General features: G+C 41.6%; 1 protein-coding gene across 3 annotated transcripts; it reads right to left on the reverse strand.

The window, feature by feature from the left end:
- Positions 1-10499: 10499 nt before the first annotated feature.
- Positions 10500-63978, reverse strand: BOD1L1 (biorientation of chromosomes in cell division 1 like 1). Of its 3 annotated transcripts, none has more exons than XM_057705671.1 (26): positions 63608-63978; positions 58194-58318; positions 54046-54236; positions 52962-53576; positions 52225-52374; positions 45266-45432; positions 43999-44110; positions 43208-43346; positions 42128-42200; positions 34312-40267; positions 32382-32446; positions 31199-31283; positions 29005-29048; positions 27203-27260; positions 25925-25995; positions 25245-25317; positions 24417-24496; positions 22704-22788; positions 22264-22337; positions 21176-21251; positions 21063-21097; positions 19966-20011; positions 18004-18053; positions 17823-17907; positions 17253-17406; positions 10500-11863 (listed from the first exon to the last, which is right to left on the reverse strand). In XM_057705671.1, exons 1-26 carry the CDS (start codon positions 63842-63844, stop codon positions 11746-11748), a joined length of 8964 nt encoding a protein of 2987 aa, XP_057561654.1. In that variant the 5' UTR covers positions 63845-63978; the 3' UTR covers positions 10500-11745. The 3 variants fall into 3 exon arrangements, 2 of the variants coding, with proteins under 2 accessions (XP_057561654.1, XP_057561655.1); XM_057705672.1 differs by lacking the exon at positions 63608-63978 and adding an exon at positions 57212-57317 and having other exon boundaries at positions 58194-58260; XR_009048778.1 differs by lacking the exons at positions 10500-11863; positions 17253-17406; positions 17823-17907; ... (4 more) ...; positions 22264-22337; positions 22704-22788 and having other exon boundaries at positions 24434-24496; positions 25925-25993; positions 63608-63947.
- Between the last annotated feature and the right edge of the window lie 80201 nt (positions 63979-144179).

Here is a 144179-nt window from a genome sequence, read left to right on the forward strand (position 1 = left end):
AGGGATATAATAGCCGAGGTGTTCCATTGAAGAGACTCACGCAGACACAGTCCGGACCCCCACTGAAGACTCACCTCACTCAAAGGGAGGGGGAAAAGATGGGGCCGTTGTAGTGGGAGCCCAGAGACCCCCTCCCTGGTCTAATGTCTCCTTGATTCCTCTTTGCTGGCTCCGCTGGCTGCCTCTCGTGCGAACTGGACCCAGGCACCGCTGGATGGCCATTTAAGGTACGTGCAGTCTGTGTGATTTACTGGAGCCATAGGCACGTTTTTCTTTTTTCTTTTTTTTTTCAGAAACGAATTTCTTCAGGAGACTAATTGGGGTATTTCACCCTAAACATCAGTAAGTTCAGGCATTGCAAACAAGCCCGTCTTGTCTCTCAGATTTTGTGCTTTCATTTGGGTTGTCAGTAAGGCAGTGGGAGGATGATGATGCTGTTTGAGGGGGCGGTTAAGGAGAAGAAGGAGATTTGAATGCATAAAGGGGAAGATGCTCTGTGCTGTTATTTGTACTGAGTTTGAGATGCTTGTAAAATACCAACAAAGTCTTCTGAATTTATTGTATTTCTGTCTCTAAGTAACTATCCTGGGGGCCTTCATGTGGGTTCCCCTTAAAAAATAGTTGATTTACAATACTGTGTTAGTTTCAGTTGTACAGTTTCAGATTCTTTTTCATTATAAGTGATTACAAGATATTGAATATAGTTCCCTGTGCTATACAGTAAATAACATTGTATAAATTTAAGGTGTACCTCATGTTGAATTGATACATTTATATATTGTAATAGGATTGCCCTTGTAGGGATAGTTAACACCTACACATATTTATCACTTCTTTTTAGTGGTTGGAATAACAAAGATCTTAATCTAGCAAGTTTGGTGATTATAATGCAATATTGTCATCTATGTTTCCTATACTGTGCATTAGATCTCTATTATTTACTACATATTGCATCCCCCTTAAGCATCTGTCCTATTTCACCTCTCATCCCCTGATAACCACATTTACTACCAGAGAGTTATCTTTATTTTATTTTACTTTTTAAAAATTTTTAAGCTCTTTATTGGAATATAATTGCTTTACACTCTTGTACCAGCTTTTGAGGTAAACCAAAGTGAATCAGCTGTATTTATACATATATCTCCATAGCCCCTCCCTCCTGTGACTCCCTCCCACCCTCCCTGTCCTGGCCTACTAAGGCATCACCCATCATCGAGTTGATCTCCCTTTGTTCTACAGCAACTTCCCACTAGCTATCTATTTTATAGTTGGTAGTGTATATATGTCTATGCTACTCCCTCACTTTGTCCCAGCTTCCCCATCACCCCCCGCCCCCCCAGTCCCATGTCCTCCAGTCCATTCTTTGTATCTGCATCCTTATTCTTGCCCTGCCACTGGATTCATCAGTACCATTTATTTTTTTTTCAGATTCCGTATATATGAGTTAGCATACAGTATTTGTTTTCCTCTTTCTGGCTTACTTCACTCTTTATGACAGTCTCTAGGTCTATCCACCTTATTACATATAGCTCCATCTCATTCCTTTTTATGGCTCAGTAATATTCCATTGTATATATATGCCATATCTTCTTTATCCATTTATCTGTTGATGGGCATTTAGGTTGCTTCCATGTCCTGGCTATTGTAAATAGTGCTGCAATGGACATTATGGTACATGTTTCTTACTGGATTATGGTTTTCTCTGGGCATATGCCCAGTAGTGGGATTACTGGATCATATGGTAGTTCTATTTGTAGTTTTTTAAGGAACTTCCAAACTGTTTTCCATAGTGGCTGTACCAACTTACATTCCCACCAACAGTGTAGGAGAGTTCCCTTTTCTCCACAGCCTCTCCAACATTTGTTGTTTCTAGATTTTTTGATGATCGCCATTCTGACTGGTGTGAGGTGATACCTCATTGTGGCTTTGACTTGCATTTTTCTGATGATTAGTGATGTTGAGCATCTTTTCATGTGTTTGTTGCTTATCTATATGTCTTCTTTGGAGAATGTCTATTTAGGCCTTCCGCCCATTTGTGGATTGGGTTATTTGCTTTTTTGGTATTAAGCTGCATGAGCTGCTTGTATATTTTGGAGATTAATCCTTTGTCTGTTGCTTCATTGGCAAGTATTTTCTCCCATTCTGAGGGTTGCCTTCTTGTCTTGTTTATGGCTTCTTTCGCTGTGCAAAAGCTTTTTAAGTTTCATTAGGTCCCATTTGTTTATTTCCATTGATTTTATTTCCCTGATTCTAGGAGGTGGGTCAAAAAGGATCTTGCTTTGATGGATGTCATAGAATGTTCTGCCTTTGTTTTCCTCTAGGAGTTTTATAGTGTCTGGCCTTGCATTTAGCTCTTTAATCCATTTGGAGTTTATTTTTATGTATGGTGTTAGGAAGTGTTCTAATGTCATTCTTTTACATGTTGCTGTCCAATTTTCCCAGCACCACTTATTGAAGAGACTGTCTTTTTTTCCATTGTATATTGTTGCCTCCTTTGTCAAAGATAAGGTGCCCATATGTGCTTGGGTTTACCTCTGGGTTCTCTATTCTGTTCCACTGATCCTCCTTTGTATTTTTGTGCTAGTACCATACTGTCTTGATCACTGTGGCCTTGTAATATAGTTTGAAGTCAGGAGGCCTAATTCCACCAACTCCGTCTTTCCTTCTCAAGATTGCTTTGGCTATTTGGGGTCTTTTGAGTTTCCATACAAATCGTAAGATATCGTGTTCTAGTTCTGTAAAAAATGCCATTGGTAATTTGATAGGGATTGCATTGAATCTGTAAGTTGCTTTGGGTAGTACAGTCATTTTCACAATGTTGATTTTTCCAATCCAAGAACATGATATGTCTCTCCATCTGTTTGTGTTGTCTTTGATTTCTTTCATCAGTGTCTTATAGTTTTCTGCATACAGGTCTTTTGCCTCCTTAGGCAGGTTTATTCCTAGGTATTTTATTTTTTTTGTAGTAATGGTAAATGGGAGAGTTTCCTTAATTTCTCTTTCTGCTTTTTTGTTGTTAGTGTATAGAAATGCAAAAGATTTCTGTGTGTTAATTTTGTATCCTGCTGCTTTACTAAATTCATCAATTAGTGCTAGCAGTTTTCTGGTAGCATCTTTAGGGTTTTCTATGTATAATATCATTTCATCTGCAAAGAGTGACAATTTTACTTCTTTTCTGAGATTTATCTTTAGATAGAAGATACTAGAATATGTTTTTATGTCGCTGTAAATAACCCAGTAGAGAAGGATTTTTTTTATTACAGTAACCCAATTTTTAAAGAATTTTAATTTATTTAATTTTTCGCTGCACCACACAGCATGGGGATCTTAGTCCCCCAACCAGGGATCAAACCAGTGCCCCCCTGCACTGGGAGCGTGCAGGCAACCAGGGAAGTCCCAAGAAGGATAATTGATAATTCAGGAGAGAAGAGAAAACTGCAAAGTCCTTGAGAAAGTGAGAGTCGTTGGTCTCTGGTAAAGAGAATGATATAGATGCTTATAGGCTGGTTACTGCGGTGACTGACGATGACATGATAATAACCATGGCTGGCATTTACTGAGAACGTACTATGAGCCAGGTACTGTTCGAATGCTTAATACTTATCAGTTCATTTAGTTCTCTCCACAAATATAAGGCAAGCTGAGCACAGAGAGTCAGGCAGGGAGGATTAGTGGGATGGGGAGAAGGTGCAAAAAGCCATTTGGGACAATGGGAAGGGAAGAAATCAGGGTGACAAGGTGGAACAGCTGAGCAGGAGTGAGGGTGTATTTGAGATTCACATCCATGACCTTAAAGTGTGACCAGTTAGCACAGGTGTGTGCTTTTCTCCAGCAACAACATTCCCCTGCTCAGGGAAACACACACACACACACACACACACACACACACACACACACACACAGAGCATAGGGTGGGTAGATAGCTGGGCTAATCAAGGTGGGAACATTGCTGGATCATTAACGAGAGCAGCCAGGAATTTAAGGCTGTTTGTGAGGGAGGGTTTAGAATCATGGAACCTAAGCTGGATCGGCAAAAATAATTACACAGGGAAAGGGATTGATTGATTTAGGATCAGTGGATTAGAAGTCCTGGAAGAGTAAAACACTTGCTGGAGTCTGAGTATTAGAGATGTGAGCTGGAAAAAGGAATGGTTATAGATTTGGGTACTGAGTCAGGTTTCAGAGGTCCGCAGGTCATCAGTGACACTGAGGTCAAGGGTGATGGCGAAGGTTGGAGGCATTGCCTCCTGGAGGTGCTGCCTGACTTCCCCCAGCTCCTGACAAAGCCAATTGACTCCTGATGTTCCCCTGAAACCCCTCAAAGCCTTCGCTTCTGTTCCTCCTGACTATGTGCTGTCTGTCCTGTTTCTCATTGTGGAGACCTCACTGATCCACCAGGTCTGGCAGAGAACACGGAAACAGGAAAATGTGCTATTTTAAAAAGATACTATTCTCCACCTGCCTGGCTAGGCTGACATATTACTTTAGTCCTAAGTCCTTCTGGGAGTCTCCCACCCCTACCTGCTGTGACTTTTTCCTCCTGGAAACAAGGAAACCCACTACTTCAGAATGATTTCTTTATGCCCCCAACTTGAGCACTTGTCTTTCATTAAACCGACTCATCTGGACAAGTTGCCACTCAATGATGATAAATATAGATGTGTAATTCAAAAGAGTGGCTTTTTTAGACAGCATTTCTTAAATTACAACACTTTGCAACTCCTTTTCACGTTTTTGCCCTCTGTGTATATCCATCTATAATTTGTACTTAATAAATGACTACTCTTCTTCCTTTCTTTCTTTCTCTTTCTTTCCCTTTCTTTTTCTTTTCTTTCCTTCCTTCCTTCTTTCTTTCCTTCTTTCCTTCTTTCTTTCTCTTTCTTTCTTTCTTTCTTTCTTTCTTTCTTTCTTTCTTTCTTTCTTTCTTTCTTTCTTTCTTTCTTTCTTTCTTTCTTTCCTTCCTTCCTTCCTTCCTTCCTTTTCTTTCTTTCTCTTTCTTTCTTTCTTTCTTTCTTTCTTTCTTTCTTTCTTTCTTTCTTTCTTAGTATAGTTGATTTACAAAGTTGTGTTAATTTCTGCTGTATAACAAAGTGATTCAGTTATACATATGCATACATTCTTGTTTATATTCTTTTCATTATGGTTTATCACAGGATATTGAATATAGTTCCCTGTGCTCTACAATAGGACCTTGTTGTTTATCCATTCTATAGTTTGCATCTGCTAATCCCAAACTCCCACTCCAACGCTCCTCCATGCCCCTCCCTCTTGGCAACCACAAGTCTGTTCTCTATGTCTGTGAGTCTGTTTCTGTTTTGTAGATAGGTTCATTTGTGTCTAAATGACTACTTTTTAAACTTGAAAAAAATTCATTTTTAAAAGAATCTTTGTATAAATAACATAAATATGTTCATATATAAATATATACATATATGGAGCATCAATCTTCTCTTACCAAATATAATCTTTAAAAAATACACATATATAATGCCAATAAAACAGTGTTGATAAACTAGTTCGATATAATAGGATGCTGAAGGCTCTGGGCCTGAGGTTGGCTCTCCGTTGTAAGGGCAGATTGACAAGAGCTAGAGAGACATTACAGCATGCCAGCACCAATCTGAGACTTTCTCCCTGATGTAAATAGAAAGACTAAAAGGGAATTGATACAACAGAAATGTGTAGGAAAGTTCCCCAAAAGATGTATGCCAGAATGCTTGAAGCCTCATTTCCCTGTTTCCAAAAACCCAGAAACTACTCAAATGTTCATCAAGAGGAAGATAAGTCAAGTGTGGTACATACACAGCACAGGATGCTACTCAGCCGTGAGGATGAGCCACGCGGAGGCTGAAGGCAGCTGTTCGGATGAACCTCACAAACACTCTCCCGGGCATCCCTGGTGCCTAGAATGGGCCTGGCTCACGGTAGGCTCTTAGCAGATATTTACTGAAGGAACAATCTCTTTATCCTCACACAACCTGGGCTCAGAGGGACAGGTATCAGCATTTGTATTTACAGAAGAGGACTCTGAAACGTAGAGAGGCCAAGTGATTTATTCAAGGTCACGCAGGGCATGGCCGCTGCATCAGAATCCCTGCTAAGGCAGCCTGCTCGGTAAAACGTGTTAGCTCTCTAACCTCCTCACTTACATAGCTGTTCCCCTAGCCTTTTAGCACAAGTAACATATTTCAGTTTCTTTTGTTGTTGTTAAATCATCTTCTGAGGCCTAACTTGGAGATGTTTATTTCCATTATGGGATATTTTAGACTGGGTTTCGAAAGGGAAAGGGCCAGAAGACGGTGCTTTCAGAGAAAGGGGTTTAGGATAGGGGGAGAAAGCTTACTAGAGAGATTTATGTCGAGGAATTACAGCAAACTCTGTCATTCTGTCTGAGTATGTGTGGCTAGAAACAGGAAGGGGAGAACAGGATATGGTGGTAGCACACAGGCGTAATGGAACGTCAAGTGAACAGATGGGACCGAGCTGTCCTGGCAACTGTCAAGGGAAGAAGCTTGAGGAGCGATCCCTGCACAAAAGCAGGTGGACAAGGGCTGGAGACACGGGCTTCCTGTACTTTCAAAAAGGGCTCTTAGTGCAGTATCAAAAGCCCTCTCTCTAGAATCAATCCGTATTCAGGTGCAAGGAAGTAGGGGTCGGGGTGGGGGTGGAAGGCGGACAAGTTTATGGAGACTTGAATTCCACTTACAGGTTAGATTTTCTTTTTAATTTTAAATGAGCTTAGTTGCAAAAACAGAAACAGACTCACAGACTTAGAAAACAAACTTACGGCTACCAAAGAGGAAAGTTGGGGCGGGGAGGGATAAATTAGGAGTCTAGGATTAACATATACACACTACTATATATATGATAGATCATCAACGAGGACCTGCTGTATATATAGCACAGGGAACTCTACTTATTATTCTGTAATAACCTATATGGGAAAAGAATCCGAAGAATAGGTATAGGTATATGTATAACTAAATCACTTTGCTGTACACTTGAAACTAACACAACATTGTAAACCAACTATACTCTAATACAGAATAAAAATGAAAAAAAAAATAAGAATCTGAAATGAGCCATTGTATGTCCTTTTAAACTCCAAGAATGTTTACTAGGGAAAGAATCTTTCTGAAGGATCAGAGGACCCCTAAGTGCCAGGGATGAAATGAACAACAATGTTTGAGGATAAATAGGGACACGTGAGCCTGAAATAGGAAGAGGCAAATTCTTGATGAATACTTCTTTTGGGATGAGAAAAAATGTTATTTGGCTCTTTCAAGTAAGACTTGTTAAAGACTGACAAATTGTTTTCTTCAAATAAAAACAACTTTGAGCTTTGATGATACACTTATTTTGAAAGAATGACATTTGAGAAAAAAAGCATGGGACCGATTCTGCCGGTGGTCACAGGGGGCACATTTATTAAAAGCTAATGGAGAGGCTGATCCTTCAAGAGATAAAGCCTGAGTGAATGAGAGCACAGATGATTTCTGCAGAGAATTTGAAGGATGTATTTGGAGTTTCCACTTTAGAAAGCATCGCATATTAGGTATTTGTCAAGTCCCTGCTGTAGCAAAACATACAGATGCTAGATTAATTATAAACTTGAATTGTAACCTTAAAGTGCAGTGGTGAGCTTGCTAGAGAATAAGGGAAATCCACGAGCTAGTAGTTCTTATATAGAAGTATGTGTAGTAGGGTGAGATGGAGTTGAGTAGTCAGAGGTGTGGCTTTTGCCAATTATTAAACTATTGTCTCAACTTCAAATCCACCTTCTATCTTCCACATCATGGTGGCTGGGCTGGGACTCTGCAAACCCCACTTCTCCTTAGCCAGATGGCTCTCCAGGTTCTTTCTGCCAATTTGGGGCACTAAGCACAGGCTTGGAGGCTGAAGTTGGGGAAGGGACTTGCTTCTTGTTTGGTGACTCTTGTCAGCTTCCCCCCAGCAACAGTTCTTCCCTGCAGCAGTGGCAGCTGAACACACAGTTGGCTCCAGTTTCCCATTCTCCCCCCACCCTGGGACAAGCCACGATGTCCCGTCTCAGGGATGTCTCGTCTCAGGGATCTGGTTGCCAACCCGGCCGCACTCCTCAGGGGTCTGCTCATCACCACTGCCTGAGTTCTCCTTCAGTTTCCTACCAAACTCAATCTTTTCTTTCTGTTCCCCAAGCCAGGCAGTGATAGTGGTTGCGTTCTGAAGTTACTCTGTATCATGTCAGCATTAACTCTTTTGCTCTTTAGGCCTCTAATAGCTATTGAAACTAATATTGCCAATAATTGCCAATATTAAATTATTTATTAAAATAACTAGTTTTTAATGGCTGACTGCATCATGATTGAAATGGCTCTGGAATGATTTCCTATCACATAGTAGGAAGAATATGGTTCTCATCAGGCCTTCAATCCAGCACCAAGAGATGCTTCTGAGAAGGAAATGAGGTGGCCTGGAGTTAAAAATTCTTGTAAATTTGCTGATGATTGGACTCCAGGCAAACAACGAATGGTTGTTTCTTAGAAATCCGCGTGTGCTCACGTGCCTGATGATTTTCCATGGTCTGCAGTGAGGAAGCATCATGTGGAGTGAGGATGTGTTTTGTGTGGCTAGAGCCATGCAGATAGTTATGATTAGCTGGGTGCTTCTCCTCCAGGAAGTTTCTGGAAGGTTCCCTTGGTGGTGAGGATGGCGCCTGTGGTTGCCAGCCTGCTTCTCAGCTTTGAAAAGGCTCTCTTCTTTAGGTCTTAACCTTGCTTCAAATTCCATTTTACACGTAAACAAGACAAACAAAAACACTTTCTTGTCTGCCTGGAGTTAGTGCCTTGGTGGCTTCTCTCAGGAAGGTACCTTTCTTCCCCGCTTCGGTGTCCTGTGGCAGGACAGCAGTCCCCGTGCAGCACCGCTGTTTGCTGCATGTGCTGTCACCCCTGGGACCGGGGCTCACACTTGCATCCCTGGTGCTGGGCTAGGAGCTCAGCAGATGTGTACCTCCCAGCACGGCAGTTTCAGCAGGAAGACGCTGGCTACACAATCATTTCCTTCCCCTGAGAAAAGTGTCTCAGTCAGTGTATCATGAAACACTTCTTGTTCTTGATTTAATTACACAAGGAGAGCTAAGCAGTAATTTTAGGAAATGGAAGGTGCTCTTGCACACAGGATGAACAATAAATAAAACACAAATGAAAATTAAATCATTGAGCTCAAATCAGTTAGGTTTTACCTGCTGTGAGATGTTTGGGGAGCCTCCACCGGATCACAGTCCTGCTGTGAGCGAGCCTGCTGTTGAGGTAGGAAGATCCATCCTCCCTCCGTCGGAGCTTCGCAGAAAGAACCTGGACCTGGGGTTAGAAGACAGTTCAGTCCCAGCTTGGCTAACTCACTCTGAGATCACCAGATGGCCACTCCTAAGGGGTGCCTTTGGCAAGCCGGAGTTAGTAGGTTCTAGTCTTGAATAAGTCTAGGTGATAGACGGGGAGGGGTCCAGCGGCATCACCCTGAGGAAAGGGGCCTGAAGTCGGCAGGGAAGGACCAGCTTCAGCTGCAGAGGAATTGGCCACATCACTTTCAGTCCAGGGACATGCTGCCCCTTTGGGACGTGCCGCTGCGTGGGTCCAGACTTTCGTCAGCTCCGCAGATGTGTGACTGTTTGTGGAGGAACAGCGAGGCATGGCAGGTATCACTAAGCTGAAACCAGGGAAACGGCCAGTTTGAGGTGGTATGGAAGAGTTTCCCAGTAGGTTCTCAGGGGAAAGCTCCTGGCGTTCTGGGGCATGGAGTCAGGGGCTATTCTGTGCGTTGTAGGACGCTCAGCATCCCCAACCTCCTCCCTTCTACTAAACATGGACCAGGGACACCAAATCCTTGTGAGGCCCAAGAACTACTCCCGTGTAGTTCCAGTGCCTCACAGGGTGGTAGCCTCCCTGCATGGGTTTCAGAACTGGTGGAGGTTAAGTGATCCAGCTGAGTTCCTACCAGACAATTCCTTATGCAGCTGCAATGTTTACTTCCAACTTTAAGAGGCTGCATTTCCTCACAACCCAGCTACTCAAGTCCTGTAAGATCGTGCCCACGGCGGGCGTTACTAAACAGAGTAACACTGGTTTCACATGGAGAATACATTCTCAGGTAAGCACTTCTGGTGAACCAATGTAAAACCATCTAGTGCAAAGATGGTTTGCCAAGCAATTTGGAGCCTTGGAACCTAGTCTGGCTTCTATCCTTAACTAACTTTAAGACAAATCATTTTAGATTTTTGAGCTCTGGTTAAACTCAACCACATAAATGGAAACAAGGAGTTCTCACGTTCCTCGTCTCCCAAGCCCCTTCCAGATCTAACATTCAATTCTACTGAGAGAGAAAGGCCATCACTGACTCACATTTGAATGTGAAAATGCAACAATATATCCAAGACCAATTATTTAGAGAGCTGAAACAGTTTTCACAGGGAGAAATTTTAAAATAGCGAAAAAAAAATTCTTACTACTCAAGTTTGGGAAACATTTTATAATTTATATATAAAATCTCAGTAAGAAACAATGTAAAATGACAGAAATATCCACCTTACATTAAGAGTCCAAAAAAAAAATTCACACACACTGAATGTAAATTTTAATTATAAAACAAGAATATGAACAAAACATTTTAAAATAATCTCAAGTATTTGGCAACTCATCACCTCATTGCTAGAGACAAATTTGATCTTACGAAAAATTTAATCTTATGAAAAACTTAAGTTGAACATTTTGCTCATATGGGAGTTAAAACATGTTTAAAAAAGAATCTGGCAATAAAGCCAGTTTCTATCTTGAAATAATTGTGTATAAAACAACATATAATCCTGAAGCTCGATAAACCGCAGTGAGCTGATCTTCAATGCATTTCTTTTCACTGAGAAAGACACTATGGAGAGGACGTGGGGCAGCACAGAGAGGAATGGACACTGACAGAGGGGTTTCTGCTGCAGGTGACGGATGTGATTTTACTTGAACCAGAACCTCCTATGCCAGCGGGACTGGTAGTCAAGTCACAGATGTGAGTATAATCTAGAAACAAGTTACAGTCTTAAAAAACAGAATCACAACTGTGAACAGAAAAGCAATGGAGACCCTTTCTTCAGCTAAACTACTTTACTTGGAAACATGCGAGAAGAGTCTGTATTTCCTGCCAGATGAGATTCAGATAGTTACAGGGCAGGCAAAGTCCTAAAACATCTCTACTAATGGCTGCATAGCATTTAAAACCCTTTTTTTTTATTAAAAAAAATAAAATAAAATAAACAGATATATAGTAAAGTTCACAGATAAGTTTTCTCTGTAAAATAAATAAAGTGTTCATTGATTAGCATCATACATAGAGTAAAATACAACCTATTTTTACATGTTTATATACTGTACACAGATTACCAACTGGCAGCCTGGTGTCTGATGGGCTGGATGGGTTTGCATGAGTGATGTGTCACATCGGGAAATCCCAATTTCAAATGTTAAAATATACAACTACTTTGTTTTGAGTTCAGATACAAAGTAAACTTATTTTCCTTTATCTGAAATAAATGTACATAATACCTCTATGAACAATAGTTTATAAAGCTGTTTAAAATATAACAAGAAAAAGCTTGCACCTAGGAAGTTGGAGCACATGCACGGCCCTCCCCTGGTTAAAAACAACAGCCTGTGGCCCCGAGGCTTGTCCCTCTTCTCTCCGTGTCCCCTTGGGGACCAGCCAGGGGTGGCCACAGTCAGATTACCGCTTTGCCTTCTTCACTGGGGTCTCTTCCACCCTCTGCTGGCCTCTGGTGCGCGCCCCGGGAGGGCTGGCTTCTCTCTTGCGCTTGGTAGAAGGGGAGAGCTGTGCCTTGGACCTGCAGTAAACAAAAGTCAAGGCCATGGTAAGACTTAAAGGGAGCTGCTTCAAACAATTTGGGAGTTCTTCAAAAACTGGAAGATTTTTGAACTTGAGAGCCAAGAAAAGAAAACTTGGATAAGGTCTACACAGGGCAAGGAGACTCTAGAAGAGCCTGTGCTGACTGGTTATTTGGTGACAGCCTCACATCCTAACAGGGCCTGGGTGGAGGGGTTTAGAAGCCCGTTCTCTGCTTCCGGTTCTGTCATACTCTGGGTGTTGACCTTGGTCACGTCCACTTTCTTCTCTAGGCCCTAGTTCTTCTATCTATACAGTAGAGAAATCAGCAGCCAGTCCCACGCTGAAATAACTGGTGAGGACACAGCAGGATGGCAGCCTCTGTCTGAGCACTTACACAATCGTGTCTCACGGGACGTTATAACAGAGGACAGCTGGCAGTGTTAGAAAAGGCACAGGAACGTGAGAAGAGTTTTCTACCCAGTCTCCCCGCCAGCATCCTAGCCCTGCTCTCCATTCTGCCACTAGAATGATCTGTCTGAAACTTCTGTTAATCATGTCAGTGTCACCGTCTTGTTTATCTCTGTCTCCAGGATCTCTGATGCTTTTGGCATAAAGTCACCTAGAATGCAATACACAAAGTCCTTCACCATAAATGCCCATTTGCCCGCAACTGCTGCACCATCCTGGACTACAGTCCTGCGAAAGTAGCCCCATTCTCTAAAAAATGGTGTTCTCTGACGTTTTCATACTTTGGCACATCATTTTCTTCCCCCCATGGAACCACCCCATCCCTCCTTATCTGGCAAACTTCATTTTGAAGCCCCAGTTCAAAAGCAACTCCTTTTGGGAAGCCTTCCTCATCACAGAGCAAGCTGCTCTTCGGAAACCCCACAGCACTTCCACTGGGGTTTTTCAAATTGCAGGTTAGAGCCATTATTTTAAAACAATGTATTAATAGAACACAATAGACACTGATATCACATCTATTCAGTTTGGCTCATGAAAATTTTGTTGCAGTGACAGCGGCAATATTGCAAAATACATTCTTAACATGAGCTTACTGTCAAAAAACTTTGAAAGTCAGGTACGCATACATCCCCCCATAAGACAGGATGTTTCTCCAGGGCAGCTGCTGAGGTTACTCACTTTCCTCTCTTCAGCGCCCAGTACAAAGCTCAACGTGTGTGAGCGAGCAGTAAATGTTATATCATGAAGACACCTGAAGAACGAAAACTGCAGGAGATGGACAAAGATGGGACTTTACGGGTATGAAGACTTTTTTTTGCTTATTGTTCCCTTGACAGCAGAAATAAATAAGCTCAAATCGAGTCAAATACTGTTGTGTAAGATGTAGTTTCAGCATAACATTATCTATGTGTGTGTTGAGAATGGCTAAAAAGCAGTGCTTGTCAATATCCCATTTCAAACTGTGTTCAGGGAAAGCAAGCAGCCACTAAGTGCGCAGCTGTACTGAGGGGTGCGCGTGTGGCAGCACCATGCGGACACCACACAGCAGAGAACAGACGCTTTGCACAGGGGCTTCCGTCCAGCTGTCTGAGCTCGGCTAGGTCACCTGACAGGCCCTTTCTTTCCACCCAGAGGGTGGCCTATGACCAGCAGCACTGGCAGCACCTGGGAGCTTGTAGGAAATGCAGACTCTCAGGCCCTGCCCCAGACTACAGAATCAGGGCCTGCATCTTAGCAAGAGCCTCTGTGATTGGCCTGCACATTTGAGTGTGAGCAGTAACGAACCAGACCTTTCTGAGATTCTTCTCCTCATATATAAAATAAGGATAAACACTACATTTTACTTAATGAGGATTAATGGGAGAATCTATGTGAAAGGTGCCTGGCACTTCGGTTTGCTTCGCTTTCTATAACATGGGGATAATACTGCATATATACAAGTATGCTTTATCAAATGTTGTAAGAGACATCAAAACAGTTTTTATATACTGTGAAGTCTTTTATTTTTTGATGCTATAATGTACAGAAGGTAAGGCAAGTCCCTGAGCTCAAGGAAGAAGCTTGTAGCCCAGAGAGGAGAACAATACTAACACTTAAAGCAGTGGTACATGCCACTGTCAACTGCGCAGCCCCAACCGGAAGGGCAGCAGGAAGATGAGGATGGGTTGAAGCAGGCAGGATGGAAGGACCCAGCTGACTGCGGGCTGGTGGCGAGGGCGCTTTTCAAGAAAGAATCAGCAACAGGCGAACGCAAGCAGCAGGGCTCGGCATGACCTGCGGGAAGCGGGAAGATGAACTAGGCTGTGGTGAAGGTGCAGGCTGGCCCGTCGCTGTGCCTCCAGGGGGTGCTTTCCTGTTACCTCATCGCCCCTCCAGGGCTCTGGGCAAAACAGAAATGACTGGGCTGTTACCTGCTCGGCCCTGTTGCACTGATTTAACCAAGCATTCGGGTCTGTGACCACTCGGATCGAGAAACAAGCCTCGTCTTTGGTCCTGGTAGGCAGGACTTGGCCGCTAAAGCTCACAGGTGTCAAGGATAAAGTCTGTGCAGGAGGGCTGTGAGAGGCGGCAGACTGGCGAGGCCACCGAGGCTCCTTTTGGCAGCCCTTCCTACTCTGTTTGGAAAAGGTTCCATTTTGGAAACCAATGATTCCCAAAGACAGTTATTTGGCAAGACAAGAATCTTAAAGAAACTTAGGGAGAAAGCATCACCTCACCAAAAGTAGTCTTGACAATGACTTGAATGTTAGCAGGGACTTATCTTCCTAATGGGCAAGATTTACTAACTTTTTTTGCGTAGATAATTTCTCTTTGGCTTATTTTTGGTGATTTCTAGAAGAAACTCTTTCAGGGCTGCCAAGTTCAGATGCTGTACACGTAGATGGCTCACTGTGATGCTTTCTGAAGCAGAGTATAGAAACCAGGGCCGTGGCAGCCCTGAGCACTCCAGTCCCTGGGACTCTAGAAAGGATGAAGCTCCCTGTGGGCAAGGCAGAGAATGGGGACTGAACGTAGAAAACGGCTGGTTTTCTGGACCATTGCTGGTAAGCAGATCTGCATATCCCCAGAGACTAACTCTGCTTACATGACTCTAGCTTTGCTTTCACTGTGTGGGATAGTATATCGTGATTTAGAGAAAGAGAAATCTGTGATAAACAGAAAATACACTGGCTGATGATATAAGATCCCAAAGTGCTCACCAGAGTAGAATAAGGGGCGAAGATTGATGAAAGTACAATTCACAAAGCTGAATATAAGGCCTTGTAACTGGGTCCAAACAGTCTCCTGCACAAGGATCAGGTGAGAGTTGTGCCTCATGCGGAAAAAGAACGTGCTGAGCTGGTGTGCAGTCCAGGCTGAGGGAGACCAGTGAGCTGGATGCGTGCTGAAGCACAGTCTAGAACACAAGGTGGACAGGCCTCGTCTGCATTCATCAGCGCACACTGGGTGCAAACATTTGCTTCTTAGAGAAAAAAACTGAGGAGAACTAGAAAGGATGATGAGGGGGCTCAAGAGAAGAGAAGACCTGGAAGCCGCCTTCCTGTGTTCAAGGGAAGGTTGTACAGGAGGCTCCAAAGGCAGAAGCTAAGGGGAGGCCAGCGTCCACCGAACACAAGAGGACACCACGAGGAGCGGCTTTCTTAACATGCAGAAGAACAAAGACCTTTTCAGAGGCGCTGCTGGCGCCATAATCAAGGCACAGATGGGTGAGCAGTATGGACCCACTGAGACCCCAAGAATCTGTGAGATTATAAAGACGCCAGAACCCTGGAGCCAGTCAACCAATGCCAAGGACTCTACAGTGAAAAGAATCCATGTGTAAATCAAAAGCTCCTAAGGTGCATTAAGGAGAAGCACTGATAGTCCAGGTGATCATAGAACCACAAGTCACATGTGATCTACTTTTGAAGAATAAATTTTATAAGGTCAATCTGTTAGCTACTTTTAGACACTCACTTGAAGATGCCTAGAAGGCCTATGGAACTTCCTGAGTTGGGCTCTATTGTACTGGATGACTTTCCCACGAGTGTAAAAGAGGGAGGGGGTGGTGCTGGTATCTGTATCCAAATGCACCCCCACCCTCTCCATCAGCAGATATCTTAATTCTGTGATTTCTACGTATCTGAGCTACCCCACCTCAAAAACAACTATGAGACACCTTACTTTTAGCCCTGTGAGCTCCTAAAGTCTTTTGGCTCTGAAATCTGATTCCTTGGGAAACCAAACCATGGCACGAATGGCTAATAATGTACACGTTTAGAGGAATTAGAAATAGGCTGATTTTAAGTCTTTATGTAACCATAAAACATTATTACTGTTATACTACAGGGGCAGATATTAATAAGTGATACTCTTGAAATAAACACTCCTGAAATCTTGGATAATGAAATTATAGAAGATCACACTACGATTAACAGCTTGTGAATCACATTAAAAATGGAAAATATTGGGGCTTCCTAGGTGGCGCAGTGGTTAAGAATCCGCCTGCCAATGCAGGGGTCACGGGTTCGATCCCAGCTCCAGGAAGATCCCACATGCTGTGGAGCAACTAAGCCTGTGTGCCAAAAAAAAAAAAAAAAAAAAAAAAGAAAAAAAAAAATGGAAAATATTCATGCGTCGGAAAAGTTATAAAACTGTAAGGTGATGCAGCATTTCTCGAAGTGTGCTGTGTGGAAAGGACCACCGGTTGATGTTAACGGGTATAATGACAAGGGGCGAGGGGGACAGAGTGTAACCGACAACGTTAAACAGGTTTCTTTCCTCGAGGACCATGACAAGCCCTTAATACGGTAATGTACACTGTGGCTTAAGAAGGAGAGAAAATTCACAGGCATGCCCCAAGCTCGCTTGACCATGGTCCTCTTTCGTCCAGAGGCTTCTGGCTATGTGAGGGTTTGGGAGAACGCACTGTGGGAAACATGAAATTACCAGGTATGTACGTGGAAAATGGCGGCATACAGGCGGTTTCATGTGCCGGACCTGTTACACTGCACGGTGAGGTGCACCTTACCACGGGGACGGGCTCGCGCTCTCTCTCTCACCACAGCTAAGCACACTGCGTGCACACTGTGTGGTACATAACTGTGTTTCCACCCACGGTGCTCAGCACTGCATCTGAGATATCTACTCATCCTTGGTAAGTATTTCTAAAGGAACTAAATAGGTTCCACCAAACAGGTGTCTAACGCCTGGCAAAGATTCCAGAGTGAGCCCCAAAGATGGTGAAAGTGGGAAACTGTGCTCTCCCAGGGGAACTGAAATGTCATAGGGCTGGGAGCATGTGCTCTCTGCTGAGAATAAAATGAAAGCTCACACTGTGGCACAAATGAGACAAAGACAAGACATTCCCATGAAAGCCACAGCTGCTTTCTGCTGGAAAAGCTGCGGAAGGTTCTGGAAGCTCTCCTTTGTCCCGTTACCTCTGAGCCTCTGATCTGGTGCTGGACCTTGTGGTGGCGCCTGAGGGCTCATCCTCTTCCTCTTCTTCCTCTTCCTCATCAGATTCCTGGTCTTTCTTGTCCTCAGCAGCTTCAGAAACTGATTTCTGGCGTTTTCTTTCTGGCTCTGAGGATTCTGTTCAGATAGAAGGGTAACACCTGGACTGTACAATTCCCAAAGACATTTCCAAAGGACAGAGTCACAGAGTTTAGAACAAAGGATATTAGGGACTTGGAGGCAGAAGAAGTGGTTTTCCACTTCCTTTTTGTTTCGGCACTTGCAATTCACAACTGTTTAACTTAATCTCAAACACATTTGGGATAGTTTACTTAGGCAGTTCACAGCCAGCATTTGCAAAAAACTCACATGTACTCAGAAAAGCATCTGGGATGTACCATTTCTGACACAGGATTAGAGCCATTTCACACATATTTATGTAATATTAATACTAGCTGCACCCCACTGGATTTTTCCTCATCCAAAGAAAAACTCTTAAAAAGGTGATTCCAAAATGATAAGACTCTGCGATTAAGACTCTGCCAGGGACATACCAGCATCATCTGACAGAGTGAGCGAACGCTTGGGCTTTCTTCCTCTCCGACGCGCGCTTGCCACAGATTTCTCTTCACTATCATCCTAGATAAAACCAAATTAAAGTTGAAACGGTGGTCATTTGAGCATTTTACTAAGTTTATTTCTAAACGACATCTTGATAAGAAAATTAATACTTACGTTGCTTCCACTTCGTTCTTGTAGGTTAGGTGTTTCTTTATTGGACTCATCTTTAAGAAAAGGAAGATCTCTGCATTAGTTTTACTAGGGTCAAATTAAATTTCAACAGTCTGGCTTGCTGTCTGTGAATGTACCAGTGCTAATTAAGGTATTGTTACACAATTTATCATTGTTTTTTGTGTCAGCCAAGCAAAAATTGAGGTGGAATACCTAAGCAGAAAGCACATCAGAATGAAAGTCAGGACACTGAAGCTTGCATTTCAGATCTGTCATGAATAAGCTATGTGATCTAGGCAATTACTTAAATTCCCTGAGCCTCATTTTTTTTCACGTGTGAAATGAGGAGTTGGGTTAGACTGCCTTCATTGTCTCTCTCTTTCAGCTCAAATGCTCTGAACCTGGAAAGGGAGGAGGAAGGGGACATCTAGGGGAGCCCCCAAGATGCAGCAGGAACTGCAGATCAGATTACAAACGTCACTCAAATAGTAATCTAGCTCTATAAACAGTACAACCCCCATTTGATAGGTAGGAAAATGAAGCTTGAGTAACTTAAGTGATTTATTCAGAGTCACATAACTAACAGGTTAGGGGGGGCGGTGAGGAGGAGCTGGAATTCTTATGACTCCATAGACTTACATCATGGTTTCTAGAAAAGTACATTTTATAAGCCTATTTTAGATTGTGTATACCTATTTTTTATGTATTCGCTTTCTGTAGGTGTTACCATTTTCTGAGAATGTATCTTGGTAAGGAAAATGAAGTTTATTTCAGTTCAATGCGCTGTTTGAAGCTACAATTATGAGGATGCTGATTAGACACTCAACATCCCAAAGGTGGACTTATTAGTGATGAAGACTGTGTAGCTGCCTTTTCTGCAAATTCACTAATGTAGATGGAAGAGTTAAAAACCAAGAAAAAGGCCCACAAAGAAGAATCCAGGCTTTAACTGGTCATCATTACCCAGATTCAGAGAACTACTGCCCAACAACAATACTAAAACATAATCACATAGCTTATAACAGTCTTTAAAGGGCATTCGAGTTATAAAGATTTCTTGTTGTATGGATTTAAAATATTATAAAATTATGGATAAGATGGTTAAAAACAAAACATAAGCAAAATCTCCTGTTAATTTTCAAAGAGGCAAGAAAAAGTAAACTATGATCACAAGATCCCACACATAGTTAAATGTGGGAGAATTTCAAAATTACACATTTGCTGATCAGGATGTGTACTTTCCTGATATGACCATGCTATTTATTTGGTCCAAAATAGCTGTCATGTTCTTTTTGTTTTTTTTTCCTGCCTATGTCAACACTTTTAAACCCACCAATGGCTCTTTTTTGCTTTTATGTATAAAAAAAAATTTAAACCATGAAATTAATATATACACATGGTAAAAATTCTGGAAAATGCAGGCAACAGTAAAAACATGAAATGTTCCTATTATCTCATCACCCAGAGCTAATCATTATCAACATTTTGGAATATTTTTTCTTTTTGGAATGAAGACAAAAACACTTCATTGAAACAATTTTATCTCTTGCATCCTAGCTCTGGAAGTTGCACAGGCTGCTTTCAAAATTCTTCCTGTGAAAACAATAGGCTCTCGGGCTGAATTCCTGCCTTCCTGATAAGAGTTCCCAGTCCCCAGGCTGATCTATTTCTCCCTAAAATATGTCCAGGAACGTATGGTTTGGACACAGCAGTGCCTTCCCTCTTGTGCTTTTTGTTGCCCTCTGCCTCCTCTCTGAAGGTTTCCCAGGCTAACAAAACCGAGAATGACTCAGATCACAGGAAAAGCCAATAGCTGGAGCCTCTCAGGGCTACAAGGACAGCTGCTTTTACCAAGGAAGCCACCCACTTCACTGAGAAACAATGAAATTCTAAAACCTGCCCCAACAGCCAGGCTCCCCCACCCCTTCCTCAGATCATACACAGGACAATGCTTTAGGTACATACCTGTTTGTGTTACTTTCAGTTTGCTGCTGGCTGCAGATTGTTCTACCTAAATTTAAACAAAGAAAAAAATTGAAGTCAGTAATTTATCATCACCTCATAGAAAGTCAATGATGTAGAGAAGGGTTAGGACCTCTGTTTATTATGTAGGCAGAATATGAGGAACCTACTTCCCGTGGTTGATTAAATATACCAGCGAATACGGATGCCTATGATTCTGAACACACAAGGAGGATTAGGACTGCCACAGGCCTCTTCCTGGGCCACTCTGCCCCTATGCCAGGGAATAGGCACTGGAGGGGACACAGCACAGCCTGCTGTTAATATTCCCCAACCCTGGCAAACCATCTTACGTGTTGGTAAATGCATTTATACTCTTATATGTGACTCTTCTTAGAAGAACACCAGTGAGATAACTAACGCAGATATTGTTATACTACTCATATCCAAGGAAATGGGAGTCTCAAGAGGGTCACATGACTGGCCCAGTGTCACAGATGTGGGAGTAAGTGACAGAGCTGAGGACTGAATCCCATTTGCTTTTGTTAGGTCAGTGGACATGTTTGTCCTCTTAATAATGCTACCACTGAAATGAAGTCTCGGTGCAGTGATTTTGTTGGGTATACACGTCAGGGTCAAAGGTAAAGAATACTAAAAACATAAAGTATTAGCGCAGATTTCCCTGTATCGAAATTAATGTACATTCTATTATAAAAGGAACTCCACAGAAAGCAGTAAGACAGTGAGACACTTTGGAGGTTTCCATAAAGAAGCTGTTATCTAAAAATCACATAAAACAGCTACCTTCTCTATTTTAATCAAGGATGACAAGAAGATAAGTCCCTAGATAATTTATATAACCGAACTGACAGGTAAGAATAGAATCAGACTAAATCACAACTAATATAATTGTGTTTATATGAAGCTATTAGTAATCAAAATATTATCTGAATGGTTATTCGATGTTGTATTTAAGAACATCTCTTAAAGCTTTTCAAATACTTTTAAAAAAAGAAAGCTGAAAATACTGATATTGCAGTATACTCTTTCCAGGTCAAGAGCAGGTATCTAAAGAGCTCTCATCTTTTGCAATTACTTACAGTGACAATGCCAGCATCTGTTTTGCAGTCGTCTTCTAAAAAATAAAAATCTCACTTAGAAAATCAGTTTGAAAATTTCTTTTGTGTGACGTGAAAACACACCAAATACCTACTTGTTTTTAATGATGTTTCCACAGGGTGTTTACGGGGTCTTCCTCTTTTCCTTTTAATAATTACTGGCTGATCTTCCTAAGGGGGAAAGGAAAAAAAAAAAGAAATAAAAAAGTTTTCTCATCTATCATATGAAGAGTTTGCTTTCTCAAAATGGGATTTAGAGACCCCTCCTAAGAGGTCTCAAATCCCAGCTTTGTCTCTTAAAAAATATGTAACCTGGGGCTTAGTGCTTCATTTCTCTCAGTGCAGTCCCCTCACTTGATAAACAGTGCTAACTGGAGTATGAATTCATGGAGTCCTGAGGATTATCAGATAATGAGGTAATGGAAGAAGTGCTCAGTGTCAGCTTTTACTTCTGTAATGAATATGTATGTCCACTTAAATGTGGATTTAGTCCTAGTCACTTGCGATCAAATGAGATCCCTTATAAAAAATAGAGGAGGCCACTGAAAACAAACAGAACCATTAAAAAGTTGTATCAAGACTGGCAAACGTGGCAGTGGTTATCTGGAAGGTCTGGCTGGTGTACAGGTTGTTTCCCTTGATTTGCGGGCCTCCGTCTCAGGTCACTGCAACTCTGTGTCCCACTGGGCTCTGCAAACCTGAAGGGGCCCGGAGCGGGCAGGGCTAGAGGTCTGCCTCCCGTGCAACCTCTCAGGAATCCCTGACCTCGACCTGCCACACCGGGTCCTGCCTGGCACACTCTGCTGCCACCACTGCCATGCTGCTCTGCTGGACGCCGGGCTCAGCAGCCCCCTGCTCTCTGACCAGAGTGGTGCCTGGCTGGGCCGTGCTAAGTTTCCAGGTCAGAAAGTGACACGGACACTGAGGTACAGATCTGGGCTGATCCCAGGTGGCCGACAGAAGTAGGTCTCAGTACAAATGTGTGGATATAATTAAGATATAGGGAACGAAATGAATCAAAATGACACTGATAAAGTACACTGCATGAAATGCTGTCCCAGTGTACTCAAAAAAAGAGCTACCTCAAAAGCATTTAAGAAGAACTTTGGGTAAGAGCACTGAATATATTTTATTTGTTTTTAGTACTTAATCTGAACAAGTAAACACGGAAAACATTTCTCACCTCCTGAGCTTTTACGTTGTCATCATCGTTCTGCTCTGTCTTTTCGCCAGCAGCTTCACCACTGCTGTATTCATCTGCAGAAAGAGCAGAGCTTGTTCACTGCGGGGGACCACACTCAGCCTCAGCGCCAGGACCTACCAAGGCGACCTATGTCGTCCCCATCACACGTGCACACAGACTCCATTCTCAGGCAGACACACCAAAGTCAAGAAGCCAGAGTCTAGTTAACCAATAAGAAGCACTCTTTGGGTAGAATAGGATCCAGATTAAAAATGATTCCCAAGCGCTGCTGATAATCAGTGCAACATATTGTGTTACAAAGGGAAGGCAGGTCAGCAAACTGCAGTTTGAGCTGGCAGAGCCTGGTGCGAGATATGTTGACTGCTTTGACAGATTAGTTTCCTCTCAAAGCAATTTATCTAAGCAGATGTATTACTCACCTTTTTCTTCCATGGCCCTTGAAACAGTGTTGTTTGTCTTAGAACTTGTTTTAGGTAATTCTTCCAAATCTCCAGAGTTCTCTTCCTATGGAAAAGTTGAACAAGACATGAAGCTTCTTCTTCATACTTATTTCAACAATAACTTCATAGAGGTCTTTTAGATATTTGTGGGAAATTTTTTAAAAAGTAACTTTTGCTGCTTGGGAAACTACACAAAAAGATACAAATACTGAAGGCAGAAAAGCATGAGATACAGTTATAAAGCAACAAGGCCATTTTTTGTCCCCCTGCAAACTGGAAATTGCTCTTCTCCCTCACCCTGGACTTTTCAAGAGAAACTCCAAAGAAAGAACTGAAAGGAGTTACAACAGATTTTTTTCTTCTTTGTTGGTGGAGGGGAGGGACTGGGGGAAAGGGATAAAGCAGAAGATGCCAAAGAGAACTTCTGGGTATCCAGCTGGGCTGATTTAGAGCAATGATCTCTCAATGGTTAAATTATTTGCCCTTAGTTGCAAAGAAGTTTTGAGCATGAAATACCAAATTGTTTATACTATGATACTAATATAATGTGTAAACAAAAATATACAAATTAAATTTAAAATCAGAGTGCTCTTTTATATTGAGAATATTACTTATATATGTGATTTTTAAATGAAAATAATTAAGTCAGAGTATATTTAAATTTAACATTTAACATTAAAAACCTTACACAAAGTTGAAGGGAAAATAAAAGGATACCCTTTAATCTGTTTCTTTCCAAATTTAGGAGTATTGTCTCAAGATTTTTGTTCTGGATAGGGCAGGGGGAGTGATGGGCTTTTAAAAACCCAGTTTCTTTCCTTGGCCATGGCCAACTGAAATTCAGGACAATATGTGACTTTATCTCTTTGGTTGTTAAAATTCTTTTAGTACTTTTTATCAGTTATTGGGAGGAGAAGAGACTATAGACTGGTTTTAGAGAGCTGGCACTCAGCTACATATACTCTTATAAGCTGACAAATACCTCTGGAACAAGTTGGAAGAAAAGAGATTAGGGAAAGAGAGAGAACGAGAAGATGGAGGTAGACTGGAATAGACCCTGAGAAGTTCTGAATCTCAAAAATGGAAGAACACCCAAGAAGAGGTTATCTACTAGGAAATGGAGAAATAGGGTCTAGGACAAAGACAGAAATGTAAATTTGTGAGCCACTTTCCTGAGTCACAAGATGAAAATAAGATCATAGGAAAAAAAAGGCAATGAGGGAGGGCTCATCCTCAGACTAACTATACTTTAGGGGCTGGAGTTATGGTAAAGAGAAAGCCAAATATTAAAAATTTTAAGTAGTATATATCCCTGTATTTCACTGTTCTCATGTACGTATACCTGTAATAAAGCATATTACACTTGGGAAGAAAGGACCTAGAAACCTAAAGAAATCAATAATATGACTGAACAAAAAACCTAAGCAATGATTATATCTAAACTGTGATATTAATAACAATCTTGCAGTTTAAGATCATAAAGTGCATATTTTTTTTTCTTTGAGAGAGCCTAAAAAATACACCTTTTTATAATAAAGTGATTATTATTAGAGATACATAAAGTAAAAAGGATATTAGAATTTTACATATATAATACACATACACACACACACATATATAATACAAAATAAGTATACACAGTGATGTAATTAGGTTACCCCAACACTTAAAATTAATATGTGGAAAAAATACCTTTGCATCCTGTGGCTCAGTGTCAGAACACCGCCTCTGTGCTCTTTCTATTTTGGAATCCAGGACATCTGGATTATCATCTGTACATCAGTTTGGACAGAATCACAAAGGAATAAAAGTGAAATGGAAAATGAAATGCATAGTTCTATTTTAAGGCCGTTTGAAATGTCTTTCTTAAGCATTTATAATGTCATGTGACTTGAGCACTGAATACTGGCCTTGACCCTAGCAAAGCCAAAAAAATAAAAAATAAAATAAAAAGTCTACAAATGCTCAAATGACACCAACAAACAGGAGGTCCTGTGGAGAAGGCTTAGGTCAGAGAGTTTGCAGAGATAGTTTTTTTGGGGGACTGTGCTACATGGCTTGTGGGATATTAGTTCCCCAACCAGAGACTGAACCCAGGTCATGGTAGTGAAAGTGCCGAGTCCTAACCACCGGACCGCCAGGGAATTCCCCTCTAGAGATTCTTTTAACTTCCAGAACAGGTTACCACCTAAGAAGTATGGCTTAGTGATTAAGAGCATGAGCTTGGGAATCAGGTTTACTTGGTGGCAACTGGCTGGGGCCCAGGCTCAGGTTACAGATGAAGCCTGGATTTTTGGGACTTCCAGGGCTTGAGTCTTTTGCAGGGAATAATCTAGTTTCTAGATCAAGTCCAGAAAAGACCCTGGAGGCATCAAGCTGGTCCGGAAACACACTAGAGTCAAGAGCTGTAAACAATTACTACCCTTAAGAATTTTCTAAGTTACTGGTCCATTATTTTGGATGTGAAAATAATACGATTTTCAAAGATGTCTAAAATAGGAACATGTATATTCTACATACCCAGTTCATCTTCTGAAGAGAGATACTGCTTCTTTCTTTTTCTTTTAGGCATATGCCTTTCTTCCTCTTCAACCTAGAATTAAGAGTGACTATATTAAAGGCGACAGAATTTGGATTCAAATCTACTTAAAGGGGGCACTCTGTATTAGTTTCTGGCCCTTGGAATAGACTTTTTAAAAATCTAGAATAATACTTCTGGCAGCTAGATATGGATTAGACTCATTTTGTAAGCTTGAGTCTTTTTTTTTTTTTTTAAGATTTGAATATAAATCCATACAAAATATCCAAATCTATTTCTGGTTACATACTGTATTTTAACAATTCTAAAATATGTTAAAAAAATTCTCATTTTACCATCCCTGAAGTCAAACTATGTCTCACAATTGATGGCATGTCATAAATTAATTGGCAGCAATTTTTCTCCTCTCTTGGTGGCCCATTAAAGGGCTGATGAAAGGCAGTACATAAAAAAATATTCTTGACTGTGCCGTATGGACATGTCCAAATAATCCTGCCAAACTAACTGAACATTATGAGAACATAAACAAGTAACAGTGGTATGGAGAACTCTTAATACATACATTTAATTTCTCATATACACAAAGAGATAAAACCTTTGTGCACAGGAGAAAACACTACACATAAAACATGAAATACTTGAGTTTTTTATGAAAACTCACCTCTTTAGGATTTGCTTCAACACTATGAATTCTTATGGCTTCTGTGTTGTCTTTTCTACCACTGGATATCTCTGAGTAATAAATACAAAAGAAAAAGGAAAAAACTAAACCCCACCTTAAGTATTCACTCCAATATTTATTTTAGGGGTGTGCGTGGAAGGGGGAAGGAAAAGAGGAAAGAACACTTTACAACGTCAGGTAAGTTCTGTGATTCCCATTTCTAGACGTGAGTACCTGGGGTTCAAGGAGGGAAAAGGATCACTGCAATTACATGGCTGACTTCAAAGCTACTCCCCCAGCTCGTGTAGCCGCACAGTGTGAACCAGTGTCCGAGGGAGATCACAGATCATGCCAGGCAGCTCTCTTTCTAATTGGGACAAGTTGCAAAAAACCTGAATGTCCCACTAACAGAAGAAGCAAAATAGTAACTGTGGATTCAGTTCACACCATGGAATACTGAGGAACAACTGCAATAAAGTAACTAGTTATACATGTCAACCTGACAAAAAAGAGATTAGGATGGGGGGGCGTGGTGTATAATATGGATTCAACTATATCTGTAACATTTTTAAAAAAGGTTACACAGCAAATATACTACATTTTAAGATATGACAAAACTAGGTGATGGGTACATGGTGTTTATAATTACTGCTGCTTTACTTTGGTTTGAAATATGGTATAACATATTATAAAAATAACTGTATAGGGAATAAAGACCTCTTTCCCCACTTTTGGAATAAGGAATCAACAAAATCAGTAGGAATCAACAAAATTCTACATTTTGTTTTGAGAAGCGACTTAGTCCTCTGGAATTGGCAGCCTCCACAGGTTGCGTGGAATGAGGCCGGACTCCTGGGTGATGAGCCACATAAAGGTCATGTCCCTGATCTGCTACCACATTGAGACTGCTTGTCAGAAGTCAACAGTTAAGTACTCAGCACAGGGCCTCTCCTATGATACAAACCACAGGGGTCTATACATTTTGTAGTCACACTGGATACATCCATTGTAGGTTTCTGGCAAAGTTCTAGTAGCTATTTAAGGCAAGGTATCACTTACAAGCTACGTGGCCTTGAATGAGCCACTGGATCACTCCATGCCTCAGTTTCCTCAACTATAGATGGGATGCTGTTAACACTCATTGTACTGGACCACACAAAATAGATGAGCGACAAATTGCAAAGTAATTATAATTAGTACAGGGCCTGTCACATAGAAGGCACTCAACAAATGATAATTATAACATTAAAATCACTACTATGAAATTCATTAACTTACCTTCTTTGCTTTGAGATTTGCTGTGAATTTCATTTGTTTTTGAGCCTGAATTTTCGACCTAAACACACAATAGAAAAGGTTATTTATAGATAATCTCACACAAATCTTGAATATCTAGAAAATAATCTGACCATTTGTGGGAATGCTTAAAGAAACTGGAGTACGTGTTGTTGTTTTTTTTAAATTTCACCCAGAAGCTCAAGAGCATAGGGCATTTTCCTTTTGAAAAAGTTTCAGTTTAATAAATTAGCATCCCACTGTGTTTATTCTCCTTGTCTTTAAGATGGTTATGGCAAAAGAGTAAGAAATAAGAGAGAAAAAATTTCGGAATTCTATGAATTCTCTTCCCATCCAACGATCCCTCATGATTTTCTTTTTTCTTAACTAAAAAATGTTGAGGGATTCTGTCATTCTGTCATAAGGTTTCCCTTTGGCAAATTTTGTCAATTGTACTTTTTTTTTTTTAAACTGAGAGGAAGTGTCAGAATATCCTACAACATTCTAACCCCTAGCTATAGAATTTCGTATTTGGAAAGGACAGTGGTGCTTAGATGGAAAAAAAGGCAGCTACTGGGGAATTCAGGGAAACAAGGTAGGATGCTGGGGAGCTCTGGAGGTTTCAGCTACATTTCAACATATACACACTACCAAATGTAAAATAGATGGCTAGTGGGAAGCAACTACAGAGCACAGGGAGATCAGCTTGATGCTCTGTGAAGACCTAAAGGGGTGGGATAGGAAGGTTGGGAGGGAGGCTCAAGAGAGAGGGGATATGGAGATATATGTACCCATGTGGCTGATTCACTTTGTTGTACAGCAGAAACTAGCACAATACTGTAAAGCATTAAAAAAAAAAAAAAAAAAAGACTTAACCTAACACTATATACCCATGTTGTTTCAAAATAAAAATGTGGTTTACTAGAAAAAAAAAAAAAAAAAAAAAGGATCCTTTTAACTCCTGGAGGGTAAACCTGAACAGAACCAAGTGGGGCTTTTCTCTTCCCTTTACTCAGTAGACTGTGTGTGAGCTTCTAGATACACACTGGGATGTCTTAACAGGTTGAGGTAAGCCCTCTGATGTCACAGTTGCCTGGTAGGAAGCAAAGCTCTTTTGAATCCTCTAGGGGCTGGAAAGAATGTGACGGTCTGTGATTTGCAAGCATTTTACAAAATGTTCACTCCTCTATGCATCAAGAAAGAAAACCAAAAACCAAAAACCTCTTTCAGGCACAAAAGGGATTATGAGAGCCACAGCTGGGGAAAAACATGTATATATGGCAATTATAGTTTAGTATCTTTACAAAAGCTTTTTAAAGATATAAGTGAATTTTAGTTCTTAAAGTCGGTTTGGTCTACAGCACCAGGAAAATTTACGACATCACAGTCCAACTTGCAACCCCGTTATAGTAATAAAAAATAGAAAGCTCCTACTTCTTTGCAGGGTTTCGTTAGGATTGTCAGGGGAGTTCCCTAGTCTGAGGGATCTGGTCCTTCTTCTATTTCCTTAGTTCTGCTTCATGACATCGGCCTAAAGAGCCACTAGAACACAGTACTGCTGAATTCAGACTGACTCCTTTTTTTTGAGGAAAACAACTAAATTTCCTGACATCAGTGGATACAGTTGAACATGGAACTGAAGGTGTCAGTAGGTTGAACTTGAAGGGAGAGCACGTTACAAATGGCCTCCTGTCTCCTAAAGAAAGGCACAGACAGCTCCTCCCCTAGAGGTAATCACTCTCAAAACTGCAAACCAAAATAACCCCACTGATAGCAACTAAACTCTAACCATTACCGTGACTTACGTTTAGTGATTCAATCACCAATGAAGGCTCCCTCTGTAGCTCAGCTGTTCAAAAATAAAAATGAGAAATAAGGAAACAGAATGTTGTTTCTGAACCACAGAGAAACAAATTTAGAGCTTTTTAGTTAAACAGGAATATGTCTCTAAGTGGCCTAGCTGCTTCTGTGAATTATAAAATCCTAACCAATTATATTTTGCAATCCATGTTCTGTCATACTACCAGAAAAACAACAAAAATAATGCTGCTTGCATTTTTACAATAACGGCAGTGACTCATTAAATCACTACAGTGATTTAACCATGTTGGTGATCTGAAGCTCAGAAGGAAGGCCTTTGCTGTAACTGTTAAGTGACAGTGCAACACTGGTTCATTTAAAAATAATGCCATCAAATGAAAAGTTAGATCCTATCCCTCCAAACAGCAATGGTCTATTTATATTCTTTGGAAACTTGAAGTACAAGGTCTACTGTTTCTACTCAACAATGACAGAACACACATTTTTCTTTTAAACAACTTCCTTTTACGTAAGTAGATCTCTTACTGAACTGTACCTAAACACCGTAAAGTAATCTGAAATATAACTGTGGGAACAAAAGACTTCAGAATCCAAAAATGTTACCTTTTTGACAATTAGCAAATGGGATGTTAATTATCTGTGCCATAACACATTCATACAAATTTTAACTAATGCATCTGTCCAAGTTTTGGACAGATTAGTCATCATTAGGGTTTTAACACGTCAGCATGAATAGCTTACCAGGTCTTGGGGTGGTCTTCCAGGATTGCCTGGTACTTCTGCTTACAAGGCTCCTGAGGTCACATACTTTGAGGGCTGCCCTTTCAAATGGCTGTGCCTCGGAAGGTCCCCACCCTGACTGCCCCAGATAGTCCTGGGTGAGGATTTACACGCACTGCCTTTCTCTTTGCCTTTGTCCCCTGAATATATATCTACTCATCCTTCAATATTTGGCTCCAGATTAGGGAGAGTAGCAAGTGCTTGAAATGAAAATTCAAAACTTATATATTCTTTGACCTCTCAATTCACTTTTATGAAAACACCTGCGGAAATGCATGGTTACATGCACACGGAAACTCATGGCAGCTTTATTTACAATTGTAAAAACTGTAAAAGTGGAGACCACTAAAAGATCTAGTAACAAATGGGGAAATGCGTTATAGACCCTATTAAAACAAATGAAGTTGATCTGTATACAATGACAATGAAGGATGCCCACAATATATGGCTGAGTTAAAAAAAAATGACAGAACAATATAATTCAGGTACCTAAACTGAATCAGAATAAGTCTCAGGATTTCAGCCACGAATGGCAGAACAAAGAGAGCTTCCTAGAGGCCAAGGATGAGAAAGCGATTACTTCTGCTGGGGGCTAAAGGAGAAGATAAGAAATCAGGCCTTTGCTCTTGGATCTTGCTTTACCTGAACTTCTCAGTGTTTTGAATGCTATGGACTGGATGTTTCTGTTCCCCTCAGGTGGAATATATTGCCACCCACCCCATATATTGAAATCCTAACCCCCAAAGTGATGGTATTGGACTTAGGGCCTTGGTGGGGTGATCAGATTTAGATGAGGTCATGTGTAAAGTGTAAAGTGGTCCTGAGACCAAAGTGTTTGAGAGCTGCTGTCCTAATCCTGTCTGATACTGAGGCTCTCCCCTAAAACACCCTTAGTGGAACTGAAGATTACTGCACAGAAAGACTGAGAGAAGAGGCTATGCAAGGGGGAGTAGCTTCATTGACTGGGCGACTGCCAGAGCCCAGGCGCCATGAGCATGGGGTTAAAAGAAGTGAGCACAGGGGCTGCAGACTAGCCTTTTGGAAGTGAACTGTGATGACATCTGAAAGGACAGGGAGGGCCACAGAGACACGTTTTTGGGCTGGAGCAAGGGTTTGCCCCAAAGCAACTTGTTTGGCCACAATTATTTGGAGACATTGAATTTAAACAATTACCTTACATAATATTGTTTGACATAATATTGACACTTCATGAGAAAAAGTATAAGTTAAAAGTGAAATAATAAAGAGTTCTGTCTAACCTATGTTAAAAAGTGAAAGGTAAATCTAGGTAGCCTGTCAATGTTTTATTATGAATTAGCCATTAATTTTAAGCAGCAATAAAAGATCAAACCACATGCAAGGATAAAAGAATATGAACAACCGCGAAAAGGAATATACCTATTCCACTCAGCTTTCTCCCACTTGGACTTTCTGGTGGTGCTGGAATTTCAGGATTTTTCTCTTCCTTTGATGGTACAAATACCTATAGAGTCCAAAGCACCATAACAAATAAGTTAAATGAGGTTTTTGAAATAACAAGGTAAGTGTAATTCACCTCAAGTGAATTAAACAAAACACCCAGCATCCGGTGACAATATAAAAGTCTTCTCGCAAGTCTGTGAAATTTAAAAATGAATACCGTCAACCTTTAGAAACAAACAAAAAATAAAACTAATTTCACCTATCAATGGCTCTTCTACTGCTTTAAAGTAAAAGAGTACAACACACAAGGCCTTTCCTGATCTGGCCCCACTTCCTCAAAAGGCTTGAGGCTCACCACAGCTCACCGAGCCCCCGCAGTGCCCGCCGACTCCCTGTTGGCTCTTCCCTGTGTCTCTGGTACACTTTCCTCTATTTGCAAAACGCCACTCAAATGTCCCCCTTGCAAGCCCTCCCGCCTCCACCCACTGCCCCTGCTGGTGAGCTGAGGCTCCCCTGCACAGCCATTCACAGCCCCCATGTTTACCACTATCCTGTCATGTGTACCTGGAGGCTCCAGGAGATCAGGCTGGGAAGGGGGCATGGAGGCTAAACAGCGTACAGCACACAGGCTGTGATTAAAACACAACCCCCCCCACCGCACCCCACCCCCCAAAAAAACCCCTAGACTTCATTCTAAGTATGATGGGAAGCCCACTGGAAATTTCAAGCAGAGAAATGACATGACCTAATTTACGTTTCTCAAGGTAACTCTCAGGGCTGTGTGAAGACTAAAGGAGGGGCCAGAGAGGAAGGAAGTCCAATGGGGACGCTACTAAAGTAGTGGCTTAGATTATGTGGCAGGTGTAGAAATAGAAATAGACGGATTCAACTTGTATTTTGGAAACGGATTAAATGTGGAGTGACTGAGGGTGACTCTTGGGTTTCTGGTTTGAGTGGAGGGAACTGATGATGCCACTACTAACTGAGATTATTGAGGTTCTTAGCTTTTCCTCTACAGGATGTGACAATAACAAAACTTAAATGTCTTACATAGAATGAGAACAGGAGCTATACTCTGCTCAAGGGTACATATGTCTATATATGGCGAAAAGGTACTTACACCACTGACAGATCAGCATAACTGAATTACCAGGCATACCTCAGTTTTCAAATTGGCTTTCAGTTCCAATCCTCCCAAATCATTCAGTGCAGACTCTTCACTGCCTAATGAAATTCAAAGCATTAGATCAATTTATGAATGTGCTTGTAAAATACATCCTGAGTCACAAGGTAACAGAATGTTGCTGTCTAGTATGCTGTGCCCTCTTCCTCTGCTGTCAGTAGAAAACAATAAAAAGGAATATGTACGAAGATTCTCAGATGAAAGACGAGGGATCGTTTATTCATTTCTGGCGGGCGTGTGTATGTGTGTGTGTACGAAAATGTTTCTTGCTGTTAAGATGGATGCCCACAAAGAATGATACAATATTGTTTGTGAGGACATCTTATTTCCAAGAATTTTTCTATAGTGATCTACATCATTTATCCCTAAAAGAAAATATTCCAGGCCACTGAGGTATATTCCCATTAAAGAAGGTGATTTGTGCATAGACTTACTTTACTTGCTTCATGCTGACACAGCAAAGTTGAACAAAGTTAAAAACTGTGAAGTAGGTAAAAAGAGAATGGAATTTTCTCTGCTAGAGACTCAAACCTATCCCTGTCTTGGTCCTTTCTTTCGTTCTCTCTTCTGTTCTGCGCCTTGTGGCTTGCAGTTTCTCTCACCTGCCCACAAGTAAGCCTCCAAAGAAAACCCTTCCTTTCTCCAAGAGGCTGCAAGCTTGTCTTTGCTTAAAAGCCCTTCTATTTCTGCTCCTTCAGGGGGAAGAAAAAGGGAAAGGGAGGAGGAAAAATAGACTGTAGCAATGATTGAGTCATAAAAACTTCCAGAGTGTTTAATGTACCCTAAGCTAAAGTCAATGGAAAATTTTAAAGTCACTTATTTCAACCCTTGGAACATTTCTTAATGTCTCCTAAGTCCCTGTAATGAACAGGACTAAATCTACTGGCCTTAGCCTTTGGAGGCTGCATTTAGATGATATCTAAGGTCTATTCCAGTTGAAAAGTCCAGGATGCTACAATTTATATAATCAGAGTGGAACAACCCTGATCCCTTGATGTCCAGCCCGTGTGCCCCCTCTGAATTCTCACAGCATCCCTGTGGTTAACCCTATTCTAAGCACCTGTCACACTGCAGCGTAACGGCCCATGTACAATACGTGGCTGGATTCACAGCTGTTTTCCCACCTTGACTATTTGAATCCACAGTGGTACCTGGTGTAATGTGTCTGAAGTGGGAGGGTATGAATGACCAAGCTCAAAGCTTACACCTCTGAAAGCTACCAATTGTTTCTAACAAGACCAGCACTCTCTGAAATCTACCAGAAAGGAACGTTTCTTTTCTTTTTCAAATAAATTCTAAACCAGAAACTAACTCATTTATATGAGCAATAAATTCCATTAAAAAAAATGTGCGTCCCCAATGAGAAGTATCCAGCCAGACTGACTGACACACAGTTTGAGTCTGTAAGTCAGATGAGGTTGGAATGATGCTTATTTCTGTACTATTATCCCCTTTTTATACGACAGAAAACTGAGGCTCAGAAGCAATTTTTTCTTAGAGGCACCTGAGTATTATGCAAGTTATTTAAACTCTCTGAACCTTTTCCTTCATTTATAAAATGAGGGTGACAAAAAAATACTCATTTCATATGTTGTTATAAGGTATCTTCATTTTGATTAAGAAGAAATCTGAAGGTCAAAGAGGCTTAGTAACTCCCAACAATCCTGCAGACAACACTTGGCCAGCTGATGCTCCCCTCTCAGCCTCTGGCCTCATCGCACAGGAGAAGTGGGTCTAAGGCTTTAAGCTCCTAAACACAACTTTAGAGAAGCTTGACCTTCAAGCTGGATGAGAGCTATTTTGTGATGTTCTAGAACCCAAACCATCTTTTGGAAGACTGTCTTAAACGTCCTCTACACACAATTATCTTTGTAAAACGCGAAAATGTGCACTTAGAGATTCTCACCTACGTCATGCAAATTTTCTTCAGAAGAAACAGTGACTTCAAGGCCTCCTTCTTCCTGGAAGGACTTGGTCATGCTGTTACCATCTCCTGTTTTCTCAGCAGACAATGGAACAGTCCACTCTCCACTGTGATGACTCCTGATGGTCAAGTCCTGCTCATATTTAGGAGCTGAGAGAGCTACGTCACAGGTAGCAGGAAGGACTGCTGTGCAGGAAGGAGCAACTTCTGGTTCTTGGCCATTAATACGTTCAGTAGTGGTGGTCTTCAAGTCGCCCTCAGGCTCCCGCTGATCATCAGCTTTTTTAGCACCGGTATTTACGGCTGTCAAACGGTGTACCCTGACAGAGGAGTCCTCGGCTGCCTGCTCTGGTCCTCGTGGGTCGACAGGTGGGTACACACTACCCCCTGCTGGACACCTGGCTGGAGTGCTGTCCCCCGACATCCCTGCCTCAGGGCTTTCATCTTCTCTCTGAACTCTGCCTGCACAGTCCTTGCCAGGCCTTGTCTCTGCTGCACATGCAGCACCTGCAGAGAGCACACTGACCGACGCCTTGTCGTGCCCTTCCCTGGTGCCCACTTCTTTTCCTCCTGTGGATGGCCCAGGACACTGACGGTTGTCCTCGGCAATTAGGCTGGGCAGCGGGGCCTCAGGCTTGCTCGTCTTCATAACTGACGGGTCATCTTTGCCTTCGGGGCTGCCTGTGGTCAGCTGAATCTCTTTGTGCCTGTCTAGGCCAGTGGCAGCCAGCACACATTCGGCTGTGCTGGTGGAGATGATGGCGGCCTCGCTCAAGTCCTCCGTTCCTGCAACAGCGGGCTGATCTTCGTCCTGTGGGACGGCGCCCGCCATGACTGCCTCCCGCCCTTCCAAGGTGCTGGTGGAAATCATGGTGGTGTCGCCTGTCTCCTCCGCTGGGGTGACCGAGGGATGGACGTCCCCCTGAGGGGCGGCACTGGACACTGGGCCCTCACAGTCTTCCACTGAGCTTGTCGAGATGATGGCGCTCCCATCTTTCTCTTCCACGCCCGGGACGGGGCGCTCGTGTTCCCTTTCCATAGCCACATCGCAAACGAAGGCCTCACACTCTTCTGCGATGCTGGTGGAAATGAGGGCACACTCATCTTTCTCCTCCTTGCTGGTTGAAGCGAGGGGGCTCTCGACTTCTGCGGGCGCACTGGGCGTGGGCGCCTCGAAGTCATCGGCGGTCGCCAAGACTGGCCCTTTAGCTCTTTCTTCAGCTGCAGCGACGGGCTGCTGACTCTCCGCACCTCGGATGGCTGTGGCACTGGAAATGGGCACCTCGCACTCCTCCCCTATGCTTGTGGAAATCATTGCACACTCGTCTTTCTCCTCGTTTCCAGCAGCAGCGAGTTGGCGCTCATCACCTGACACCGCGCTGGGCATGGGGGCCTCGAATTCTTCCACGTTCACTCTGGGGCCCTCCATGCCTTCTTCGGTTCTCAGGGCACTCGAACGACCTTCTTCCGTGTCTAGCATCGTGTTTAGCTTTGGGGTGAAGTAATCTGTGGTACTGGTGGAAATCATCAAGCCTGTGCCTTGACTTCTACCCCCGGCTAAACAAGCCTGGTTGGTAATATTGTCACTGGCTGTAGCAGCCACGAGGCCGTCACAGTCTTCGTTTTCCACAGAGGTGATGATACCTTCATCTTCTTTTTCGCCCGGTGAGGTGTGATGAACCTCGTATTCTGGGACTACCCCAGACACAGGAACCTCATAACAGCCCCCCACCAGGCCAGTGGAAATAGTGGTGTTGTCGATGTTCTCTTTTCTGCTGAGCTGACTATCATGGTGATCTGAAGCCGCACTCGTCATGGGAATCTCGCAACCTTCAGGACCCGGGGCCACTTGGCCCTTTCCTGCAGCTGCGCTGGTCACGCTGCTTTCCACAAGCCCTTTGGCACTGGAGCAGATCTCTGAATCTTTACCGTCCTTCTCGGCACCGCTCACGCTGTCGGCATTACTCCTGTGTGCATTTGGGACAGTGGCACCAGCCTCGGCCTCCACACGCCCTGCCGCCGTGTCAATCCGACTGTCGCCTTCTTCTGCACTTTCACAAACGGACACCCCTTCGCTTTCCTCTTCGATTCCTGTGCACGTTGACGCGTGCCCGATCTCATTTCCTCTTCCAGTACTGGTCACGACCCCCTCCCCTTCGTCATCCTCCTCCTTCGCGCCTGTGCTGGTCACGATGTCTTCGTCATCGCACGGACCAGCAGCGACCGATGGTACATTAGTGACATCTTTGGCTACGGTGCTGTCCATCGCACTCTCTCCATTTTCTTCTGATTCGGAACTTAGAGCAAAGCCCTCGCTGCTCTCTTCCGAGCCTGTGCAACTTGCTGGCCCCTCCCCATCTTCCTCAGTTATCCCTGTGCTGGTGACAGCGCTTTCACCTTCCGGGCCATCGTTCACAGACCCGCCTCCCTCCTGGGCGGGACTGGCTCCCGCTGGCATGTCATTATCCACCGGGACCTCAGGGGCCCCTGTAACCCTGCGCTCCTCCTGTGACCCTGCACCAGCTACTGAGCACATGACGAAGCTGTCACTTTTCTGCTCTGCTCCTGTACACGTCACAGTCCCCTCAGTTTCTTTCTTGGGGCCCATTCGTGTCATATTTCTCCGGAATCCATCCACCTCTTCACTGCTTAGGGACCCCTCTCTGATTTCCATGCCAGCACTAGTTACCGCTCCATCGCTCTCCACCTCACTAATAAAAGTCACAGTTCCCTCCACGAGTTCTGAGTCCCTGCTCGAAGAGCCATCGCACTTCCCCTCGGAGCCTGCACTGGTCACAGCATCATCCTTCTCTTCGGTCGCCGCACTATTGACGTCATTGTCCGTGGTCCCTGCAGGGGCTGTCACTGGGTCCGCCGCTCTTTCCTCAGGCTCGGCCACAGCACACTCCCCACTTTCTCCTTCCTTGGTGCTTGTGAGGAAAGTTTCACTTTCAGCAAATCCTTCTGTGACGACGCCTCCACCTTCCTCGGCTGCAGCAAAGATGGTGCCTTCGCTGGCTTCCGCTCCGACGTGAAGAGGGTGGCTTCTGGAGTGTGCACCCATCGTGAGGCCTTCGTCCGCCTCGATGCTTGTGCAAGGCACAGCCATCCTGCCCTCTTCTGTCTCTGCAGAAGTGGTTGTGGCATCCCCTGCATTTACTAGGTTTAGGGGAACACCTCTGTCCTTCCCTTCAGTACTGGTGGCAATGGAAGTGTTTTCTGCTCTACCAGACCCGGATGTTGCAGGCTCAGCCTTCCCGCTCCTTTGGTGTGAAACAGAGGATACAGCATTGCTTCCAGCACTGGTGTCCACTTCACTGTTTTCATTCCTTCTGTCAATATCAGTTGGTGTGTTTCCTGTTTCACCTGGGCCTCTACTATGCTTAAGTCCAACATTTTCAGCATCTTTTTCTGTACTCATGCCTACTGCCTGATCAACACCAAGGCCATCCTTTTGGCCATTTTCTACGGAAGCCCTAACTGTCTGCTTTGCATTCAAGTTACTCGCTCTCCCAGCCATGTCCACTGAGTTGCCTTTTTTGTCAACATTCTCATTTTCCACAGTCATGCCCGTTAACTCACTACCAAGAGTTGTGTTTGCTCTTCCTTGTTTGCTGTGCAGTACAGTGGCCTGAGAATCTTCTGGAATGTGTCTTTTGCTATCCACACTTGCTTTTGCTGGTATATCTACTGTGGAAACTGCATCACCTTCTTTGCTGTCACTTGTCCTAGGGACTTCTGATTCCCTAACAGTCGAGCTTTGGTTAGGGATCTCAGAGAGGTCCACAAGCGAGGTGCTGGCTGTGCCCCCTTCTGAAACAGTTCTTTTGCTAACTACAGGAATTATACCTGAATTGTGAGACTGTTTCTGAGGCACGGCAGTCTCAGAACTTAAGGACGGGGAGGGGTCTACATTTGTGGAATGTTCAAGAGCAGCATCTCCATGAGCTTCACGTTCTTCAGTGGGTCTGGTGGTGCTTTTCAAATTTTTCTGTGCCCTGTCACTTTCTGACAGGGCACGAGGTAACAAGCGATGACTGGTTTCAGAGTCTACATTCATTTCATGAGTCCCTTGTTGAGTGGGCTCTTTCTCCCCGGGATTTGGTTTGGACATAGCACTTTGGAGATGTACTTTCTTGGTCAGGGTGCTTTTATGGTCAGCGTGCTTTTCAGAATTACCAACAGCTCCTGCTCCACGTCCTGATTTACAGGCCAGAGCTGCTGTTTTTGAATCTACTATGGAAGTTCGTAATTCGTCCTTTAAAACTGTAGTGGTGGTTTTCTGTTTTGTGACATTTTCTGAGTTGGCCTCTTGCTGAGAACTGCTGCTGCTGCTGTCTTGGGTTCTGGGTACTTCCAGTGCATTTTCCACGGCTGGCTCTGCGTCAGTTTCCATTGGCTCTTGTTCGGGTATCAAGGCAGGATCACTGCTCTTTTTGGATCTCTGAAGGGAGGAGCTACAGGGAGCGCCCAAAGGGTTTGCTGCTGGTTTTTCTTCTCCTTTGGTCATTTCTTGGGATAAGCTTCCTCTCCGATTTTCACACAACTTTCTACTTAACTTCTTTTCCACGACTGAGCTATTTCCTCTGGGCTTTTCATGACTGCTGTCAACTTCTTTACCCTCCTTGTCCTCTGATTTATTTTCTTCCTTCTTTTTCATGTCCTTACTACTGTGCCTTAAGCTCCTGCCTTTGTGCCCATCTGATAACTTTCTCTCAAGTCTGGCAGAACCTGACTCTCTATCACCCTTATACTTCTCCTTTGCTAGTGGTAACCTCGCTCTGTGACTGGACTCTCTCTGTGCACCGTGTGCTGAAGAGGCAGTGCTCTCTGCTGCAGGTTCCACACCACCTTCCTCAGAAGGTCTGTCTTCAACTCTAGACTTCCGCTGTCTATCTGGGTCACTTTCTTCTGTGTTCTTCTCCTTATCTGGTTTTGAAGTGGTCACCTGTTTCGCGACATTTTCTTGTGATTCTGTTTCAACTGCTTTTAATGGTTTGCCTTGGCTTTTGGATTTAGACTTTAACACAAGTTTCTCTTCTAACGAGCTCTTGGTTCTTCGTTTCTCCTTGTGAACAACCTCTTCTGCTTTTGAATTACTATCTGCATTAGTCGAGTCCATATCACACTTATCTTCTGAGTAACTTTCACTTCTTCTCTGTAACGCGCTTCCATGTGGCTTGAAACTCAGAGAATCTTTCTGAATTTTAGAATCGCTTGATCGTCTTGATCTGTGCTCTGCCTTAGTTTTGTCGACTGACCCATGTCTCTCTTTTTTGTTGTTTTCTTTACGAATATTCTCATCGGTTTTTATAATATATTCAGAAACTGGTTTACCATCTTTGCCCAAAATTGATAATTTTCTTTCATTCCTATGTTTACTTTTTCGTTCAGCTTTATCATCTGAAGAAACCTTTGTTTGTTGACTTGCCTTCTGAATATTTTCATCAACTTTCAAGCCCTTCTCAGAAGAGTGAAGCTCAGTCTCATCACCTGTTTTATGTGTACTGTCACCTTTATACTTATGTTTTGCAGACAGTTTGTCTTCTGACAAAGTTTTCTCTTTTTCAGGCTTGTCCTTGGAGGATTTTGCCTCTTTCTTAGGCAGGCTTTTCAAGTGTGGTGTTTCAGAATCATCTTTCTTTAGGTGCTTTTCATTCTTAAGTGTGCATTTCTGTTTCTGGGGTTCTTCTGTACCACTTTCTGACCGTTCCACTGGCCTTTTCCCATCTCTCGTGTCAGTCTCTTCCTGCGTCCCTTCCACCACAACAGGAGTTGATGTCCGTCTTTTATGTTCTCTTTCTATTTTGGGTTCATTTTTGTTTTCATCAGCTGAATGCAAAGACTCTGAAAGTCTCCGAGCAGGTTTACTTGGTTCACTCTTTGCATGAATGTGCTTCAAATCCTTTGAAGAAGATACTTTTTCCTTTTCACAATGCTGTAAGAAAATAAAAGTTAAGATATAAGAAATACTAAGATTAATTTTTATATTCAAATCTAAAATTTGGGTGCATTTAGTATGCTGAGTGCTGTCACACATCACATCTTACTTAGTTAATTAACCTTTGCCAGCAGCCAGTAGGTATTATTAACTTCATTCTATGCATCAAGAACCTGAAACTCAGCATGGTTCAGGAACCTGACATGCAGCAACGAGTTCAGATGATTTCATTCTGAATCTAGTATTCTTCCCACTATACTGCAGCATCTTTTTAGACAGTAGTTCCTTCTTCTGATATCCATGCATTTAGAAGGCCTTCTTAAACTCTAAATTGCTAAAGCCCACTAATGCCTAGTGGTCATTAATAAATATAAGCTGAAAGAATGACAGCCCAATGTTCTTTTTAGTCCAAAAGCTTAATACCTAATGAAGGCAATTAAAAATTTTACAATGAAGTAAAGGTTTCTTATATTTAAATTTAAAAACCCAAATTATTTACAGGAGCTTCATGAATTTAGGTTACCTGTAAGACCGTCTACTTAGGAAGCTTCAAATGCACACAGTAACCCACGGTGATATTAACATCATATATAATGTATGTATATGCTTATGTATCTAAGGGAAGATACTGATAGACAAAGCATCCAAACCTTCTTCCCTGCCCCACAGGATGGCTCTGAGGGGACTAACGTTAACGACTAAGCAAACTCTAATAAAGACTCATGGACCAGCTATAATTATTCTTATTCAAATAATGGGCTGAAGTCCTCAGAAAGCCCACTGTGTGTCTGGGTCAGTTTCTCACTGCACCTTTTACATTTTAACATGAAGATTAATGCACTACTAATATAGGGACCAGTGCATAGCAAGATCTTATTAAAAAAATACTTTAAATTCCTCAAAGAAAGAACAGGGATTTCATCAACCTAATTTTACAGTAAGTTCTAACCAATTAATGTGAATAAAATTTTAAAAATCATGTTTCACAAAATTTCTCATAAAATAAAATTAAGTATTTAGAAATATGCCATTAGAATATCAGGATATACTTATAAAAATGCCTCTAGTTTCTGGATAAAGACATCAAGAATATTTACTGGCTATGAATAATGAATTACTAAATCGTTAGCATTTCCCTTAGAAGTGTTAAGATAGTTCAGCTACAGAATTATAAACATGGCAGTGTATATAAAGATTTAAACCCAGTGAAAACAAAAGTTTATCCCAAGAAAATAATGCAAAGAGGAGAATGAATTTATTGAACATTTTTGGGGGTATTTTTATGCACATATTTTTACCATTTAAAATGATCACTTAGAGATAATCTAAGTGCTCAACTATAAGGAAATGCTTAAATTATGGTATTCAATATAGTACTCTGCAATCAAATATAATAATTAGGAAGTTACGGCATTAAACAAGTAACAGGGAATGTTAAAAAACACTTTGGAAGATTGCATCTACTCCACAAAATTATGAACACATGGATGAGAAATGAAACAGAATAAAACAGACAATCTGTTAGTGGAGGGATTTTAGCTTTTTTCCCCTTTTCTTTTTCATTATTATTCCTGGCAATTTTATTACTGTCAATATAAGAAATAAGAGGTGGAGCAGTTGGGGGAAAGGAGGGAAGTAGAAAAGTAGCTATTATCCAGATAAAGGATCACATGAACCAACTTGCCAAAATGAGGAATTCAGGCCATAACAGGATGGGGGTGCTAGAATGCTGAATGTGATGGACTTTTTTTTCAACTTGGAAAAAACCAGATTGTATTCTAAGTTCTACTACAAGACTGAATGGCCTATATCTAACAAAAGAACATTTAAAATGGGGTTTTATTAATTAAGACACACCTCACTCGTTTTAAGGGTTTCTTTGGAATCTTCTTCAGATGGCTGTTTCTTCTTAGAATTCTCGTCAACGTTCCTGGCGGGGGGAAAGTGAAATATGAACTTTGTTTGAACCAAATGTAGGAATTTCTCAGGAAGATTAAAAAAAAAAAACCTTAGCTTTTCTCTACCATCAACACTGAACCTGTACAGAGAGATTAGTGCAGTTCAATTCAAATCTTCCTCTTGGTTAACTGTGAAGACCTCAGTCCCGCATGGGACGTGGAACACTCCTGGCCCTGTAGGAAAGTAGTCTTGAAACAAAATTTCCTGACTTGTTGCTTGAAGATGAATACGATATGGGCTACAATTCCATTTGGAAAGTCTTATCTTTTGAAATAAACATGGTACTTTTATTTATTCAGATGGACAGGGATGAGGTCTATACAGAAAATGAGAGCTAACTCCTCCCACTGAGTCCTGCAAATGATTAACTCGGCTACCTTCAAGTCTAAGATAAATTTTCACAACTGCAACTCGATGGAAGCGCAAAGTTGTAGCCTATGCCTAGACAGCCACTCAGTCTCTTCAGCTTTCTAATTCTTACAGAATTAACCATGATAACGCGGTACTAAAAAAAAAATTTGGCTTGGACCTCTGGTTTATGGGGAGAAGTATGAGATACTGGTGAAGCGAACTGCCTGGAAAGACTGGAGCATGGAGGCAGTCACTGTCAGTAAGAGGTAACTGAATGTCCAGAACAGGGATACTTCCCAAGCACTTCTAGAGGGTCTATAAACTCTCTGAAACTCTAGGGACAACTGTGTGTTTATCCACGTGCATTTTTCCGGACAGAGTCCAAAGCTTCCAACAGATTATCAAAAAAGTCTGCCCCCTCCAAAGATTAGTATACACTACATTGAAATATTATAGATATTAATACAATGAATTATGATACTGAAAAGGAAACCCTAAGGTCTTTCATAAACATGGAATAACATATACATTCAAGGTCTCGCTCTTTACTGTCATTTTCAATGCCTCTCCTCTGAGAGCATGCTGAGAGAATATTACAGTGGGAATGTGGCCAGATAAAACATGTACCTGGAATCCTTTTTTCTTTTTTTGCTTAAGGCTACCTTTTTCTCTAAAACTTTGCGTTCTTTAAGGACTTCTTTAATTCGGGGGGCTTTGGGTTCCAAACTCTTTGTTGATGATTCTTCTACGTCCACACTATTTTTGCCTGGGAAAGAAGCAATCAATAAACTGTATTTCAGAACAGAGTTTTAAAAACAGTGTAATATTTATTTTTCATTAAGATTTCTAATCACTGTAAACATGCAGAATGGCTTTAATATCTCTAAGCTGTTAGAATAAAAATAATTTTTTAGATGGAGAAGTCATATTTTTTATTTCAAATGCTTATATATGCACCTATGTATATTTTATATCACACAAGATCAGTGTCCGGAGGAAGTTCAATTTTGTTCAATGAAATATTCCAGATAAATGTTTGACATTTTAGTTAACATAAAGTATAGATGAATTCCATTAATATCACTGCAAAGCTTGAGGACTCACAGGTTAACAATAAATTTTCCAGTGACAATTCATTCCACAATTACTGGAAAATAAATCGCTAACATGTGAGTTGTATAATCTGGTATGTGATAGAATGTTTAATTTAGATACAGAAATATAATTTAAAAAGTGACTAAACACACCAGATTAAAAAGGAAATCTTCCACACCTTAAAATACATAATTTAAAAAAATCAAACAGCTTTACTGAGATACAATTTTGATCATTTTACTTTAAAATATCTCATAAGTTATCTTAATATCTAGAAAATAATGGAGTATGTTTAAGATATTAAAAGTTAACATCTCCCATACCTTGATTCCTAGCTTTTGAGGACTTTGTCTTTTCTGCTTTCTGTTTTCGTTTTTCTTCAAGTTTCTCTCTATTAATTTGCCTTCTTAAAAGCCTCTCTTCTTTTTCTTTAGCCTAAAACCACAAAATATTCATAATTATCTTGACAGAGTATCAGGCAAAAGCAAAAACAGTTTGGGAAAAAAGTACACATGTCCTTTAGATGTTCTTACAAATTAATGGGCTCTAAAAAAGTGCATATATACTATTATATACATGTGTATATGTACGTGCGCACGTGTTTCAATCTGGAAGCTACCAAAAGAATAAAAGAGAGAAGTGAAATTTTTCCATTACTCTTTCAGAATGCCATCAATTTAAAGGTATCATTTTGGGAAAGAGTGATTTAATAAACTGCTATTTCAAATGAAAGGAGAGTTATAAAAATATCTATGAGCATCAAGTGTAGAGTTAGGTCTCCATAATTTTTCAATTTTCTCAAAGAAAAATGCTGAAATACAGGTTCAAGTGACAGGCTCATCCTACAACAAATGTGACTTGCTGGTCATGCTCTCAGGACCTAGGTTTTACACATAGGACTTTATACAGTCATGTTTTAAAGCCAGAGAAAAACCAGTCATTGTGTGTTACTCCACCATCTCTTTCCCAACCAGAACTTAAAGCCTCAAAGTGCCAAACAGTCTAAGCATAAGATTAACTCCTTATCAACTCACCTTTTCAAGGGATAAGCCACTATTAACATTTTGGTACACTTTCTTCAAGTCATTTTTAATGTAGTAATATTTCCTCAATCTATGATGCACAATTTTTCATATTTTTATGTTTCTGAAATTATAAGCCATCTTAAAACTGATGTATACATACAACAAGATGGCAATTTTTTTCTCTAAACAGCAGTTAATAATTCAATGGCACATCTTAGAAATATTTTCAAATGCAGGAAACATGTGGATGGACTGTGCTTCCCTCTTAATATTATGTTATTGGCTGATGCCATCTCTCTCATGGCTGGATCCGTACCTGAGTCAAGCATTTACACACTATGAAACACCTAGGATATTCCCAGTTTTTCACTACCACTAACCACAAGGCTATGAACACCTCCATCACATGTCTATGTCTATTCTCCCTAGTTAAATGACAAGGTCCCTGAAGGTAGAACCTACATGTCACTGTTTTGAATGGTCACCAGTACCTTGTAAACAGACTAGTCAAGTTTGCCAAACTGATGTAACAGGTTAAAATAATAAGAGGTCAAGTCTGACTTACAACAGACTGCCGCCGTTGCTCTACAGTAAGCTCGTCATCGGAGTCACTGTAATACTTTGAGTAGAGATATGGTTTGTGAACATACGCATGCCGTACACTTTTTGCTTTTCCTTCACTGGGATCACTGGTTTGAGTTTTTGTTTTGTTTTGTTTGTTCTTCTCTTCATCTGGAAGAAAGTCAATAGAGAAGTGCTTCTATCAATCAGCAATACAATGAACATGATGCTTGATCAACATCAAGAGGCAAAAGTAGTATCAATGTAGTTCAAGTGTATTTGCAGGTCTGACAGGAGAACTATCAGTATGTGAAAACTCAGAAATGGATATTTTAAAGGCTGTATACAATCCATATCTCAATTGATTGACTGATTGACTGATTTTGGCTATGCCACATGGCATGTGGAACTTCCCTGACCAGGGATCGAACCCATGCTCCTGCACTGGGAGCGCGGAGTCTTAACCACTGGACAATCAGGAAAGTCTTCTTGATTTATTTATTAATTTTTTCCTTTCTTTTAGCTTCTCACATATCAAATAGGCAAAGAAAAATTAAACCTTACAGTTATTTATGTTTCTTTACAAATAGTTAATCCTTATTTGTGTGTCAGTAGACTTGGTATGAATGCTTTACCACTATTAAGTTGAACAAATTCACTTGAAGCCACACTTTAAAGTAAACTTGAGATGTTAATGACCACCTGTGATCTTGGTTTTATGAAAGAGGCAAGAATCAATAACTGGCCCTACACCAACTATACACAGAAACCCTTGTACCTTAGGAAGGAGGAGAAGTTCCCCGTGACACAGCAAGAAGTAAAGAAGTGGTACTAAGTAGTACTTAGTACTCTCGAAAAAGAGCCACTTTCTTACTTTTTGGACCCCATACATAGAAAATCTGGTCCTGTCCATGAAAACCTTCAAAAGACCCCAAAAAGCACCTAGAATTAAAATTTGCATTCGGCTAGAGAAAGTGGACTGTTAACAGGATAAGAGCATTCTTCCTACATCGGTACTCAGAAATGACCTCATGAGGATAATTATGAAGAGTGGAGACTGATGCCCTTGCATTTTTGGGCTGTTAATTTAGTTTTTTAATGGATACGAAGAAAAGAATGAAAAATGGGAGAGACTGAAAAATACATCTGTGGCATTAAAACCTTCTACTTTTTCTCTCTTATGATTTTCTCTCTAGGTATTCTATCCAAGAGCCAGTGGCAAATTTACAAGATGCTTCCTACAGGCAACTGCAAATATTCAATATTTTTGACTTTTCAAAAGATCATAAGCAATATTTAATCTTGCGGTAAAGATCAGCATAAGGTGTTGTTTATAAGCCCAGACTCAGGTTTGAAATGGCACTGTGCTCACTAGCTACATCACCCTGGATGAGACACTTTCACTTGGTGACTTTGTTTCCTCACCAGCAGCTAAACAACAGCGTAACAACTGAGCACAGTGCCTGGAACACAGCAAGTGCTTCATAAGGGTTAGCTGAAAAACAAACTATATAATACAAGAGAGGTCTAGTCTTTGCCCTTGGTTCTGGGAGGTAATCTCCAAGTCTCTGGAATGCCATTCCTGATTGGAGCATTTTTTTTTTACTTAGGGTCTTAGGTCAAGCCAAACTGCAAAATAGTGTGACTTAGGGTGGGGGTGTTGGGTCATGAGGTATCAGTTCGACCTCCAGAGGGGCTGGGAACTAAGGCCAGACACACGGGCAGTCAACTAGGTGTACATGATGAAGCCCCAACAAAAACTTCAGACATAAAGGTTCTAGAGAGCTTCTCTGCTTGGCAATAATCTGTATACACCATTAGACATCATTGCCAGAAAAGTAATGCTGTCCAAAACACCACAAGAAAACGACACTTGGGAGACAGCAGAAGCAAGAAGAGCTACAATTCTGCAGCCTGAGGAATGGAATCCACAATCACAGATAATTAGATGAAATGAAATGGCAAAGGTATGTGTCCCAGATGAAGGAAGAAGATAAAACCCCAGAAAAACAACTAAGTGAAGTGGAGATAGGCAACCTTCCAGAAAAAGAATTCAGAATAATGATAGTGAAAATGGTCCAGGATCTTGGAAAAAGAATGGAGGCAAGGATCCAGAAGATGCAAGAAATGTTTAACAAAGACCTAGAACAACTAAAGAAGAAACAAACAGAGAAGAACAATATAATAACTGAAATCAAAAATATACCAGAAGGAATCCATAGCAGAATAAGTGAGGCAGAAGAATGGATAAATGACCTGGAAGATAGAACAGTGGAAATCACTGCTGTGGAAAAGAATAAAGAAAAAAGAATGAAAAGAAGACAGTCTAAGATACCTCTTGGAACAACATTAAATGCACCAACATTCGCATTCTAGGGGTCCCAGAAGGAGAAGAGAGAGAGAAAGGACCTGAGAAAATATTTGAAAAGATAATTGCTGAAAACTTCCTGAACATGGGAAAGGAAACAATAACTCAATTTCAGGAAGCACGAGAGTCCCAGCCAGGACAAACCCAAGGAGGAACACACCGAGACACGCAGTAATCAAATCAACAAAAATTAAAGACCAAGAAAAAATATGAAAAGCAAAAAGGGAAAAATGACAAATGACATACAAGGGAATCCCCATAAGGTTATCAGCTGATTTTTCAGCAGAAACTCTGCAGGCCAGAAGGGAATGGCATGATGTATTTAAAGTGATGAAAGGGAAGAAGCTACAACCAAGAATATTCTCATTCAGATCTGACAGAGAATCAAAAGCTTCACAGATAAACAAAAGATAAGAGAGTTCAGCAATACCAGAACAGCTCTGCAACAAATACTGAAGGAACTTCGCTAAGTGGGAAAGAGACTAGCAACTTAAAACAATCTTGTACATATATAGACTGCTATAGCAAAACCTCATGGGAACAGCAAACCCAATAATTACTACAAATACACACACACACACACACACACACACACACACACACACACACACAAGCCACCCAAACACAACACTAATGATGGTCATCAAACCACAGGAGAAGAGAACAAGAAAGGAAGGGAAGAAAAAAGACCTACAAAAACAAACCCCAAACAACAATTAAGAAAATGGCAATTGGAGCATATACATAGATAATTACCTTAAATGGAAATAGATTAAATGCTCCAACCAAAAGACACAGACTGGCTGAATGGATGCAAAAACAAGACCCATATATATGCTGTCTAAGAGATCCACTTCAGACCTAGGGACACATACAGACTGAAAGTGAGGGGATGGGAAAAAGTATTCCATGCAAATGGAGATCAAAAGAAAGCTGGAGCAGCTATACTCGTATCAGACAAAACAGAGTTTAGACAAGAGACAAGGAAGGACACTACATAATGATCAAGGGATCAATCCAAGAAAAAGATATAATAATTGTACATATATATGTACCCAACATAGAAGCACCTCAATACATAAAGCAAATACTAACAGTCATACAGGGAGAAACTGACAGTAACACAATAATAGTGGGGGACTTTAACACACCACTTTCATCAATGCACAGATCATCCAGACAGAAAATCAATAAGGAAACACAGGCCTTAAATGACACATTAGACCAGATGGACTTTATTGCTATTTATAGAGCATTCCATCCAAAATCAGCAGAATATACATTCTTCTCAGGTGCACATGGAACATTCTCCAGGATTGACCACATGCTGGGCCTCAAAACGAGCGTTGGTAAGTTTAAGAAAGTTGAAATCATATTAAGCATCTTGGTTGACCACAACACTATGAGATAAGAAATAAACTACAAGGAAAAAACTAAAAAACACAAACACATGGAAGCTACGCAATATGCTACTAAACAACCAAGGGATTACTGAAGAAATCAAAGAGGAATTCAAAAAATACCTAGAGCACAATGATCCAACACCTGTGGGATACAACAAAAGCAGTTCTAAGAGGGAAGTTTACAGCCACACAATCTTACTTCAGGAAACAAGAAAAATCTCAAATAAACAACCTAACCTTACACCTAAAGCAAGTAGAGAAAGAAAAACAAGCAAAACTAAGGTTAATAGAAGGAACGAAATCATAAAGACCAGAGCAGAAATGAATGAAATAGAGATAAAGAAAACAATAGCAAAGATCAATAAAACTAAAAGCTGGTTCTTTGAAAAGAAGATAAATGAAACTGATAAACCTTCAGCCAGACTCATCAAGAAAAAAAGCGAGAAGACTCAAATCAATAAAATTAGAAATGAAAAAGGGAAAGTTAAAACTGCCACCACAGATATACAAAGGATCATAAGAGGCTACTACAAGCAACTTTATGCCAATAAAATGGACAATCTGGAAGAAATGGACAAATTCTTGGAAAGGTACAATTTTCCAAGACTGAACGGGGAAGAATTAGAAAATATAAACAGACTAATCACAATTAATGAAACTGAAACTGTGATTAAAAAACTTCCAAGAAACAAAAGTCCAGGACCAGATGGCTTCACAGGTAAATTCTTCTAACATAGGTGTTAGAAGAGCTAACACCTACCTTTCTGAAACTGCTACAAAAAATTGCAGAGGAAGGAAAACTCCCAAACTCATTTCATGAGGCCACCATCACTCTGATACCAAAACCAGACAAAGATACCACAAAAAGAGAAAATTAAAGGCCAACATCACTGATGAACACAGATGCAAAAATCCTTAACAAAATACTATCAATCCAAATCCAACAATACATTAAAAGGATCACACACCATGATCAAGTGGGATTTATCCCAGGGATGAAAAGATTTTTCAATATCTGCAAATCAATCAATGTGATATACCACTTCAACAAACTGAAGAATAAAAACCATATGATCATGTCAACAGATGCAGCAAAAGCTTTTGACAAAATTCAACACCCATTTAAAATAAAAAAAAACTCTCCAGACAGTGGGCCTAGAGGGAACCTACCTCAATACAATAAAAGCCATATACAACAAACCTACATTTAACATCTTGCTCAACAGTGAAAAGCTAAAAGCATGTCCTCTAAGGTCAGGAACAAGACAATGATGTCCACTTTCGCCACTCTTACTCAACATAGTTTTGGAAGTCCTATCTGTGGCAATCAGAAAAAATACATACATACATACATACATAAATGGAATCCAAATTGGAAAAGAAGTTAAACTGTCACTGTTTGTAGATGACATGATACTATACATAGAAAATCCTAAAGATGTTACCAGAAAACTACTAGAGCTCATCAATGAATTTGGTAAAGTCGCAGGTTACAAAATTAATACACAGATATCTGTTGCATTTTTATACACTAACAACAAAAGATCAGAAAGAGAAATTCAAGAAACAATCTTATTTACCACTGAATCAAAAAGAATAAAATGTCTAGAATAAACCTACCTAAGGAGACAAATGACCTGTACTCTGAAAACAACATGCTGATGAAAGAAATCAAAGACGACACAAAAAGATGGAAAAGATATACCATGTTCTTGGATTGAAAGAGTCAATATTGTCAAAATGACTACAGTATCCAAGGCAATCTACAGATTCAATGCAATTCCTACCAATAACATTTTTCACAGAACTAGAACAAAAAATCTTAAAATGTGTATGGAGACACAAAAGACCCTGAACAGCCAAAGCAATCTTGAGAAAGAAAAATGGAGCTGGAGCAATCAGGCTCTGTGACTTCAGACTATACCACAAAGCTACAGTAATCAAAACATGGTCTGAAAGGATACACGCACCCCAATGTTCACTGCAGTGCTCTTTACAATAGCCAAGACATGGAAACAACCTAAATGTTCATCAACAGAATGGGTAAAGAAGATGTGGTACGTGTACACAATGGAATATTATTCAGCCATTAAAAGGAATGAAATAATGCCATTTGCAGCAACATGGATGGACCTAGAGATTGTCATACTGAGTGAAGTAAGTCAGACTTATCCTGTGATATCACTTATATCCAGAATCTAAAAAGAAGAAATGATACAAATGAATTTATTTACGAAATAGAGGTAGACTCACAGACTTAGAGAATGAACTTATGGTTACTGGGGGTAAGGGTCAGGGGAGGGATAATTAGGGAGTTCGGGGTTGATGTGTACACACTGCTATATTTAAAATCGATAACCAACAAGGACCTACTGTATAGCACAGGGAATTCTGCTCAATATTCTGTAACAACCTAATTGGGAAAAGAATTTGAAAAAGAATAGATACATGTATATGTATAACTGAATCACTTTGTTGTACACCTGAAACTACACAACATTGTTAATCAACTATACTCCAATATAAAATAAAATGTTAAAAAAAAATCCTGTGATAAACCATAATGGAAAGGAATATGAAAAAAGAATGCATTTGTATATATAACTGAATCATTTTGCTGTACAGCAGAAATTAACTCAACATTGTAAATCAACTATACTTTAATATATTAAAAAAAAAAAAAGGAAATTGGAAGCTCTGTGTTTGATCTTTGCGAGACTCTACAGCCTATTGGCCTCTTCCTTTGGCTGATTTTAATCTGTGTCGCTTAGCTGTAATAAACCACAACTGTGAGTTTAACAACTTTCCATGAGTTCTGTGAGTCCTTCTAGTGAATTACCAAACCTAAGGGTGGTCCTGGGGACCCCAAATTTGCAGTTGGTGTCAATGTGAGGGCAGTATCATGGACTGTGCCACTGACACATGGCATATTCATACACGATCTCATCTCTTACAATAACGCAGGGAAAAGAGTTAAAAGATGGAGAACCCAGGCTTGTTGAGGTTTAGGAACTTACCAAGCTCACTCAGACAGACAACCTCAGAGCTGGGACTCAGGAACAAATCCTCCAACTACACAGTCCCATGCTCTTGCCACTACACCACACTGTCTTTTATGATACAGCCACCTGAATATACAAATACTGCTCAATGGGAAGCTTCACAGAGGCATTATTAAGTAAAATGCTTTACCATCCGATGTAATCTCTCCTTCTTCCATGCTATCAGACATTACAACTTCCTCCTCAGTGTCTTCTTCAAAAGACGAAAGGTCACTGGTATGGACGGAGCTAACTGTGATGTCTGTAAGTCCATCCACATCAGAATCTATCAAAGAGAAATCTTCAAGAAGAAAATAAAACATAGAATATAAATCATCTTGTTATAAGGTATACACAGCACCTAATTCCTAAATTACATTTAAAATTTTCTGCTTTAAATACTGTCAAAGAACTTCAACTTCAGAAATAATCTCTCACCATTAGTAACCAATATCAAATAAGGTAGAATTGTTTGCAGAAAATACAAACTATTATCCTGTAAAATTAATGAAACTCACAATTCATGATGTGAATGATATAAAAAAAGGAAATTTTAAGTAACTGAAATATTTAATATCTAATATTTAAAAGATAAGAATATACAACTATGAATTAAGTTGCTTGGAATAACGTATATGAATAAATTACACAAGTTAAATTATAAGGTGTAGAACTTCTCTGTTCATTTACTTTGTGAACTTGTACATTAGCAAAGAAAAGAAATACACAAATGTTTATTGCTCATCTTTTAGCAAAGAGGACATGAGTTTTCAGGCTTTTAAAACACAAATATCAAATACATTTATTAAAATCTGAAGGCAAATTTGATGTGACCTCAATGGACACTCATCGCTCTTTAAACTGTTGTAGATTTTTCCAAGTTTTTACCTTCTTTTGTCCCTTCGCTGGTTCTAGCTTTATTATTGTTTTTTTCTGAAGGAAGTTTTGAACATTCTACTTCTTTATCCTTTGCTTGTTTTTCATCTTTTACTTTTTGTACATCTTCACTCCTTTTTGAGTGATCGAATTTCTTTTCAGTCTTTTCCTTCTTTTCTTTCTTTCTTTCTCCCTTTTCATTGCTGTCTGGCTTCTTTTCACCTTTGTCTGTTGATTTATTTTTTTGGTCACTGCTTTCTTGTTGAACATCCTTATTTAGCAGAACTGAACTATTATTTTCTTTTGTGTGATTTTTAATTTCTTCAACTGGACAAGGGAGATCACTAAATTCTTCAGACTTAATGGCTGTTTCCTGTCCTTCCACTGCAGAGTCAGGTATAGATTTTTCTTTATCAGCCATGTCCTCTGAAGTTCTCTCTTTCTCAGCACTAGTGTCAGTGCTTAGCTGAGATGCGAGCTTTTTGGATATTCTCTCACTGGTCTTTGCATTTGATGTTTCTGTTGAAGCCCTGGCCGCACTGGCTTCTTGGTTAAGAGACGTGATCGTTTCCAAGATTGACATGGCATCACTGGCCACGTTTGCACTGGGTCCAGGAGCAGGGACTCCTTTGAGGGAAAGACACATTTTAGAATAAATTTATGCAGAAGGTAAACCCCTCTGCTGCATCGAGGCTACTTGCCACTGTCACCTTCACATGACACATACACTTTTAGACTTTCAGGTACTGGTGCTAGTACTTAACATATTCTAAATCCTCTACCTCTGTAATACAGTGTACTAGAAAATGCACCAGGCAAATGTGAGAACAGTCTAGTTCCCAGAAAAACGATGTGTTCTCTAATGATTTTAATTATCCCCTCTACTGAAACACACACACACACTATATTAATAAAATGCCTATTATTTAAAAAAAAATGTTATGCCAGTTGAAGAATTTAGGTGATAATTAAAATAAATACAATTTCACTAGAGCAGCCAAATTAGAGACATGTTTTAAAGAACTAAATATTCCTAACTTGATACTCAGTTCAAGAAGGAAAGCAATGGAACTGACCAAGAGTAAAAGCAAAGCACCTTGTGTAACAACGGAAGAGTCTGGCTTCTCATCGTCAGGAGCTGTGCTGCTACCTGTCTCCTCTTTGTGATTCAGTGTGGCCAAAAACTCATGCACAGCCTTCTCCACCTGAGGTCTGAATGTGTGGTTGATCTTTGGATCCACAACCTGAGAAATAATTCGGTCAATACCAGATTCCAACATTCCTGATCTGAAACAAAGGACAATTCACAGGAAGGTGAAAAGGATAATACTACATTATTTGCATTAATTACTTTTAAGTAAAGCTGTATCTATTACATATATGTTCAACCTTAAATTGCCTCCAATCTATTCACTTGGATATACAGGAAGAATACACAACAGAAAATATGTTTTGCAATACAGTGGCATTTAATATACCATGTTGCAAAAAAAATGCAAACTTTCCACCACTGTGTCACTAATGGAAATACTAAAGCAGACAAAACAAAAGCAAAACAAAAGACTCTTAGAACCAGACACAGCACATTATCTAAAGGCCAGGCTTGTAGGTGATTCTTATCTTACCTCAGTTCTGCCTATGGCAGATAGGAAGAAATGATCACTAAAGCTGAGTTCTGGGTATAAATAAATTATGGATTCTACAACTTTTTTTTTTTTTTGAACAGAAGAATGTAAGCCTCTTACAAGTATGAGTCTCCAGAAAAACTGAAGAATACACACAAGGTATAATTTTACCAAACTTACAAAAAAGAAAAAAAAAAAAAGAAAGAAAGAAAACTTTAGAAGAACAGAAATAAAACTTAAAATTCCTGGCCTTCTTTTTATTATCTTCTTGCTATAAAAACTAAATGATTTATTCATTCAACAATTATGTTATGAGTGTTGTCTACACAATAGGCACTATGCTAGCCACTGGGCCACTACAAATCAGACCTGGTCCCTGTTCTGGTGGGGGAGAGACACATACAAAATACAACATGATAGGCATGAGAACACACCATATACTGTAGGAAAAGAGTAGAATATTATTATTATTAGCTATGTCTGAGATAATTTGTGAATGCCTCCCAAAGAGAAGGCATTTAAGCTGTGTCTTGATTTCCAGAGAAGAGAAAGGGGAAGAAAGTGCTCAAAGAAATATCATACATAAGGGACAGAGGAGCAAAAGGGACAACAAAGTCTGAAACGTGCAGAAAAATCATAAAGGCGTCTTAGCAAAATAAGAGAACATGAATTTATTTGAAGAAATGCACTTCCACCTTGTTTTTTTCTAACAAAGAACTTGAGGAGTCACAGCCCCCTGGACAGAGTTGGGAGAGTGGGATGCTGGTCCCCTCCAGCTCTGAGGCCTCTGGCTCTCCCTGCATAGTGGGTGAGGTGTGTTTCCTTACAGTTCACAATGCTACTTCTGAGCACAGTGCTGCCTGGAGTGCAGGATGGATGCGATTTTCATTTCCTGAGGTGGCTCGCAGCCCTGAAATACTATAATTCCACTTATGTGGGCCACAGAGGAAAATGAGTCAACACTGCACAAAGTAGGTAACCTGCTTTCTAAAGTTCTAAGATACAAAAAAACCCAGCTAATCCTGCAAACATTGTTACATCTTAGAGATGTCTTTACAATGTAGCAGGTGGAAAAGAAGCAAGGACAAGTAATCCGAAAAATGTTTTAAGGCACAAGCACAAAGGCACAAAATACAAAATAAAACTTACCCACCTCCAGATTACTGCTTCAGTCTCTTTCCCTTATACCTACGTTCTGGGCCCTTGTGTACTTTAGTCTACTCTCACTCAGGGATCAGCTCTGATCTTAAAAATGGAGGCCAGTGCTAAAGACCACACTGCTCTTCGTGGGCTCACTTCAATGAGGTGTGGTCAGAGCTGCCTCACTAGAGGGAGGAGAAGCCACAGCTTTAGGTTCAAGGGCAAAGCCAAAATGCCAGCGGCTGGCACTGCCTTGGTTAAAGCTAATTCCTTGTCTTCCTTTTAAACACTGTACAGTTAAGGTCATCATTTCTGAGCTCCGTAGCAGTTTTAGGTTCTGTTGTACAAATGAATGCACAAATAGAATAAAACCTTTTTCCATCTATTGAGCTGGCAGATTGGCTACTAAACTGAAAACCATCCAAAATTGCTGATATTAGGCTGTTTTGTCCTACTACAATGGCAGTTGTAGACGGCTTAATCTAACAGAGTCAACTGAGTATTTCTCAAAGTATATGTAAGAAAAATTGTCTGAAATAGTATTTATAGTGCTAGTTCATCTCTATACCATTAGTTAGACACACCTAGTCTGTCTTTTGAGAAATTTTGAAATGTTATTTAAGAGACATAAATTTACTAATGGAATTTAAATAAGAGAACAGTTCTATTAAAAATAACACAGCTAGAAGAAAATGTATAGATGTCCCAGTAAGAGCAATGCCTAAATTAGACAAGAGACAGCTATTTCCCCGTTCTAAAATGTCTCTAGAGGAGTCCTCATCACCCATAGGTAGACTGTTCTAGTGTTAACTGCTGCCAGTCACAAGAGCCCCTTACTGATGTGTCTAGCAATCCCTCACCAAACAAGATTCTGTGAAAGCAATGTCTTATATTGGTACAACAACAATTTTAAGGGCTTGATTTTACTTGGGCAAGATTGAGTTTAGTTCCCTTTGAAGAGCAGAACAAATGACTGCTTCCCTACTTGATAGGTTTTGTATGCTAAGGAGTAAATGACAGGAAATTCGCCTTCCATTTAGTCTCTCAACATACGAGGAAAAAAAAATAATCCAAGACCCTGCCCTTCCCAAAGATGCTTTTAAAGCAATGTTACTCTTTGTGACAGGGGAGGCAGCTATGCAAATTGTTGCACACCAGCACTCTGTAAGTGTGGACAGTGTCAGTTAGCTTCCCTTCCCCACTCCACCCCGGCCTTCCTCCCCGGTGCTGTTCTGGTTATAGTTCTCCTAAAGGTCTGGAAATGAGTAACACCCCGGCCCCCCCAGGCCTGCCATCCAACAGGAAAGGCTTTGACTTTTCCCCAAAAGGTATTATTATGCAGTCCTCTAATGGCATCTTTGATTTCACCTAGACTCTTTTACACGTTCCTGAACATCCTTTAAAATGCAGATAACAAAGCTATTGTCAAATTTCCCTTTTCTCTTATTTACTAGGACACACAGTCTGAGCCCTCAGGCTCCTAGTTTCTAGTATTACCTGTGGCTAAATGGGTCTTTGAGTCAGAGTGTGAAGTTTTATTTGTGGGGCTTCTTGTGGGTGGAACTATCAATGGAGTAGCACACTAGGTAGGTTTGCAAGGTTCCTGAGAGACAAGAGGGAATTAAGAGGTAACAGCTGTAAAAACATTTGTTTAACTGTTTAAAAGCCACATTTCATTCTAATAGATGAACTTGAATGTAAATATTTGTCAAGGCAGGGAGACTAAGGCACTTTTAAAATAATGTAGTCACCTTTTTTGGAGTGTGAAGTAGGGATTGCGGGTCCAAGTCTTCTTGTCTTGGCAAATACTTATATTCAACAACAAGATAATACTGTAAATCTACTTTTGGGGGAACAAATATGATTTTTTTTAGGTCCCTCTAAACATTCCAGCTTTTCTGTCTTTACATTTACCAAAAAATGACTCTTACAGGTTCAAATGCACTCCTTTTTTGGTTATATCATCACTAAAAAAGCACAGGTAAAATCACAGTAAAATGCAAGAAAAAGGAAAAAGCAAGGGACCGTATTAGAACATAGAAGACACGATCACAAATCAGGGAAAAATGTTTTAATTTCAGTGATCTTTAATGTCTTTATTTGAAATCAGGAATAATAAACCCTGCTCTTTTAGGGCCAAGAAAATAATTGTGAATGTAACTGTTTAGGCTATATTTACCAATCTGGCATTTACCATCTATTCATACCTAGGGGGGTTTTCTAAGTCACACTGTCATTTCCTTCCCTCAGTATTTCCAAAGGTCTACAGGAGAAATCAGACTTTTAAATTTATGGGGGAAATGTGAAGTGATTACAGCCTACTCTAAAATTATACTATATCATAATATAAAATAGCCACACCAAACCTGACAAAATTATTACCAGGTGAACAAACTTCTGCACAGTGTCTCTGCTTTCAGGCAAAGTACATCGTGACATTCTCAAGCCCTTCTAGGAACTCTGCAATTCTGAGACTTACTTGAGCACTTGCTGTCGAATATTGTTTCTTAGCTGGTTCTTATTGAGGTGGGGACTCCATGTATGAGTTGCTAAGTGGTTTGCAACAAAGTTGTCAACACGTTGTCTCAGATTCTGATAGGCAGGCTAGAAAGAAAGAAAGAAAGAAAAAAGACATAAACGTCAAAAATCTCCATTGCTATACAATATCAATATTGATAGTCTCAAGAATTTGAGTATCTTTATAAACAGTGTTAACATTTCTTAGGTTACAGTATCGATGTGGCAACAAAGTTTCACAGCTTATGACAATACTGCTTCAGAATAATTTGTCATTCAAATACCATTTATTTTGTCTAAGACAAGATATTTGGAAATAAGGAATACAAAGAAGACAGATATACCTCCTATTTATAGACAAGGGACTAGAAAATAAGACACCAATAAATTTTACTGTTAGCTGATTTGGTACAAAGAAAGGCAGAGGAGCAGAGGAAGTAAGCCTTCATTGACAATGCAGCACCTGAGTTGGATATTCAAAGTTTCACAACGCAGCTGGGAATAGGAAAGGCAGGCCTTGCAGGTACAGCCAACAATAATAAGAGCAAGTGGATGAGAAAATGTGGGGCCAGGAGCATTAGGGAGCCCCCATATTGTTAAATCCAATTTGAATGGAGTCAAGCAGAGAAATGAGGTGGGAGGTATAGCTTGGGACTAGGGTCTGGAAGGATTTGGGGACCTGTATACAAAGTCTGGAATTATGGGATAGAGAATGGGAACGCACAGCACATATGAGCAGAGTGATATGTGACAGCTGAGCTTTCCAATGATTAATCTTCCTATGGTGAAACAGTAAACAGAAACAAAATATATTCAGGAAAGCATGTAATAACTAGAATAATGAAGGTCTGTACTGGGGTGGCAAAAATGGGCTGAAAGGCATGGACCCAAGAGAAATTACGAAGTGATAACCACTGGAACTAGGCATCAAATTTGATGTAAGGCGCCAGGTCTTTTTTTCTTTTTTTTGGTGCACGGGCTTAGTTGCTCCGTGGCATGTGGGATCTTCCTGGAGCAGGGACTGAACCTGTGCCCCCTGCATTGGCAGGCGGATTCTTAACCACTGCGCCACCTAGGAAGCCCGACACCAGTTCTTAACTTCAAGCAATTTCGTCCCTCCCACCCCCACCCTGGGGGTATATCCAGCAATGTCTGGAGACGTTTTTGATTGTCACAGCTGAGGAAATTTGCTACCGGCATCTAGTGTGTAGAGGGCAGGGATGCTGCTGAATATCGTACAGTGCAGGGGGCAGTCCCCCACAGCCCAAAATGTTAACTGTGGTAAAGCGGAGCACTCCTGACATAAGGGAAGCAGGAGAGAGGACACATACTATGTCATCTCTATTTAAAAGGACGCTGCCTAGAAGGAATGTTTGACCACTCAGTCAGGACTGCATGCTCCGTTCCTACAAGTTGTCCCCCACATCTCATGCTCTTCGTATCCTTTTTTTATGTGTCTTTTACAGTAGATGAGCTTGAGTGCCCTGAATGATTTTGGGCAAAACCATACAGCCTCGTCTTCTGCTATTTGCTCTCTTACCTTTCAAAGCTTATTCTCCAGGGATAAATTCTCATGCCTTTAATCTTGTGCACCTACCATTCCTTCTCCTTGTCCATTTGGCAAACTTCTCACCTTCAGAGTTCACCCAAATCTGTGAAGTCATCCTGACACCCAAGGTAGGCTTCCGTGGCCCTTCTCCCATGTACCAACTGTCTCCTATACACACTGTCATCCAAGAAATTCTTGTGATGCATTGTATTTTGGGGAGGGGGGAATATTTATCTCCCTACTGAAATGTAAGCCTACTCCTCCCACTCTTTTCATCTTCGTTTCCACACACCTTTGCACACTGCTAGGCAGATAAGCAGTTAGAAAGCAATTGTCAGATGAGATGACTGCATAACTATCTAGGTAACACAGATGATTAAGATTTTATCCCTTTGTGACACCCCTTGATCTCTTCCAGTTTCCAGACTTTTGCTAACATCTACGTTCTATTCTGCCAAAAGCAGTCCCATGATCATTTCTCATGTTCTTCTCCATTTATCCAAAAATCAATGTGAACGAAAATTAATTTTCTCCCCAATGATTCTAAAACATAATTCTTCTTTCCAGTAGTCCCAAATCTCAGAAACATTTAGGCTCAAACATCACAATGAATTTAGCACTCTAGTTGCCCCATAAAACAATCTTCAATTTGAACTACAACAGGTAATTCTCCTGGTTCCTAAGTTCTCCTTTAGGTAGAAAGCCTAGTGACTAGAGAAATATTTTAGATTCCATTACTCTTCTGGGAATAGCTATCTCTTCTTCCTTTTCCAGTGCTCCGGGTCAAAGGCCTCGGTGTCATCCTTGACTCCTCCCTTTCTCTTCCACTCCTCATCCAAACCAGCAGCAAATCCTGTCAGCATTAGCACCAAAATTCAGCCAGAACCTGACCACTCCCCACCCACTTCACTGCTACCACTCTGGTCCAGAGCATTTCCACCTCCTGTCCAGATTATAGTTGCTGACCTCCCTGCATCTGCCCTTGCTCGTCTGAAGTCTTGTTTTCCATGGTGCAGCTAGTACCAATCTTCTAAAACTAAGGGAACCATATAATTTATTTTCCAAATCAGATCATGACTGAGTACGACGGGAACACTATTAATAATTACATGAGGGCTTCCTAGGTGGCGCAGTGGTTAAGAATCCACCTGCCAATGCAGAGGTCACGGGTTCGATCCCAGCTCCAAGAAGATCCCACATGCCGCGGAGCAACTGAGCCCGTGTGCCAAAAAAAAAAAAAAAAAAAAAAAATTACATGAGGTCAAGCCACCTAAAATGGAAGTCAGATCACGTCCTCCTTCTGCTCAACTCCTGCCAGTGGCTTCTCAGCTCCAGCAAGCACCAAACTCTTACAAAGGCTCCCAAGGCCTGGCAGATCTGTGGAGGGAGGGAGGGGCACTCCTACCTCACCTCCTATCACTTTCTCCCTCAGCAGGTTCTGCCTCAAGCCCTGGCCTTGTTGGGGTCTCCATTTGGAACTCTCAGCCCTCACAGCTAGACAGCTCCTTCAGTTATGGCTCAAATGTCATCTCATTGAAATCTTCCCTGAACAACTTATTTAAAACACATCAGCAATTCTTTTCACCCTCATCCTGCTTTCCTTCTTCCATAGAACCTCTCACTTATTATTTATTGTCTTTTTTCTCTGCTGGGACTCAAGCTCCATATCAGCAGGGGACCTCCTGTTCACTGCTGTATCCCTGGAACCTAGAACAATGCCTGCTACATAATAAGTACCTGTTGGGTGAATAAACTTGTATACTTCTGGCTTTGATTTTCCTTTTGAATCCAAAAAGAAATAGACAATAATCAGAGAGACCAGGAGCCATTTATAACTAAGAAAGTACCCCAAATTGGCTTTTACTACCTGGAGTAAAAGGTGCCATATTTACTTGGTCAGTGAGTTCCCTGCCTGGGACAGAGAGATGGGCCTCTCTCAATCCTCCCTCCTCACACTGAGTGCAATGGGGTCAGAATGGCTCTACACCCTCTCAGCTCGCTCTAGGGATCTGGGAGCTGGAGTCTACAGCAGAGGAGCCTCAGCATTAGCTGGGTCTTGTGGCTGCAAGTTAGAGTGCATATGTGCATTCTTCCTAGTTTTCATTAGATTGTCAAAGCACTGTGCTTCCCTCCTTCCCCCTCAAGAGATGTTTTAAGACTCCACTGTAAGAGGATCTGCCAGGGATATTACAGACACAACAATAACAGCCAGTGGGGACAGGGATGAAGAAAAAGTTGAGCCTTCGATACTGCAGCTCCCTCGCCCCCACCATGTTAAATTTTCAATCTGCATACACAATAATAACACACAGATTTGTAGGTTTCGGAGAACAGCAAAATGAAGTGTCTACTTGCCGGACATAAATAACCAGCTTTATTTAGCTGGGTAACATTTACTTGGCCATGTCCTATGAAAGGAAGAAAGAAAGGGAGGGAGGGCGAAATAGAAAATAGGCATTATTTTCAAAAAGGTGGTTGTGCATATTCTCTAAAACAAAGTGAGAAAACTACATATCAATACTTCCTACATAGATAAATATCCCCAAGTAAACTGAATTTTCTGTGGTGCAGAAACTCTGACAACTCAAAAAGGCATATTCTATTTCTGGTCTATAAGGTGGGCCAGAGTTCTTAAAAGGGAAGATGTCGCCACATGTCAGTAAGGTTTTCCCAGAGGAGATAACGGAATTGTGTGCAGTTCACCTCAAAGCACTTTTCTCAAAGAAACGAGGTTCTTTAGAACAGCTGAACATGTTATGAGAAAATCCTCACCCTATCAAAACTATAAAACAATGAACCAAACCAGACCTAAGTTAAAAAAAAAAAAAAAGAGAGAGAAAAAGAAAAAGGAAAATTCAATTGTTTTCAATAGAAGCTTCCTGCTTCACTTGCTTCCAAACCCTACCGGCTGCCATCCATCTCACTGAATGCTTCTTCCTGGTGTCCTCTACTCATCCTTTGCAGAACCAGCTAAGTTTATCTGTTCCTGCTAACACTCCTTTCACTTTGACATTTGGTACAAAATCCCTTCCCCTTCCTAGCCCCTAACTCTTTTTGTACAGGGAACCGCTGTGCTGACTTTTCTCCTCTACACTTTACACTTCTGAACTCACTGTTGTCCAATCCTTCTTCCACTTCAATATCTGCTGTCACCTCTCCTCCATCCTTTCCTCAGTTCTCTCTGCTCTTCACCCCTCACCCCACCTCCCTTCTCACTTTAGAGAAGTGGCTTCGCCTAAGCTACCTATATCAGACAGTCACTGGTAGAAACAGAAATCCTGATCTCCCCAGCTCTGCCTCCTCACCTATGCACCCCTCACAAAGTCCAGCGATGCACATTGCAAATAGTTTGATTCATCACCACTCAGTAACTTCTCCAAAGGACAAAGACACGATCCTTACCAGAAATCTTGAAGAGAGGAGGCAAAAAGAACTCGGATACAAAGTAAATCGGAGTGGGGCGGGGACTCAAGAGATGAAAGTACTGTTAAGCGTTAATGTTTCCAAAACAGCCTGCAAAAGAACAGTGACTCCGTCTTGCTCACCTCTGTACTTCCAGCACCTAAGCAGTGCCTAGCACGTCGTAGGTGCTCAACGCTAGACTTACACAAACGAAAGGCTAATAGAATGAATGGACGCGGCGTGCCTCGCACAGTGCCGCACACAAAGCCGCAGCTAAGAGAGGAAGCGGCCGCGCAGGGAGCTCGACGGAAGGCGCGCTCCAGAGGCGCCACCGGCCCATCGACGGATGCGGGAAACCGCCCGGCAAGGCGGCCCGCGGGTCCTCCCCCGTCCCCGAACGCCCGCAGCCCTCGCGCGCCCCGAACCTTGGTGTCCACATCGGCCAGGCAGTCCCGGCGAAACTGGTCGAAGAGCCCCTGGCTCTTGAGGTGGTTCACGATCATGGCCACGAGCTGCGGGTCCCCGGCGCCGGTCCCCGCGCCGCCCGCCCCGCCCGCGCCCGGGCCAGCCCCGGGGCCGGGCGGCGGCGGCGGTGGCTGAGGCTGCGGCGGGGGAGGCGGCGGCGCGGGGGGAGGCGGCTGCGGCTGCGGGTTGGTGGCCATGGCGGCCTGGGCCGCGGAGGGCGCGGGCCCTGGCGGGCGGCGCTCCTGGGAGGCGGCGACGGCGGCGGCTACACAGGTCCCGCCGCCTGAGGGACGCCAACGGGATGTTGTTACGGAACCAGCGGATCCAGAGCAACCCCGGAAGTGAAAGGGGGAAGGGAGGAAAAGGCGGTGACGATGGCAACCAGGGTCCGGCTACGGGGGCCGCGAGGGGCCAGTTCCGGCCGCCTCCTGTCGCGGACGCCCCCGCGAGGCTGCACTGCGTCGCTGAGCCGGCGGCGGGCGACGGGCTCTGCGTGCGCGCCCTGGGTCTGGAGGCCAGGGCGCTCGGGGCGTTTGACTCGCGCGACTCCCGGGGTGCGAGGGCCGACGGGGCGCCGGTCTGGGGCGGGGGAGCGAAACGTTGGCCGGGTACCGGTGGCGCTTGCGTTCAGGGCTGACGCCGTCGCTCCTGATGCACGGGGGGGTCGAGACCCGTGGACATTGGCATCCGTAGACAGGCGAGCCGTAGGTAGGACGGCTTATTCTGAACTCTCCCGGCCCTCTTCGTTCTCAGTCTGTGACCCTGCCCACCTTTCTTCCAGGCGGGTGGCTCCAAGGGCCTCCTGCCTCCCTCCTCGCCGCCCCACCCCGCATTCTCTTGAGCATCCCCTGGTGCTCCCCGAGCGTGCCTGTGGTCCAGAACCCGATCGCTGCAGCACCTCCTTCCTACCCGTGAAAACATACCCCTGAGCTCTTAGTGTTTAGGGTGTTGCTCTTCATTTGTTTGCTCAATCGAGAATGCTTATATAGCACGCACTAGGGGCCAGGCGTGGCGTTTAGAGCTTTTCTGTGCGTTGATTCACCCTGTCTTCGGAACAGTTAAACTAGGTCTCACTACTACCACTGGTTTGCAAATCAGGAAACTGAGATCCGAGAGAGATGAATTGTCCAAGGTTACAAAGACAGCAAACCGCCCGATGCTTGACTGAGTTATCTTTAAAATTATTATTAGTACACGACCAAGGCAAAATAAATATTACAGATTTTCATAATTATTCAATAGAATGTAAACGTTGTGGGAAAATACATCTCTTGGTGAAGTGGATATTGTTGCTTTTTAAAATTCACAGATCTGTGGATGAATCTGTCTTATTGCTAGAACGGGAAGGATTGAGCAACAGTTCTATTCGCATTTCTGGGTTTTATAGCTGTATGACCTGAAAAATCGTATTCATATAAACAAGTACTGTACCTGGGAACGGAGTTTTATTGCAGCAGTATCACTCAATTCTTGACGTCAAAAAATTAGATTTGATGATTTTTAAGTTGACCCTTCGGTTAGGCTCTCCTTCAATTTTGTTGAAAACAAAGAATTGCAAACCACCCGATCTTGCCAAAGGACTTGTTTACCTAGTCCTTATTCTTCCGCTTTTTCAGTTTCTAGAAAATATACCAGATAGGCTTCATCAAGACTTTAAATGACTGGAGTAGGGGGTTAAAGAAGAAAAAAAAAAAAGACCACAGTCACATCAGGTGACTATGAATTACACCCTTTTTTTTTTTTAATGAGCTATACCTTTAACTTGATACACTCAAACTTTGGGAAAAATCTAAACGTTGTTCATTTGCATAAATAGTTTTGGATAAGATGCTTTTTTTTTTATGGTTACAGGTGGTTCAGTTTTGCTTTTGTCAAAACTTTGCAGCTAATGAAATGGCTCATTAAAGTTAAAACTGTCAAATATAGGAAATATTTGTCATATAGCATAATTAACAGCCATTTTCATCATCAAACTAGCCAAATCAGCCAGATAGGATTTATTTTCTGTCAAAAACACTTTGACTTCATTGTTTCAGTTCACATAAAGTGTCGTGCATCTCGAGAAGTATAATGAAGACTGCAGAGAACAGAAGTCATGGAATCTTAAAAGATTTATTACTAAAAGCAATCAAGATTAAAATGGTGTAAGATATTGTTTTATCTATTTTCAAAATTAGTTATGAAAATATGATATATTGCCCTTCAGTTAATTACCAACAATGCAATATAGTATATTGTGAAATACGTAAAGTACTTATTGTGTGTAGTATGGTAAAAGGCATGGTGTTTATTTGGTGTATACCGATGTGTGTATCAAATTTATTCAGCTATTTGAGAATAACTAAAGGATCATCCATAGGAAATCAGCAAAACTCCATAAATTTAATTAAGCAAATGATCAAACTTTAAAAAAAAAAACAATAAGGTATTTGCTGCTAAACATGAATTGGTTCAGTAGCTAGTAAATAATTTTATGTTTTGTTAACAACATATAGAAAATCTTAAATATTTTCTAAAACATAATTAGGTGATAATTAACTATAATTAATTTTTTTAACTTTTTTGTTGATATTAATTTTATTTATTCTGATTCATTGGTTCCTCACCATTCCATATTTTTTTAAGCTCTTTATTGGAATATAATTGCTTTACACTGTTGTACCAGTTTTTGAGGTATGCCTCATATTTTTGTGATTATAAGATTAATACACACTCATTATAGGAAATTTGAGAACTATAACACACAAAAGAGAAAAGTAAAACAGTATTTTTCAGAGACAACTGCTAGTAACAAGTTGGTATGAATCCTTTTGGATATTATATCGATATATATGCATTTAAAATTATTTACTTTTTAAAAAAACTAGTTAATACATTCACACAGAACACAGTGAAATGTTAAGCCTCTCTCTCCCCTGTGCCCCAGTTTCCCTACCCAGAAGCAACCTGTATTACCAGTGTCTGGTATAATCTTCCAGAGATGTTTCACACATACACAAACACACACGTGTTTTAGGTGAAAATTATAAATCATGGATGGTTTAAGATGGTGGGTCCCTTTTCTGGTCCAATATGGTTTCTTTTTGTTTGTTCCACTTCTATTGGCCCTATTTTTTGCCTTTTATTTTGCAGAATTATCAGTCTCTGTGTATGTTCTAAATTCACTTGATGTATTGAGTTTTTATAAATGGTATTCCTAAGAAAGTATACTTCTACCATATGCTCTATAAAATGTCTCTAGTAGTTACACAAAGAAAAGTTTTCCCTTTCATGGTTCCTTTAAATGTGCTCTAAGAGCCTTAGTTTAGACCTCGATAGAGATTGGAGAAGGAATTTTAAATTCTGTTCCTTTTGGCAGAAAAAGTAGAGAACTAACTATAATTTAAATAGATAATTCACAATTTATTGTATAAAATGTATGTTAACTGTCTTATTGAGTAACACACACTTAAATCTAAAATAAGAGTATTTGTATCCATGGGTTTGTTACACTTGGTGCAAACATACTGGATACAGTGTAACTTTGAACAGTTTTTTATGCTTGGAAAACAGTCTGGTTACACTGAAAAGATTCAGGGCCACTGATCTGTACTGTGTTGGCTGTTCCAAGGTGCTTTTCTTTCCACTTGAAGACAGATCCTAAGGATGAGTACTGTGAATACCTGGGGTAAACATGGTGTACATTTAAATCTTAAAAAAAGAGGGAAAAATCTGTTTTAAGCAGTCATCATTTCTTACCAATGACCTTGTTGCTTTGTTCTCTTATAGTTTCTTTAGAAACAAGTAATGTTTGATAATAGTGGGGGTATATAACCTCTTGGAGAAGTCTTCAAAAAATTTGCCATTTCTCCCCACCCCGCTGTGTGTATGTCTGAATTCAGAGCATCTCAACAAGAATCAAATACTTTCTCCTTGAATGTGATTGAGCTCTCATTTGGTTTCCCAAGTCTGACGCTCTGGTGATATTAAACAGACTTTATGAGCACTTTGGGAAGGAGTGGAGCAATGGCGGGTTAGTATAGCAGTGATTACTGGTAGCCATTTGTGTCCTTGAGCACCAGATACCTTGCAAGTATCTGGCTCCTGTGATTGCCTCTTTTCTGCAGTCCAACCTGCCCCACTCCCCACCCCTACCCAACCCTCCGAACCCTGTTTCTGGAGGCTAGTCCTGTGAACATCAAACACCAGTTTACAATGATGATCTCCTAACCCCAGCCCATCTGTTTATTAGGCAGCGCTGTTTGTCCCCTTTCCCTCACATCCCCAGGGCATCCCCATTCCAAACCCGGCCCCAGGCCTTTCCTTTCATAACCAAGAGGCTGATGAGTATCATTTCCTAAATGACTCTCCGTCAACTTAAAGTTCAGTTGAAACCTTGAAAGTTTATTCACTTTTTCAGTGACAACAGAACACATTTTAAGGTGGGGTTCAAAACACCCCCATTAGCAGTTTTTGTAAGAGGGTGGGGAGAGGATAAGATGTATTATTTGTCTTTCCAAAGCAAACTCTGTGGTCACAGCTAATCTCTATATTTCTGCTGCGGTATACAATAGTCAAGGAAGGTGGAGATGTTAGTTGGGCAGAACATTATAAAGTGTTCATGTGAGAAGGGGAATTGCTTTTTCTCCTGAAACAACTTGAAGGAATTGTCAAGTTGGAGGTGAGGGTGGTGGAAGGGAATGGTCAGGTGGAGAGGGAGAGAGTTCTGGCAGAGATTGGAAACCTCATTCCCTGCCAAGCTAGGAGTGCCCAAGAGTAGGGGTGTTTTGGGAGTTGTGATTGTGTGAGTGCACGCTACCTGGACGAGCTGCAGAATTAAGGAAGGCACCTGAGTTCTAGCAGATGAGAAGATGGAAGATGGGTCTGGGACAGTAAGATGGCAATAGTGGCAACAGAGAACTAGGATTGGATTGCATAAGCCCCTGGGATATTGGGGCAGGAACTCCCAAGGAGGAGGTGGAGAAAAATCATGATTTGGGGCAGAAGGTGTGAGTGGAAGGGATGGAGAGAGGCTTTGTAGTGAAGTGGAGCACATCCATCACCTTCGTTGTTCGTACTTTATGTGGGAGGGTCCTGTGTGGGCAATCAGGAAGATTAGCAGTGGCTCTCAAACTTCAGTGTGCGTTAGGCTCTCGTGGAGGACTTGTTAAAACAGTGCTGGCCCCATCCTCAGAATCTCACTTTTGGTAGGTCTGGGGCAGGGTCTGAGACTTGAAATTTTTAACAAATGCTGATGGTTCACCATTTGAAAAACAATGAACTAGACTAACTGTGCCCCACAGGCTTAATCTGGTTGACATGTATTTATAAATAAAGTTTTATTGGAACACAGCCAAACTCATTGGGTTTGCTTTGTTTCCATTGTCTGTGGCTGCTTTTGCTGCAAGGCTGGAGTTGAAACAAACCTCATGGCTTGCAGAATTAGGAAGATTTACTATTTGGCCCTCTATAGAAAAGGTTTGCGAAAGCCTGTCCTAAAAGGAGGCAGCAAAGGTGTGGTTGTGAGACTTTAGAGTCAGGAAGCCTGTATTCAAGAACTTCTGCCTTTCACTAAATAACAAATTGCTTCTCCGAACAGTGAAAATAATACCTAATTCACAGGGTTGTTGTAATGACCAAGCCAGCTCACATAAGTGACAATGTGACATATCATTTTGTCACATGCCAATTTGTTACGTGCTGTCCAGATGAAATGAATTATTAAGAATGGGTGGAATTTGGACAAAGAGAGAGAGGAAACTCTGCATGTTGAGGAAAGAGCAGATTAAAGGAAAAGGGTCCAAGTTTGCCTTTATTACAGTTTCTAGTCATACTGTGAATGAGAATAGAATCAAGGCAGGACGCTGGGTCTCTGGTACAGGTACTAGATGCATGTTCAATAAATGCTCATTTAGTTTCATATATTTATGTAATTTCTGTTAGAAATGTTCTGTGACGTAACCCATCAATTAATTAAACTGTCCATTAATACACATGCAGATCTGCTACTTTATGAAGAAATTGCTTTCGGCATTGGAGGAGGTATAGTGGGTATGCTGAGACAGAATTCTAAAATATGAATTTTCTCATCAATGTTTGGGGAACTCTAAGAGCCATTCATGGTTCCCTTAAGTGACTGGTTGCCTTCTTGTCATGTTTTTATTCTGTGCTTTCTAGTTTCAGCATGTTTTTGTTTTCAGAAGAGGATACTCCTTTTATGTAGGTAACATTACTTTTTTCATATTTCTTTGCCTTTAAGATTTAAACTTCTGGTAGTGATAATAATAAGATTTACAAAAGTAAGATTTATTATGCAGTTAAGCAGCCAGTGTCTATTCATGTTACTGAGTTGCTGGCTATTTTGACAATTGGGATGGTGGTATAACAGATGACTTGAAATAAAAGATATTCCTTAATATGCTTGTAAAAATGGAAAAGAATTTTGCATTTAGAAGAGTTAGTCTTTAAGAAGATTGTTTTTATTTTAAAAATAGTGTGTGTATGTGTGTGTGTGTATGTTTGTGTTTCCTGAATATTCTAGATGTTAGATGGTTCCCTGAAAACTGAAAGCCAGGAATGAAATTAGGAAAAGTAGAAATGAAAGCAAGATCTGTAGAAATGATGTAGTATTATCTGCATCACCCAAATCTAATCCAGGTCATCTGTGTAGAAATTCTGAAAGGGATGAGGAGACAGTGATTATAACCAAGAAATCTTACACCTAAGTAATGAATAAAGAATCTTTTCAGAGGGGAAATGGCTGGCATAGCATCTATGAAAGGAAGGGATCCAAAGTGTCTAGAACTGGCATTGTTTCTATGGAAAGCATGCATTTGCTAATACATGCCAGCCATTAAGATCATCTAACTCATTCCTCTTCTGACTCTGTGATCATTAGACAACCTCTGGGTCATATGTGGCTTCACGTTTGGCTTTGTATCTAGGAAGAAAAAGTGCTGTTCAGCAAATATAGGAAGCTCTCCACTTGGTAGTTATCTCTCTCCCCGTGGATGATTTGTATGCATAAGGATCTAAGGGTTTGGTTAATGGTGAAACCATGTGAGGTTCAGATCCATTCTTTGTGTGCTGATATTCACCCTCTGACCTTGCAAGACTGAAGGCTGGGCCCCACACTGTGGTGAACAAGTTGAGATATTGCTGAGGGACCATTCCGGATGGTGCATCTCAGATAACATCAACTTTTCTTGGCCATGTTTTAAAGTTCCACAAGTTCCTTGTAGAAAGTGAGGAAAACACAGAAGTTTATTGACAACAGCTAGTCGTCTAGGGATAAGCCCCTGATACAAGCCATACCAATTAGAACTACCCTTGGGGTTTTTTGAAGGTAATTGGTGTCCCTCTCTAGTGGCCACGCTGTAAGCATATGTCTGGAGTAGTCAACCACCAGGTCCTCTGCCGTGTGGATAGAGCCAGTCTGCAGAAGAAGAAAAAAAAAAATCTAACAACCTGCAGAGTGAAGCACAGACAAGGGATGGACCGTGAAGGCCCTGCCTCTCCTCCTCTTGTCTCTGAGGCCCAGTTATATTTGTTCTTACCCACCGTTTGATGATGTAAAACAAATACCAAAAACCATTCAAACTAATAAAGGTCCTACTGTTTAATATGGAAGATGCCCTGTTAAGGTGATGGGGAGGGACCCACATGGGAAGGCACTGTGAGAAATGGTGGCATGTGCACAGGAGCCTAGTAAATGCCAGCACTGGTCACCGTTTGCCCCCTTTAAACTGAGCCTTGGCTCGATACTTCCTACTAACCCATGCTGGCATACGTGAAAACATCAATACGAATCTGATATTCCTCAAGCCACACGGCTTGCTTTTCTCATATTAATGCCTCTGTTACTGCAGCGGGGCCATGGATCGGGTGGGGACAGCTCTTTAAAAGTGTCACCAAATGCAAGTTCATGCGCTCGATGAACAGTGAGGCCGAACGGAAACATCAGAGTTTGGAGCAGAGAAAGGTTTATTGCAGGGCCACGCCAGGACAGTGAGTGGCTTGTGCTCAGAAAAACCCAAACTCCCTGATGGGTTTTCAGGGAAGAGTTTTTATAAGCAAAATTTGGGGTGGGGCCTGTAGGGTGTGTGACTTTGCTCTGATTGGTTGGTGATGAGGTAACAGGGTGGTGTTCGGGAATCTGGTGCTGAGCCTGAAGTTACCATCCCCCACCTGGTGGGGGCCTTAGTTCCTGCAAAAGAAGTCAAAGATAGATTGTTTTCTATATTCCTTGGAGAGGAACCAGGACCTTGCTTTATTGCTACACCATTGTTTCTTGACTGCCTGTCCTTTGTTTCTGCATTCCCTCCCTTTCCTAATTAGAACTGTTTGACTCTGCCCTTCAGATCTTGGGGAAGGTCTAGGAGGCTAACATCCTTTCCCTACAACCAAGAAACAGGGGACACGGAAAGGCTTTTGTTAACTGGGAGAGCCTCACGTGGTCCTCCTTGAGTTCAAAAGCAGGAGGTGGAGCCTGGGACCTTTGGAGCAACAACTGGGTTTGCTTTGATGTTTTCTAGCTTTATGACTGTGGGCAAATGACTCAACATCTCCATGCTTTGTTTTCTTATTTGTGAAATATACAAATAGACCTACTGTAGGTTTGAGGAAGACTGATTGAGCTCATTCATTCATTCTGCAAGTATGTGTTGGGCTCCTACTATGTGCCAGGAGATATTCTAGGCATGGGAGAGAAAGCAGGCAAGCTAGACAAACCCTTTCCCAACCAGTGCTTCTGTTCTAGTGGAATTAGCTGGTCAACAAACAAATGCATGAATAAAATATCAAGCAGAGATAAGTACTCTGCTTAAGATGAAGTAGAGGGATACAGCAGAGGCTGACTGGACAGCAACTCGCAGGTTAGGGAAGGTCATTCTCAGATCTGAATGTCACAATGAAGCCAGCCATGAGGAAGAGGAGTAGCTGGTGTGGGGAGAATGGCTAATGCTAAGGTCTTGGGGCAGGAATCAGCTTGGAGTGTTTGAGGAACAGAAATATGGTCATTGCAGCTGGAGGATATTGGGGTAGAGTAGTAGCAGATGAAATCAGATCATGAAGGGCTTTGACCATAAGGGGAGGAAATATGTTTTGTCTTAAGTGCAATGAAAAGCCCCTAGAGAAGTTTGAACTGGCGAATGACATGATTGCATAATGGTTGTAACGTGTTCACCACTGGTGCTGGCACAGGAAAAACACTCTGTGTGAGTTAGCCATTGTTACCATTTCATTTAATCCTCACACCAGCCTTATGTGATGGTTACTGTGAAAGGAAATCATTCCAAACCTGATCTGGGGCAGAACTTTGTTGGGTTGATGTGATTTTCAGCCTCTTTGGGAAGAACCTAGCATTCCTAATAAAGCTCCGGAGTATTTTTCTGATGGACTTTAAAGCAATTTAGATTCCTTCTGGGAAGTTAGATTGACTCCACTCTGCTCTTGTTGTTTAGATGTGCGCAGTAACCCTTAACCAGATATTCAAAGGTACGTTCTTTAAGTAAGCCACATGCTTTCTTAATAACCTTCAAACCAGACATTCCTCTTTTAAAACTTTAGTTGGTGTTTAAGTCACTTTTGGTTTCTTCCCCAAAGAAAATCTTTAAACTAGCTTTTTTTTTTTTTGAAGTCTTTCCCCATGCCAACAAGCTTGAAATGAAATGTGGATAAATGTTTATATTCAATTTATCCCAGAAACTGCTTTGACAGTATCACTAATATCATCGTTCTACAGACAAGGAGACTGAGCCTTAGAAATATTAAGTAACTTGGTCAATGCCACAGATTTCCACCCAAAGCCTATGCATTTAAGCACTCCACTGTGCTCCCCCCAGGAAGACCAAACTCAGCTTAAGCCAGTATTCCAAGAAGAAGCAAAGCAATTCTGAACCTGAAGGATGGTGCATTTTCCAGTCATCATAATTTTATTGCAATTCCATTGTTATCTGTTTTATTTTATATTGATTTTTAAAGGCTGGTTTCTATAATTCATTGTGACTTCCCCTTGTTCCCCCCAAGATGTATGTGTAGTTCATCTCCAATCCCACTGTGCTTTTTGATTTTTAAGAGTTTTAATTTGTTCTTTCATTAGCTGAACCCAATCCTAACTAGAATGGACCTTTTCTCCTGTTAGGCAAGATTCACAAAATGTTTTCTTCTGGTCTAGGATGTCACTTACTCGAATTGTCTGAGCATCCAAGCCCAGAGATTTAAATTATTAGTGTCTATGGTCCATGCCAAACATACAACCAGATTGTATGAGTCTGCCAAGCTGTAAGAAACAATGCATTAGCCCTTGTGAGAATAATCCTGAATGAGATCATTGAAGGATGCTAAACCACTCTGAATTATTTTAGACTGGAGGATGGGGAAGTCCCTGCCTCTGACTAATGTGCCTCATTCTCTTAGAATGAAATCGATTCCATGGATATATTGGAACCAGTTTAAATAAGCTCATGTGAAATTTTCAGGAAATTTGTAAGTAGTTGATGCCAAGTTGGTAGTTTGACATTGACCCTGGTGGGAGTATTTATACCACAGAAATTGGCAAATGCCACAAATCAGGGCCTTCATACCCCATAGAGCCAGTTTTTAAACACTCAGAAATACACCACTGCAAGTGCCCTTCTGGCTCATATTTTTCTACCTAGTTATGGAACAAGAGTACATAGAAGAACAGTGAGATGGTTTCCAGGACAGGTTTTTGCTGGCATTTGGTTTCCTGCCTGCATTTTCCCCGTGTCACACACACTATCAAGAGTTCTATAGTCAAACAGACTACAGAACTACATTTCCTAGTGGAAATTGAAGTTCACTATTATTTTCCCCTCAGTTGAAAACCAGATCCATTGCTCCTTGCTCTGGTTAATTATCCACATCTCTAGACCTGTATCACTATAATGAGGATAATATTGCCAACATCAGAGTTTGCAAATGTATATGGGATGGGGAGGGTACTCAGGAAAGGCTCTGCTTAGAACTTGGTGCATTGTAAGCTTTCAATAAGCGATGGCGCTAATTAAAACATTATTATTTACTAAGTATTCGCAGTTGATCAGAGGACTCCTGCCCTTGAGGCACTTGTAATGTGCTAGGGTCTAGAGGCCTCACATTTCTGGTCCGAAGCCCCGAACCAGCCTGGTGTGCACCATTTCCCCCACAAGGTGGCGCTCTGTTCCTGCCTGTGCATGGTGAGGCTGGGAGGCTGGCACAAGTGTGGTTCCCTGTAATCTGAGCCACACCAACCACACTTACTCCCTTGCATTGAGTGCCTGCCTCCCAGTGATACTGCAAGTACATTGAACTTGACAAGCTATTTCGCTAGAAAAAAGTGGAAGAAACAAACCTTTCTTGAAATATGTTGATTTGGCCTGGATGGCTTTTCATTGACATGAAGAAGGAAAATTTTTGTCTCTGTGCAAAATCTTCCTTTTATTAGCTGAAAGGATGTTTTTAACTGGCAGGAAGCGGAAGTCTTTGGGGAGAATTCTTTTTGTTCTCTTCTGTCTATCTTGGTTCCTTTTTCCTCATTCTCCAGAATCCTCAAGGCAACATGATAGAGTAAAATCAATACGGGGTCAGCAATCAGACATGGACTTGACATATTCTGGAGCTCATCAGCTGAATTACTTTGGGCTACTATTTGAATTTCTAACCTTCAGCTTTCTAATCCATAAAATGGGGATATCTGTATCTATCAATCTGTCTATCTACATCTATCTGTCTGTCTATCTATATCTATCTATCTATCTATCTATCATCTATCTATCTATCTATCTATCTATCTATCTATCATCTATCTATCTATCTATCTATGTATCTGTCGGGTTAGTCCTGTACTTCACAGCCTCCTATGCATTAGATTCACCTATGGAACTTTTCAAAAATAGCTGGTTCCTTGGCTCTAGTCCAAAAGACTTGAGCCAAGGAACCAACTATTCAATTCAGCTGGATTCAGCCCAAGTATGAGTCTGTTTTAGGATTTCTCCCGTAATTCTATGTCAGTGAGAGTTAAGAATGTCTGAGATCCTATTATTAAGGCTCTCTAAGCCTCAGTTGGCTCACATGCTCAAAACCTGGAAGTCTCTAGACCTCAACAGCTCATACGAATGCAAAATGAGTCTCTTTTGCTAACAGCCACTTTGTGACTGCAGTCCTTCACCTGCTCAGATTAGCAGGCAGTGTGGTCACTCCCACACCCACCCCTTGTCTTCAGAGGCCTTTCCTGGGACCCCAAGAACCCCCGTTGTTGCTCTGCACATGAGAAGAACGAAACCTGGGATCCCTGGGCCCTGCTGATGCTGGGCAGTCCCTGTGGTCAGGAGAAATGTCAGCTCTTGCCGTGGTTCCACAGAGAACAGCGGACGATGCTTTCCCCTGAGTTACCCTTGGTCAAGGATACTGTTCCCTCCAATTGGCCTGGGTTGCCAGGGACGTGGCCCATCAGAGGTCACTCTTTCATTTTGCACAAAAGCAACCATATTTCCTAAGGCCCAGCCCATCACCCAGAAAGCAGTATCGTGAGCTAAAGAACTCACTGCCCAGAACCAGCTGCTCCAACAGCCCTTGCCTGGGTTGCCCCGTTCTCATTCCTCCCTCCTGATGAATTTCCTCTTGGACATCCTTCTTTTTCTTCCCACCATGTGACTTCAAGTAGGCCCACCCTTGTCAGATGTGTTCTAATAATAAGGAGATAAATACCAAACTCTTTTCTTCCAGAAAGCTCCTTGGCCAACCATGTAGTTTCACATATGTAAACAGATGCAAGAGAGGATTCATTTTGAATTTACATATCAGCCTCTTCTAAACCCAGGCTCTTTCCAAGCCCCTTCTCCACCGAAGGAGTCCCTTTCCCAAAATCAATGGGTAGGAATGCACTTACTTTGCACACCTGTAACTCAAAGGGACTGCTAAAATGATTATTTCCAAGATAAAAGACGACTTTCCCCAAAAGTAAATCCAAGTCTTCACCCTGAGCACAGAAACCACATAAAATAGCCAAAGTGGTAGTGTTCTTAGTCTCAACTAATTCTAGGATTTAAACTCCTCTGACAGCCCCATTATATGTAACGGGGGTTGATGTAAGTGGTAATCTCACAGGTTGGCTGAAGATAAGTAAGGTAAGATGCAGAAAGAGCAATTTGTAATGTCTTATTATTGTCACCCTTATAATTAATATGCTTATCAATCAGAGTTGCCCCCTTGAACAGTGGGTACCCCTGGACCAAGGTATCCCCTCTCCTCTTCCTGCCTCCATACAGTAGTCAGCATAGGGATCCAGACCCCTGACCAATACAGCTCAGTGGTCCCAGGTTCTCACCCTACCACCAATAAGGTAAGTTAAATTAATTAGAGTGATGGAGCCTCTTCACTTAAATGCAGAGCTGTGGACCCAAGTGCTACTTGCTGTCTCTTCCTCCTGCCCTGGTAATAACAATTCAAGAAAGCAACTTTTGGTCAGATGGGCTTTGAGTTGGTTTTTGAGCTTCGATCCTCCTCTGAATTCACCCAAATGTCTTCAAGGGGTTAGGTGAAAATTAGGGAAGGTCTGGTCTGAGCCATGACTACTCTTCATTGCAGTGTGCGGGCTTCTCATTGTGGTGACCTCTCATGTTGTGGAGCATGGGCTCTAGCAATTGCAGCATCTGGGCTCAGTAGTTGTGGCGCATGGGCTTAGTTGCTCTGCGGCATGTGGGATCTTCCCAGACCAGGGCTTGAGCCTGTGTCCCCTGTATTGGCAGGCGGACTCTTAACCACTGCGCCACCAGGGAAGTCTCATCAGTTCTATTCTTTTTGCCTTAGTTTCTTCCTCTGTACAACAAAAGGCTGGAACTAGGGCAGTGTTGAAATCCTGCTGTTGAGCTTTGGGTGTTCTACAAGGGGACTCGGGGGCTTGTGGCAGGATGGGCGGCAATGAGGATGCTAAGGAGCTGGGTTTCCTGGCCATCTTACTCAACTTTCATCAGAGCATCTCTGTGCTATCTATTGGATAGACTGGGGTTCCTTAAAATCCTCTATTACCACTAAATTTCTGCTGCTAAAGGAAAAAAAAGGCTAGAATCTGATGAACTTTATCAGTATTTCTCAATGCTGTGGTACATGTCCCGTTAGAGGGATTCAAGCTGGTTTTTATGTGATACGTGGATTAAATTTTTTTTTTTGAGCTATACCTGACATAATATTATATGGTTTCAGGTTTACAGCATAATGATTTGATATATGTATATATTTCAAAGTGATCACCACAATAAGTCTAGTTAACATTCACTACCACAGAGAGTTATAATTTTTCTTGTGATGAGAAAGTATAAGAGCTACTCTCACAGACACAGAGAACAAATGTATGGATACCAAGGGGGAAAAGGGGTGGTGGGAGGAATTGGGAGATTGGGATTGACACATATACACTATTGATTCTATGTATAAAATAGAAAGCTAATGAGAACATACTGTATAGCACAGAGAACTCTACTTAATGTACTGCGATGACCTAAATGAGAAGGAAATCCAAAACGGAGGGGTTGTGTGTATATGTGTGGCTAATTCATTTTGCTGTGCAGTGGAAGCTAACACAACATTGTGAAGCAACTATACTCCAATAAAAATTAATTACAAAAAAATTCTACTCTCAGCAATTTTCAAATATACAATACAATATTATCAACTGCAGTCACCATGTTGCAGATTACATATCCAAGATTTATTTATGACGGGAAATTTGTAACTTTTGACTTTTTTGACCCATTTTTCTCACCCCACCTTACCTCTGAAATCACCAGTCTGTTCCCTGTATGAATTTGGTGTCTTGTTTTGTTTTGTTTTGAAGATCCCACTTGTAAGTGAGATCTTACCATATTTGTCTTTGTCTGACTTATTTCACTTAGCATAATGCTCTCAAGGCCCTGCAAATGGCAGGATTTCATTCTTTTTTATGTCTGAATAATATTCCATTGTGTACACATACCACATTTTCTTTATCCATTCATCCACTGAGGGACAGTTAGGCTGTTTCCATGTCTTGGCCCTCCTAAATAACGCTGCAATGAACATGGAGGTGCATGTATCTTTATGAATTAGTATTTTTGTTTCCTTTGGATAAAGTACCCAGAAGTGGAGTTCCTGGATCATCTGCCAGTTCCATTTTTAATTTTTTGAGGAATCTCCATACTTTTTTCCATAGTGGCTGCGCCATTTTACCTTGCTATCAGCAATGTACAGGGGACCCTTCTCCACATCCTCGCCAACACTTGTTTTTTGTTGTCTTTTTGACAATAGCCATCCTGACAGTTGTGATGTGGTATCTCATTGTGGTTTTGGATGAATGTTTAAAATTTTCAGTTACATGTTTATTTTAATATCTATAAGGAAAATATAACCAGCACATCAAGTGTATGATTTTTTTTTGATCTATAGCTTAGGATGAGGTTAAATGTAATCAAATAAGTGGGCTTATTTAAAGAAAGAGAATAAGTCAATAATAGTACAGATTGTATAGGCATATGGCCAACATGTTGACATTTGGGAAGACAGGAAAAACAGCTTCTGCAGGCCCTCCTGGCTGTGACATTCTAGCATTCTTCCCTCTTCCAGTCTTTTCTCCTGTTCCCTCTGTCTCCCCAGGAGAGAAGGCATTGCAATGTGTATTTTCATACTCAAAACAGTGGCCCTGACATCTCTGGGGTCTGGGCTCACTGGGTCCTCTTGGTTCTCTATTGCAAAGGCTTCTGCTTTGTCAGGGGCAGCTCTGCTTTGCCACCTCTGGTCTCTGATGAGATACATAAAACCGGCAGGAAAGCAGACCAAATTGAAAGCAAGAAAAACAGGCAGGGCTCTGCAGAGAGTGGGCAGCTGCTCTTCATGGGATTAGCCAAGGCGCTCTCTGCTCCACTAGCAGAATACCTAATGGGCTTGTGCTTGAAAAAGCAAATCTGCAGAATTAGGAGCCAATAAATTGTTAATCTTGCAGACTGTTGATTCTGTCTTGCTCCTTGAAAATGATCAGACCTTACATTTATTTACTTTTTGGCATGAAATCATTTTCTATATTCTCTTTTTAACTCCCTCCTAATGGTATAATGCATGTCTATTTCCTTGTTCTGGATTCTGGATGATTTATCCACAATTGTCTATTTTCTAATGTTAGACACGTACCGCACGTCCAAGTTGATGAAGCGTGGCGTGTCATGGTGGACAGACTTTGACGTTAGACAGACAGACCTGGATTTGAACCTGGTTTAGCCACCTCTGAACTGTGGACTGTTGTTCCTTACTTAAATAAGCTTGGGTCTTACTTTCTTTGATTACTCAACAAGAATTATGCTTCTTTCATAGGATTTTTGTGAGGATTTAAGTGGTACTATTAAAAACAAACAAACAAAACACCTGACTTGCATATGTTGAGTTTTAGATGCTAAATAAATATCCGTTCTTTTTCCATTTTTTAACAAGCTTGACAGGTCTTCACACTAGATGCTGCAGACAAAGCAAAGATGAATGTGATGTAGGTCAGGATGGCAAATGGGTTTTATTTCGTACGCTGGCTCTCACCGAGTGTGCTGCTTCAGGGAGAACCGTGTGGAGATGGATTTTAAGGGTCAGCAGGGAAGAGTGTCATAGTTGATTAGCCATGTCCTTGGACTCAGGAGGGGGCAGTGGGGAACATGAATGTCCTATGTTTGCTGCCACTGACACAAGCCCTGCTATGGAGAAGTCAAAGCTAATGGAGTGTGAAATTCCTGGAGAGGCATAAGGACAGTGGTAGCACTTCTACATATGTTATGTCTGGAATCCTCTCAGCCAACTGGTGGGGAGTGAATTATTGTTCTCATTTTATACATGAGGAAATGGAGGCTCAGACAGGCTAAGTAATTTTCTCAAGGTCTCGCAATGTAGAAAATACTGCCAATGAAATCTGATCCCAAATCTGTCTGACCTCAGAGATCTTTTGTTTGCAATTACTAACTTTTTAAACTGGGGTGCTCAAATAGAGTCTTTTCTTTTAATGAGGTAAAACTTGGGTATTTTAAGGTTTGTCAAAGTCCACTAATCTTAACTGTCCACCTTGATGAACTTTTGATTACACCTGGGTAATTTAAGTACACCTGTAAAACTATCAGTCAGACCATGTACAGAACTTTCTCACCTTTCTGGAAAGTTCCCTGTGTGCTTTCCTATTCAATAACATGTCCACCAAAAGATAACTACTACTCTGATATTTATCAACATTGACTAATTTTGACTGTTCTTCAAATTTATATAAATGGAATTACATAGTAATCTCATTTTGTTGCTTCTTCAACAAAATGTCTGTGAGATTCATCTATGTTGTGGTATTAGTAGTTTGTCTTTTTTTTTTTTTTAATTGGGGTATAGTTGTTTTACAATGCTGTGTTACTTTCTACTGTACAGTGAAGTGGAGTTCCCTGTGCTATACAGCAGGTTCTCATTAGTTATCTATTTTATACATATTAGTGCATATACGTCAATCCCAATCTCCCAATTCATCCCACCCCTCCCTTTCCCAACTTGGTGTCCATACATTTGTTCCCTATGTCTGTGTTTCTATTTATGCCTTGCAAAGCAGTTCATCTGTACCATTTTTCTAGATTCCATATGCATGCATTAATATACGATATTTGTTTTTCTCTTTCTGACTTACTTCACTCTGTATGACATCTAGGTCCATCCACATCTCTACAAATGACCCAATTTCATTCTTTTTGTGGCTGAGAAATATTTTATTGTATATATGTACCACATCTTCTTTATCCATTCATCTGTTGATGGACATTTAGGTTGCTTCCATGTCCTGGCTATTGTAAATAGTGCTACAGTGAACATTGGGGTGCATGTGTCTTTTTGAATTATGGTTTTCTCTGGGTATATGCCCAGGAGTGGGATTGCTGTGTCATATGGTAATTCTATTTTTAGTTTTTCAAGAAACCTCCATAATGTTCTTCACAGTGGCTGTATCAAATTACATTCCCACCAACAGTGCAAGAGGGTTCTCTTTTCTCCACATCATCTCCAACATTTATCGTTTATAGATTTTTTGATGGTGGCCATTCTGACTGGTGTGAGGTAATACCTCATTGTAATTTCCATTTGCATTTCTCTAATAATTAGTAACGTTGAGCATCTTTTCATGTGCCTCTTGGCCATCTGTATATCTTCTTTGGAGAAATGCCTATTTAGGTCTTCTGCCCATTTTTTGATTGGATTTTTGTGTTTTTTTGATATTGAGCTACGTGAGCTGTTTGTATATTTTGTAAATTAATCCTTTGTCTGTTGATTCATTTGCAAATATTTTCTCCAATTCTGGGGGTTGTCTTTTCATCTTTTTTATGGTTTCCTTTGCTGTGCAAAAACTTTTAAGTTTCATTAGGTCCCACTTGTTTATTTTTGTTTCTATTTGCATTACTCTAGGAGGTGGGTCAAAAAAGATCTTGTTGTGATTTATGTCAAAGAATGTTCTTCCTATATTTTCCTCCAAGAGTTTTATAGTGTCCAGTCTTACATTTAGATCTTTAATCCATTTTCAGTTTATTGTTGTGTATGATGTTAGGGAGTGTTCTAATTTCATTATTTCATATGTAACTGTCCAGTTTTCCCAGCACCACTTATTGACGAGACTGTCTTTTCTCCATTGTATATGCTTGCCTTGTTTGTCATAGATTAGTTGACCATAGGTGCATGGGTTTATCTCTGGGATTTATATCCTGTCCCATTGATCTATATTTCTGTTTTTGTGCTGGTACCATATTGTTTTGATTACTGTAGCTTTGTAGTATAGTCTGAAGTTAGGGTGTCTGATTCCTCCAGCTCTGTTTGGTTTTTTGTTTTTCTGTTTATGTTTTCTCTCAAGATTGTTTTGGCTATTTGGGGTCTTTTGTATCTCCATACAAGTTTTAAGATTTTTTGTTCTAGTTCTGTGAAAAATGCCATTGGTGATTTAATAGGGACTGCATTGAATCTGTAGCTTGCTTTGGATAGCGTAGTCATTTTCATGGTATTGAGTCTTCCAATCCAAGAACATGGTATATCTCTCCATCTATTTGTGTCATCTTTGATTTCTTTCATCAGTGTCTTATAGTTTTCTGAGTACAGGTCTTTTACCTCCTTAGGTAGGTTTATTCCTAGGTATTTTATTCTTTTTGTTGCAACGGTGAGTGGGATTGTTTCCTTAATTTCTCTTTCTGATCTTTTGTTGTTAGTGTATAGGAATGCAAGAGATTTCTGTGCATTAATTTTGTATCCTGCAACTTTACCAGATTCACTGATTATCTCTAGTAGTTTTCTGGTGGTGTCTTTGCAATTTTCTATGTATAGTATCATGTCATCTGCAAACAGTGACAATTTTACTTCTTCTTTTCCAATTTGTATTCCTTTTATTTCTTTTTCTTCTCTTATTGCTGTGGCTAGGACTTCCAAAACTATGTTGAATAATAGTGGTGAGAGTGGACATCCTCGTCTTGTTCCTGATCTTAGAGGAAATGTTTTCAGTTTTTCACTATTGAGAATGATGTTTGCTGTGGGTTTGTCATATATGGCCTTTATTATGTTGAGGTAGGTTCCCTTCATGCCCACTTTCTGGAGAGTTTTTATCATAAGTGGCTGTTGAATTTTTTCAAAAGCTTTTTCTTCTTCTATTGAGATTATCATATGGTTTTATCCTTCAGTTTGTTAATATCGTGTATGATATTGACTGATTTGCATTTATTGAAGAATCCTTGCATCCCTGGGATAAATTCCACTTGATCATGATGTATGATCCTTTTAATGTGTTGTTGGATTCTGTTTGCTAGTATTTTGTTGAAAATTTTTGTGTCTATATTCATCAGTGATATTGGTCTGTGATTTTCTTTTTTGTGTGACATCTTTGTCTGGTTTTGGCATCCGGGTGATGGTGGCCTCATAGAATGAGTTTGGGAGTTTTCCTTCCTCTGTAATTTTTTGGAACAGTTTTAGAAAGATAGGTGTTAGCTCTTCTCTAATTGTTTCATAGAATTCACCTGTGAAGCCATCTGATGCTGGACTTTGGTTTGTTTGCAGATTTTAAATCACAGTTTCAATTTTATTACTTGTGGTTAATCTGTTCATATTTTGTATTTCTTCCTGGTTCAGTCTTAGAAGGTTATACCTTTCTAAGAATTTGTCTGTTTCTTCCAGATTGTCCATTTTATTGGCATTTGGTTCTTGTAGCAGTCTCTTATGATCCTTTGTATTTCTGTGGTGTCCATTGTAACTTCTCCTTTTTCATGTCTAATTTTTTTTAATTGCTGTGTGCTACTCCACTGTATGAATACACCACTATTTATTTATCCATTCTCTTTGGGGACATTTGGGTTGTTTGCAGTTTTTGTTGTTATGAATAAAGCTGCTGTAAATATTCTTGTAATTCCTTTGGGTGGGCATGTACCCTTATTTCTCCTGAGTGTATTCCTAGTAATGGTATTACTGGGCTATAGATTGGGTGAATATTTAGCTTTGGTAGATATGAGCCTTTGCTTTTTCCAGTGAGAGCTCTACAATATCAGGGGCTTGAGTCTTTTTCATCTCTGCTGCATACCAGAACCCACAGCAATTCCTGGCTCAGAGTTGGTGCTAATGAGTTATTTTTGAGTAAATGAAAATATATGCATATTGTGCATCTTGATTCTTGGCTTTGTATTGGGGGCTGCCATGTTGCATTGAACAGAGAGATCAGAACCTCTCTCCCTGTGCCTGGAGTCCCCCTTTCAAAACAAGTATTTTATGATACCTTCTTAAATATCTCAAAACAAAGTCTGCAGATAATATAACCTGCCTACACACATATTTTCTTTTTAGTCAATATGGTGTCCTAACTTTTCTGTGAAGGAAAAATAAAAAGAAAGTAATTTCTAGTAAGGTAATGAGAATTGCAATGGACAAATGTCTGGAGACTTCTACATTTGAAGACATAATGAACTACAGAGATACTTGCTATAGATACTGTAATATGATCAGTACAAATGCAAAGTGAGAGAGGGGCAATGTTCTGCTAACTCCTATCATGAGTTGTATTCTTGTCAGTGATGCGATTTTCCAAATGGTGACCAATGCTTGCTAAAATTTTTAATAAAGTACAATCTTCCCCCAGTTGGTTTTGAAAAAGTCATTGTATATTAAAAATGTATAAGAATGCTTTATTTTTTACATAAAATGGTGTTGGGGTCTAGGTTTAGAAAGCCTTTTCAACAAGAAGAATGTTTTATGGGATATACATGGCATGAAGCATATTCTTCATTGGACAGGATTATGCCAAGCATCCCATAGGGTGTCTACTCTTCTTGGTACTCAACCATGAAATACCTTTGAGCATCTTCTCATCATAGTGCCAACTATTCCTATAACTTTACAAAATATCCTTGGGGATGGTACCACCCCCCTGAGAATCATGGTTCTAACTCAACTCCCTCATTTTACAGATGAGGGAATCACTCCCTTGAAAAAGGAAGAAGTTCCTCCCAGATCTCACAGGGACTTAGAGGTTAATCATGGATCACAATCTTCTGACTCTTTAGTCTAAATCAGGATTCCATCCACTACAGCAGTTGGAGCTGGGGCTTCAAGTGAAATCAATTTGTGTTCAAATCCTGACTCTGATCTTAGGCAAATGGCTTCATTTTTCTGAGCTTCTGTTTTATCATTTGCAAAATTGGGATTAAAAATAGCATTTCCCTTAGAGACTTGTTGTGAGGATTAAGCAGGATTATGACTATAAATACCTGACACACAGTGAGATCTCAACATGTGGTAGCTATCATATTACCCCTTTGAAGCTCACTCATCTAAGTGCACACAGAAATTGGTGTATCATATTCTGGAAGAATTTCTCCATTTGAACTTTTCTCTACAGAGAAGCACTTGCCTTGTTTTTTTTTTTTTTTTTTTTTAATAAAGTATCTTTTAAAATTAAGGCATGTACATTGTTTTTTTTTAAATAAATTTATTTATTTACCTATTTATTTATTGGCTGCATTGGGTCCTTGTTGCTGTACATGGGCTTCCTCTAGTTATGGAGAGCAGGGGCCACTCCTTGCCATGGTGCACTGGCCTCTCACTGCAGTGGCCTCTCCTGTGGAGCATGGGCTCTAAGCACGTGGGCCTCAGCAGCTGCAGCACACAGGCTCAATAGCTGTGGCTCATGGGCTCCAGAGTATAGGCCCAATAGCTGTGGCCCACAGGCGCAATAGCTGTGGCCCATGGGCCCAGATGCTCCGTGGCATACGGGATCCTTCCAGAGCAGGGCTTGAACCCGCATCCCCTGCACTGGCAGGTGGACTCCCAACCACTGCACCACCTGGGAAGCGTGAGAAGCACTTGTTTTTATCCTTTGTTTCCAAAGCTGCAAACAGTTGCCCTTTCTAGAGCAAAATGCCCTTCTAACCTTCTCCCCACCAAAGCTGTCCTAAGCCACAGTCAAGGACAAAATATCTTGGGCTAAGTTGCTCAGAGGCTACTTCAAGGAATTCCTTTATCACAGACCATATACTCAAGGGTGCCTCAGAGCTGAGAGGCAATAATTGATAACAAAACACCTCCCAAGTAAGCCATTTGCACTCAAATCCTCTTCTCAGCATCTGATTTTGAAAGAACTCACATCAAGAGCAAGTCCATCAAATCCGATTTCAGTCTTGTCTCCATGGGACTAAAGAGGATGAAATTTTGTACCAGGTACATGGTGAATGGTCTAGTTTTTCATTCTACCAGCACCCTGTGAGGTGGGGATTGTTTATTATCACCTCCACTTTACATATTAGGAAATGGGGACTCTGAGCTGTTATGTCCCTCATCAAAGGGCTCCTTTAACTTGAGCATGGTGCTAAGCTTTCTCAGTAAAGGCTGCTGGAGGGATATTGCTGGAGAAGGAGGGTCTCTGGTCATTTCTGTGCCAGATGAGGCTCAATTATGGGTGTGGGGACATTCTGCGGAAACTGCCCATAAGACAAAACGTGGTCCTGAAGCCAAATTGGACCTCTGTACCCCAACACTGAATTAAATCTTGGAGACAGAGTTTTGGGTGATGTAGAAAAGAAAGCTTTATTAATCGCCAGGCAAAGGGGGCCACAGCTGGCTAATGCCCTCAAAACTGTGTCCCCCACCCCCACCCCCATGGAAGGGGGTAGGGAGAGTGTAATGGCTCAGAGAGAACGTGATCAGCTCGTGGATGTTCTTCTGACTGTTTGCTGATGAGGTAAGTGGGAGTCACCATCCTCAACCTTCTGATTCCAACCCGTCTGAAGCCTAAGAGCTTGTGGACAGCATAGTTAATTTCTCCCTCCGGGTTTCAATATCTGCAAAATAGCTCAAAGATATCACTTTATATCCCTTGAGGGGGAACCAGGACCCTGCCCCAAGGCTGCACTATTGTTTCTTGACTGTTCCTCCCTTGTCTCTGCATCCCCTCCCTTCCCTGGTTAGCATCTGTTTGAACCTGCCCTTGGAACTCAGGGGAGGTCCTGGAGCCAGTGGTATGGTGAGAACCTTCGTGCAGCCCCCTCCGTGTGGAAACCTGAGCCAGCCGCACAGCTCACATGCTCTGAAGGACTCCTGTCCCCACTGACTCCCAGACTCTACATCCCTATAATCAGGTGCTGATTGACTGCTCCCCCATGTGCACTCTGGAGGGTGGCTTCTTGCTTGCAGCACCTCCAGATCGGCTCTGGCCTTGCCAAAGCAGCAGCCTTCTCTACTATCCCGTGGGCTGAGACACACCTTCTCCCAAGATGTCTGCATCCCTCCCAACTTTGTTCTTCCATGAGTACTCAGCCTAAGGCATAGGGTGCCTTAAAGAGTTTCCTTATATCATACAGTTACTCTTTATCATAGTTAATGGTTCTTTGTATTACACTTCCTCTGTTTAAGTTATTGTGTGCTCTGTCTCCTGATTGGGCCCAAACTGTCACAGGAAGTGATCACAGGAAGAAGGTGAAAGAGTGGGGAAGGGACAAAAGCCAGTAAGGAATGGGTGGGTCACTATTGTCAGTACCTGGAACTCGATCACACTGGTGTCCCTTTGAGAGTCTGGGTGCCACATACTTCAGCATTGCCCCAGCAAGAGGCAAGAGGGCTGGATATTTATCTACTACCTCCAGTCCCTCACTGATTGAGGGCTGCTTTGGGGAACTTTAACTCCCTGGTACTTTTGTCCTGCCTTGCATGCCTGGACTTTTCAGGGCATACTTATGTTGACTTAAAAAAAAATGCACATGTGAGAGTTACGAGTTAAGTTTCATTCGGGGCAAAATGAGGACGGCAGCCTGGGAGACAGCATCCCAGATAGCTCTGAGAAACTGTTCCAAAGAGGCAGGGGGAAGATTAGTATGTATGTAATCTTGGTGAAAGAGGAGTACATGCAATCAAACAGTTTTGTAGGGGGCTTCTGCTAGTCATGAGGAGCAGACGTCACCATGTAGGGATTTAGTGCTTTTCTAGATATGAGGAGATGTAAGGGTTGGGTTCATAAAATCAGCTTCTGAAAACATCTAACTATCTAAAGACTGGTTCTGTCCACCTGTTTTCCAAAGCACGAAGTGCCCTGGTCTCCACCTTGAATTCCCTTCAGGGGATGTGGAAGGTCAGCAGCTGCAGCAGCACGTGTGGTTTTATCCTTGTAGTAGAGGTAGATGGCAAGTGCCCATGGCAAGTGCCAGTTTTATAGTTGACACTTATGCAGCTAGAAAAAGCCCTCAAATAGAAACAGGTCCTTGATGGTCAGATATCTGTGTGAAGGGGAACTTCCTGTGATGCTGCAGGTGACATCTAGGGTGGACCAAGGGGATGTGAGAAGGCATGAAGTACCTACTACAGACATGTTGTGGGATGCTGGGTGGCAGAGGAAATTGGTCAGCTAGAGGCCAATGAATGGTTCAGACTGATTCAGGGTGAATTTTCTGGAAAAGCCCAGTTGCAGAGGATCAAACGTTTTCCTGACTGGTATAATTTAATTGTATGGCCAGTGTTTGCTATGGATAATTGGGTTTTTCTTTGACCTTGACAGTCTCACTGGCTTGCTATCTGCACGAGAAGACACAGTTTTCTAACCATTTTGAATACAAAAAGCCAAACCTGGCTTCCATCGAGAGCTGGCAGCCCTGCCATTTTCAGGAGGCGCTGATGGCTGTGGTATCCAACCAGCAAAAAGGCAGTGGTGTTTGCATTTTCCACTTTGCCCTTTACAAGAACATTTCAGCTGAAGCGGAAGGCTTTTTCCTTCACCCCGGGTGTTTTAATAGAAATCTTGGTGACATTAAGCCTTTTTAATTCTGAGCACCAGCTTCTAAAGTTCAGTGACGACAACTCTGTGTTCTGTCATGGAACGCAGTGGGTAACAAGGCGAGAGATTGTCATCACCAGGAGAACCAGAATAAAAATACAGCCAAGAGACGAGGTTATTACAAAGGTCCATGGACAGTGTTTGTTGGTGGGAATGTGTGGGCTGGAGGAGGGTATTTTTATATTAAAAATTTTAAATCATTCACGTTTTGCAATAAGGTAACCAATTTATAGGGTTTTGCAACTGGCATTGTGTTCTTTCCACATTTAAAATATTCAGTGAAGAAAGCACAAGGAAGCTTACTTTGTCCTGAAGTGGAAAGATCTCTGAAATATGGTGTTTTGTGATAAAAGCCGTATGGAGAACAATATTGGGTAGCTATTATATTAGAAAGAAGAAAAAAATTATATAGTCATGTTTGCTTGTATTTACATGAAAATCTCATAGAAGTATCTAGGTATGGTTTAGGAGGGCAAAAACAAGGGGTGATATTTCTTCAATTTATAACTTTTATGTCATTTTGATTTTAAAAATCACATCAAAGCATTTCTGTTCAGAGAAAGAAATAAATAACCAAAGCCCAACGAAGAACGTAATCATCGGAGAGCATGCTTCTGTTCTTTGATCATTTTTAAAACCTTTGAAGGTAGCTGTGGATGGGAAAATGCATTCCACAAAATCAAATATCTGCACGTAGTGATTCCTTTGTAAAGACTGAGGGCATGAGTATTTTTATTTGATCACGGAAATTTTTTACACTTATGCTGCTATTTGCCATACAGGCAGCAGGGGGGCAGTGTTTCTCTGTTTTTCTTTGTGCCTTTCCGCATCTCCCCAACCTCATCGGCAAAACCAACCAAGATTTCTCTCATTCAAATCTATGATAAAATGTGTCACAGTCTAGATTCATGTTGTTACTCTCTCATCCCAAAAATCTTTTGGGGACTTGAAGCTTCCAACAGGCTGCTTAATGATTATTCAAAAGGGGCTGATTATTGGGTTTGCTGGTGTGAAGTCTTTCTTCTCTCTCTCCCCTTTTGTCACTCCACTCAGCTGCCATGCTCACTTTCCATAATCAAGTCATAGAAAAAGACCCTTAAATGATGAAAATTCACAGCCCTCTCTCTTTTTCTCTCTCTCCTTTACTTTGCAGATGAGACTCAGGATTTGGAAGGCAAAATAAACACTCAAACAGATAAAAAGGGAGAATTTTGGACCTCCATGAATAGTACTAATATGGAAAAAAAAAAGCTAAAAAGGGAAAGAGAATAAACTTTGGCTAAGTGTTTATCTGTGTGCCTGGCTGGCACAGTACCTGCAGTAACTCCTTACATCTTCACCACAAGGGTGTGTCATTAGAGCCATTTTGAGAAGGAGGAGATGAAACTCATAGGCAATGAACAACTCGCCCAAATTTATGTTGCTGCAAAGAGATAGAATTGGATTGGGTGGCAGATTGCATCCAAAGCTGGACCATTTACATGTTTTTCCCCTACAGCATCCTAAACAAATGGAAGGCAGTGCCTCCCCTTCGACTCTCTCTCTTCTCCCGCATCCTCTGGGTACCTGATCTAGCATAAATGTGTGTCAGCCTCTCCCTACTCCACACAGTGTCTGTAAAGAGGGAAAAGGGAGACAAGGCAGCTGCCTCAAGAGCTCCTCAATGTTCAGTGGAAGCTGCTCTTTGTTGTATCCAGGCAGATTCCTTTGGAAAAGGCAGCAACATTGAACTGCCCAAGGTCAGACATTCCTCGAGCTGTGGACTTGGGGAAGTGCCAGGGGAGGCACTGCACTGTTTCCAAATTGTTTTGGAGTATTTTGTGCATGTGTATTTGTGTGTGTGTGTATGTGTGTGTATGTGTGTTTGTGTGTGTGTGTGTTTCTGAGTGTTCCTGCTTTCTCATCTCAACTTCCTGGCAATGCCCGCAGATGAAGGTGACAGTGAAGATGCAGAAATGGACAATTTGGGGCACTGGATAGACTAATTACAATAGTGAACAAAGGACAGTGGTGAAAACATTTTACCCAAAGTGAAGGTCTTGGAAGTGATGTTGGGTGACGTCCATCCTCTGTACTGAATAGCACCGACTCCCCTGGAGACAGAGTTGTGGTCCTTGACAATGCTGAGCTGAGCAGGATAAGGAGAGAGTCTCCTTGGGGACAAGCATGCCTTTTGCATGTTTTAACACTTGCTATGCTGCCATTCCAGCAGAAAGGGGCAACAGCCGACTGGGGTCCGTGGTTGGACAGCAGCACGCAGCTAGAAATTTTTTAGGTTTTTTTTCCTTTACTTATAATTCTATTTATGGCAAGTGATTATGCTTTTCTGTTTATGGTAGTTCAAAGCATCCTTTTCAATACATGCATTTTGGTAAAAGCTTAACCTAAAAAGAGTTGAGCAAATAATAGGGTAGGTGGTTATGTAGATGCAGAAAAAGTGGTGAAATGGCTTGAAAATGAAACATGGAGACATTGTAGCAGATGGTTTCTAAAGCGTCTTCCATCTCAGACAATTTGTGACTTTTAACTCCATCATTTGAGAATCATGCGAAAATTAGAGTTGTGCAATTTCAGAACAGAAAGGGATAAACTAGCCCAAGCTTCTTGTTTTATAGTTGATGAGAAGGAGGCTTAGAGGGACATGACTGGCCCAAGGTCACACAGTGTCCTGTTGGCTGATAATCTGTGTGTGGGGTGTGTGTGTACTGGTTGGGGGGGCAGAGTGGGGATAGCAGGGCAGAATAATAGTCTAGACAAAGGGATGCTTAAAGTAATTCAGGTTGTCTTGGCACCAGGGAGGGAAAGAGGGAAGAGGAGGGAGAGACAGTCTTTGAACAAAATGAAAACTCCTAGATAACAAGGGGGAAAAATCCTTACAATCTCGGTTTCTTCTGTGTGCTGCAACAGCAGAGAGAGGAGCTGGCTGGTTTCCCCCCAATAAACGCAGCAGTAGCTTTTTGCTGCGGAATGTGGCGTTAAATGCAATAGGTCAGCACTAAGCGTGAACAAAATGTGATGACTGATTAGGAAATGAATGGTAAGTCATGGACGGCAAGTCCTGATTACAGAGATGCTTATCAACACCCTCCCACCCCCCCACCCTCCATCCCCCCCGGAACCAACAAAGCTGCACTTGCAGGCTGACGAAACCGAACCCAGGTGTCCTTGTCCTGGGGACACTTTAATTCTGGCTGTGACAGTCATCTGTGAGGAAATCAGATGACGCAGGGAAAAGACTCAACCGAACCGCAGATGCTTCAGGATGTGCTGGGGGGGGGTGGGGGGGGGGTGGGGGGTGTTGTGGTTCCCCCCCCTCACTGTGAGTCTTGTTGTCCTGTGGGTGTACTGAGATTATGAAGGTGGGATGTAGTCAAGGATGAAAGGCAACTCCCCCTTGTGGATGGGGCTGGCGCGGCACGGTCCAGAGCAGGCATTGAGCATATGTTCTTGGACTGAATGACCAGAAGGCCGGGCAAATCAATCCACCGGCCTTGCACGGTGCTTGGCATTGAGCCAGCCCGTTGCTCACGCACGTTCCTGTGTGGCCACATCACTCCGTGTTTCCTCTGTCACTATTTCTTCACGCGGAATGTTTAGATAAGAAACTGTTCTACGACTATGTGGACGGACCATGAGGGTTGAGTCTAGTGAATGTGGTGGCTGCCTTTTCACGCATTCCCCCATTAAATTATCTATTCAGAAGCACTTGGTAGGGAGATAACCCAGGCCCCTCCTTATAGATTAAAATCTAGTCAGGAAGTCAGATGACCATTTACAAAGAAGTAGATTACCAAAATAATGCTTTCTAGAATATCAAACATGCTAGAATGAAATAGTGAGTAGATAGAAAGTAATAGTAATAAAATTGATAATGTATTAAATATATTAAATACTATGTGTCACTCCTGTTGCATGTGTCACTCCTGTTGTAAACAATGGCCTGCACGATACATTTGACCCTTACCACTAAACTAAAAGAGGTTGTAATGATCATCTTTCAATTTATAAAGGAAAGCTGAGGCAACGAGCTGGATAGGAATGGCAGGAGGTGGGCTATTTTAGACAGCAGACTTCACTGGAGTAAGTCAGACAGAGAAAGACAACTATCATATAATATCCCTTATATGTGGAATCTAAAAAAAAGTGATACAAATGAACTTATTTACAAAACAAAAACAGACTCACAGACTTAGAGGATGAACTTACGGTTACCAGCAGGGAAGGATGGGGGGCGTGGAGGGAGTTTGGGATTGACATGTACACACTGCTATATTTAAAATAGATAACCAGTAAGGACCTATTGCATAGCACAGGGAACTCTGCTCAATATTCTGCAATAACCTAAATGGGAAAAGAACTTGAAAAAGAATAGATGCAGTACATATAATATGTATAACTGAGTCACTTTGCTGTGCACCTGAAACGAACACAACATTGTTTATCAACTATACTCCCATACAAAATAAAAATTAGAAAAAAAGACGTCCTCGGGAAGTGACATTTAGATAAGGGCCAGGAGTGTACACTTCCTATGTATCTTTAAAATCTATGATTCCCTGCACACCCCTGTTGTTTGGTAAAGGCTACCATGTCACTCAATGCCCTTGCAACTACCTTCTAACTAGACTGGCCCTTCATGCAGCCAGAGTGGTGTGACAGCAGCTGGAGGGGCAGACAGATGGACTAAATACATCTGACCTGCTTATCGGTCTGTTGCTCTGTCTAGGGTGTGGCTTCTTGGTGTCTTCTGAATTTGAGAATACAAGGCTTAGATCTCCGGAGGGACATTGCAGGGAGTAACAGCTTTCCACCATGCACTTGCCCATGGGGAGGCTGGTGCATTTCTCCTCTTCCTTTGAACATTGAGTCATAGCCATTTACTGTGGGAATGGGGCTAGAAAATAACCCAGTGGTGGTGGCGGGGGCAGGAGTCAGAATAAAATCCTCCACCTGCATAGGACAATAAGCCTTACAGCCTTTCACTGCCAAGATTCCACCTGGGTATCCTGACAACCTTGTGGAACAGAGAGTGCCATGCATTTTTGGATGATCAGAGAAAATGAAGGCTTGAGATACTTCCAAACTTTAGCCAAGGTCATGCAGCTGGTGGGGGACAGAGCTAGTGCTTGAACTTTCTGATAAATGAAAAGTTTGTTAATCCATCTGACTATAGGCTATGGGGATAATGTCTTGCTTAGAAACAACTACCACTTATTGTTATGAAAGCTTACCTTGTGCTGGATTCTGAACCAAGAGCTCTGTGTGCGTGAACTCATTGAGTCCAGTTGCATACTGCTTGGAGGGCATATGCACAACACCTGGCACATGGCAAGTACTCAATTAGTGTGTGTGTGTTCTTTAAATTAATTAATTAATTAATTAATTAGTTTGGATTGGGTCTTCGTTGTTGTGTGAGGGCTTTCTCTAGTTGTGGTGAGCGGGGGCTACTCTTCGTTGCGGTGCATGGGCTTCTCACTGTGGTGGCCTCTCTTGTTGCAGAGCACAGGCTCTGGGCATGTGGGCTTCAGTAGTTGCAGCATGTGGGCTCAGTAGTTGTGGTTCGTGGACTCTAGAGCACAGGCTCGGTAGTTGTGGCGCACGGGCTTAATTGCTCCGCGGCATGTGGGATCTTCCTGGACCAGGGCTTGAACCCATGTACCCTGCATTGGCAGGTGGATTTTTAACCTCTGTGCCACCAAGGAAGCCCTCAATTAATGTTAACTTATATGATTGTATTTCTGAATAAAGGGAAACTGAGGCCCAGAAAGTTTAAGTAACTCGTCCCAAGTCACCTGTCAGTAAACAGTGAGGCTGTGATCTGAATGCAGGCCATGTGGTCATGGAATTTATCTCTCAGCCATGATGCAGGCTGCCTACCTGTCTCATGGTTGGGTCCCAGTGCCTCAGTGTGTGTTGTGGGCAGTGCACACTGAATTTTAGACTTCTGCAACTTGTCTCTGGCAACACTTACAGTTTATTCCATTTTTCATTTGAATCACCATTCAAAGCCATTTCAGCCTTGGGCCTTCAGACCTGCAGAGAGGAGTGAGGTTGTGGCTCCCTCTAGAACCCATTTACCCCTCTCTTCCCTCGAGAAGGGCTAAGGATTCGAGGTACTGGAGGAGGAGGTTTTTCTCTCATTGTGCCTGAGGGATGCACGTTTCTTGGAGGGTTTGGTAGAATCTCATCCCGACGAATGCAATCGGATTTGGAAGTCAAGTTGTAAGGGTTCCCTGTTTCGTGCTTTGCCAAATTTTCAAACATAAAGCTACTTCCTATGTAGGCAGCGTCTTGGCACTTCCCAGTCTCTGGTCCAGGCTGCAGCTTTACATTCATTTTGCTTCATTCCCAAAAGAATTTATCTGTGAGGCCCTGTGTTCAGTGACATGGAGAAGGCAAATTGAGGGGAATTTCAGGTTCTGTTTCCAGGTCGCTGGGATGTGACAGAGAAAGGACAGATGAGTCTCAGTGGAAGCTTTCATCAAGGAGGTAGAATTTCAGTCAAGCTTTGAAAGACATTTGGATTTTGATTGATGAAGAAGAAAGGCAAGTGCAGCAAAGCATACATCTGAGAAGGGGTTAATATTCCAAAATATATAAGGAACTCAAACAATTCAATAACAAAAAGCAAATAACCTGATTTAAAGATGGATGAAGGATCTAAACAGACATTTCTCCAAAGAAGACATACGAGTGGCCAACAAATATGTGAAAAGGTGTTCAGCATCACTAGTCATAGGGGAAGTGCAAATCAAACCCACCATGGTATCACCTCACACCTGTTACGGTGGCTATTATTAAAAAGACAAAAGATAACACATGCCAGTGAGGATGTGGAGAAAAGGGAACCCTCTGCACTGTTGGTGCAGATGTTAATTGGTTGCAGCTACTATGGAAAACAGTATGGAGGTTTCTCAGAAAAATTACAAATAGAGCTACTATATATAATCCAGCAATCTCATTTCCAGGTATATACATTCAAAGAAAAGGAAATCAGCATCTTGAGGAAATAGCTCCACCTCCATGTTCATTGTGACATTATTTCTGATAGCCAAGATATGGAAACAATCTAAGTGTCTGTTGAAGGGTGGATGGATACAGAAAATGTGGCTCATATATAGAACAGAATATTATTCAGCCTTAAAAAAGAAAGAAATCTTGCCATTAGTGATAATGTGGATGAACCTGGAGGGCATTATGCTAAATGAAATAAGCCAGTCACAGAAAGACAAATACTACATGATCTCACTGATATGTGGAATCTAAAATTGTCAAATTTGTAGAGGCAGAGAATAGAATATTTTGTTGCCAGGGGCTGGGGCATGGGGGAAAAAGGGAGACGTTGCTCAAAGGGTATAAAGTTTCAGTTATACAGGATGAATAAATTCTGGAGACCCGATGTTCAGTATGGTGACTACAGTTAATGATACGGTTTTGTATACTTGAACGTTGCTAAGAGAATAGATCTTAAGTATTCTCACCACACACAAAAAGTGGTAACTATGTGAGGTTAATTAGCTTCATTGTAGTAATCATTTCACAACGTGTACATATATAAAAACATCACATGCTACACTTTAAATATATACAATTTTTGTAAATTTTACCTCAATAAAGCTGGAAGGAAAAACACCCCAAAATACCTTAGACTGAGTGGCTTAAAGAATAGAAATTTATTTCCTTACTGTTCTGGAGGCTGGATGTGCAAGATCAAGGTGTGGTCCGGTTTGGTCCTGGTTTGCAGATAGATGCCTGTCTTCTCATTGTTTCCTCATGTGGTCTTTTCTCTGTGTATCTGCATCCTTGTGTCTCTCTGTGCCTCCAAATTTCCTCTTCTTATAAGGATACCAGTCAGATTGGATGAAGGCCCACCCAGCAGCCTTATTTTAACTTAATCACCTCTTTAAAGACCCTTTCTCCAAATACAGTCACATCCTGAAGGACTGGGGGGTGGGTTAGGGTTTCAACATATGAATTTTCAAGAGACACGATTCAGTCCATCACAGGTACCAAGCTAAACATTTTACACTATTACTTTTAGTGTTCGTAATAATCCCATGACTAGTACTGTTAGTAACTTCATTTCCTAAGGCAAAAAGAGGTCAAGCATCTTGTTCACAGTCACACAGCTGGTAAAAGGCAGAGCCAGGATTTATCTATAGCCAGGTCTATCTGAGAAGCGTCTTCACTCTTATCACTGGGTCTGGGCACATGAAAGAGGGTTGTCTTCATGATGAATATATCTGGGCGGTGACCAAGGGCCTGCTGCACCTTATTATCAGTTCCTCCTAATCACATGTTGAGGAACAGCATTGTCAGGGCATCAGAGAAAGGTCTCCAGAAAGATGGAGAACTTGAGAGCACACGTAAGTTTTCATTGTTTCCAGATAGACATTTTGATCTTGGGATGGAGAGGCAGATTTGGGAGAGGCAAGGCCGGTTTGTATAGATTGGGTTGAATAATGGGATTGGCATCCTGAGCTAAGGAGAAGATGAGGATGGCTTCTTGGGCTGGCTCTATCCTGAGCATGGAGAACTGGTTGTTTGCTCTGAAGTGTAGTTGACTGAAATGCAGGGATGAAAAGTGAATATCGATAGTGTTATGGGTTGAACGTGTCTCCGTAAAAAGATATGTTGACGTCTTAACCCTGGTACCTGTGAATGTGACTTTATTTGGAAATTGGATCATTGCAGATGTCATTAGTTAAGATGAAGCCATACTGAGTTAGGGTAGCCCTACATCCAGTGACTGGTGTCCTTATAAGAAAGCTGTATGAAGACATAGAGAGACACAGAGGGAAACGACAGCTATGTGTAGACAGAGGCAGAGATTGGAGTGATGCTTCTATAAGCCAAGGAACGCCAAGGATTGCTGCAACCTCCAGAAGCTAGGAGAGAGGCATGGGACAGACTGTCCTTCAGAGCCTGCAGAAGGAACCAATCCTGCGGACGCCTTTACTTTGTACTTCTAGTCTCCAGAGCTGTGAGACAGTACATTTCTGTCACGTGAAGCCACCAGGCTTGTGGAACTTTGTTACGGCAACCCTAGGAAACTCATATAGATGGGAGGGGAGAAACATTCACGAAAATAATTGCTTTGAATGATAGTAAGTATGCCTCAGAGAGAAGAATGGAGGTGTAGAATGTGTCTGGGCCCTTATAGGAAAGAACAATTTTCAAGGAGGATGAGAATTATGGTCTCAGGATCTCCATGCAAATGGGCAGATTATGAGAAATAAAAGAAATTAATGACGAAAGGTGGTAGATGTGATATTTTAGAATCACCAGAATTTGGGATTTGATTCAATATTGGTATATGCTGAAATGAAGGGTATAACCTATTCTGTCGGGACATACTTTGTATTAAAAAAATGGAAATCAGAGGGCCTGAGAGGGGAAACAGGCCAGCAGAGCATAGGATAAGGATGTAAATAAAGATACATGGAAGTTCTTTCTTTGAAGGTGTAATAAGAGAGATGTGAATTTTCAGATAAAGTGGCCAGATGTCTTTCTTGCCCAGGTCACAGACTTGCTCAGACATAGGATATGGTAGGAACAGGAACTCCCATCACCTTCCCAGATAATCTGCTACAAGCTTTATCTGGATGAAAGTGGGAAAGCTTGACCTGTTTTTGTCTTGCTTTGCTGATAATTTCATCTCACAGGGGCAGTGACTAAAGAACTTCTACTCTGGATTTAATACTGAATGGCTACTTGGTTAGTAAAGTAGAAGTGACCCAGTCTTAAGATAGGGCTTAATGGAATTTCTCTTTTTGGGGTGACCATGGCCTCACAGAGTTTATGAGCTCCAGTGAGAAGAAAAAAACAAACTTGATCAGAATTATACCTTAGACTTTGGGAGGAAACATTTTTTAAAAATTCAGAGAATATCCTTTCTTCTGTTCTTATCAGTGAACAATGCAAAACTCCATAGGTTTTTCTTCCCTTGTCCCTCCTTTCCTTTCCACAATTCATGCCATGTGCTTGTATCTTTTAAGTGAGTTATTAAAGGATATTACATTTTAGCCTTTAGAAATTGAAACTAACCAGTACCGGAGTTTGCGGAAGGCTGGAATTGGTGTTCAAGAGCAAGTCAGGCAGCCTCATCACAAAGCTCCCGTGCATGGCTGCATCCAGGAGGCTGGCACTCCCGCTGTATGTTGGAAGGATGGCTAGTCATTATGTATCATCAGGGCAGTCTGTTGCTTGTGCTCTTCACATGCTGCTATTCATACTTAACTATAAACGGCAGCTTGTTTTGTTTCATTATTAATTTAGATTGTTGTACATTATTAGATGAACCTTACCCTGCTTTGTTGGCCCTCTTGTGGGAAATGAAAATATTTGCATCACTGGTGTTTTCAAAATATAGTTCTCTAATAACTCTATGTTAAGGTGTGTGTTACTGTGGATGTTATTGTGAGACAGCCTGTTATGGTTCATGCAGGGATATATACCACTTTCATCATCTCCAAATACTGTACAATATACTGTTAGCATTAGAGTCAGACTGATTAGTTTGAATCACGGTTTCACCTAAGCTGTTTAAGCTTCACTTTCTTTATCTATAAAATAAGAATACTAGGACCTACCCTGGTGAGGATTAAATGACATCGTGGATGTACACTGTTTAGGCAACGCTCAATAAAATAGGAACTAATAATTACCAGTATTTAAAGGATGCTTACAATTTGCTAGGCAACAAAAGAATGTTTCACAGGCTGAGTAACTGATCCTCGGAACAAGATGGGTATTACTACTATCCTTGCTTTGCAGATAAGAGAAACCTAAGTCACAGGGCATTTAGGTTATGTTCAAGATCACACAAAGAGGAAAAGTGTGGATTTGAACTTGGGAAGCCTGCTTCTAGACTTATTGCTGGTAATTACCACACCACCTCTGATAATAACAAGAATACACACATTTATTTTCCAAATGGGTCGTACCATGAGGTCAAGGCCAAGTGAATAGTCTCTATTCACTTGCAAACCATTTTTTTCCTCACTCACTGTGGGCATCTGGAGGGACTGGGTCTGACTTACCCCCAATCCCAGAATCTAGCTCAGCCCTTGATCTATGAATGGCAGAGTCAAGGCCTTCTCTTCACTGGCCTCTTCAGTTACCCTAGTCTTTGCCAATGATGCTAACAGAGTGTTGTTCTGCTTGGGAACACCACCTGGAGAGAAGTCTTTCTAGATTCGGCTTTGAATCCAGTGCTCCTTGTGCAAAACTTGTTGAAATTTCATGAGCTTAGGCCTCCTCCAGGATGGTAGCCACCATGTTGAGCATCTGGAAAATGTCATTTGTCACTAGTACTTCTTAAAATTCCCGGAGCTCACCGACGATAGCTTTTTAGTCTTGAAATGAGCCTTAGTGATAGCCTACAAGAGAGGAAACAGGTCCAAAGATGTGATGTTATTTTCTGGAGCTTACTCAGACAGTCAGGGGTAGATTCCAGACTGTAAATCAGGACTCCCACACTGTGCAGGGTACCTTTCAACTTGCATATGGAAGGGGAATTTGGAATATTACAGACTTTACAATATGGGCTTTGCTTATATGTCCCAAAACATTTGGATTAAAGCTGAAAAATTCAAACAAGTATTCATATATTGCTTTTTTAATAAATAGCAACTGTAGCTTTAAAAGGCTTTAAAAATTTTTTTTATTTATTTTTATTTTTTATTTATTGGCTGCATTGTGTCTTGGTGTCTGTGTGCGGGCTTTCTGCAGTTACGGAGAGCGGGGGCTACTCTTCGTTGCTGTGCACAGGATTCTCATTGTGGTGGCTTCTCTTGTCGCCGAGCATGGGCTCAAGGCTTGCGGGCTTTGGTAGTTGTGGCACATGAGCTCAGTAGTTATGGCTTGAGGGCTCTAGAGTGCGGGCTCTGTAGTTGTGGCGCACAGCTTTGTTGCTCCTTGGCATGTGGGGTCTTCCCGGACCAGGGCTCGAACCCGTGTCCCCTGCATTGGCAGGTGGATTCTTAACCACTGTGCCACCAGGGAAGCCTGGTGTTTAAACAATGAACATTTTCAGACTTTCATAAAGACATCGCAGAGCGCTCATGCACAACAAAACTGGGGTAGTAGTACTTAAGGCACTCAATGAGATCTTGGTGTGAGTTCTGTACAATCAGTGTTTTGTTCTGCATACCATAAATTGAGTAAGTGTTCTACAAAATATTAAAGACATCCAAAACATTCTGAAGTGTATCATTTGTGGAAATTTTTAAGCATCCATGAAACAAACTAGACAAACTCAAATGATTCTGCTAATGGAAACCTTAGAAAAAACGGTTTGAATCAAGGTTTGAATCAAGGTTTGAGTCAAGATCCATTGAAATATTACTTTAACAGATAGGCCATTTGTGAAATTGGATTTTCAAACAAATGACATCCATTTTTTGAAATGAGTGGCTTATAGTTTTGCATGAAAAGGAAGAAATCTGTGAATTTAGGGAAAAGATATTTCTTTTATATAACTATATTAACAGCGGCCAAAGATAATAATCTTTACCAAATAATCAAGGCCAGACAATTATTCGAGAAATGACCCAGATGCACTGTGTCACCCTTTCCTCAGAGCTACCTCTGTCCTTTCCATATGTTTCTAGTGTGACAATGATCTCACCCGGAGAGAGCGGGTAGCTTGTGAGCTGCGATGGGCAGGGACCCTGCTCCTCTCTCTTTCTTTTAAACAAGAGAGCTGGGTTATTCAATGTCCCATACGGAATGAGGGGCAGATTCAGGATTAAGACTCAGCTCTTGTGACTCCAAATTCTGTGGAAATAAATGGGAATCAAACAAATGAGAAAAGAAAAGACGATTTTTTTCCTGAACTTGCTCTAGCAAAGGAGTCCACCAGTTTGACTTGCATTAGGTGGAGACTGAAAGGCAGGCAGAGGAGAAGAAACACTTTATTGTGGAGAAAGGGAAGGCTCCATATGTGTCCTGATTGGAGGCGGCGGTGGCAGGAGGAAGTTGTCAGGGTAACGAGAAGCAGGACATCCTTTGTGATTGGTTAAGGATATGCAGATTTGACCCTCTCTGGTTCATCCTAGGTTGAAAACGGGGACGAAAGTTAGGAAAGCTGTCAGTTATTAACCAAGTGCTAGCTGTTTGGGGTTGATTGTTATGGGATTTATGGTTGAGCTTCTTGGAGCAGTTGCCAGAGGTAGTGGTCTGACTTCCTACAATTCTGACCTACAGGTAGCTTGTTGGCTTCCTGGTCTGGTTACTGCTGGTAATGGATTGGTTTCTTGGGCTGGTTGCTGTAGATTGTGAGTCAGAATCACATGGGTTCATGTGGTCATTTTTTATATGGTCCGGTCAGTGTTTATTTATATACTCAGTCCGTCAGTTCAGTTCTCTTCCTTCTGTATCAGGGGTAACAAACTTTCTGTTAAGGGCCAGATGGAAAGTAGTTTCAGTTCGGTGAGCCCTGCAGTCTCTGTTGCAATTACTCAACTCTGACGTTTTAGCACAAAAGCAGCCACAGACAATGTGTAAACAAATGGATTTGGCTGTGTTCCAACAAAACTTTATTTACAAAAACAGGCAGCATGCTTGATTTGGCCCTAGGGCTGTAGTTTGCCAGTCCCTGTTCTACAGTAAAGAGTTTGCACAAAATCAACAAATCTGCAAACAACAGCTGTCTCCTGTGTTGTGACTCATTTCCTTTAGGCTGGTTTTTGTACTATTGAAATTATGAAATTGTGATCACTGTGGTCTAGTTTCTGAGTGATGTCATAAACAAGAGGCATAGTTCAACAACCAAAAATTTTTAAAAATTCCATTATTTTTTCCTTCCTGTCGAAGGACATTATATGGTGCCCATTTAATAACTAAAGTGGTCCTTCTTATAATGTTGTTTTCTTCCTGTCCCATTCTTCCATGGCCCAAACTCCATTTTCAGAACCTCTGATTTGTCAAAACCCCCAAAGAACCCTCTGTCATGCACAGTGAATCAGCACAGTGAAGCAACTTTTTCTGTATATGTCACATGACAGACAAAAGTAGGTGAGAGGAACACTGTTAATATTGACAAAGATGGTCTGTCCTTAGTCTGACCCCCTCATGTTTGCAACATGGCTGCCACAGTTCCAGGCATCACAAATAGACAGAAAAGTACCAAGAGGAAGTAGAGGTCATTTCTTTCTGCATCCCCTTATGAAAAAGGATCCTCTTCCACAAGCTTCCTAGCAAATTCATCCTATGTCTCATTCACCCAATTGCATCACATGCTCATGCCTAAGTCCCCATTGGTAAGGAAAATGGGACCACCAGGACCAGCTTCAATTAAGCAGTAGTCACCTGCTGAGGTTGGGGGTACATCCTACCTCCTCTGCTGCACATGGACTTCAGACAAGGGTGGATGTGATGAGTGCAGTTGAGATTCTGTAGGAAGGATGAGGGAAAGGGGGTCAATATTGAGAAGCCAAGGAGCTATATCTTCAGCAAGAGGCAAAGCGGCAGAGAGAGAACAAAGGCTGCAGAGAAAAGGCGTGAGAAAAGAGAGGACCTGTGAGGAGTCCATCTCCAGGTTCTTAACATCCCCCAGAGGAGAAACAGTCCAGGCTTTCTCTTTGTGGCAGACAGAAGGCTTGGATTTGTTGACAAAGAATTGTCTGCCATCTTCCCCTGAACACATCACATATCAGGCAAGAGCAGGCAACAACAACATTATCAAATTGGCAAAGGTAGTATTTCTTCTCTCCAGCCCAATTTTGATGTCTGCTTTCACTCTTTCTACAAATCTCACTCTCTGGTGTGTTGAGTACCTTGCACACTGGACCAGAAGGAACTCTGGATATGGATATAGAAAGACCTGGGTGTGAACCCTGGCGCTGCCACTTCCTAGTCTGTGACCCCGGGCAAGTTATTTAACGTGATGAGTATCAGTTACCCTGTCTGTAATGTGGGAAGATGGCCCCCTTCTTTACTCATGCAGGTGTTGTGAGGACGAAATGATATGATTTTCCAGGGCCCATAGGGCATAGGCGCTAAATAAATATTTTTTTTTCCTTTGGATTAACCAAACTCATTATTCTCTGAAGCCACATGTTCGTTTTATAATTTTCTACCTTCACACGCCATTTCTTCTTACTCCCCCCACCTTCCCAATAACAACGCCTTTCCCTTTCTTCTCCACCTTGGATTTACCGGCTGTCTGAAGTCTGGCTTGACTCCATGTCGCTTGTGAAGCCCTCTTCTTCATTTAGACCCATGGCACCATTCTCTGAAGGAGCCATCCGGGTCCTGTGGGATTGAGAGCATCACTGGGGAAAGCCCTCATAGAGTCAGATGATGGAGCCCCAGAAGTTCAGCATCATCCAGGGGATAGGTGGTCCCCAGGAGCATCAGAGAAGTGGAGCCACATGGCTGTCAGGTCTGGGATCAGGGGCTCTATAAAACAATGGAGTAGGACTCCGGGGCTCAATGGAGAGAAAAATTATACTGGGAACCTTTAGTTGGAGTCTTGATCCTTCCACATGTCATTTTTTTTTTAATGGATGAGTTATGTATGTTATTTGAACATCAGTGATCTCATCTTCAAAATGGAGTCCATGCCTACCTTTTCATCCTTCTTATCCTCCATGAGCATATAAACTCCAAGAGGCAGGGACTGTATTTATTTTCAATTTACCAGTTACATCCAGTTCATAGTGTATTACCTGACACCGATTAGGCACAAGACATACTTGTTGAAAACTAAATTGAGTGCAACATAAAAAAGCATAGCCGTAAATGTCTATAAACTTAAGGTAGGACACAAATGGAATACATTCTGTCCTCACCACCTCCAGCATTAGCAACCATCTCTATGCCCAGTAGGTATGCAGTTTGTGTCCCCTTCTGGCCATATATCTTCTATGTAATGTAGAGCATACTGTGAGGCTGTTCTAATAAAAATACAGACTCTTTTAGAGTGGGAAAACACCTGTCCTGTGTCAGACCATACCTCTAAACCTTGCCTTCAGGTTGTCTAGTGTCTAATGGCAGGTAGGTAACATGCACGCCTCTACCTGCCTCCTTTGCACCCAGGAAAGACATTGCTAATTGATTATGATGCTTTCTCTCTGAGCCTGGAGGTGGCTTCCACATTCTTTTAAAGCTATTTCTGTAGGCAGCGACTACCGACTGATCAGAGTTGATCAGAAGTCAGCTTAACTTGAAGCCTATCGGCTAATCCTGGTCTTAATTGAAGAGAACTCATTTTGCCTGTTTATTTTCTTGAAGATCTCCATTGACAGAGTCTCCACCATCTCATCCTGTCGACCTTCTCTTTGTTTTCCTCTTTCATCATCAGAAAGTTCTCATAGCCAAATAATCTCTTATGCTATAAAAATAAAGCTGTCCTGGGAATTCCCTGGCAGTCTAGTGATTAGGGCTCCGTGCTTCCACTGCAGGGGACACAGGTTCGGATTTGATCCCTAGTTGGGGAACTAAAAATCCATATGCCGCATGGAGTGGCCAAAAAAAAAAAAAAAAAAAGAAATCTGTCCTTATGCTTCAATCCAAAGAAACACCTCAAAGAAATATGATTTGGCTTCGCTTCTAGGAAATAAGGGAAATATCAAAGGGGGAATGAATCAATCCACCTCCCTAAGATTACTGTGAAATTTATTGGAAACAAGCCCCTCCCCATACAAAGGCCACACCTAGAACACCAGATTCGACTGTGCCGTTTCTGTAACATGCTGCACTTAGCCACATTTTTTATCTTTTAAAGCACTTTACAAACACTTCTCAGTTGATTTATTGCCCTGGAACTAGTTCAGAACACAGCAACAAGAGTGATTAAAAGACCAGAAGAACTGATTTATGATGAAGGATTAAGAATGGAATATGATCTGAAACTTGACCAAAGATTCACGGGCAGACAGCTCAGCTGCCTATAACTACCTGGCAAAGTGTGAACTCCAAAGTGAGAGACGAATTATTTCATTCTGCCATTAGGGGTTTTGAAAGAGAAAGTTGATTTTTTTTTTTTTAACAAAGAAAAATTTAGTCAGGCAGATTGATTCTTTAAGGGCTGTGGCCTGTCCCAGAAAGCTGCGGACTCAAGGTTGCTGCAGGACTGAGGTTGAAAGCAGAGAATGACCTTCTTCTACTGTCAGGCATAAAACCAAAGCCTGCTTCTACCCCACCGTTCCCTTCCTCTCCTCTCCCAGGGTGCACTGGCTTTAGTATATGATTTTGGGACACTTTACTGTCTTTGTGTCTCTGAGAATATACTGAGGATATGCAACACTCAACCTAGAGGAAAGTTACAATTTGATCTTCTGTGGAGGGTGTTCCCTGTCAATAAAGATTGTTTATTAATTATAGGTACCAAAATGGACATTTTTGTGATGACTTCTTCCAGCAACTCTTCTCAGGTTTGTAGGATATCTACAATAATAAAATAAATGAAGTAGCTCATGGATTCTTTATGTTTCAAAATAAATTTTTGTTTAATTTATTATTTTAAGAATGCATGTCAGGGCTTCCCTGGTGGCGCAGAGTTTAAGAATCCACCTACCAATGCAGGGGACACGGTTTGAGCCCGGGGCCGGGAAGATCCCACGTGCTGCGGAGCAACTAAGCCTGTGCGCCACAACTACCGAGCCTGCGCTCTAGAACCTGAGAGCCACAACTACTGAGGTCGCGTGCCACAACTACTGAAGCCCACGTGCCTAGAGCCCGTGCTCCACAACAAGAGAAGCCACCGCAATGAGAAGCCTGTGGACCACAATGAAGAGTAGCCCCCGCTCCCTGCAACTAGAGAAAGCCTGTGTGTGCACAGCAATGAAGACCCAACACAACCAAAAATAAATACATAAATTAATTTAAAAAAAAGAATGCGTGTCTCTCAACTAAAGATAAAAAATGTTTCTTAGCTTCAAATTATTCATTATGTTATAAATGCACTCACCTAAGAAGCATTAAATGAGTACTTACAATGCACGGTTTATTATTCGGCCGACTTGGGAAGAGAGAAATGTTTTAAAGAAATTAAGGGCATGACCCCTGTCTGCAAGGAACTAATTTAGAGACTAAAGGGACAACGGGTCCCGAACTCTTCCCGGGTGCCTTCTGCGGGGCTGAATTCTTCTCATTGGTGACTGAGGCCTGGGACTTGGGCCAGGGTGAAGTTTTGGGAATTGGGGCTGGGTGGGGAATGGTCTTGCCCACTTTCGACAGATGTGGCCAAGTGGAAATCAACTATACTGACCCAGGTAAAGTTGAACTTAAGAACTACTGGAAAAATGAACACTTCCAAATCCCAAAGCATAGGGTCTGCGAAAGGGGTTAGTTTAATGGAGTAAACAGGTTCAAAAGAATGAGTGGATCCATAAGAGAGCCTGAGGGCTTACAGGCAGAGGAGGGAGTCTCTGAAACAGACCTGTGATCATGGTGATGAGTGGACCTTTGCTACAGGGGATGCGAGGAGGGTGGGAGACAGGTAAACAACTGATTTAGGAGCAAAGGCTCAGTGCTGCCATGTTGCACAATACTGGGGAGTCCCATTCTTGTAGTGTTTGATGTGAATGGTGTCTGGAGTTAGGGGAGGCAGAAACACTGAAGACATTTTAACAAAGTTACAGGGGTGCAGAGGAGGAGACTCTATCTTTTTTTTTTTAATTAAAAAAATTATTTTTTGCTGTGTTGGGACTTCGTTGCTGTGCAGGGGCTTTCTCTAGTTGTGGAGGGCAGGGGCTGCTCTTCATTGTGGTGGCATGGGCTTCTTATTGCGGTAGCTTCTCTTGTTGCGGAGCACGGGCTCTAGGCACTCGAGCTTCAGTATTTGTGACACTTGGGCTCGGTAGTTGTGGCTCATGGGCTCTAGAGTGCAGGCTCAGTAGTTGTGGTGCATGGGCTTCGCTGTTCTGAGGCATGTAGGATCTTCCCAGCCCAGGGATCGAACCCGTGTCCCCTGCATTGGCAGGCGGATTATTAACCACTGCGCCAGCAGAGAAGTCCCTGAGACTCGATCTTTTCTGTAGTGTTTGGGAAGAGTTTAGTTCACATCTAAGCTGATTCGTGTTGAGGACATGACATCTAAGCTAACTCATGATGTTGCAGAATTAACTAGGGGGAGAGAGAGTGAAACAAATTTCAGATAGAGGACAAAGCAGCTGCACATGGGGTCTGGGAGGGCATGAGTTGTCCTGAGCATGGTCTGTAGGATGGCAGAAGGGAACACTTGGGTGTATAAGTAGGAGTGGTTCAGAGGAGGCAGGAGAGAGGTAGGTTACTCTATGGAGATCCTCAAACAGCATGTCGGAGAGTGGACATCCTTCCCCAGGCATGGGGAAGTCTTTGCAGAACTACATAGGAAGCTATATGATCAGAGAGTGATTGAAAAGCTCACACTGTCAAAGGCATAGAGGGTGGAGATGGAGTGAGACCAGCATCAGGGGACCAGTTAGGAGACAGTTGAAATAGTCCAGGCCATGAGGGTCTGAACAATGTCACTGTAGCAGGAGGAAGAAGCAGCAGGGACAAGACCTCAAGGCTCTTTCCCTCATACTTTTGCCTTCGTTTGCTTCCTTTCTGATGAATCAGGTTGGATGCGTTTCATGTTAATGCTGTCGAGGTCACTGCTGGCTCGTACATGGAAATACCTGGAAATGTTTTATTTTTAACTTGCTTGGGCACAGAGACTGACAAATACTGAGAACAACAGAACCTGGCATGTCCTTCATCATCTGGCAAAACGACTCTGCCTTATTAATAGTGGGGGGGCCGTTCATAAGTCCTTGCCACGTTTTTAACAAACACTTTTCATTTCTCTGGGGTTGATAAATTTGATAAAAATTTGGAATAGTGTGGAGAGGCTATGTGGAACACATTACCTATCCTACATTTTGAGAACCAGATGGATTTTAAGGCATAGACTCTAATAATGTGTGGTATTAAAGGAAGCAAGATAGAAAAATTATAACAGCAAGTCCCAAGCACCATGCCTACCACAGTCTCCTGAGTTTACAGCCCTCCTACCAGATACCTAATATATAAGATTGTGATCCAACAGTGTAAAAGGACTTACACAGTCTATTCTGAAAAACTGGTACTTCAATAAATAAGATAAGTGGAGGAACCAGGATATAAGAAAACATATAAAAAACCTTTAGAAGGTCAACAAATCCAGAGGAGATAAAACTCAATAGTTCAGGGACAGAAACGAAATGGAATTTTCTTTGTTTTAGATAGAAAATTACAAGGCACTGTTTGAGGTTATAGCTGGAGTTGGAGTAATCCCTTGCTAGAGTGCATTTTAACAAGCCAGCTGGGAGTCTGATCCCATCCGCATAAAGGAAACAGATAACTTTTTGCTGCCTCTTCACCATGATGAAAAATGTCCTACTAGTAAGGGAACTTCGGAGGGGAGGATGAAAAATGTTCTGTGCCTTGTTTGGGTGGTGAATACTTTGGAGGTGTACAACTGGCAAAACATATCAAATTGAACACCTGAGATGTGTGCATTTTATTGATATCAGCCCATCAATAAAAATAATAAAAAAAAAAGCAAGAAGGGAGAAGAAATATTCTGCCACTGTCCTATTGGCAAATTAACACAAACCAAGTAGTGGAACAGATCAGACTTGGAGTGGTCAGGACCTCATGATCACAAACCTATGTCAACCAGACCTATCGCTTGGAGGAGTGGCCAAATTGATTGAATGTATTTGGGAGGTTCAAGCTACATCTGAGTAGCAGATACACTGGAGTACATGTACCATCTATGCCTTTGGCTTCTCTGGTCAAGTACAGAATTAATTAAGTCCCTCTGTGAAGTTAGAACCCAGTGTGGGGATAACAGATAGGTTTCATTTTCTCTCATCCATGAATCACACATGGAGAACTTGACTAATGAGGATTCCAAGACTTCATCCATGTCTGAAGAGGAGAATCAGCATTGATTAGTGATGTCTGTTGAGGATGTGGTACAGTGGTTTGGAGGTGTGTATGCCAAAACTTTGCTAGCCACTGCTGCCCTAAGTCTTTGAGGCAAGAAGCAGGATGGGGACTGGATTCTCAAGGTCACCAGGGAATTTCTCTAGTGGTAGAAGCAGTGACTGTGGAGGTGCTGGGAAGGTTAAGGTACATTGGGCCTGGAGATCAAGTTCTATTTCTTCCAGAAGTTTCCAGAGGTGAAGCTGGCTTGAGAGATACAATCAGAGAGCATGACTGAAGGGGCTGGGCAGAGGTGGAAACCAGATCCATGAAAAGGTGACCAAAGCCAGAGAGAAAGGGGACAGAGCAAGTGAGTGTTGACTAGTTTAGGAGGTGGCTCCAGATTCCCTGATTGGATAGGGTGTAGCCTCAGGGGTGTGGCAGATAGGGTGCTGCTGTCCGGTCGCACTGTTGGATTCTGGATCCTTTAAGCATCTCTCCCTTCCTTGAGGTCAGACATGGTACCAGGGCCTGGGGTCCAGTGGTCAGATGTGAGGGAGGACAGAGAAGGGAGGGGATGAAGGAATCCGTAGGGAGACTGGGAGAGAAATGCCCCGTTTGGCATGCAATTTCCTGCACTGTTGGCATCTCACTTCATCAACATTTCACCCTTTCTAGTCCAGATCCTTAAAAAAATAAAAATAAAAAAGACAGATTGTGTAGACATACTGTAAAGTGCGAGCGCTCTAAACTTTGGCACCTCTTCTGGGATGATGACCAGGGTGACCAATTGTAATACTTTGCCTGGAACTGAGGGGTTTCCTGGAATGTAGAACTGTCAGTGTTAGAACCGGGAAAGTCCTGGACCAACCAGGATGGTTGGTCACACAATTCTGTCTTCGGTCGTTACTGATTAATTTTGCCTGGTTTCTAACTTCATTCGAGGGAGTCAGACATACGTACTTGACTGCGTCTGGCTTTCTTCACGCAGCACTGTATCTGTGTGAGTTCACTCTTATTGCAGGTAGCAGTTCTTTTTAAAATTCCTATGGCTGGCTAATGTCCATGGTATGAATACACTGCAGTTTGTTCATTCTCCTGTTAAAAGACATTTGGGCTCAGATATTTTCTAATAAGAATAATGAACACACGGACTTGCCTGCAAGCCATACCTGTTTTTATTGTGAGTTTCCTCAAATTCGTAGGAATTAGGGGAGGGATGAAATATAAGCACGTTGATAATCAAATAGGGGTTGGTGATTATTCCATTTCCTTAACCCACTTTCAGAGACCATGCCAGGCACTAGGTAAAGAGATTAATGACTTGATTTTCACGAGGACCCTATCTATTACTATAATCATGCCCTATTGAACAGGGGGAAAATTGAGGCACAGAGTGGTTAAATAACTAGTATATGCCAGAATTAGAACTTGAACCCAAGCCATCTGGCCCCTGTGCTTGATTTCTCAACACTTCACTCAATGCCTCTTGCAGAAATAAGCAAAATCTTATTAGGATTCAGCTTCAGGTCTCCCTGAATATAATACTGCAATCTGCATGGCCTTGGTAAATTTGGAAGATTGATGCTTTCCTGCCTACCCTGCCTATAACTGATTGTAGACTCTAAAGGGATGTGTACTTGTAAGGAACTGAAAAATTTCTTCCAGTGGTACGATGGTCCAGCCATCCTGTGCCTGCTAACAAGGATCTGCCATGCCTTGCTCCCTGTGTTTATGGCTCTCTGATGTTCCGTGAAGTTCTCTGCACTTGACCCATTATGACCATCCTAGAGCTAAGGCGTTTATGGAGTGTGTTCTGTGTTTCAAACAGCAGGATGCTCTGAAGGGCAAGACAGTTACAGAAAATGGAGACCCTGATTTTCTCAGCAGAATAAAAACCCTGTTTCCTTCATGGTACTCCTCAGAACACTGAGACCCTGGCAGCCCACAGACAGGAGGAAGTTTTGTCCCAGGTCACTAGCGCCTAGGAGTCGGGAGAAAAAGGGAGACAAAGGACGTGTGAGTGTTTTGGTGGAATGAGGTTAATCAGTACCATCTCTGAGTGAATTGTTTTTCCACCTAAGCCAAAGGCTAAAGGTGAAGTGAGCAGATAACAGGAATAATTGCTTTATTTCAAGGGTGAGTCATTTCTAGCCTGAGGCACTAGAGCCAGATTTCAGTTTGATTGCATCACATTCTGCTTTAGTGTAGAGATTAATTTCTATCCTGGTGGGCTTGTGTGATGAAATCACTCTGTGAGATGTTTAGAGGTTTAATAATTAAAGCAGATGAAGATCTGTGAATAATCAAAGTTTCAAAGGACTGTGACTTTTAAACAAAGGCCTGATAGTAGGTCGTGACAAAAATCAATGTTCATCTCAAAAATCTTCTGAGTTTACACGTTTCCCTCTCTTCTTAGCTTTCTCTTTCTTTCTTCTCTGACTCCTTTGTACCTCTGACTCCCTTCAATTTCTTCTATACTTCTCTGGCTTTCTCCTATACTCACAAATTGGCCACAAGGTATTACAGAAGCATTGAACCCAAGATATTGAGGGCAACCTCTGTTTTGTAGATGAGGACATTGGGGCGTAGGACTAGGGAAGGGATTAGAAGTAGAGTTAGAATGGAAACTTGACTTTTGTGATTCACTGATCAATATTCTTATTCAGCATTTGCCAAAAGTATTTAAAATATTGATTATTTTATCTCATTATAAAATAGTATATGGCCTTTGCAAAATATGTTTTAAACTACAGAAAACTGTTAAGAAAAAAATAAAGCTCAACTAGTATCCCTTCACCTAGAGATAACGATTGGTAACAATTTGGGTACATTTCTTTCCAATTTTTTTTCCATTCAAATCAGCGGAAAGTACATATATTTAAAAGAAACAGGGTTCTGTTGTAGGGGCACATTGGAATCCTGACTTTATGCTTAATGTTGTCTGTTAGCATTGTCTCATGGCATTAGATATTCTTGAAAATATGACTTTTTTCAAAATTGAAGTATAGTTAATTTGCAGTGTTGTGTTAGTTTTTGATGTACACCAAAGTGATTCAGTTATATATACATATATATATATATATACATATACAATATGAAAAAAGAATATATGTATTTGTGTATATATTCTTTTTCATATTCTTTTCCTTTGTAGTTTATTACAAGATATTCAATATAGTTCCCTGTACTATATAGTAGGTCCTACCTATACAGTAGGACCTATTTCATGTATAGTAGTTTGTATCTGTTAATCCCAAACTCCTAATTTATCCCTTCCTTTGCCCCTTTCCCCTTTGGTAACTGTAAATTTGTTTTCTTATTTTTTTTCCATTTTTCTTTTGGCCTCACATAGCAGCTTGAGAGATCTTAGTTCCCCAACCAGGGATTGAACTCACGCCCTCGGCAGTAAAAGCACAGAACCCTAACCACTGGACTGCCAGGAAATCTCTGTAAGTTTGTCTTCTATGTCTGTGAGTCTCTTTCTGTTTTGTAAATAAGTTCATTTGTGCCATATTTTAGATGCCACATATAAGTGATAACATATGATATTCGTCTTTCTCTGTCTGACTTACTTCACTTAGTATGACAATCTCTAGGTCCATCTGTGTTGCTGCAAATGGCATTATTTCATTCTTTTTTGTGGCTGAGTAGTATTCCATTGTATATATGTACCACATCTTCTTTATCCATTCATCTGTTGATGGACATTTAGGTTGCTTCCATGTCCTGGCTATTGTAAATAGTGCTGCAGTGAACATTGGGGTGCATGTGTCTTTTCGAATGATAGATTTCTACAGATATATGCCCAGGAGTGGGATTGCTGGATCATATGGTAGTTTTATTTTTACTTTTTGAAGGAACCTCCACACTGTTCTCCATAGTGGCTGCACGAATTTACATTGCCACCAATAGTGTAGGAGAGTTCCCTTTTCTCCACAACACCTCCAGCATTTATTATTTGTGGACTTTTTCAGGTTGGGCATCCTGACTGGTGTGAGGCCATACCTCACTGTGGTTTTCATTTGCATTGAAAATAGGACTTCTAATGAGGGCATGCTGCGGCAATCTCTGCTATCCCATAAATTTTGTTTAACCGTAAGTGGAGCTTATTGAGTGAAATTCCCCGTTTTTGATTAAAAAGCAGACGAGTGAGACATTTTATTTGTCCCAAAGGGGAGGGGGGAGATCAGCAGTCCTAAATGAGTTGCTTTTTGTTCAAAGCTCTCAATTGATTTCTCCCTCTGTGGGCCAGAGACTGTCACAAGGGAGAAAAAGATGGTTCTGTACCCTGATTGTGTTGATTTAATTACCATCTTTGCCTAGAGACTTCCTTCGCGCTCCCGTTCCCATACAGTGGAGAATCCACTTCATCCTGCGCCTTTTCCCCTTGCTACCGAAGTCATGAAAAAAATCCAGCTGCTTGATCCTGTTGCCTGACTTATGTGGCGCTCTCCCCCCCTGCCCCTTCCCGTGCTGGCTTTGCTCAGAATCCTCCTGACACAGAAAAGGTACCTGCTGGGCGCTTGCCAAGCATTGCCAGAGAGGGCAAAAAAAAGCTTGTTCATTGACGATGGCGCTTTACAGTTTACCAATTCTTACCTGCCCTGGGAAAGGGAGAGAGAGAGTGTCTCTGAGGTCCAAGGAGACTCGCTCATGGTGTTGGAATTGCAACCCAGCTTTTGGAATTGTTTTCCACTGCAAAGATGAGACAGTATACGTAGCATGGGCTTTGATGGCAAGCGGACCTCTGCTTGAATCACACCTTTGCCCTAACTTGTAGGACCCTGGAATTCATGGAAATCACCCTTGTGCCTCAGTTTCCTTATCTGCAACTCAGGAATAATCATATAAGTCCTGACGTAAGCTTGGGCGAGAATGAAAAAAGACATAGTGCAACTGAAGAGCTCAACACAGTATCTGGAATGTCAAGGGGGTAACAAATGGTGGCCAAGACCATCACTTACCCTGCCCGCCTGGCTCCGTTGTTTCCACATTCAAGGTCAACGTTTATCTTCTCAATGAATAATAGAAAATGAAAATGAAGGTGTAGCCCTGAGATGATCTCTTGCATGTACACATAAAATAAAGCATACTTTGGTTTACACTGTGGAATGAGAGCCTTCATTATTAGGACTCGATGAGGAGCTGGAGATCAAGTTTGAGAACATCTTACTAAATGTATTTTGAGCAAGGCACTTAACTTTTTCTTTCCTAGATGCTTATACGCCTACGAAGCTCTACAGTTTCTGACTTTGAGGTCTGCGTCCTGCACACTGACCTTCCTGAACAACGACCCGTTTCTGGGAAGCTGCCTGACTGAGATTCCTGGTCCCACATGGGCTGACCGGCTGCCCTTCAGCTTTGGAATCTGGTTGGAACTGTCACATCCACTTACGAGGACTGATGTCACCTTCATCCCACACCTGAGAGTGTTCTCTGTGAGCCATGTATGGATGTCCCTGGTGCAGAAAAGATGTTCTGTACTGTGGAGAACAATTTAGAGTAATATCTGCTCATAAACACAGCCGTTTCCTCCAAAAGTGATGTATTAGCAGGCTGGCTGGCCGGCAGCTCTGCTGTTCTTTCAGGCTGAACGGTGGCGAGGTGTGAATCACCTTCCGGAAGCACCTTGTGGCAATTTGCTAATTATTTTTATGATACCAGGTCAGCAATAAAGGTAGCCTTCCTGCTCTGCTCTTTTTCCACAGCCGGATAACAGGAGAGACCATTTTTCAAATGAGTTGAAGCACCCAGCCCACCAGGTTTGGGAGGCATTGAATACTGGCCCACTTGCTTCTTGGTGCTTTCTCTTTGCATTGTCTTGTCCCAGGTCTGGGTTTTCATCCTCCATGGAGTTGGAAGGTGTTCCCTAGTTTTGCAGGGCTGTCATTACAAAGCAGCACAAACTAGGTGGCTTAAAATAACAGAAATTTACTCCCTTACTGTTCTGGAGGCTGGAAGTTCAAGGTCAAGGTGTCAGCAGGACTGTGCTCTCTCTGAAGGCTCCAGGGGACACTCTGTTCCTTGCCTCTCCCTTAGCTTCTGGGGTTGATGGCAATCCATTGGCTTGTGGATGCACTACTCCAATCTCTGCCCCCACTGGCATGTGGCGTTGTCCTTGTGTGCATCTGTCTCCTGTTCTTATTAGGACACTGTTTCCAAATAAGGTCACGTTATAAGGTATTGGGTGTAGGAGTCCAAGATATTTTGGGGGGGCCACAATTAAAATTATAACAGAAGGTATCAAAGGGTACTTCATTTATGAAAGCTTGGGGCTTTATTTCTACACATCAGCCCTGAGACAGGTCAGGAGCTGCTTTAAGTGTTTGTTTTGCAGGTGGGAAGAGGGGCCCAGCTCCAAGCTTCTATTAGTTGTGTGCGCACATGTATTTGCAAGCATGCCTTCTGTGAACTACCTTTGGCTGAACACAGCTCTCTGAATATTCTTACAGGGTTATAGTGTTCCAATGCATAAAGAAATAGAGGCTTCCCACCTGCTCATGGAGTCACAAGACTCCTAGGCTGTGGGCTCCCTTGTTCTGGTGGCATCTCTTCCGTGATGAAGCCCTGTTTCCAGCCTGAAGGGAAGCATTTACAGGGCCGTATTAAAATGACCACAGAAAAGTTAAAACCCTGAAGTTAGTCATTTCAGAAAAGTCCGAACTCTTTTAACTAAACAGGGCAGCTTTGAAATTTAATGGAAACCTTGCAAGCAGTAATATAATGTGAAACACCTTTTTCCTTTTAGTAATCTCTTGAAAAGTTGGGCATCTCTGTGGTGACTTTCATGTGAAGTGTCTCCGATGCCATGCTAATTTTATAAACTATGCTGTCTCTGGGGCTTTCGTATCCTGCCCGTGTTTCGTCCCAAGTTCTGAATCTTATGGAGGTCCACCCCCTCTGGCCAGGTTGAAGGGCTCTGTGCAGTAAGGAATCTAATTATATGAGGTGTTTGGGGATTTTCAGAATTTCTCATTCCTAATTTATATCACAAGGAAACATTTGGCACAGTGGAAAGAAAGGTGGATTTGAAAGTAGCTGTGTGAATCTGGGCCTGAGTTTCCTCGACTGGAAAATGAAGCATTTGGACTTATGACTTCTCTGAAGTTGCCTCCCGAGTCTAAACTTCCAGGAGTCTATGGTTTGTGGTGACTTTTCTAAATTGCTTCAGAAGTTTGGTTGATCAGGAAGTTAACCATGCTTTTAGGGAACCGTCTGTGACTTGGCATTCTGCTCAGCTCTGCTGACAAAAATCTTCTGTTGCATGAAGGATTTTCCTAGTAGTCGACCTCCATTTTCTTCAGGCTTGTCAATGTCTGTAGCACAGCAGTGACCTTGCAAAAGGAAACAGCCACTTTGCATGCTTTCTGCCGGCATTCTTGCTCCCTAAAGGCTGTCCCAGAGATTATTGATGAAGGCTATGGCCCAATGTGATCCCTAATATTTGGATAGCTCTTTAAACTTTTCACAATGAATTCATGAACATTCATTCATTTAATCCCCACAATAATCTGGAGGCAAGCTAGACTGGCATGATTATTCTTATTTGAGGAATGAGGAATCCAGGGAACATCGAATCTACATCACCTTAACAAGGTCACAGAGGAAATGAGTGGCAGAGGGAAGACTGGAATACAAATCTTCTGGCTTCTAGTTCAAGTTTTCTTCCACTCCATTACATTTGAACTGAACTGTCCAGGCGGGGAAGAGAAAGACCTTAACATCTACACCTACTACGTGCTGGAAACTATATTAGACAGGATTCAAACCACCATCTATGTGATTTCAAAGACTAAATTCTTTCCACTACCTAATATTTCTTCCTTGATGACTGGAAACAAAATTTAAGTACCAAGTGCCATTATATAAAATAGATCAAAATAGTTTGGTTTTTAAGGCAGCTGGAACTCTCCTGATTGTGATGGACCAGTGTGCTTGGGGATGCAAATAGCTCTGGGCTGGGTTCAGTCTCCTTGGTTTCCTGCAAGGAGATTCTCTGGGAGCTGAGTAGGGAGTGAGGGAAGCTGCACAGGGAACGTGTTATTTCTACCTGGGAGATTGCACTGGAAGATGTGAGAAGCCAGGGATGTTGCTGCTGCCTCTCCTGAATGGCTGGTGCCATCTGTGTTTAGAGGTACAGTCATCCCTTGGTATCTGTGGGGGATTGGTCCCAGGATCCCCTGCAGATAGCAAAATTGGCTGATGCTCAAGTCCCTTATAAAAAATTGCATGGTCCTTGCATATAACCCATGCAATCCTCCTGTGTACTTTAAATCGTCTCTAAATCACTTATAAAACCTAATACAACGTAAATGCCGTGTAAATAGTTGTAAATACAATGTAAATATCTTCTGGCATGTGGCAAATTCAAGTTTTGCTTTGTGGATCTTTCTGGAATTTTTTCCCTAATATTTTCCATTGCAGTGGGTTGAAAGTGCAGATGTGGAGGGCCAACTGTACCAGGAATTTTTTGTGGATGCTCTTAAGTCCCCCTCCCCTGATGGCTAGACCTACAATTACATCTCTAGGGACTGATCTCAAGGACGTATTGCCAAACACTTAGGCCTGCCTTATTTTCTTCGCTGGCTGTTGTAGAGATCAGATGAGATGGCATATATAATTGTGTGGTGGAAAAACAGCCAGCTGGTCACGATAAGAAAACAATATAGTGTTTTCATGAGAGGATGGGACTTGGGGTGCAAGACCTGGTTTGCGCCTTACTAGTTCTGGGTTCTGGGGCAGGTGCCTTATGTAATTGGGTGCTAGCTTTCTCACCTTGCCTGATGGTGGTTCTGAAACTTCAATGATGTGGTCTCTTTGAAAAGACAGACCCAGTGCCTCGGTCTTTCCTAAAGCCAGTCCCCAGTAAGAAGCTCCCCTTTCTTCTCATCTCTCTTTTGGGTCAATGACTTGATTCCTGTTACAGTTTTCTAGGAAAAGAAACATTTTTCTTGGAAAAAGAAAATTTTTTTCTGAATCGGTTTTTGCTCCTCGAGAACACAGGATCTGCAAACATAGTAGTTTTTTTTGTTTTTTTCCTTAAAACAAGTTTTCAAAGGTATTTCCTCACATCAAGTTTCAACAGCATGTAGTTTAGTTGTTCCTCTTTTATATACCCTACCAGAAGGGTATCTCTTCCTTCACAGAACTCTCCTCCGTCTCTCCATGTATTTCCGGTGGGGCTGACAGTCAACTGGCTCTGACCTCTTTGCCACAGTGATTGGTCCAGGGATGGCCATGTGACCCTAGAAGAGCCAATCATGGTCTTTGCTTGAGTTTACTGTGATCACTGGTGGATCAGGAGCAGGGTTCTCATGGAATGCTAGCTGTGAGCAAGGTTAAGCTTGGAGCTGCTGGTGGCTCTCTTTAATGCTTTGTGCAAAGATTCTCCTGAGGATAACACCCCCATGATGGAAAGCAGAACAAAAGAAGAACAAGAAAGATTCCTGATGGCTATTTGAATCTCCATATCTCACCATGCTGAAAGTCAGCCCTTCCTTTCTTTGGTCTGACTGCCTAACAGCTTGGAACAAGACCTTTATGGTTCAAGCTAGTTTAAATTGGTTTTCTGTCATTTTTAACTGACAAAAATTCCTAATGAGTACTTCACATGGCCAGAGGAGCTGAGAATTGGGTATCTAAGGCATCATGTAGTGTAGGGATCCTTGTGGAATGCAGCGAAGGTGCATGACTAGCTTTGCCTAACTCAGCAGGCACTTCCATTCAGAGGCCTCTTTATTGGGGGCCTTGGCAGAGACACTTTTGTCCACTTTGACTCAGTACCTTTCTATCTCTAGGCACCGCCCCCGCCCGCCCCCCACCCCTCTGAACTACATGTCCATAAAGAGGTAGGAGCCTTTTATCCAGGGCATCCTTTCCATCTGTGTTGCATCCACCTGGCCCTCACCTGGTGCCATTCTGTGGGGAAAATGGAGCACTAGGGAGCCAACTCTTCTTTATCGCCTCTTGCTTGCATTGTTGCAGTGAGTGAATAAAAGCTTGATTGTTACTTTCAGTTTGGCTCCTAGTCCTAATTGACCACCTGGACACCTGGAAGCATGAAGCTTTAAATGCATTTCTCTGGATTCTTCTAAACGTTATTATGCATAATTATCCAAGCTGGCCAGGAACATAGAAGCATGATGAGAGTGGATCTCAAACTTCAGTGCACAATTTTCAGCCCCAGCTGTCCATTTTAAAATACTGATGTTCAGGTCCTGTTCCAAACTGGTTATATCATAACATTTGTAAATGGAGCCCAAACATGGTATTTTTAAATTTTTTTAAAAATTTATTTATTTATTTATTGGCTGCATTGGGTCTTCGTTGCTGCGCCCGGGCTTTCTCTAGTTACGGCAAGCGGAAACTACTCTTCGTTGTGGTATGTGGGCTTCTCGTTGTGGTGGCTTCTCTTGTTGCGGGGCACAGGCTCTAGGTGTGTGGGCTTCAGTAGTTGTGGCACATGGGCTTAGTAGCTGTGGCTCACGGGCTCTAGAGCGCAGGCTCAGTAGTTGTGGCACACGGGCTTGGTTGCTCCATGGCATGTGGGATCTTCCCAGCCCAGGGCTCGAACCCGTGCCCCCTGCATTGGTAGGTGGATTCTTAACAACTGCACCACCAGGGAAGTCCCCAAACATCTTACTTTTAAAGCTCCAGGTGATTCTAATATTAGCCAAGGATATGAACACTGCTTTAATGGGCATCCAAATCCTTAATCTGGGAAATTAATAGCATCGGTTCACGAGCTCTCAACCTACTGGAAGAGAATTGTATGGGGGGGATCCTGGGAATGTGAGTCCAGATGATTCTGATGCAGGTGGTAACTACTCTCAGAATCATTGAAAAATATTGGCCCACCATATGAGTGTATGTGTGTGTGTGTGTGTGTGTGCGCGTGTGTCTGTGTCTATCTATGTACATGTACTTGCTTATTGGAAGTAAGTGGACAAGAAAAAAGAAAGCAAAGAACCAAGAATCCAAAGAATGACCTCAAAAGAACTGTATATTCATCCACCCACTCATCTATCCAGGTTGGGTGGCAATGTAGTGCAGTAGTTAAGAGCATAGGATCTTATCAAAAACATCTGAATCCTGGCTGTGCCAGTCATTAGTTCTGTTTCCTTGGGCAAATTGTGTCACCTCTCACAGCCTCGGTTTCTTCATCTGAAAAATGGGAACATATTATCTTCTCGCAGGTTGTCATGACATTTAAATAAATAATATCTGTAAAGTATTTAGCATAGTGCCTAGGACTGCCCTGTCTGATATGGTAGTCACTACCCTCGTGTGGCTGCTGAGCTCCTACATGTGGCTGGTCTGAATTGAGATGCTCTGTAGATAGAAAATCCACACACTGGAATTTGAAGACTTAGAATGAAAAAAAAAAAAAGAGAGAGAGAATGTAAAATGTCTTATTAAGAATTTTAAAATACTGAAATTATAATATTTTGGATATATTGGGTTAAAAATATATTATCGAAATTAGTTTTACCTGTTTCTTTTTACTTTTTTAAATGTAGCTACCAAAATGTTGAAAAATAACATGTATGGCTTACATTATATTTCTGTTGGGCTGTGTTGGCCTAGAACACAGTAAACTCTCAGTGAGTGTTGTGTATTATTCTTATTGGTATTGTTTTATGTATTGAATTCAAAGGCAGCTAGTGAACACTTGCTGTGAGAGAAATGAACGTCCAGTCATTGATCAGATGGAGCGTATATCGTCTAGTTAAGGCAAACAAAGTAATCAGGAGTCTGTGGGACTTGCTTCATCCTAGGACTCTGGGATGTGTGTGATATAGTCCAAACAAATGCAAGATGAGATGCAGAATCATTCCTGGGACCTCACAAATGGTGGTGATTGCCTCAGGTACCCCAAAGCATGTACACTGTCTAATGACAAGAAGGTGTCTCAGAGAGGACACTAGAATTGAAGAACTTCACAGCCCTGACAAACTATTTAAAGAAACTTGATTTTAATACATATCACACAGTCCATCATTCCTCTCCCTTTCTTCACATTTCAAAGAAAGGAATCAATGCTTAGTGGGGTAGTGGTACTAATAGTATCCCCTATCCCCCCAAATTCATATGTACCTGGAATCTTAGAATATGGCTTTATTTGGAAGTAGGTCTTTGCAGGCGTAATAAGTTAACATGAGGTCATATTGGATTAGCATGGCTCTAATACAATGACAGGTGTCCTTATAAGAAGAGAAAACAGAGACATAGACAGACACACACAGGGAGAACACATGTGAAGTTGGAGGCAGAGATTGGAGTCATGCATCCGCAAGCCAAAGGAGGCCAAAGCTTACTGACAACCACCAGAAGCTGGAAGAGGCAGGGAAGGATTCTCCTCTAGAGCCTTTGGAGGCAGCGTGGCCCTGCTCACACCTCGATTTCAGACTTTTGGCCTCCAGAGCTGTGAGAGAATAAACTTCTGCTGTTATAAGCTGCCTGTTTGTGGCAATTTGTTAGGACTGCCCTAAGCAACTAATATGCTGAATGTTACTTGAACCAGGCTGGGTCTTCTTAACACTTTGTAAGACATATTAGCATTTTTGTGGTGGACTCACTCCTGGGTCCTGGGAGAAGCTGATGGGGGTGTATCATGCTGACAGTCTGAGCAAAAGTAGAGAGTGGTCCTGGGAGAGACCAGGGTGTATCAAAATAATGTAGGGAGTTTCCAGAATAAGGAGGAAGAGGCAAGCTAAATGTCAAAGCCAGAAAACAGTGCCAATTGTCAATATAAGGTGAAGAGAAATGGATCAAAAACTGATTAAGGGACTTTTGCGCAGTGGTTAAGAACCCGCCTGCCAATGCAGGGAACACGGGTTTGATCCCTGGGCTGGGAAGATCCCACATGCAGTGGAGCAGCTAAGCCTGTGTGCCACAACTACTGAGCCCATGTACCACAACTACTGAAGCCTGCATGCCTAGAGCCCATGCTCCCCAACAAGAGAAGCACTGAGAAGACTGCATACCACAATGAAGAGTAGCCTCCGCTCTCCACAACTACAGAAAGCCCGTGCACAGCAACGAAGACCCAACACAGCCAATAAAATAATAAATAAATAAATAAATTTATATTAAAAAACTGATTAAATGGTAGTTAGGTTGGCAAGCAGAGAGTGAGATGGGTCAGGATAGAGAACTTAGGAAAAAGGCTAACATCAATGTCAGAGGACAGAGCCCCATTTCTGTGTTGGGCCAAGTGTGTGGCAGGGCTATGGTCTTTAAGACAGAAACTCGAAGTCAGCATTCCTTCCACTGAGATATGGTTACATCTGGACACATGGGGATGTGACAGGAGTTATGTAAAACTACAGAACAAGCATGGGGCATCTGTTTCTATCATTGTAATATAAAAGCAAACATATGTTTAGGAGTATAATGTAAAATTTCTATGAATTTATAACCTAAAATACGAGACTTGGAAGTTGTGTGTGTGTGTGTGTGTGTGGTAATAACTTCAGGCTGATTCTTGGAAGTTATGTGTGTGTGTGTTTGGTAATGACTTCGGGCTACCTTTCGAGCTCCCCAGCTACACACAACCACTTCTGTGCACTGTTATAAGCACGTCCACAGCTGGAAAGTTGAGATAGAGATATATTCCTTGCAGTACTGTTACCAGAAAACTGGGTTCACCTCTTGGTCATTGTCAAACCAATAGACACAACCAAGCCAAAGATGGGGAGAAGGAAAGACGTTATTAGTTGGCAGCAAGAAAGGAGAACACCGGGGATCTCTCCCAAAGTAGTGTCTCTCCAACAGCAAAACTGGGGAAGTTTTAAGCTAAGGGTATATGCATATTCATGAAGAGGCTTGAGCAGAGGAGAATTCAGCATAAAATTGAGGCAAAGATGGACAGAGTCCAAGCTTTAGTTGATTAAAGTCTGAATGTGCAACATCACCACATTCTCCATCTGGGTGAGGTCCTTAGCTCCTGCAGAACTCAAAGATGTATCACTAGGTACATCCCTTGAAGAGGAACTAGGGCTCTGCTTTGTCCCTGCAGTGCTATTTGATTGACTTTTCTCTGTTCCTTCATTCCTTTGTTCCCTTAACGTCACTGATTACTGAGACCTGTTCAAGGGCAAGCATTGTGGCCAGGTTTAGATCACAAAATGGCTTAGGCCAAAATGGATTCTCTTATGTCAAGAAAGCTTTCCCTGGTTCTCTTTCTCTGGGGACCCCCTAATCTATCTGCTTACATCAGGTCTTCATATTATAGGCACACATTAAACATTTGTTAACTCTTTTATAATAGCCAAAGTTGAAAAAAAAAACAGTGATGCATTTTTTTGCACTGTGCTTTGGTGCATGCTTTTATAAACAAAAGAGAAAAGCATATATAGGGAGGGCATTTTTAGGAGGGTTAGCGAGGTATACATAGTAAGGAATGCTTGAGGATTCTCAAACTTGCAAACACACTGAGCACATCAAAGCAAAAAGTAATTAAACCAAGTGCTAATCCATAACTTTTACTTTTATCTGCATAAGGCTTTCTAACTAAGAAATACTTGGGAATTGAAATGACCTGAAAGTACAACAGGCTATCTTTTGCTGAGTCCTCCTGCTACAAGTCAGGAGCCTAACTATGTACTTCTTTCTGTTACAAATTCATGTTCATGTTCTTTTAGTTGATCATGTGAAGGTGCGTGCAGTTTTAGCTTCCAGACCATCAAAGGGAAATGGCATTTTTTTGAGGCCAATTTCCTGTGCAGAACTGGAGCTGTTGTTCTCGATATGCCAGTGAGAAGATGAGGAATTCTGTGGAGAAATCTGGGAGTCATACTAACATCTTTCCTCTCCTCTTTTTTCTAACATCTCATCAACTACCACGTGCTGGAATCTACTTCTGCAGAGCTCTCAAATCCATCCACTTCTCTCCAAGCTAAGAGTAGAGTCTAATCCTCATGGGACTTGGGGTAGGGATGGGGGGAAGTTAAAGATTCTGGAATTAACATATAAGGCGAACATCAGTTAGTTAAAGTCAACTTGGGAGGAAAAAATAGGGACGGAATCCTTAAATTATGCTTAAATCATCTGACCTGGGCCCATTATAACTCAAAACCATAGAACAAACTGTTATTTCTCTTGCTTTTCCAACTGGGCCATCCTTTATCTGGACCAAAGTCTGTTTTTCACAAGAGGGCAGGATGATAAGGTAAATAAGGAAATCTGTCTTTTTAAAGTTTCACTTTCTGCTTAACATGATTATAAATGAAAGGATGTGATGGCCCTCCCTTACACTGACAGACCTCTCCTCATCTTTTTGGCAGGCTGTACTAACCCAGTCCACCTAGATAAGGGCATTAACCAAATAGGATTATACTGGCTGACTTTAGTTCTGCCACAAAGTGTTATTTAGGACTGCGATATCAAAAAAAAAAAAAAAAAAAACAAAAAACAATGTTAGTATCAAATGGCCAGAATCACAAGAAACCAGAATGTGGGTTTTTTGAGGTGAAGCTGAAAGGGATTATTGATAAAAGACGCCTTGGCCTCCTTTGCTAGCTCCCAAGGGCTAAGTCTGGACTTTCCCTCTTCTTTCCCTCACAGAGTGGTCAGCTGTGAAGTTTTCCTGATGATCTCATTTCTACTGCCTGGGACGGGTTTAACTGAAGGTCAGTGGGCCCAGCATTCCAGACAGGCCACCTGGACAGAACCCGTTAAAGTACGGCTGCAGCCACAGAAGGGGTGCAAAGTGCAGTGGCTGCAGCATCTTCGGGGTGGACAGACCTGAGCTCATGTCCTGGTCTCGCCATAGAGCTGGATGTCTGTGTGATAGTTACGAATCTGCCCCTTGTTCTTCTCATTGTAAAATGGGGATGTTCCTGCCAGCTTCAAAAGGTTGCTGGAAGGATTACATGGGCAGTTCCTGAAGGGTTAAAAAGGGAGCTTCTTCCTCTTCTCTGGCCAGTTACAGTGGGAGGATGTTCCTGAAGGTTTCTAGAGAAGACGGTAGCCAGGGGAAATCTACTACCAATGTACCCTGTGTATTACACCCATAGAAGTCACATGAGGGCAGAAAGGACTCTGTAAGGGGCTTTATTTGAGCACGCTCTAATCAAAAGATCATTTCCCTGTCTTTTCTCATACATAATCACCCTCAGATAATTGTGCAGCTTTATGAGCTGTTAGGCTTTGGGCTCAGTTCGTAGACTACAAAGTTATACATGGACATTTCCCTGGCTGTCCTTCCTGGGATAGAGAAAGGATATTTATTTTTATAACTCCTGATAGAAATAGCATTTTCCAAGTACTTTCTAGTTTGTGGTCACCTATACTATCAGCAGGATACACTGAAGAGGGGGGACCTGTCTTCTTTCTCCTTCTAATGTAGCCACCGTTTACTATAACCATTCATCCCACATTAGATGTTCTAGCCCTCTGTGGGGTCAGATAGTTTTACCTTGGAAACCACTGCACGTAGGTACCTAGGATGATTTGAGAAGAAAGAGCCGAGATTCATGGATAGTATCTTCTGTGGACCTGGATGGAGCGAGTATGTCACATGTTTCCCATATCTTACCCACCCTTTAGCTTTTATCACAGTGCCTGGTTCCTCTCTCCATCTTTTGCCTTCTAATAGGATATTGGCAGAACATGGAAGATGGTGACATATGTTAACCATTCTCATCTTTGTATACAGTCAGCATTTTGTTCATACCTAGCGCCCTCACTTAATGTATAGTCACGATTTGTCTTTCGTCCTCATTGTGTATGTCTCCTCTGTTGCCACTCTGCAAGTGTCTTGAGGTTAGGGATCATTATTCTTCATTTGTAAACTACCCCCTACCTCATGTCTCCCAATCCAGAACCTGGTATGATGCCTGACACACAATAGTCATTGTCTTATTGACCAGAGCAACTTTTAAATTCGATTTTCTTAAATCATCCACACTGCCAGCAAAGATATCTTTCTAAAATATAAGTATAATCTTGTCTCATGTCTACTGAAAACCCTCAATGACTCCCAGCTGGTTAAAAGATGAAGTTCAAGTTCTAAATCCTTTATTTTGGAAAAACAAGTTTCTCAAGACTTTTTTCTCACCTAATTCTTCAAATCACCAGCCACTACTGTCTCATAAACACCATCTTACTTTGTATTTGAGCTTTTACATTTGTAGGTTACTGAGTCCAGAATATCTGTTCTCCATGGACTGCTCTTCATCCTTCAGAATTCTGTGTCTTAAAGGGAGGTGATGTAGCATAGTGGTTAAAAGTGTAGGTTAGGCATTGGGCTGCTTGGTTTCAAATCCTGACTCTAGTTGTGTGACCTTGTGCAAGTTACTTAAATTTTCCCAATGTGAGTTCTTATCCATAAAATGTGGGGGTAGTAACGTGTTTGGTAGGAGAGATCAATGAGCTAATCTGTATGAAATATTGTGCATCATACCAGGCACATAGTAACTGTTCAGTTAAATTGATCTACTTTCTTAACTGGGATTCAGAACCAAGCTGATAGCCTATTGAGGGAAATAGACAAGATTGCAATATAGTATGATAAAGATTGTGCTCATGGTGTTAAGAGGATGCAAAGACAGCACAAAGGGAAAGCCAAGAAAAAGAGCACCAGACCCAGCTGGGGGATGGGGTGACTGAGGAAATGCTCCTGAGAGGAGGGGATGCTTGAGCTGGGTTCTAAAAGATGGGTCAGAAGCGTGGGACAGTGATAGGGATGTAGTGATGTGTGGAACTGGGGCATCATGGGCCTTATCTGGCCACATGCAACTGTCTCAGGGTGAGAGTCGATTACCCAAAAGTGAATGTCCTGGTTGCTTTTGTATGCAGTAGACCATCAGCACTCTAGGTACCTTGCCCCTTTCTTACATGCAGAAGAAACCTGGGAGGAAGATGGATCAGGCACCAAAAGCTTTTTTCCTGATCGAAGAGCAGATGAGACAGAGTGTGGGAGCATCCCAGGGAAGCCTTTCAATCTCTCTCCTATCCTTGATAAATAGAATAAACAGGCTGTGATGAGCAGCCTTTAAGAAGGGTGGATGGCCTTCTGTGAGAGAAGAGCAGACTATTTCACCCTAACATCCCAAGGTAGACCAGTAGCCTGAGGGCTGGGATGACAGCTCAGATTCCATAGCTGCCTGTGGCATGCATGAAGCAAAACCAACTCTTGATCCCTCTCTCCCTGTCTAAGAGCATCCTCTACGTTTAGTCAAAATAATTTTCCTCCACTCAATGAAAGAAAGCAAGAAGCATTTTTTATTGTATGTAGAAGAGTCCAAAATGAGTGGTCCTCATGGGATTTTTTCACTGAGGCTCATTTTAATTGCAGAGGAGTTTGATAGACAGCAGAGTGTATGTGGGGCGAAGTGGAGAAAGAGCACTGGAAGAAGAGGGCATAGCGTGAAGAAAAGTATGGCACTAAGATATGCTAAAGATTGGAAGAGACTTCATAAATTATTTTTTCTTTGAAATTGAAATTGAACATAAATATCACTTAGTAAAATTCAGGGGACAAGATCAAGTTTGACATGTGAAAAGGCAGTGTGAATATGATAGAAAGTCTGTGGAGCTTAATTTCAACTGAAAGAAATGCAAAAGAAAATAATAAGAAATGTATGCATTTGTAATTGCCCTGTGGCTGATAGGAACACTGAGTAAAAGATGGATAGAGGGATAAGCATCCCATAATATGGATATTTAAATGAATTTGTTGAAAGGCTTATGCATTCCTTTTACATTCCTTGGGTAGGCTTCTTTAGGATCTTTTTTCTTTAGCAGTTGGATTCAAAAGAGAGACAATATACTAAAACGTTATTAACTTTGTGGTTAGTATTCTTGGGGTCTGTGAGCAAACATCTGATAGGTGCTGGGTAATCCCTCAAAAATAGAAGTTGCCAGTATCACTAGCTGTTATGTGGGTGTCTAAAATGAGGTGATTGTCAATCCTTTGGGGAAAGAAATGAGTTTATGAAATATGTCTTTGCTACATGGAGGGAGAGGGGTTCATATGTTGTTTCGATTGAATATTGACACTGTATCTTTCATAAGAATGAGTAGATGGGGGCTCCCCTGGTGGCGCAGTGGTTAAGAATCTGCCTGCCAGTGCAGGGAACATGGGTTTGAGCCCCGGTCTAGGAAGATCCCACATGCTGTGGCACAACTAAGCCTGTACACCACAACTACTGAGCCCACATGCCACAACTACTGAAGCCCATGTTCCTAGAGCCCATTTTCCACAACAAGAGAAGCCACTGCAATAAGAAGCCCGCCCACTGCAACAAAGTGTAGCCCACGCTTGCCACAACTAGAGAAAGCCTGTGTACAGTAACAAAGACCCAACGCAGCCAATAAAAAGAAAAAAAAAAAAGAGAGAGAGAGAGTGAGTAGGTGATATGATGTTTGCGGAGATTCTTATCTAGAGTCTATGAATAGGTTTTATGGAGTTTAAGAACATTCTAAAATTTTATAGAAAGTGTATAATGTGTGCATACATGTGAACACATGCTTTTGTCTGTAACCTGTCTTATTCTGTAAGTAGACACGAATATTGGTAGTAGACACTCCTTTGCTTTCTATTTCATACCTAGGTTACCTGTGAAATTTTATAGTCCTCTTTCATTAAAGAATTGAGGTCTAAAATTTAAGTGACTTAACATTGTTATTACACCTAAGGCTTGAACCCAGCTTTTCTGACCTCAAATTTGTAGGCATTTCTGCTAAGTATTGCTGATCCTATTTGGAAACTTAAGCATTAAACATGGCACAGCCATCAACAAACAAATGGATAAAGATGTGGCACATATATACAATGGAATGTTACTCAGCGATAAAAAGGAATGAAACTGAGTTATTTGTAATGAGGTGGATGGACCTAGAGTCTGTCATACAGAACGAAGTAAGCCAGAAAGAGAAAAACAAATACCGTGTGCTAATGCATATATATGGAATCTAAAAAAATGGTACTGATGAACCCAGTGACAGGGCAAGAATAAAGATGCAGATGTAGAGAACGGGCTTGAGGACAAGGGTGCGGGGGATGGGTAAAGGGGAAGCTGGGACGAAGTGAGAGTAGCATTGACATATATACACTACCAAATGTAAAATAGATAGCTAGTGGGAAGCTGCTGCATAACACAGGGAGATCAACTCGCTGATGGCTGATAACTTAGAGGACTGGGATAGGGAGGGTGGGAGGGAGTTGAGGGATGGAGGGGCTATGGGGACATATGTATAAATACAGCTGATTCACTTCTTTGTACAGCAAAAATTGGCACAACAGTGTAAAGCAATTATATTCCAATAAAGAGATTAAAAAAAATGGCACAGGTAAATTGAGTTGGTTCTGGAGAATATTAACCCTTTCTGAATTCCCCTTTTTTTATAATCAAGAGCTTTAAAGAAGAAGACATTATCTCAGTGTCACCTACTGGAATTCTTAATAATGGCCAATGTCTCTCTTTTTTTTCCCCGTTGTAGACACCCACATGGAAATTTAAAAATCCGTCAATAGTCCATATTATGTCTCCAGATTGAGACAGTGTGTCATGAGGGCAGAGTAACCAGGTTTTTACCTGTGTGCTTTTGTTTTCATCAGACACGTCAGTGTCATGGGATTATAGCCAAAATTTTGTCTTGTTTCATCCTGCGGTCAGGCTGAAGATCAACGCTTCTTGTACGTGATGTTTATCTGTCAAGGCCAGTGACTGCGGGTTACTTGATTCCTTGTTATGAGTTTGAATTTCAGAACCAATTTTCTCAGCCTTACTCACCTTGCTCAGCCATGAGAATTACTTTCCAATGCTAGTCAACATTCTATTTTACCATTTAAAATTAGTTTGGGTTTCTTCATTCTCCTTTTTTCATCTAGAACATTATCTTTCTATTGTTTAGAAATAACCTCATAAATGAATAGGATGCAACATCTAAACAGCGCAAAGAATTCTAAAAGTTACAATGAGACTTTTTCACATTTGAGAAGTGTAGTTCCCCATAACCCCCATCCTCCACGGAAGAAGAGGTCAACCCTAACACTGATTTTGTATTCATCCAGAAACTTCTTGTATGAATTCATACAAAAACACATACATACAACTTGAAGCAAACTTGAGGCAGAATGGTTCTGCACTTTTTTTTTTTTTCAGTTAAAACTGTATCTTGGAGCTATCAACATAATGATCTAACTTACATTTTTTAAAGGGATAGCTGGCTGGTATTTTATCATATTAATGTGGCATACTTAGCCTCACAGATTTGGTTGTTTTACTCTTTTTCTTCCTTGACCAATGCAACAATGCTGCAGTGAATGTCCTACATACATTTCATACACAAGGGCATGGATATTGGTAAGATATCTGTAGGTTATATTTCCAGAAGTGGAATTGCTGAGTCAAAGTATCTGTATGCCTTGCTTCATTTCACAACGCTTATTTCTATGTTTACCCAGTAACATAATTAACTAATTATTTAAATTTTTTTCAGATGTGGTTATGACTATACATATTTGGTTAATGTTAAAAGCAAAAACAAAACAACCCCTTCCCCAAAACGGTTAAAATGCCCTAGTCATTAAACTGACTTCTTTTCAATACCACATGAAGAAAATTTTCTTTCACCCCTGAAACTCCTCCAGGAGATTTTATTGCATCTGTTTTGTTATTGTCTGCTCTAATCTGAACTTGACTGATAAGAGTGTAAGCATCAGATTGCTTCTTAAAATTTCTGTCCCCTTTGAGTATTCTGTGGCCATGGGATGCCTTAAATTTTCTCTTGGTTGACTTCTTGATCCATACTTGGCCTTCCTATCTTGCAGGCACTTGGACTTCCTCTTAATATATAGACGTAGCATCTTGTTTTACAGTACAAACATCCATTAATCAACACTTTGAAAAGCTGTAATAACTTTCATCTCCTCGGTTACTGTGGCATCCCATGTTCTTATGTATGAAGTTGAGGATCTACCCTGGGTCCTGAGATTTGTCTTAATGCTGGCAAATCCAATATTACAGTGTAGGTGACTATATCAACAAAATCTCCCTTACCTGCCTTTATCTTTCACCCCCACCCACCCTGATCCAGTACCCTCTGGTCCAGTCCTGCACATACTCATCCAGCAGCTGCCAGGCTCTGCAGCTCCTTTAGAGTATAACCCCCTTCCTCCCTCAGCAGGCTAAGCACTTCCCTGGCTGGATGACACTGTAATTTGACCTTAGTTATTGGTCTGGTGGTTGGGTGGGGAGATGGTAACACACCTGGGATTGAGGAGTGGGCTCAAGTTATCTTGCTAGGCAGAGACCTCTGCATCATATGTGAGCAAGGGGAGGAGAAGTAGGCTTTAATGTGGAGGAACTAGCCACTTCTCCAAGTCCACATGTACCAGGAAAATCTGCAGATTGAAGATTTCTGAAGGCATTGACACTGATTTCTCCATCCTGCATGTTGAAGCCCCAATCTTTTCTAATCAGAGCTCTGACAAAAGCAGAGCAGACTTGCCAGGGTTGAGAATTCCATCTTCTCTGAGCTCCATTTTCCCTCTACTTACATTCTGGGTCTGATTCTTAGTTTCTTCTGTCCTTTGGCTGCAGAAGATGAGGAATCTGTACACTGCCAAGGAGGTGCTGCTCTAGGTTTTGCACGTTGCCTTTATTTATTTATTTGATAGGTAAGAAGTGGATCTATCTAGAGAGAAACACACTCCACAGACAGAGTGTGGGCCATCTCAGAAGGCGAGAGGCCCCAAAATATGGCTTGGTTAGTTTTTGTGGGCTGGGTAATTTCATAGGCTAATGAGTGGGAGGATTATTCCAACTCTTTGGGGACGGGGCTGAGATAAGGAATTGGGCCACTGCTCACTTTTTGGCCTTTTATGGTTAGCCTCAGGACTGTCGTGGCACTGTGGGTGTGTCATTTAGATGCTAACGTATATAATGAGCATATAATGAGGCTCAAAGTCCACTGGAAGTTGAAACTTCCACCCTCTTGGACCTAGTTTGTTCTAGCCAGTTTTGGTCTTATCTTCTCGCTATGTCATTCTTTTAAAGGTTGTGCCCTGCCCCCTCCCCTCCTGTCTCACTCCCCCACAGAGAGTTTACTTTCCATATTCTTATGGGAAGCAGAGGGGCAATGGTCTGTCTTCCGTAACTGCTTCAAGGCTGGGTAGGGGCATCCACCCTGCCTGTCAGGAAGTGAAAATCTCTCCATGCCTGATCTAGGGGCCCCAGAGGCAGGATAGATCCTTGCTTTACGTCAATATGGGCAGGAATCCTTGCATAGTCATCATCTTGATGTGGAACTCCTTAAATTTGTGGTTGAGCATCTTCCACCCTTCTCTTATGCATCCCCCAGCAAAAGTCATCCACTTCCACAGTCCTTGTAATCATTGCTTTTCCTAAATGTTTGCAACACTTGACATATGACCCCTACTAGTTCTTCCCCATCCACTAACATTCTGTCTCTGTCCTCCTTGGGTGAAAATTGTAACAACTGCGTAGGGCTGTTAGTCGTATTTCATCTACCACTAGTGATGGAGCCCTCATGACCTCACCAGCAGGCAGATGACCCAGCCCCAAAGTCCCACTTTAAAATCTGTTCTTTAGACTCCTCCTAGCACTGTTTCAATTTGGGTTCCCGGAGAAACACTCTAAGATAAAAAGTTATGTATAGAGAGTTTATTGAGGAGTACTTTTGCAATGACAATGGAGAGGGGGTGAGGTCAGAGGGGAAAGGTAGTACATTTGCAATAGAGGTTTCAGATGATTGCATGGGGAGTTTTGGAGCCGGAATGGCCCTTCAGAATTGTTCCAAATCTAGGCGGCAGCTGGGTTCTGTGCCCGCCATATCTCATAGTCACTGGAGGTGGGCTGTCCCTGAGGAGGGAGTGTAACATGGCATGAGGCAGTTCACCTCTGTCAAAGACCATGGGGAAGAGCTCACCTGTGAACCATCAGCATCCAGGACTCCTAATAGCTGGCGAGCTGTGAGTATCAGATGAAATACTGCATGTAAAATTGTTTATGAACAGTTTCATTTCACAAAAGCTAAATCACATAGTAGCAAGATACTGTAGAAAGAGCAAGAGTTTTGACATTAGACCAGCTCTGTTATTTCAGTTTGTTCTTTATGCTTTCTGAGCCTTGGTTTTCCCTTCTGTAAAATGAGGATAAATATATTTTTGCTTGTAGGAATGCTTTCAAAGAGAATCGAGTCATTGCTTACGACGGTGTTTTATGTATTGGGCAGCACTGTTCCAAGGTAAAGAATTATACTCTTTTACAACCCAGATTTGCTCACTCAGTTAGTTCTTATCCTCATTGTTCTTTGGTGTCCTACATACATGACCTATAATAACAATGATGAGCTTGAAAAGAATTCAAATTTGATTTGCTATAAAAAGCTAAATAATTTAATATTCCTTTGGTTTTTGGAAGTGACATGAAAGAGCCCATCCAACCAGATGATGAGGGTTGGCTCTGCTGGGGTAAAAATTTCAGCTCAGTGGGCTGGTCACATTTGAATACTGAGTCTTGACTTTCCCCCAAACATCACTTGGTCACTATCTGTCTCTCCAAGAGAAAGTCAATGACAGTCTTCTGCAAGGGGAAGATCCAATTGCATTTCTAGAATAAAGATCGATACGATCACTGCAAATAAACCGTGTCTGACCTTATCCTTTGTAAGAAGGAAAAAAATCAACAGGGCATGAAAAGTGTCAGCATTTTTGGTTTTGAAAGGTGAGAAAGGGGGAACAGTTTGTGTTGTGCTCATCCATCATTGGACTTCAGTAAGATCATTAAGGTTCAAACTAGAGATAAAGAGGTAGCAATTTTATTCAGTTCTGCTGTTGGAAATCCTAGCACCAGTTCAGCTCAATTCAATTCAATTCAATTCAGTTCAGCAAGCATTCATTAAGTATCAACATTGTGTATAACTTTATGCTAGCTGCAAAAAAACCCCACAAACAAACAAACAAACAAAAATCCAAACAAACCATACACCGAAAGCCCCCCAATCGCTGGCTGTTAATTCTATTATTTTATGTGAGAATCTTCTGGGTTCTGGGAATAAGCATGTAGAGAGAGAAAGCTATGCAGACACAGCAAATCTATTGAGATATATATTAGAGGATATGAACAAAATACTGTAGAGGAAAACATGAGTTATGCATTCATAGAAAAATCAGCTGATTTTTGAGTTGAGACTTGCAGGATAAGGGGGAAGGATTTAGTTTAGTCCATTTTGACAGTTATTTATTGAGGTATAAACTATGTGCTGGACCTAGCATGGACACTGGTACTGGGGAGGCAAGTAAAGCATCATAGCTGCTCTTAGGAAGCTCACAAACGTGATACAGCAAGTGGAGGCAATAGTCTGAAAGAGCTTGTAACCTGGTAGAAGAGACAAATGAGTTCATAAGGAAAGGTCTCATTTGCAATCTTTTTCAACATATCTGCTTTCCAAGAGAATCTTTGGTCTGGTTATAGTTGTTATGTTTCGCCTTCATGATGGCAGTAGCAGTCTCAGACAAATGCCAGGGAACTGGAAATAAGTAAGAACATGTGCAAAGATATGGTGACCAAGAAGTTTCCAGCATGCTTGTGGATTACAGTGCATATATACCATAGAATACAGCACGACTGTTCAAAATGGTGCAAAGAAATATGTAATAACATGGGAAGTTATTTATGATACATAGCTGAGTTAATAACACGGGTATTAGTATAGTATTACAATGTGATTTCACTCCTGTAAATTTTTTTGGTACATTCACAGGAAAAAACATAAAAAGATGCCCTAAAATGTTAATGCTGGTTCTCTTTGAATGGAGGAATTATGAAGAGGGGCTATGGATTTTTCCCCTTCCTTCTACCCTCCCCTCTCCTCCCCACCCTTCCTCTCCCCTCCCCTCCCCTCCCTTCCCCCTCTCCTCTCTTCCCCTTCTCCTCTCCTCTCCTCTCTCCCTTTTCATCCCTCTTTCACTTTCTCCTCCTCTCCCCTTATTTCTCCTCCTCCTTCTCCTCCTTCTCCTTCTTTACCTCCTTCTCCTCCTCCACCTTCTTCTCCTTCCAGTTCTTCTTCTCCTCCTCCCCCTTTTCTAATCCTCCCCTCCTCCCCCTCCTCCTCCTCTTTCTTTTCCTCCTCCTCCTCCTTTCTTCTTCTCTTTCTTCTTGTATTTTCCTCATGTGCATTCCCCCTTGTTTTCTGCAAGTAATCTGTTACTTCAGGAATTTTAAAAAAGCCAAGAAAAAGTAACTAAAAAAAATCCTTTAAGCTAAACAATCACTTCAACTGTTCTAACAATCCTCTTTTCATGGCATTTGTTCCTCAGAAGCCAGTACTGTTGGAAGGACGAGTATCATTACTATTTTTGTTGTTATTGTTATTCTATTTCCTTGGACTGGTAATATTTTGAGGTTTTTACTGGTGTGTTTTTTTCATTCCCAGATCATTAGACAAATAATCTGCAAAACTAGAAACAAAGGCTACACTTGCCACCGAAAAGATGTAGAGGCACTTTTTTTGCAGGACAAATTTTTCTATAGCAGAGATCATGGGAAAAAAAGTGATCACAGGCTGGGGAAGAAACAGGAAAGCATGATAGGGAGGAATGGAATGCCTCAATCTGAGACCCCTGGGGCTGCAAGGAGGGACCACTAAGCGCTAGCCATTCACCCATTATCTATGGATCTTCTAGTCCTGAGTTGTGCTCATCTAAGCCTGAGATCCTGCTCACCTCCCCTGCATCTGTGTGGACACTGCCTGTCTCTCGGCCTCAGCAACCCACTGTTGAATTCCCATTTTATTGACAGAGGAGATTTTAGGAGGGTGAGCATTTCCTGGAAGTTACCAGTAGGGTTGAAGCTGGAACTTGAGCCTTGTGAATCCCGGTTGAGAACTCTTTCCAGAACTCTTTCCATAATATTGCCTAAAATCCGATTTGTGGTTCATAGTTATTCAAAGTCAACAGTTCTGTCCCTCATTGCTCCTTGGGCAATTACTCCTTCCTGTGATGAGAAGTAAACAAGATGGTGACAGGCTTCTGAAGTTGTTTTGTCATTTCTAACCTGGTCTTCCACTCCTGCAGCTAGAGACAGTGTTATTTCTGGTGAAATCCTTGCTGTAAAGTACACCAATCAATTTTCCTTACAAATGATTTCTAATATGTAATTATGTAATCAAGCACTCATAAAAAAGCCAGGCCTTGACATAGAGTGATGGGGTGCAGTAATATTTTAAATAAAAGATGATCACACAGCCATTTATTTTGTAGTCCAATTTTCAGGGTTGGAAACTGTACATTAATGGCAGTTTCAAGATTAGCAGCAAGCTAAATGTGAAACTCTGTGAGCCAATGCCTTCGACATAAACAAATGTACAAAAATAGCATCCTGCAACTGTTTGCAAAGCCTGACAGAGTTTCAGGGCTTTCTGCAAAGCAGAGGGTGCAAAGAGTACCAGCTTCATCAAATTCTGGCTGCGATCTGTTCAAAAATAATAGTTTTGTCTACAAATGGAAACTGCTAACAGCTTTCTTCGTCCACTGCAATCGTCTTTCCATCTGTTTGGGTTTCATAATCATGTTGCTTTTGGAAAATTACAACACAGAGCATATTCTTTCGAAGGTCTGTTGTTGAGCTGAATATTCTGGGCCGTGAAATGGTGACAACAGTGAAGAGTTTCCTTGCAAAAGCATTATAACTGTGGCATCCCAAAAATCTACCCTGGTGCTGCAAGGCTCTGGCAGGAGTAGAACATCAAATTGTGTTTAGCAGAGCACAATTTAAAAAACTTTCACATACACTTGAACAGCCACAGTCTAACACTTTCACTGCTTTGGTATAAAGGCTCCTCTTTCTCCTTCCTTCCTTCATCTTTATTCCTTACTCTTTTTTTTTTTCCATTTCGCTACCAAAATATATTATTACCTAATATATGCAAAGTCATGAGGGATCTTGACAGCTCCTCCAGCCGGTGATCTCAAGAAAGAACATCATTCCTTTGTATCTCCAGATCCTTTGCCCAGAGCCCAGCTCATGGTGGGTGTTCAGTACCTAAATGATGAATAAATGAATGAATGACATTGTATCTTTTTTTAAACAAATTATTTTTTTAAGGGAACCTTATTTATTTATTATTTTTTGGCTGTGTTAGCTCTTCGTTGTTGTGCGCAGGCTTTTTCTCTAGTTGCAGTGAGCTGGGGCTACTCTTTGTTGCGGTACGTGGGCTTCTCATTGTGGTGGCTTCTCTTGTTGTGGAGCACAGGCTCTAGGGGCATGAGGGCTTCAATAGTTGCAGCACACGGGCACAGTAGTTGTGGCTCAAGGGCTCTAGCGTGCAGGCTCAGTGGTTGTGGCACACGGGGCACATGGGCTTAGTTGCTGTGCGGCATGTGGGAATCTTCCCAGCTCAGGGATTGAACCTGTGTTGCCTGCATTGGCAGGCGGATTCTCCACCACTGTGCCACCAGGGAAGTCCCTGTATCTTTTGTATGATGCTTTATACCTTATAAAACCTTGTGTACTTTGTAAAACATTTTCACTAATACCATCTTCACAACCACATATGTGGACTTCATTGTCTCATGGGTTACATCAAGTCCTCAAGAGGCAGATGCTGAGATGGCATTAAAAATGTAAGAGATTGATTATGGAAATTGGCCTTGAGGGAAAAAGGTGAAGGAGCAGTGGAGAATGAGGGAACCATCAGACCATGATTCAGGTTTTACTCCCATGGAGGAGAGAGGAAGGAATTTTGAGTAGCAAAAGTCTTTGACTGATGTGCAGTTCAAAGAGAGTTTTGACAAAGCTGACAGTCTTTGGGGCAAAGTCACTGGTCAGAGGAGTCCCACATCTCCCAGAAAAGCACCTGCTTCTCCCAGAAGTGACCCTGCCATACTCAGACTTTGGCTGGTAGTGCCAGTGTGGTGATGGATTTCAGACAGCATAACTAGGGCTTTTGGTCAATTACATTCTATGCAATTGGAAATCTGAGAGGTACATTTTTATGGCTACCATATTCTATTCAATAGATAAGGAAACTGAGACTTGGAGAGATTAAGAGACATTCTCAAGGTCTCAGGAGTGGCAGAGTGAGGATTAATGCCAGGTTCCTGAACCCTAACCCATGTTTTTCTCACATAACTGCGGCTTTATTTTTACCACTTGACCCCCTGCCCCACCTGACTGGGAGGGAAGAGAACAGAAAAGTTGAAACTCTGGGTCAGCAAAAAACATGTCAGGGACATGAGAAAAGATGGGGGTGAGGTTTCTTTTACTCATGGTAGAAAGCAGAGCCTATGGCTGGAAGATGAAGACTAGACATCTTATCCCAGGGTGGAAATATATAAGAATTTCACGCTGTTATAATTAAAATATGCCATATGTAAAATTGAACCTTTTGATGATTAAATAGCAGATTGTGCTCTAGAGAATCACATAAGCTTCCTGAAGGGAGAGACATTTTTGGTTACTTTTTCCAAGGCTGTTTTCCAAGCACCTTGAAAGTGCTTGGCACAGAGTATGGTGTAATTACCTGTCTTGTTGAATGAATAAATGTAACTCTAGCCTTGGAAGGGACCTCAGAGAACATCCAATATGCTTTAGAAGATAATGAGCCATTGAGTAATTGTCACTTCTCAGAGGGAATGAGATCCTGAGACTCCTGACTTCCTGCACAGGGATCTGTCCCCCTCCCATCTGAGATGAGGGCTCTGCTTCGCTTACCCAAGAGAAAGTAGACACATTAATATTGGAATCTCTAGCATCTTGGACCAAATGGAAGACTAAACTTGTCCAATTTTTTAACTTAAACATCAATGTTTGAGACTTGGCGGGGGGGGGGGGGTGAGATATTAAAAACAAATTCCCAAGCGAGAATGAGAGGGTAGAACAATGAGTCATTTGGAGAAAGCAATGCATGAAACCTAATATGATGAGACCAATATTTTGGGACTATCATGGGAAACCCCAACTGACAGAGAGTAGACAGCAGAGAATTGGAGGGGAACTGACATACATGTTAATTGCCATTTTGTAGTTTTGTTTTGTTTTTTAATTTTATTGAGATACAGTTAACAGACAATAAACAGCATATATTTAGAGTGTACAATTTGGTATCCCAGTCTCCCAATTCATTCCCCCCAACCCTCCCCGCTTTCCCCTTGGTGTCCATATGTTTGTTCTCTACACCTGTGTCTCTATTTCTGCCTTGCATTTCCTCTTTCATAGTTGTTAGCATTTGCCTTATGTATTGAGGTGCTCCTATATTGGGTGCATATATATTTATAATTGTTATCTCCTCCTCTTGGATGGATCCCTTGATCTTTATATAATGTCCTTCCTTGTCTCTTGTAACATTTTTTATTTTAAAGTCTATTTTATCTGATATGAGTATTGCTACTCCAGCTTTCTTTTGATTTTCATTTGCATGGAATATCTTTTTCCAACCTCTCACTTTCCGTCTGTGTGTGTCCCTAGGTCTGAAGTGGGTCTCTTGTAGACAGCATATATATGGGTCTTGTTTTTGTATCCATTCAGCCAGTCTGTGTCTTCTGGTTGGTGCATTTAGACCATTTACATTCAAGGTAATTATTGATATGTATGTTCCTGTTACCATTTTCTTAATTGTTTTGTGTTCGTTTTTGTAGGTCCTTTTCTTCTCTTAAGTTTCCTACTTAGAGAAGTTCCTTTAACATTTGTTGTAGGGCTGGTTTGGTGGTGCTGAATTCTCTTAGCTGTTGCTTGTCTGTAAAGCTTTTGATTTCTCTGTCAAATCTGAATGAGATCCTTGCTGGGTAGAGTATTCTTGGTTGTAGGTTCTTCCCTTTCATCAATTGAAATATATCATGCCACTCCCTTCTGGCTTGCAGAGTTTCTGCTGAGAAATTGGCGGTTAACCTTAATGGGAGTTCCCTTGTATGTTATTTGTCATTTTTCCCTTGTTGCTTTTAATAACATTTCTCTGTCTTTAATTTTTGTCAATTTGACTACTATATGTCTTGGTGTGTTTCTCCTTGGGGTTATCCTGACTGGGACTCTCTGCACTTCCTGGACTTGGGTAGCTATTTCCTTTCCCATGTTAGGGAAGTTTTCAACTATAATCTCTTCCAATATTTTTTTGGGTCCTTTCTCTCTCTCATCTCCTTCTGGGACCCCTATAATGTGAATGTTGGTGCATTTAACCTTGTCCCAGAGGTCTCTTAGGCTGTCTTCAGTTCTTCTCATTCTTTTTTCTTTATTCTTTTCCACATCAGTGATTATCACCATTGTGTCTTCCAGGTCACTTATTTGCCCTTCTGCCTCAGTTAATCTGCTATTGGTTCCTTCTAGTGTATTTTTCATTTCAGTTATTGCATTGCATATCTCTGTTTGTTTGCTCTTTGATTCTTCTAGGTCTTTGGTAAACTTTTCCATCTTTGCATCCAGTCTTTTTTCAAAGTCCTGGGTCATCTTCACCATCACTATTCTGAATTCTTTTTCTATAAGGGTGCCTATCTCCTCTTTGCCATTTTGTAGTTTTTTGAAAACACTGGCCTTGAGGGGTTGCAATGCAGAATTGAATATTGATTCACTTATCCACTTAGTAAACATTTATTGAGCACCAGCTCAATAATGCCTGAGCAAACTCCAGGCACTAGGCTAGGCTCTGAAGATTATCAACAAATAAGACCCTATTCCTTCTTTATAGGGCAGAGCATCTAGTGGAAGATAGGCAGTACATGCACAAACACAATAGTTTCAGATAGTTGAAAATGTTATTAGAGAAATACCCAGGGTATGGGAAGCAGAACAATTATGTGGTCATGGGGAACTCTGAGGCAGTGAAATTGACTTGAGACCTGAATGATAAGGAGTTACCTCTGTGCAAATCTGAAGGCAAGAGTTCCAGGAAGGAGGAGGAGGAATAGGTGCCTTCAGCAAGACCCAGAGTGTCTGAGGAGCAGAAGAAAGGCCAGTGTGGATGGAGAACAGTGCGGGGGCATGTCAGGAGGTGAGATGAGAAGTAGGCAGGGCCAGATTCTGCAGGACTTTGTAGGCAGAGGAAGGAGTTTGGGTTTTATCTTAAGGGTGTCAGAAAGCCTTTGGAGGCTGAAGGATGGTTATGTATGCAAGGCAGAGTGGCATTGGGGAGAGGCTTTGGTGTATGGGGCCTTACATGTGGTTTGCAGTGGCTGCAGTATTGGGTGTGCATTGGGTAGCAGGAAGAGAGAAGATAGGGATGGCAGTCTCTACTTCACAGAGCTATTGAGGGGATAGCTTGAGAACACAAGCCACTTTCTCTGTGCCTTGGTTTTCTCCTCAGTAAAGTGGAGAGTGGTGTCACAGTACAAAGACTAAGATCGCTTCCACTCTGTGACTCCCCTGCAGCCCAGGATGGGCGACCTGATTGAAATGTCTTGTGTCTGTAGCATTGGCAATGCTGGGGCTTCACCATGTGGATTTTTATGGCCCTGGGTGCTGGGAACATGCTTTTCAAAATAGATGAATAATGGAAAGAGGTATGGGATATCACCAAGTGTTGAAAACCCCTTTCCTGGGCGATACAAAATAGGTTGTTACAGGCACGTCCTGGCACAGGCTCTTTACTTATGGTTTCCCTGTCCTTGTCAGAGCTGACTCTCGTCACTGTTCTGAATACAGAAATGTCTTCTATAGAAAACAGCAGAGGCCAAGACATGATGATTACCAATTTACGTTTTTGTGTTAAGAGACTGCTTGATAATAATAACGCCACAATTGTAACAATATATGCCAAATGCAATCCAAGAAGTTCATTTGTAGCAACTCATGTGATATGTAACATCTATGATGTTGATGATATAGTTCTCCCCATTTTAGAGATGGGAAAAGGGAGGACCAAAAATATAAATAATTGCTTGACGCCTCACAGCCTTTCTACAGTTGCTATCGGTTGCACAGTAGCAGAAAGCACCATGAACTCAGCCTTCAGGGACTGGGCTCTGCCACTGGGCAGTGTATGACCTTGGTTTTCAAAGGTCACCTAATAGTCATTCTTGTTGATTTCCTCCTCTGTGAAATGGGGATCATAATAGCTACCTCAGGGAGCTGCTGTGAGTGTTGAGATAAATTGTGTAGAGAACCTGGTGCAGTAAATGTTAGTCCTCTCCACACATAAAGGTGCTTTGTAAACCACAGTTATAAAAAAAAATTAATACAACCCCCCTGAGTATTTCTAGGCAATTGACTTGATTTTGTACAAAAGTAGCATTTAATGTGGAGATACTTGTAGCATGAAATAATTCTTAGGGTTCTTGGGTTTCTGTACATGTGCAGAGGGAGGTGTTGAGGTAAATATTTCCTCCGGAGATTAGAAAACAGTGAGTCAGAAATTTGAACAACTTGATATTAATTTCAGCAATATTTCATTCTGCTTTATGAAGTCAACTGTGAAGAAGTAAACCAAATATTTACTATGTGCTTAGCCGCATTCCGGGTACTTTGGCAGAAGGAGTGGGGTATGGAGATGCCCCAGATAATTGATTCCCTCAAGGAGCTTGCTGCCTAAGGTCCAGGTCAGTGAACAGACGGGGGCCTTTTGCTGGGGGGAGAGGAGGTCTCAGAGCAAAATCAAGTGTGTGTGGGGGGCTGGGGGGGGGGAGGGGGGTAGGGAGGGATGGGGGGGGAGAGAGAGATGTCTGTTTTCATGTTAGTTGGATTGAAAATGCTGAGAAACACTGGTCTAGACAGAGAGATCCATGAGAGAAAACAGGAATCAGTGAATTAGTGGGAAACTAGAACTTGTTTTTATAAATAATATATGTATAAAACCAAACACTAGTTAGTCAGGGGGCTCCAGGCTCTATGTTAAGCTGCCCAAAGGCAGTGATTTACTATCTTATGCCTCCTTTTCATAACAAATATTTTTTTTACATAGTCTTCATTTTATTGAAAAGGTACTATAACCCATCTACAATATAATTCCAAAAAAAGCAAATCAATATAATGCTCCAATATAGCAAAAGGCGAAATTAAAGGAAAGTACTCTAAGATAAAGTACATTTGACCCTTGAACAACATGGGTGTTGGGGCGCTGACCCTCCACGCAATGGAAGAATCCTCGTACGACCTTACAGCTGGTCTTCCATATCTGCAGTTCCACATCTGTGGATTCATCCAACCTCAGATCCTGTAGTACTGTAGTACTCATGTAGTGAAAAAAAATCTGTTAAGTGGACCCTCGCAGACCAAGCCCATGTTACTCAAGGGTCTACTGTAGTATGTGCAATGTTTTAGTAAGTAAATGCTCCAGTTATACTAGAGAGACAGTGGACTCATCAAGTGCTTATACCCGAGACGACCTCATGGACACATCTGGCACCTTGGTGCTGGCTGTTGACTGGGACATCTCAGGTTTCCTCCACGTGGCTTTTTTCTGCA

Source organism: Hippopotamus amphibius, chromosome 13 (assembly GCF_030028045.1).
Source record: "Hippopotamus amphibius kiboko isolate mHipAmp2 chromosome 13, mHipAmp2.hap2, whole genome shotgun sequence".
NCBI classification, from domain to species: Eukaryota; Metazoa; Chordata; class Mammalia; order Artiodactyla; family Hippopotamidae; genus Hippopotamus; species Hippopotamus amphibius.

Bases quoted from the DNA above. Each gene is read 5' to 3' on its own strand.
- BOD1L1 (XM_057705671.1), bottom strand. From the start codon at position 63,844: ATGGCCACCAACCCGCAGCCGCAGCCGCCTCCCCCCGCGCCGCCGCCT. The intron at 45,433-52,224 runs GTAAAGCATTTT...ACTTTCTTCCAG, and splicing joins AGGAGAGATTACATCGGATG to ATGAAGAGAAGAACAAACAA. The intron at 17,908-18,003 runs GTAAGTATTAAT...GGTTTTATCTAG, and splicing joins AAGAACGAAGTGGAAGCAAC to GATGATAGTGAAGAGAAATC.